This window comes from Oncorhynchus clarkii, chromosome 25 (genome assembly GCF_045791955.1).
Source record: "Oncorhynchus clarkii lewisi isolate Uvic-CL-2024 chromosome 25, UVic_Ocla_1.0, whole genome shotgun sequence".
In the NCBI taxonomy this organism is placed as follows: Eukaryota; Metazoa; Chordata; class Actinopteri; order Salmoniformes; family Salmonidae; genus Oncorhynchus; species Oncorhynchus clarkii.
This window is the reverse complement of record NC_092171.1, coordinates 573,435-697,018: the sequence shown is the minus strand read 5'-3', so window position 1 is coordinate 697,018 and position 123,584 is coordinate 573,435. Positions and strand designations below refer to the sequence as shown.

At 42.0% G+C, this 123,584-nt stretch overlaps 3 protein-coding genes across 11 annotated transcripts in view; 2 read left to right on the top strand and 1 right to left on the bottom strand.

Moving 5' to 3' along the window:
• Positions 1 to 2,408: 2,408 nt before the first annotated feature.
• On the top strand, positions 2,409 to 69,351 carry LOC139383428 (ena/VASP-like protein). 8 transcript variants are annotated; one of them, XM_071127975.1, is made up of 15 exons: positions 2,409 to 2,811; positions 5,017 to 5,095; positions 32,661 to 32,829; positions 33,185 to 33,362; positions 40,654 to 40,711; positions 47,615 to 47,691; positions 48,312 to 49,232; positions 49,547 to 49,809; positions 50,077 to 50,195; positions 50,432 to 50,459; positions 56,717 to 56,747; positions 56,869 to 56,929; positions 67,577 to 67,634; positions 67,761 to 67,818; positions 68,151 to 69,351. In XM_071127975.1, the coding sequence occupies exons 3-15, from the start codon at positions 32,695 to 32,697 to the stop codon at positions 68,186 to 68,188; spliced, it is 2,025 nt and encodes a 674-aa protein (XP_070984076.1). In that variant the 5' UTR covers positions 2,409 to 2,811; positions 5,017 to 5,095; positions 32,661 to 32,694; the 3' UTR covers positions 68,189 to 69,351. The 8 variants fall into 8 exon arrangements, with proteins under 8 accessions (XP_070984076.1, XP_070984075.1, XP_070984073.1 ...); XM_071127974.1 differs by lacking the exon at positions 5,017 to 5,095; XM_071127972.1 differs by lacking the exons at positions 2,409 to 2,811; positions 5,017 to 5,095 and adding an exon at positions 8,050 to 8,461.
• An 18,462-nt stretch (positions 69,352 to 87,813) lies between these two features.
• Positions 87,814 to 110,861, top strand: LOC139383379 (transcriptional repressor protein YY1-like). Of its 2 annotated transcripts, XM_071127904.1 has the most exons (6): positions 87,847 to 88,436; positions 89,413 to 89,575; positions 90,005 to 90,065; positions 92,149 to 92,307; positions 109,748 to 109,919; positions 110,161 to 110,861. In XM_071127904.1, the coding sequence occupies exons 1-6, from the start codon at positions 87,935 to 87,937 to the stop codon at positions 110,199 to 110,201; spliced, it is 1,098 nt and encodes a 365-aa protein (XP_070984005.1). In that variant the 5' UTR covers positions 87,847 to 87,934; the 3' UTR covers positions 110,202 to 110,861. The 2 variants fall into 2 exon arrangements, with proteins under 2 accessions (XP_070984006.1, XP_070984005.1); XM_071127905.1 differs by lacking the exons at positions 109,748 to 109,919; positions 110,161 to 110,861 and adding an exon at positions 93,161 to 95,302 and having other exon boundaries at positions 87,814 to 88,436.
• Positions 110,862 to 121,541: 10,680 nt separating this feature from the next.
• LOC139384167 (tripeptidyl peptidase I) overlaps positions 121,542 to 123,584 on the bottom strand; it is a 9,541-nt gene continuing 7,498 nt past the window's right edge. The window contains exons 12-13 of the mRNA XM_071128868.1: positions 123,294 to 123,419; positions 121,542 to 122,472 (exon numbers count right to left, since the gene is read on the bottom strand). Coding sequence (XP_070984969.1) covers positions 122,329 to 122,472; positions 123,294 to 123,419 — 270 coding nt within the window. The 3' untranslated portion in view covers positions 121,542 to 122,328. The remainder of the gene's footprint in view (positions 122,473 to 123,293; positions 123,420 to 123,584) is intronic.

Sequence of the window (123,584 nt, the reverse complement as noted above, 5' to 3'; positions counted from 1 at the left end):
CATAACAAAGTAACCAAGATGGAATTATTTAATTTGAGGGGTCATTCCCTATGAGCACAAGAGATTGGTTGAAAAGACATTGAAAATATGTATTTTAAACATCTTGTGCTCACTGGGCTGGTCTTATCAAGGCAAGACCCAAATGCAGATACAGGAGGCAGATGGTTGGCAAGAGAATGGTCGTGGACAGGCAAAAAGGTCAAAACCAGATCAGAGTCCAGGAGGTACAGAGTGGCCGATAGGCTCGTGGTCAAGGCATGCAGAATGGTAAGGCAGACGGGTACAAAGTCCAGAAACAGGCAAGGGTCAAAACCAGGAGGCCTAGAAAAAGGAGAATGCAAAAAGCAGGAGAATAGGAAAACCACTGGTTGACTTGGAACATTCAAGATGAACTGGCACAGAGAGATGGGATAGAGGGATACAGGGATACATTCACTGGGGAATACAAGCAACACCTGGAGGGTGTGGAGACAATAACAAGGACAGGTGAAACTGATCAGGGTGTGACAGGTCTTCTCTTTTGTATATCATTATTAGAGAAGATGATTTGTTTAGAGTGGGTGTGGAACGTGGATAGGGGTTCCGCTAGCGGCACCCCTCGACAATATTCTGCTGAAAAGGCAGCGCGCGAAATTCAAAAATATTAAATAACAAGTGCAATACACCAAATGAAAGATACACTTCTTGTTAATCTACCCATCGTGTCTGATTTAAAAAAGGCTTTACAGCAAAAGCACAACATAAGATTATGTTAGGTCAGAGCCAAGTCACAAAAACACACACAGCCATTTCTCCAGCCAAAGATAGGAGTCATAAAAAGCAGAAATAGAGATAAAATTAATCACTAACCTTTGATGATCTCCATCAGCATAGGACATCATGTTTACACAATACATGTATGTTTTGTTCGATAAAGTGCATATTTATATCCAAAAATCTCAGTTTACATTGGCGTGTTAAATTCAGTAATGTTTTGCTTCCAAAACATCCGGTGATTTTGCAGAGAGCCACATCAATTTACAGAAATACTCATAATAAACATTGATAAAAGATACAAGTGTTATTCACAGAATTAAAGATAGACTTCTCCTTAATGCAACCGCTGTATCAGATTTCAAAAAAACTTTACGGAAAAAGCAAACCATGCAATAATCTGAGTACGGCGCTCGGAGACCAAACCAGCCAAAGAAATATCCACCATGTTGGAGTCAACATTAGTCAGAAATAGCATTATAAATATTCACTTACCTTTGATGATCTTCATCAGAATGCACTTCCAGGAATCCCAGTTCCACAATAAATGTTTGATTTGTTTGATAAAGTTCATCATTTATATCCAAATTCCTCCTTGTTGTTAGCGCGTTCAGCCCAGTAATCCATCTTCATGAGGAGCGAACACTAGGTCCAGACAAAGTCCAAAAGTTCCGTTACAGTCCGTAGAAACATGTCAAACGATGTAAAGAATCAATCTTTAGGACGTTTTTAACATAAATCTACAATAATGTTCCAACCGGAGAATTCCTTTGTCTGTAGAAAAGCAATGGAACATGAACTACCTCTCACGTGAACGAGTGGCACGAGTTTGTGGCACTCTGCCAGACCACTGACTCAAAGAGCTCTTATGAGCCCCTCCTTTACAGTAGAAGCCTCAAACAAGTTTCTAAAGATGGTTGACATCTAGTGGAAGTCTTAGGAAGTGCAATTTGACCCCATAGACACTGGGTTTTCGATAGGCCAAGCTTTAAAAAAACTACAAACCTCAGATTTCCCACTTCCTGGTTGGATTCTTCTCAGGTTTTCGCCTGCCATATGAGTTCTGTCACAGACATCATTCAAACAGTTTTAGAAACTTCAGCATGTTTTCTATCCAAATCTACTAATAATGCATATATTAGCAACTGGGACTGAGTAGCAGGCAGTTTACTCTGGGCACGCTTTTCATCCAAACGTGAAAATGCTGCACCCTATCCCAAACAGGTTAAAGACATTGGAAGCCTTGCAGGGTTGGTTGTTGTCGTTGTTTGCGTGTATGAAAACGGATGCAGAACACTACCATTAAGAGTGAATGTAAAATGGTTTATGAATACACGTATGAATACAGTAAACACAGTGTTTGACAGTAAACACCATTTTTTGGGACTGATTTTTGGTCCTCTTCTTGATTTACATTTTGAAATTCCAAAGTTTATTTTAGGTGTGTTGAAATGATGAAATGGTTGGGAAAGGAAAGGTCTGATATTTACAATTGATGCAGGGTATAATATTTATTATGAGTGATTATATTATAATCTAATTATATTGTTCTGAGAGAGAGCGTGTGAGAGAGAGAGAGAAGATGAGGGGGAGGAGGAGGAAGATGAATAAGGATGCTTTTCTCGGTGGTCGTCGCAAGTGGGCAGTAATGGACCGGTCGCATGCTGATGTCGGCTATTTTATGAAATCTCCACTTTCCAAAATACCAGAAATACGGGGAAAATATGGCAACTCAGAGGCGCAGTCAACCACAATCCCCCCGTGTTCTAATTGAGACAACAGCGACCATCTTTTGAACATGGAATTAAGGATGCAAGAGAATAAACGGAGTGCAAAGCTTTTGAGAGAGAAAGAGAACGTTCGTATCCTCACATTGCATTTCAGCAACAGACTGACATTGCATTGCCAACAGGCATACATAATTGGTGTAGCCTACATTGGTGAATGATCTTTTAGTTATAGTGTATTAGAACGTTCTGCTTTACAAACGGTCTGACAGGTCCACATACGTCAATTTTTTTCATGTCATCGTCTCATTGAATAGGAGAGAAAAATGAGGTAAGCAATGTGTTGGGTTTGCATTGTGGCATCATTTGTCAGAACGCGACATGTTCCTTTATAGTAATGTGTATGTGAACGTTTCCACTATATATTGTATATCAGTCATCACAGCATGGTAGGCTACATTTTCAAAGTAGCCAATTCATACATTAGATAATTTAAACAATAGACAAATCCATTATTTGTGAAGGATCACTGGTAAAATGAACTACAAACCCCTTTCTGCGTTTGCAAACATTGCTGCACGAGGGCGATGCGCGCAAATTGGTGGCAGATCAAGGGTGCTGTTCTTCTAGAACGCCAGCAAAACAAACTATATTTACATGTTGCTTAGGTGTGCATTTCACATTACTTTTGAGGCTCGTAAGAATGTCCTGCTTAATATGTTTGTTTTTTAAGTATAATTTTACTGGTCTAGCTAACAGTTGATGCATCCAAAATAGTCATTTTGTAAAGATCCCAAACAAATAGTCTTAGCAATTGTTCAAGCAAGAAGCAAAACATCCAAGCATAACCCCAAAATGTTTTTGTTTCGAAGTAATAACTTAAATCTAGCCTATGTTGAATGGCCACAGATGGTGATGGCTTTCTTACTGCCGCCAATAGTCGCGCGTGAAGTCAGTGTGTCCTGTACAGGAAAGGGGTCTATAGAGTAGCCTACAGAACTATGGAATCAACCTTTTTTTCCTACTCTAGTCCATAGCATACTATTCCATTCATCTTTCTTCTGTACACACCTATCCATTTCCTTTATTGGATTGTCTGCATGAAATAGCAATGTTGTCATTGAAAGGAGACTACACAAACTATTTTATTGACTGGTTTAGCTGCATTTATTTATTTTTCTTTAGGGGTAGATCAGCTTTAATAATGCAGTTACATTGATGGAAGCCAGTCTAACTGCCTGCATCATTTCCAATCCCCCATGTGTTTTGTAAATGTATAAAATGCAGTGCCTACGAAAAGTATTCAAACCCCTTGACGTTCCACATTTCGATACATTACAGCTTTGTTCTAAAATGAATTAAATAGTTTGTCCCTCATTCTACACACAATACCCCATTAATGGAAAGCAAAAACAGGTTTTTAGAAATGATTGCAAATTTATTTTAAAAAAGTACAAAAAACATCACATTTACATATCACATATGTATTCAGACCCTTAACTCAGTATTTTGTTAACACCTTTGGTAGGGATTACAGCCTCGAGTCTTCTTGGGTATGACGCTACAAGCTTGGCACATCTGTATTTGGGGAGTTTCTCCCATTCTTCTCTGCAGATCCTCTCAAGCTCTGTCAGGTTGGATTGGGAGTGTCGCTGCACAGCTATTTTCAAGTCTCTCCAGAGATGTTAGATCGGATTCAATTCCGGGCTCTGGCGAGGCCACTTGGCTGTGTGCTTAGGGTCGTTTTCCAGTTGGAAGGTGTACATTCTCCCCAGTCTGAGGTCCTGATTGCTATGGAGCATGTTTTCATCAAGGATCTCTCTGTACTTTGCTCCGTTCATCTTTCTCTCGATCCTGACTAGTCTCCCAATCCCTGCCACTGAAAAACATCCCCACAGCATGATGCTACCACCACCATGCTTCACCATAGAGATGGTGTCAGGTTTCCTCCAGAAGTGACATTTGGCATTCAGTTCAATCTTGGTTTCATCAGACCAGATAATCTTGTTTCTCATGGTCTGAGTCCTTTAGGGGCCTTTTGGCAAATTTCAAGTGGGTTGTCATGTGCCTTTTACCGAGAAGTGACTTCCGTCTGGCCACTCTACCATAAAGGCCTGATTAGTGGTGTGCTGAGATGGTTGTCCTTCTGGAAGGTTCTCCCATCTCCACAGAAGAGCTTTGGAGCGCTATCAGAGTGACAATCGGGTTCTTGGTCACCTCCCTGAGGCCCTTCTCCCCTGATTGCTCAGTTTTGCCGGGTGGCCAGCTCTAGGAAGAGTCTTGGTGGTTCCAAACATCTTCCATTTAAGAATGACAGAGGTCACTGTGTTCTTGGGGACCTTCAATGTTGCATAAATGTTTTTGTACCCTTTCCCAGATGTGTGCCTCGCCACAGTCCTGTCTCAGAGCTCTACGGACAATTCATTCGACCTCATGGCTTGGTTTTTGCTCTGACATGCACTGTCAACTGTGGGACCTTTATATAGACAGGTGTGTGCCTTTCCAAATCATGTCTAATCAATTGAATTTACCACAGGTGGACTCCAATCAAGTTGTAGAAATAATCAATGGAAACATGATGCACCTGAGCTCAATTTTGAGTCTCATAGCAAAAGGTATTTCAATTTTTAATAAGTTTGCAAACATTTCTAAAACCTGTTTTTGTTTTGTCATTATAGGTTGTGAGTAGATTGATGAGGAAAACATGTAATTTAATCCATTTTAGAATAAGGCTGTAACTTAAACTTAAAAATGTGGAAGATCTAGCAAGATCTTATCTATTTTTGCCAACTGTCTATTAAAATATATTGTAGTAAGATCATTTATGTATTTTGGGATATAAATATCGAGTATGTCCACTTCACCCACACTATTTATTGGTAAACTACACGGTAAATGTAAAAGTTGTATTTTTTTGTGATCCAATATCTAGCTGCATCATTATGGTAGATCAGCTCAGTCAACAAACAACAACACACCTAAAGATTAGTAGAGACAATAGAATGATTGAGAGCTTTGACACAAATTACAGTTCTCAGCTCTCTGGGTGGAGATAGAATATTGTAAGGCTACTGCCTTAAAGTGTCAAATAAATCCTGTGCCCTGTGGGTCAATTGTATTTTGGGACCTTCGGTTATGTTGGTATGCAGCAGGCTATACAGTCACCAAGACCTGAATAGCCTACCTGAATACTCTACGGAAAAATACAGTAGGGAGTCTCTGTAAATCTATCTGTGCAATCTCTATCTGCTTGTGAAAACAAAAGCAATAATTCAAGAGATTTTTAAAAATGTAACTAGGCATGTCAGTTAAGAACACATTCTTATTTACAATGATGCCTTACCAGGCAACAGTGGGTTAACTGCCTTGTTCAGGGGTAGAACAACAGATTTTTACCTTGTCAGCTCTGGGAATCGATCCACCAATGCTCTAACCACTAGGCTACCTGCTGCCCCAGATTTGAAGCTTTGGATATTCTCTGACAGATGAACACAGGTGTAGTTCCTTGTCCTATACTCTTTGTTTTTAGACATTCGCTCATCAGCATGTGCAGGGAACTCTTTTGTGTGTGAACTATTTGTGGTTGCACATGTGATTGTCTTCATGGTGACAGTGATGGCATGTATGGCTGTATATGCGCTCATAGAGCTGTATAGAGCAAAGAGTTATGGCTTTACAGCGGTCAAATGTTATGTTCCCACAAAGTACATCAGACTAATATTAAACACGGGTAGCATCAGACTAACCCTAGTGTACACACACACACACACACATGCACACACCACGTGTGGTCATGCTTTCTTTGTAGCCATTTGGCATCACTGTGATGTTGTTATAGGCCTAAGGCACAGCTTTCCATTTACCCTAAATGATGAAAGATAGATAAGGAACATCCTGATAAACACTGCACAGAAAAATGTCACATTGTTCTAAGGATACATCCCTATGCCTCCAAATCTGCTGGAGTGTAACATCACTGAAACGCAGTTGATACATGTTTGACAAGTTGATGCATCTCATTTAACACCATAGCATACATGTATTATATGATTCATATATTGTCTCATTGTATAGATGGATGAATATGTGTAAGTGTCTTATATCATGCTTTTTGAAGCTCTCCATGTGTCCTGTAGCCTATGTCTGGCCAGAGGCTGTTCTTTCAGTTAAAGCTAAAGGGAAGTCTTACATCTTCAGAAGGACACAAGGTGACTGGAAAGATTTAATTAAATGATTTATTCAACCTCAGTGCTTCCATTGCAGCCACTGCACTCCACTGCTGTCCTATGCACAGCTATTTATAGCTTTAGCATTAGTTTTTTATCATGCTATGATGACTTTGTATTCTCCCTGCCAGCCATACTCAGTCATTGCATATGGAGAAAATCTCCTGGGAAACGTTAATGCCGAATGATTTTTGAGCGCGGTTGCCACGGTGACTCATCTGCCGAAAAAAAGGTAGCTGGCGATGTGAAAACGCTGAGTTATACGTTTTCCTGCAGGCTTTTCAGATTAGTGGCTTCTCGTGTGATCCAGCTCGACGAGGCCTAACCTTATCATATGCATCGTATTCTACTAAAGATGATGTCCTCTGCAGTTTATTGATGAAGATCCAGATTCTGCTTCTTGTATTCCCACTCCATGTAGAAACCAACCATACATGTAGAGGAGTCCTTATTTTGCATGTTGTTTTCAGTGTGTGTGTGTGTGTGTGTGTGTGTGTGTGTGTGTGTGTGTGTGTGTGTGTGTGTGCGTGTGTGTGTGTGTGTGTGTGTGTGTGTCAGGATTATCATCAGAACAGACCCAATACACCCTGGTTCGACTGTCTGTTGGACTATAGATTCCCACTAGCATATTGTTTCATTGTAGTAGCAATTAACCCTATATATGGCTCCTTGAAGGCTCCTTGAAGCAATGAACCTAAACCCTCCTTTGCAGGGATGAGAGAATGCTCTTTGTTTTCCACACTTTGCTTTGTTGCATAGCAGTTTATTGATCTATGCTTGCATCAGACTGATGGAATCTCATTGAGGAAGAATCCCCCTAATTAACAATGCCATAAATAACTGCAGTAACACTAAGTGTAGAAGCTGTGCAGTGGCAAATAGGTCAAGTGAAAGTCATGAAAAACCTGCTTATCCATATTAGGCATATTAGGATCTGACAGAAATGAGGCTAAATGACCAGAGTTTTAATTTATTTGGCAACAGAATGACATTAATCAAATGTTAATGTGAAATTGTGTAGGTATTTTAGCAAAAATACTAAATCTAAGTTAGGTGCATGTGTGACAGTGTTGCCAGGAGACATTTTTACAAGTTCCTATCATGCCGTTAGACTGGTCCCTGATCTGCTGTTTGGCATTGACAAAGACTATAGTCGTTGGCTATAGAGCACAAACAGATCTGGGACGTGGCTATCATGCCGTGCTTATACACTGGTTACAGGGATCATGTGGCTCTTTCAGTGCTTTCAATGGGCAAGACTCCTCAGAAGCAGATAGGCTATACAGACCTCCAATCCTTTGAGTGGACGTGGGTATAGGCAAGGTGACTGGGCTGGCGTGATCACATGTTCTCTGTTCTCTCTCTCATTCTCTCTCTCTGACTCTCTCTTACTGACTTTCTCACACGCACTTGCTATCGCCTTCTCTCTCTCTCTTTCCCTTCCTCTCTCACTCTCACACAAACACACTGTCACGCTCACTCCTTCCATTTCTCTTCACTCACTCTCTCAGCCAGCTGCACTCTTTTTCCTTCACATCAGTTTAATGAGGATCCTTGTGCTTCTAGAATGATTATTTATTTTTACCTGTCTGAAGAAGATAGAAGATGAGGTGTGCGTTCCACATACTCTCCAGTCTCACTTATGCTTTCCTTTCCATGTAGTCTCCGCCACTTTTCATTTTATGCAAAAGGATTTCACTTCTACCTCCTCCATTGACACCACCTGCCAACCATGTATTCTTTTGATGACTTCGGGTAAGTATAATTGCCTTTCTCACTGTGTTGCTTTTGCCTTGTCCATCTGCCTCAGAATTTTCTGTTTATAGTATATGTTCAGGAATAGGCTTGACTTTCTCATCCAAGATGAGAAATGGTTTTGGTAGCTAGTTATTAGAAATAAAACTGAAGTTGCTCTCTGCCACAGGGTGGCAGGTAGACTAGTGGTTAGAGTGTTGGGCCAATAACCAAAAGGTTGCTAGATCAAATCCCCGAGCTGACAAGGTAAAAAGTCTCCTTCTGCCCCTGAAGTAGTCAGTTAACACACTGTCATTGTAAATTTGTTCTTAACTGACTTGCCTAGTTAAATAATAAATAAATAGTTGGACATTTACTATTCAGGTGTGAAGTGTATTGATCAGAGATGTGATTGGACAACAATGTAAATACAATAATATCAAATGTTTATGGCCTAGAAGAAAATGGTTTTGGTAGGTAGTTCCTATACAAAACTGAATCTCTGTTTTCAGCTCGGTAAGAAACCATTGGCTGTTTGTGTCAGTAAAAACACTGAACAGTTCCAAGGAGTGTTTCCTTCAATCCACTAAGCTGAGACTGCAGCCAGCTGTTCAGAGGAATGAGTTTGATAAATCTATCCATTCTTCCCAGAGGAAAAGGAGATGAGTTTCAATCAGTGTGTCAGCTTTGCCTCAGAGAGGATTGATCCCATCTTACGCTTGTGTACAGACTGTCCATGCTCAGGAATGCTAAGCTAATGCTAATTTGTGTAGTATGGTGGGATTCCCGCCACAAGCTAGCTGGGTCTCAAAAACAAAGGAGATTAGAAAGACTGGGACCAAGGTTGGGGTCAATTCCATTTCAATTCAGTCAATTCATGAAGTAAACTGAAATATACGGGAATAGGAATACTTCTTGAATTGAAATGGAATTGGCCCTGACTAGGACATGGTGATTTGTGAGGATTGGATTTTTAGGGTTGTGTTCATTAAGTGCCAAACGGAAGGAAAAAAACGGAGTTAAACAGGGAAGGACATCCTGGAGATTTCGCTACAAAGTGTCCTATTGAACACAACCCAGGTGATGTCGTCAGTATGCGGGAAGAATAACCTAGGGATGCTTTATATGACATCACTGGGATTTTACAACCTCGTTGTGTTTGTGCATTGTTTGTTGATTTGAAGGAAGGGAATGTAGCTGTTTTATGACTTTCTTGATAAGGTCCAATGCCATGTTTCACACATAGGACTGTGGACAAATCTTACAACTGACTGTAGGCACAATGATGCCATAACTAATCTTCGGAAGGAGTAACAGTTTTAGGAACATTGTCACTTGACAAACTGAATGCATTTACTGCCAAAGTGAACTCAGTTGGAGACCGCTGAACATTTTAATGGTATAATAACAAGCTTATAATATATATTATCCTTATGAGCTTGTGAAAATTGCAGTTGGTCGAAAATAACAGTCCATATAGAATGACAAGCATATAGGTTTCACTCTGGTCAGGGATCTGCATTCAGGAGGCACAACAGGGCCTGACAACCCTGGGGAGCTTTGCTGTTGCTGAACCTGCAGTTGTTGGCTTTTAAACTACCTCAGCCTCCCTCTCCCCCCTCTCTAACCCTAACTCCCCCTGCTCTCGTTCTCTCTCTCTGGCATTCTCTCCCCCTCTGCTATCTTCCTTACCTTTCAGTTGACGACTGACCCATAACATCAAACAGATAAGTTGTGTTAGCTGCTAGCCTAACTCCCTAGTGGTAGTGCTTTCTCAAGCCCATAACTAGCTTGTCGCTACAGTACCAAATTAGCTGCATTTCCCTTTAAGGATAATGATTAGTGACAGATAGGGACCTGCATTTACAGAGGGCTTGGGGTGGGGGAAGGGCTGGATCCAGTAGCCATGTGTCTACTACTTACTTACCCCTTTCTTATCCTTGGTGAACACACACCATGTCATTACTGCAATTCCTTAAAGTTTGGAAGACTTGAGATGACCCACCCATCTCTGATGTGTCTCTCTCCAATGTTTGATACCAACAATATCTTTGCCACAGGCTATATGTTAGCATCATGGATCAGTTTTTTTTTATTCCTGGAGCGACAGTCACTTATAGTAATTCAGCTTGACAATGGCCTATGTTCAGCCTAGTTCGTCCCAATACTCTGCCCACCAATCCTAACTGAGGAGGACTAATTTAACCAATCCAAAACAGTGGTTCAACCCATAGTGGTGCTCTCACCCTCAGCGACTCCATGTCAACTAGTCAGAGTGTAGCGTAGCTATCATAATGACATTTGAGATTGTTCCGCTTTTTTTCTGACACAACAAGAAATTGTGTTATTGAGGGTGTAGAGGGTTGGAGGACGAAGCATGGGACAGCTCATCCACACAGTGCAGTTTAGAGACGGCCGTCTGGCACATATGTCAACTACCCACCATTACTCAAATCACAACATTCCATTTCCAATTAAGTTGTATGTGTCATGGTACTTTATGTCTACTGAGATGTGTGTGTGCTTGCGTGTACAGTGCATTCAAAACGTTTTCAGACCCCTTGACTTTTTCCACATTTTGTTACGTTAAAATGGATTAAACCGTGTTTTTACTCATCAATCTACATACAATACCCAATAATGACAAAGCAAAAACAGGTTTTTAGAAATGTTTGCAAATGTATTAAACATAAAAAGCTTAATGATCACATTTACATAAGTATTCAGACCCTTTACTCAGTACTTTGTTGAAGCACCTTTGGCAGTGATTACAGCCTTGAGTCTTCTTGGGTATGACGCTACATGCTTGGCAAACCTGTATTTGGGGAGTTTCTCCCATTCTTTCTGCAGTTCCTCTCAAGCTCTGTCAGGTTGGATGGAGCGTGTCGCTGCACAGCTATTTTCAGGTCTCTCTAGAGATGTTAGATCGGGCTCAAGTCTGGGCTCTGGCTGGGCCCCTGAAGGACATTCAGAGACTTGTCCTGAAGCCACTCCTGCGTTGTTTTGGCTATGTGCTTAGGATCGTTTTCCTGTTGGAAGAACCCCACAGTCTCAGGTTCTGAGCGCTCTTGAGGAGGTTTTCATCAATGATTTCTCTATACTTTGCTTTGTTCATTTTCCCCTCAATCCTGACTAGTCTCCCAATCCCTGCCGCTGAAAAACATCCCCACAGCATGATGCTACCACCACCATGCTTCACCGTAGGGATGGTGCCAGGTTTCCTCCAGACGTGACACTTGGCAGTCAGGACAAAGAGTTTCATCTTGGTTTCATCAGACCAGAGAATTTTGTTTCGCATGGTCTGAGTTCTTCAGGTACCTTTTGGCAAACTCCAAGCGGGCTGTCAAGTGGCTTTCGTTTGGCCACTCGACCATAAAGACCTGATTGGTGGAGTGATGCAGAGATGTTCTTCTGGAAGGTTGTTCTGTCAGAGTGGCCATCGGGTTCTTGGTCACCCGATGGCCCTTCTCCTCCGATTGCTCAGTTTTGGCTGGGTGGCCAGCTCTAGGAAGAGTCTTGGTAGTTCCAAACTCCTTCCATTTAAGAATGATGGAGTCCAATGTGTTCTTGGGGACCTTCAATGCTGCAGAAATGTTTTTGTACCCTTCCCCAGATCTGTGCCTCAACACAATCCTGTCTCAGAGCTCTATGGACAATTCCTTCGACGTCATGGCTTGCTCAGACATGCCCTGTCAACTGTGGGACTTGTATATAGACAGGTGTTGGCCTTTCCAAATCAAGTCCAATCAATTGAATTTACCACAGGTGGACTCCAATAAGGTTGTAGAGACATCTCAAGGATGATCAAAGGATACATGATGCACCTGAGCTCAATTTCAAGTCTCATAGCAAAAGGTCTAAATATTTTTGTAAATATGTTTTTTTTATTTTATTATTATTTTGTTTTAAATGTGCTAACGTTTCTCAAAACCTTTTTTTGTTTTGGCGTTATGGGGTATTGTGTGTAGATTGATGAGGATGTGTATTTATTTCATAAATTTTTGATGAAGGCTGATACATAACAAAATGTGGAAAAAGTCAAGGGGTCCGAATACTTTCCGAATGCAATGTATATGATTGTCTGTATGTAGACTAATTGACTTGCGTGCCAGACAGATCAACTATATGTATTTGACCTTATTCAGATGGCCCCCTTCCACAAGGTGACAAATGCAAAGTGCAAACACTCATCACTCCTTCATTGTCCTATTGTCTTCATTGTAAATCCAGTGCTGGATGGCACAGCAAGGGGCAAGGGGCACAGCAAGGGGCATGCTGGGTGGCCATGGCGACAGCTGGCTGCTGGCTGGTTTAAGGGAAGGGTGTGTGTGTGTGTGTGTGCGCGCATGCGCAAGCAATCTGTAAATTCTCAGTGTGTGTATGTTTGGTCTACACCCTGTCACAGCTGGGTGGGGGGTTGGGGTAGGATATAGGCTAATATCCCAGAGGCAAACAGAAGAACAACAGGAGGACAACAGCACTCAGGGGGTGATGCCTACAGGAGCAGCACCACTAGAAGCATCAGCCATCTGTAATATGATCACAAGCCGTCTGCAGCAGGCCCTACAACAGGCCTTTCAGTGACCTCATCGTCGTTAATCTCTTTGTTGCTGGATTTGTGTTTACTCTGCACTCAGACTAGAAAAAAAGGGGCATATTTGGCAGGGTTTGTGAGAGTCCCCTCTTAATAAAAAAAAAACAGTTTTATGACTACTGTCAAGTTGTTCCCTGATGGGTTTGAATAATCTTTTGAGGATAATAAAACAACTGATCTGCAGAGTTACATTTTAAAGCGTGGTATGGCATTCTGGAAGCAAGCCCAGTAATGTGACAGTTTTGCAACAAAAACAAAGAAGGTGTTTTTCAAAAAGAAGTGGGGTTTTTTTGTAATCAATATGGATAGCCACCAGCTCCAAGCACTACGGTTCTACATGCCTCAGAGTGTCAGTGATTCTGGACTCTTCTACAGCAACTACTCAGCCAGGTTGGTTGTGCATTCATTTGGCAACACTTCATGATCATTAATGAATAAGCATTAATACATGTTTTTTTTTAACAGTTTGCAAGTTGTTAAAAAGTATTAATAAGCATTTATACATATGCATTAGCATTTGTAATGTCTAATTCATTAATGTTTTTAAGAAGAGTAACCAACACATTTTACTATGGCCAATTGGCAACTGTTAGGGAGTTAATGAGAGTGACTTAGTTATTCTAAACAAAAAACTAAAACATTGTAAACTTCTAATGCTAATGTCACTATAGATTATAATGCATACAGCAGCAAATCCCCTGGTGTTAAAATGTTAAATGGACCTTAAATATGCTGGATTCATCTCTGAGTATTCCACCATTTAACAGTATTTTATTATTGATTGAAAGGCATTTATTTCACTGGAATTGTAATGCAAACACAAATGTTTTGCAGATGTAAGTGGTTGACAGAACTTTTGAACATTTCTATTTTGACCTACTGAGTACTAACAAAGGTAGCTTCTTCATCCAGGGAATGACAGATGGACTTGACTGAAATGACATGGAAAATTACTGAAATGACCTTGTGACTGAAATGACCATGTGGCTGAAATGACACATCCAAAGGAATACTTCTAATATAGTCTCTAATCATTCTAATGTATTAACCCCCTGGTGTTAACATTATATGTTAAAGCAACCAACATCCAGCATGTGAATGCTACACTGAACAATCTTTTTTCAGGGTGCACTATATTCTCTGAATCTCTGAAAAGACACTGTATAAGGAACCATGTTTAATTTACACTCGTATTGAAGCACGGCTTCAGGCTAAACTCAACTCCAATGCCCTTCTTATGTTCCTCCTGAAAAGATGGATGGAATGTTTTGTTGCTGTCCCAGATGGAGATGGCTGTATACAGTGAAGACTACTGTTCACCTGGTTTCAGATCTGTTTGTGCTGTCTATAATAGGAGTTGGCTATACAGCACAACTGATCATGAATACAGTACAACTGATTTGGGACCAGGCTTACAGTAGCCTTCACTTTCCTTTAAGCATGCATTGTGCATATGACATCATGCTGGTTGCTTAGTGAGTACTGCTTCCTCCTGATTTGGCTCGCACCAAGGCTCAAACCCAGGACATCTGCCTTGCTAGCACACATAACCACCCTCCCAAAGCATCTTACCAGTCAGCAACACTTGAAAAACTAGCTATTTGCTGGTGCAAGTTGGGACTCTTCAAGCTGAGGAGTAAGTTTCACACATCCCCATGTGCTACACATACATTAGAGACTGGTAATTAAACCTGATTAAGTCGAGAATACAGTGCCTTGCGAAAGTATTCGGCCCCCTTGAACTTTGCGACCTTTTGCCAAATTTCAGGCTTCAAACATAAAGATATAAAACTGTATTTTTTTGTGAAGAATGAACAACAAGTGGGACACAATCATGAAGTGGAACGACATTTATTGGATATTTCAAACTTTTTTAACAAATCAAAAACTGAAAAATTGGGCGTGCAAAATTATTCAGCCCCTTTACTTTCAGTGCAGCAAACTCTCTCCAGAAGTTCAGTGAGGATCTCTGAATGATCCAATGTTGACCTAAATGACTAATGATGATAAATACAATCCACCTGTGTGTAATCAAGTCTCCGTATAAATGCACCTGCACTGTGATAGTCTCAGAGGTCCGTTAAAAGCGCAGAGAGCATCATGAAGAACAAGGAACACACCAGGCAGGTCCGAGATACTGTTGTGAAGAAGTTTAAAGCCGGATTTGGATACAAAAAGATTTCCCAAGCTTTAAACATCCCAAGGAGCACTGTGCAAGCGATAATATTGAAATGGAAGGAGTATCAGACCACTGCAAATCTACCAAGACCTGGCCGTCCCTCTAAACTTTCAGCTCATACAAGGAGAAGACTGATCAGAGATGCAGCCAAGAGGCCCATGATCACTCTGGATGAACTGCAGAGATCTACAGCTGAGGTGGGAGACTCTGTCCATAGGACAACAATCAGTCAGTCGTATATTGCACAAATCTGGCCTTTATGGAAGAGTGGCAAGAAGAAAGCCATTTCTTAAAGATATCCATAAAAAGTGTTGTTTAAAGTTTGCCACAAGCCACCTGGGAGACACACCAAACATGTGGAAGAAGGTGCTCTGGTCAGATGAAACCAAAATTTAACTTTTTGGCAACAATGCAAAACGTTATGTTTGGCGTAAAAGCAACACAGCTGAACACACCATGCCCACTGTCAAACATGGTGGTGGCAGCATCATGGTTTGGGCCTGCTTTTCTTCAGCAGAGACAGGGAAGATGGTTAAAATTGATGGGAAGATGGATGGAGCCAAATACAGGACCATTCTGGAAGAAAACCTGATGGAGTCTGCAAAAGACCTGAGACTGGGACGGAGATTTGTCTTCCAACAAGACAATGATCCAAAACATAAAGCAAAATCTACAATGGAATGGTTCAAAAATAAACATATCCAGGTGTTAGAATGGCCAAGTCAAAGTCCAGACCTGAATCTAATCGAGAATCTTTGGAAAGAACTGAAAACTGCTGTTCACAAATGCTCTCCATCCAACCTCACTGAGCTCGAGCTGTTTTGCAAGGAGGAATGGGAAACAATTTCAGTCTCTCGATGTGCAAAACTGATAGAGACATACCCCAAGCGACTTACAGCTGTAATCGCAGCAAAAGGTGGCGCTACAAAGTATTAACTTAAGGGGGCTGAATAATTTTGCACGCCCAATTTTTCAGTTTTTGATTTGTTAAAAAAGTTTGAAATATCCAATAAATGTCGTTCCACTTCATGATTGTGTCCCACTTGTTGTTGATTCTTCACAAAAAAATACAGTTTTATATCTTTATGTTTGAAGCCTGAAATGTGGCAAAAGGTCGCAAAGTTCAAGGGGGCCGAATACTTTTGCAAGGCACTGTATGTTTTTGTAACGTCAAATGGAAATTTGCTCACCTAACTGTTACCTCGACTTTTGTCTAGTTTGCGTGACACTAGTTTGGACTAGAGGTCGACCGATTAATCGGAATGGCCTATTAATTAGGGCCAATTTCAAGTTTTCATAACAATCGGAAATCGGTATTTTTGGACACCGATTTGGCAATTTTTTAAATGTATTTTTTTACACCTTTATTCAACAAGACAAGTCAGTTAAGAACACATTCTTATTTTCAATGATGGCCTAGGAACGGTGGGTTAGCTGCCTTGTTCAGGGGCAGAACGACAGATTTTTACCTTGTCAGCTATGGGATTCAATCTTGCAACCTTACGGTTACTAGTCCAATGCTCTAACCACCTGATTACATTGCACTCCATGAGGAGCCTGCATGTTACGCAAATGCAGTAAGAAGCCATGGTAAGTAGACAGGTGTGGGCCTTTCCAAATCAAGTCCAAGCTAGCATTTAACTTATTTTATAAAAAAAACAATCAATCAATCATAATCACTCGTTAACTACACATGGTTGATGATATTACTAGTTTATCTAGCGTGTCCTGCGTTGCATATAATGGATATAATGGTGCACATTTGCGAAAAAGGACTGTCGTTGCTCCAACGTGTACCTAACCATAAACATCAATGCCTTTCTTAAAATCAATACACAGAAGTATATATTTTTAAACCTGTATATTTAGCTAAAAGAAATCCAGGTTAGCAGGCAATATTAACCAGGTGAAATTGTGTCACTTCTCTTGCGTTCATTGCACGCAGAGTCAGGGTATATGCAACAGTTTGGGCCGCCTGGCTCGTTGCGAACTAATTTGCCAGAATTTTACGTAATTATGACATAACATTGAAGGTTGTGCAATGTAACAGGAAAATGTAGACTTATGGATGCCACCCGTTAGATAAAATACGTAACAATTCCGTATTTCACTGAAAGAATAAACGTTTTGTTTTCGAGATGATAGTTTCCGGATTCGACCATATTATTAATGACCTAAGGCTCGTATTTCTGTGTGTTATTATGTTATAATTAAGTCTATGATTTGATAGAGCAGTCTGACTGAGCGGTGAATGCTCGTAAGCATTCATTCAAACAGCACTTTCGTATGTGTGCCAGCAGCTCTTCACAAAGCTTCAAGCATTGAGCTGTTTATGACTTCAGGCCTATCAACTCTCGAGATTAGGCTGGTGTAACCGATGTGAAATGGCTAGCTAGTTAGCGGGGTGCACGCTAATAGCGTTTCAAACGGCACTCGCTCTGAGACTTGGAATGGTTGTTCCCCTTGCTCTGCAAGGGCCGCGTCTTTTGTGGAGAGATGGGCAACGCTGCTTCGAGGGTGGCTGTTGTCAATGTGTTCCTGGTTCGAGCCCAGGTAGGGGCGAGGAGAGGGACGGAAGCTATACTGTTGCATTGGCAATACTAAAGTGCCTATAAGAACTAGAGGTCAACCGATTATGATTTTTCAACGCTGATACCGATTATTGGAGGACAAAAAAAGCTGATACCGATGAATCGGCCGATTTTTAAAATGTATTTGTAATAATGACAATTACAACAATACTGAATGAACTCTTATTTTAACTTAAAAATAAGAGTTCATTGCCAGCAGCTCTGCTGATTGATGTATTCATCAATCAAATCAATTTAGCCTCAATTAAATAATGAAACATGTTCAATTTGGTTTAAATAATGCACACAAACAAATGTGTTGGAAAAGAAGGTAAAAGTGCAATATGTGCCATGTAAGAAAGCTAATGTTGAAGTCCCTTGCTCAGAACATGAGAACATATGAAAGCTGGTGGTTCCTTTTAACATGAGTCTTCAATATTCCCAGGTAAGAAGTTTTAGGTTGTAGTTATTATAGGAATTATAGGACTTTTTCACTCTATCGTTTGTATTTCATATTCCTATACTATTGGATGTTCTTATAGGCACTTTAGTATTGCCAGTGTAACAGTATAGCTTCCGTACCTCTCCTCGCTCCTACTTGGGATCGAACCAGGAACACAACGACAACAGCCACCCTCGAAGCAGCGTTACCCATGCAGAGCAAGGGGAACAACTACTCCAAGTCTCAGAGCGAGTGACGTTTGAAACGCTGTTAGCGCGCACCCCGCTAACTAGCTAGCCATTTCACATCACATCAGTTACACCAGCCTAATCTCGGGAATTGATAAGCTTGAAGTTATAAACAGCAGAGCTGCTGGCAAAACGCAAAATGTCCGATTTCTGATCGTTATGAAAACTTGAAATGGCCCTAATTAATCAGCCATTTCGATTAATCTGCCAACCTCTAATAAGAACATCCAATAGTCAAAGATATATGAAATACAAATCGTATAGTGAGAAATAGTCCTATAATTCCTATAATAACTACAACCTAAAACTTATTACCTGGGAATATTGAAGCTCATGTTAAAAGGAACCACCAGCTTTCAAGGAACTTAAACGTTAGCTTTCTTACATGGCACATACTGTATTGCACTTGTACTTTCCTCTACAACACTTTGTTTTTGCATTATTTAAACCAAATTGAACATGTTTCATTATTTATTAGAGGCAAAATTGATTTTATTGATGTATTATATTAAGTTGAAATAAGTGTTTATTCAGTATTGTTGTAATTGTCATTATTACAAATACATTTAAAAGATCTGCCGATTTAATCGGTATCTGCTTTTTTGGTCCTCCAATAATCGGTATTGTTATCGGCATTGAAAAATCATAATCGGTCGACCTCTAGTTTGGACACCATTCGATAGTTCTTCATTTAGGACAGAGGCACACACAATTTGCACAAACTATCTACCATTACAATGTTAATTTAAAGTTCTTTCTGAATAGCATGCATGTATACCTTCATCATTTGTTTCCGAAAATCATCCCAGCAATATGGTGACTCTGTTTCACTTCAGCTGAAATCAGTGTCACTCATGCCAAACACGAATGTGCCAGCCATTGACCTACATACAAAGTGGTCCAAGTAAGCTTTAGCTGTTTCTGTTAGTTTGAGTGGGAGTTATAGTTGACAAAACATGATATCACAGTATCTGATTGTTATTGAACATCATTGGTTTTAGACACTGAAATTTGGGTGGTACATTGGCTGGTGGGTTGTAGTGGAGGAGGCTTAGAACTGTGTGTGTGTGTGTGTGTGTGTGTGCCGTTTTTTCACAAGCAGGGACATTTAGCTAAGAAGATAAGCACATTAATGGAGCAGGAGGAAAAGACCATTAAGGACCACATCCCTCTCTCCTATATATGGCTTATTTCTCATCCATTCAACGTGCTATACTTTCATATGTAAGAGTGGTGGGGGCAGGGTAAAACATTGAGCTTGTCTATCATGTGGTGTCCATCAAAGTGATTCCTAGGGATTGAAGTTGGAGTTTGGTGACAGAGTATTCTGTATTGTTTGCTGAAAAAAATGCAGTGCATTAATGAGCACAAAGGTTTCTTTTTTATTTATCTTTTATTTTAATGCTCAGTTTACAGCTATCTAAATCCTCATACTTTATGGCATTATTGTGCAATATTTGAAAAAGTCTCAAAGAAGTTTACCATTGTTCGAAAATGGTCTTGGCAGTCTGTTCTGTCCCTTATATAACCACACTTGCCACCAGGTCTTCCAACAGAGTGGAGTTCAATAGGTTACACTGTAACAAAACATTTTGTAATGGAAAACAAGTGTTTATTTTTGGACAAAATCATGTAGTCCCTCCCTGTTTCTGTCCATTTTCTACCGTTTGGTGCCTAATGAATACCACCCAGGCCTTCTGGGAAGTTGCCCTCCCTTCCAGTGGGACTTTCTCTGTGCTGAGATTACAGCCTGGTGCCTAAATGAGAGATAAACCCTAGTTAATTTAGCCTTAAAACAGGAGTGAGGTAACGATCTCCTCGGAAGTCGCCTGTAATCCCGCCACTGAGTTGCTCTCTGTCAGCTGGTGCGTATGTGTGTGTTGGAGCTGCCCAAAAATAATTATACTGCACTGCACTCTGGGAAAAACACTAGTGTATAATCCACTCGGAAGTCGCCTGTAATCCCGCCACTGAGTTGCTCTCTGTCAGCTGGTGCGTGTGTGTGTGGTGGAGCTGCCCAAAAATGATTATACTGCACTGCACTCTGGGAAAAACACTAGTGTATAATCCACTCTATCCCCTCCCTGCTGCCCTCTTTTTAATAACAGGGAAGGAACTCCACTTCTCCTTTTTTAACTCATTCACCAAAATGTGCATGCTGCTGTTTTTCTTCATCGTCGGTGTGTGGAGCAAGGAGTCAGGGAGGGTACAGAATACAGACTGAATGGGAGAGGAAACTTTAATTAAGTCTGCTGTTCTAATGGGAGTCCCCCTCTACTGCTGATGGGACTGGCAGCTCTGGTTTCATTCTCACTGGTCTCTCTACTACACCTGAGGATGAGTACCTGTCTGTGTAAGACAAGAGACAGTGCTGTACTCCACAGCATGCATGTGTGGGACCTGTATTGAGAGACTCTTATTTTGACAGCGTAGACTCTGGCTCTGAAGTATAGAGCAGGGGTTGCTGGGAGATCTCCAGCTTAGATTTTGGTGCCACTGCAGGTGCACGATCTCTGCTTTTATTCTTTGTATTTTATTTGTCCCCTTTAGGCTCGATAGTCTCTAATTAATCCTTGAAGTCTAATAATGAAGTCATTGTCCCTGGATCTTCATTTTTTATCATCAGCATTACATTTGGAGGCAGCTGTGGAATTTCTTAATCTGCCTTACACATTTTTCATTACAGGTCTCATACTTTATTTTTGGCTTTGCACTTGATGTGACTGAAATGTGAACTACAATTAGCAGAATAGCAGACATATCATTGTTACCCAGTAAACGGAGTGAGCGAGAAAGGCCTTACAAATCAATCACATGATGCAGCAGACAGAGAGAGTGATGCTGTGTTGTGTTCTATTATTTGGGTCTGTTCGGGTACGTTCCACTGAACCAGCAGCATTAAACAAATACCCTGCCTGTCAACAAAGGGTTTGCCCACTGGCTGGCAGGTCATCACCTAGGGTTGTTGTCCTCTCACCGTTTGATGCCCGCTCTGCCTCCAGGGTTCCCATGGAAACCCTGAATTGGTCCCAGGCAAAATGTTATTTATTTGTCATGATGGGGAAATTAGGCCAACAACTTCTGTGCCAAACCGGCATCCTGCTTTTAGAAAAAACGCTGCTCAAATTGAACGCTGCTTACTATTAATTTAACCCATCCCCAGTTTGAGTATCCCTGGAAAAAGCCGGTAAACCAGGAGTGTGCACACCGTAGTAAAAACGGTGTCCAACTAAAAACATTTTGCAACAAAAAAATTGCGTTTCTTATTGGACAAGTTCAGGTTAGTACATCCCTGTATCTGCCGTTTGCTTCCTAGTGAATACATCCCAGAACTGTACTACCAGAAAGTACTCAGCTAACGGATGGGGTACATACAGTACATTACACCGAAACCCAACATCCATGTTACATGAAAGACCCTGTGTATGTGCGTATGTACAGCAGAGGCTTGCTTTGTGTGTGTGTGTGTGTGTGTGTGTGTGTGTGTGTGTGTAGGGGCAGAACTTGCTTAATTCAAAAGGCTAGAAACATGGTGGCCTCCTTTATCCAGTTCACCCATGAGGCTTATTTGACATGGTTAAGCACTCAATGTAGCAGAAGCCTCCATCCAGCATCTCACTCCCACTCTTCTAGCTAGAACATGTCTGGAGGCTAGCATTATCACAACTTCTGCCTCAAGATCCTTATAAGCCATCATAATGGATGTTGTACTACCTCTGTGTAATAGCTATTTCAAGGTATCCCCAAAGAAAACGCAAATACCGTATTATAATAGTGATGTGTCTGAGCACTCCTGTCCAATCCCAGTAAGCAAAGCTGGTTGTAAAGATGTCATTTCAACTGCAAAACTGGTTGAAAGTACATATTTTCAACTGGTTTTGCTCAGTGGGATAGGCCTATACACTTACACAGGTACAGGGGTGATTTTAATTGTATTTAACTACATTGTTATACTGGCTATATTGTTTTGAGTGTTATATTGAATGGATGTTTCTTAAAACGAAATAAGTCACACAAAAGTCTCCAATAGATATTACACACACATAGCCTGTCAATGGTCATTTAATTATTCAGGGATGTTTAGAAACAAAGAGCCCATATTATTGTCTGTTTTTGTTCCTGTCACGTTCTGACCTTAGTTCCTTTGTTTTGTCTTTGTTTTAGTATGGTCAAGGGGGTGAGTTGGGGTGGGTAGTCTATGTTCCTTTTTCTATAATTTGGGATTTCTGTGTTTGGCCTGGTATGGTTCTCAATCAGAGGCAGCTGTCAATCGTTGTCCCTGATTGAGAACCGTACTTAGGTTGCCTGGTTTCACTTTTAGGTTGTGGGTGATTATTTTCTGTTTAGTGTGTGTTGCACCTGACGGAGATGTTTCGTTTGTTCTCTTTTGTTACTTTGTATTTCAGTTCAGTTTATTAAAAGGATGAACACTTACCACGCTGCGCATTGGTCCGATCCTTGCTACTCCTCAGAAGAGGAAGAGGAAAGCCGTTACAGTTCCCCTGATAATTCTGTGAATTTGTGTTTTTATCAATATTTTGACTAGTATTCATGACTTGGACATGAAAAGTGCTTATCCATTTTTTAAAGGTCTTGAGTATAAGGAAGACTGACAGGGTTTAAGCCCATAGTGACTGACAAGGAGAGCCACAGTCGCCACTTACGTCCTCACTTAACTTCTACATTAATGTGGATGCAACCATGATATTTGTGCGTCAGTAACTTTCTCACTCATCATTATTCACGATTCATTTCGGATTATCCGTAATCATGGTAGCATCCACATTAATGAAGAAGTGTTTAGAAACATATTCTATTTTCTATTTACAATAAAAGTGACTCCAAAATGACACAATACATTATTTTTTATTCATTTCTATTGGGCACAAAATAATCTGAAACACAACCAAAACAAACAGCAAATGCATCCAACACACAAGTTTGATGTCGTCAGTGTGTGCCATGAATGTGGGACCAAATACTTAACTTTTTACTTCTTTAATACACAAGTGAATTTGTCCCAATACTTTTGATCCCCTAGAATGGGAGAACTATATACAAAAAGTGCTGTAAATTCTAAACGGTTTCATTTCAAATCCAAAGTGCTGGAGTACAGAGCCAAAACAAAAAAACATTTGTCACTGTCCCAATACTTTGAGCTCATTGTATACTGTTTATGATTTGTAGGTGCAGTGCAGTATGCAACCTACGAGAATCGGTCTTGGATCAGGAAGATGTTGATGTTTGTATACACACCCACTAACACCAAGTGCTAATATTAGCATTCTCTAACCACAAACCAGTCAGTGGAGGCTAACCCAATATAGAATGTGTTAAAAATGTGCTGCAGTTGTATGACTAGGCCTTTGTATTAGTTCCAGTGCAAATACTGTTACCATCGTGCTAAAGTGTGATGCTCATAGTTCGTCAGGGGCAGTGCATGAGTTTGCAGTCTGTATGATTTGACCATTCCCATTGTGTCATGTAGACATTGCCCACTCTGTCACCCTAACTTGCAGTGCTGTAGCTCCCTTTAGCTTAGTTGTATTTGTCAGGCTGCCCTTTTCTCTAAGTTATTTTTACGTCCCCAGCGACTGCAAAGTATTTGAGTTCTTTAAAAATGGCTTTGGAGACAGCCGCTAGTGTCAGATGACTATAAATAAGAGATCTGTGTCTCTTTTAAAGCATGTTATCAGGAAGCAAGGTAAGACCCAAGTGCAGATTGTGTGAAGTAACAATGTTTATTGTAACAGGGGCAGACAAACGACAGGTCAAGACAGGCAGGGGTCAATAATCCAAAGTAGGAGCAAAGGTACAGGACGGCAGGCAGGCTCAGGGTCAGGCAGAGTGGTCGGGCGGGCGGGAACAGGGTCAGGACAGGCAAGGGTCAAAAACCAAGAGGACGAGAAAAAGCGATGCTGGCGAAAGACAGGAGCTGACAGGAACAAGCATTGGTAAGCTTGAAAAACAAGACGAACTGGCACAGACAGACAGAAAACAGGTATAAATACTCAGAGGATAAGTGGGGGAAGATGGGCGACACCTGGAGGGGGTGGAAACGGGCACAAGTACAGGTGAAACAGATCAGGGCACATGTGGTTGTTGTACAGCAAGTATCCTCATTAAGAGTGGTCATAACCCAAATTATATTCATAGCTCTAATGTGGTTACAATAGCACTATCTTCTGTAGTGGTGGAAGTCTGGTAGAAGACAGGAATCTAAATTGAGAGTGACAAGCCTATATCAAATAAAAAATGTAAAAAGTATGAAAAATTGTGAACATTTGCACCCCAAAAATATATTTTTTTGAAATGCAATAACGAGGCTATTACAAGGAGTTCCGGTACCGATTTAATGTGCTGGGGTTACGAGGTAGTCGAGGTGATTGAGGTAATATCTACATGTAGGTAGGGGTAAAAGTCACTAGGCAATCAGGATAGATAATAAACAGAGTAGCAGCAGCGTGTGTGAAAGTGTGTATGTATGTGTGTGTGTGTGGCGTCAATATGTGTGTGTGTGTGTGTTGGAGTGTCAATGTAGCAGCAGTGTGTGTGCGCATAGAGTCAGTGCAAAAAAAAAGTCTGGGTAGGTATTTGATTACCTGTTCAGCAGTCTTATGGCTTGTTCAGGAGCCTTTTGGTCCCAGACTAGGACGATCCGGTACCGCTGGTCGTGCGGTAGCAGAGAGAACAGTCTATGACTTGGGTGGCTGGAGTCTGACAATTGTTGGGGCCTTCCTCTGACACCGCCTGGTAAGAGTTCCTGGATGGCAGGGAGCTCGGCCTCAGCGACATTCGAGGAGCCTACAGTCGTTAAGCTTTAAGTTGCATCACATGCGATGATTATGCAATGTCAGTCAGACAAGTTGACGGCGCTATGCTTTATTTCTGACTTAGCCTGGTGGGGTACTGAAACCAATGCTTCACAGAGAAGGCATATAAACCCTCGACTCCAAATGACTCCAGAAATAGGGCTTGTTTTTGTAAGGGGATCTGTCAGACACTATCTCCTCAGGGACATGGGTGGTCTCTGTACTGTGTAGAAGCACCTGTTATGTGATTAGTTTGAGCCCAACTCAATTTAGAACCAGATAGAATATAGCTTTATGCGCTAAGTCCCAGTAATGTCTTTGAAAGCTTTGAGTAAGGAAATCCATCTTGTGTAGACTCGGGATATCCTCCATTGCTAAGTCCTACTTGACTGAGTAAGATGACTGGTGAACTATGCCCACAGTTGAGTCTAAAACATGTTGGGGTCTACCTGTGGTTGCCAGGATACCAGAGAGGCATAAGCTTGTTTTCTGTAAGGCTTTATTTTGGATTTATTTGAATGGCTTTTATTGATTTAGTTAATGACTCAATTGAGCCCAAGACTTCCCTATTTTGAATGTGGTAAATGAAGATGCTCTCAAACCTTCTCCTCCATTTATTAGCTGTTAGCCTTTGCTTCCGTTGCTGAGACATTATTTCACCTACTGTGTCAAACTAAACCTCACTCAAAAGCTCTGGCTGAGATGTCACATAAAGGGTAAACCAAACTTGCTATATCCGACTGCATGCTCAATGTCTCCTCAAGGACTTACTGTGCAATGATTGGATTTTTAGATTATCTGTAATTGATTACCACACTGCGCGTCAATTTAATTTGAAAAACACTTGCAAGGATAGTGATGGTGACTGGTTGTGTGATGACTGTCTGATGGTTGATACTGAAGTGTAGTGAGAATGTGTCAGTGCCAGGCTTACAGTAGGTTAGTATTCGAGGAGGGACAGCTGTCGGTCCCTGTCCTACGGCATTCTTTCAGAGCCTGACCCTCTAATATTGTTGTAGTGTACTGCGCTGGCCTGATTACACATCTGCCATAGTTGCTGGAACTGTACTGGAAAGGACAGTGTGAAAATAAACTATCTGAGCTGTTCGGTTCGGGATGGCACAATAGTGTGAAAAAGGTAGTAGATGTTGGTGCAAGAGGTTCTGAATCCTGCACTCATACTGGCTCACCCATTCGCTGTGCTGAGGCATGGCTGAAGTGTCAGTCTCCATGTCCTCCACCTCCTAGGGAGGAAGGAGATCACAGAGGAAGGCCACATGCTGGCATTTGAATGCTAGTGATGTCCTAGGGGCCTTAGAGTCAAGATGTCCCATTGTCTGTCTGTGGTGGAATCTTGATTTAGCTGCGATATTTTAAATACTTATTTTGGATATTGAAAAGGCTTTCTATGTTGAGGCACCCACTTTGCAAAATATATCCAATTAAGTATTGGTGTCTTGAAATGACAGCTGTGAATGCAGTGCTAATGTGCCAGTCTCTACAATAAAGACTAAGAATGTTCGGTCGCCTGAAGTAGCTGAGTAAGATAATTATTTAAAGCAGTTAGCTCAAATAGCAGAGCTTCGCTGTCCCTTTGGTAACCAAGGTGAACATTTTAAAACTTTTTGTCACTTCACAGTCCCCTGAGGGCATAAGCAAATCTCGCCTTTTAGAGCTCCAAGTGTGAAACATCAATACCCTGTCATGCTGTCAGGAATATCACACCATATTGTTATTCATACTCTTAAATCACCCGCCGGGTGCACGGCTGAGTCACAAACTTATTAGCAAGATTTAATTATTTGAATCAGCTAGGGCACAAACCAAAACAAACCAAAACGTGCACCCTGGGTGCCCCAGGAAAGACTTTGGAAAGCCCTGCTGTCCAGGCTGTTGGTGTACTGGAAACATTTTCCCTATGAGCAAAAGATGTTGAAAATACATATTTTGGGTTGAAAAGACTTTGAAAATTTGTATTTAGTTCTCTCTGGTTTGTATCAACATCTCAATGTAGATTTTTATTTACATAGATTGAAAGAAGTTATTGAAAGTGACGCATGGAGATACATGTTTTTTCCAGGACTCCGACACCACTTCCAAGGCGTTATCATTAGTGCTTTGAAATGTTCTTGTTCACCACATAAGTCAATTGTTTAATTCTTGTTGTCGAAAGGGATGGAGAGTTTGGAATCAAGTCAGTCTCTGCCTGGACCAAAACCATGGTTATTTGTGGATGCAAATTCACCATTCCTCTGGTTTGAGCTCCTGGTCTCTCATTTACTTTTAAACAGATACATTCCTCCCATCCGTTTTCACTCACCGTGTTATTATCATAGATCAGCAACACACACCTTTCCGCCCATGTCTCCAAACATTCTGACATATACCAACTAGCGCATGTTCCGAGAACCATTACATTTTAGTAATTTAGCAAACAGTCTTATCCAGAGCGACTTACAGTTGTGAGTGCATACTTTTTCGTATTGGTCCCCCTTTGGAATCGAACCCACAACCCTGGCACTGCAAGCATTTCTTAGAGCTTGGTGAAGGCATGGTTGTCCTATGGTTATTTTGAAACAACCTTCCCACAACTTTCTGGGATAGTTGCTTGGCTTTGGAACATTCTCAGCACATTTAAGAAACTTGACCAAAAAATGTGTTTATGTTTTTTATGACACAGAACGTGTCAGAGCAGTTCAAACATGGTTATATTTCATTTCAATTTTGGTAATGTTCTAGGAAAATGTTCTAACTGGTTTGACATTGGGAATGTTCTCAAATAGTTCAGAGAACGTTAAGAAAAACTCCTCCTGTGGGAATTTCAGTACACCAGCAAAACATTTCCTGCACGTTTCCTCATGGTTCTATTTAAGGTCCTGTTCTTAAATTGTTCCGAGAACGCTAAGAGAACTTTCCATAGGCCTCCCGAGTGGTGCAGCAGTCTAAGGCACTACATACCAATGCTTGAGGCATCACTACAGACACGGGTTCGATTCCAGGCTGTGTCACAACTGGCTGTGACTTAAGTCCCATAGGGGGGGCGCACATTGGCCCAGCGTCGTCCGGGTTAGGGGAGGGTTTGGTCCGGGGGGCTTTACTTGGCTCATCGCGCTCTAGAGACTCCTTATGGTGGGCTGGGTGCCTGCAGACTGACTTGTTGTCGTCAATGGAACAGTGTTTCCTCCGACACATTGGTGCAGCTGGCTTCCAGGTTAAGTAGGCAGGTTAGAAGGGTCATGTTTCGGAGGACGTATGATTCGACCTTCGCCTCTCCCGTGGCGGTTGGGGGGTTGTAGCGATGAGACGGATTGTAATTGGATATCACGAAATTGGGGCGAAAAGGGGGTTTAAACAAAAAAAGAAACATTCCATGAAAACATAAATTCCGTTCTCAGCAATTAAAATGAACAGTTTTGTATGCGTAAAAAACATGGCATGGTAGTTCCATCCTGGTGGCCCAGAGAACATAAGATTACAGGTTTGAATCTCACTGATGCCGAGTCACAATAAAAAATAAATGTGTTTGCATGATTAATGCCTAAGGAAAGGACATTACATGTGTTCTATCTATGCTTGTAGTTCAAAAAAGTTAACCCAAAATAAGCTAGCAGTGTTATTAAAAATATAATTTTTATTTATTTAATATTTTATTTCACCTTTATTTAACCAGGTAGGCTAGTTGAGAACAAGTTCTCATTTGCAACTGCGACCTGGCCAAGATAAAGCATAGCAATTAGTTCCAGTCATGGCAGCAGAGAACTGGGAGGAAAGACGACCAAAGGAGGAATTGGCTTTGGGGGTGACCAGTGAGATATATCTGCTGGAGCGCGTGCTACGAGTGGGTGCTGCTATGGTGACCAGTAAGCTGAGATAAGGCGGGGCTTTACCTAGCAGAGACTTGTAGATAACCTGTAGCAAGTGGATTTGGCGACGAGTATGAAGCAAGGGCCAACCAACGAAAGCGTACAGGTCGCAATGGTGGGTAGTGTATGGGGTTTTGGTGACAAAACGGATGGCACTGTGATAGACTGCATACAGTTTGTTGAGTAGAGTGTTGGAGGCTATTTAATAGATGACATCACCGAAGTCGAGGATCGGTAGGATGGTCAGTTTTACGAGGGTATGTTTGGCAGCATGAGTGAAGGATGCTTTGTTGCGATATAGGAAGCCGATTCTAGATTTAATTTAGGATTGGAGATGCTTAATGTGAGTCTGGAAGGAGAGTTTACAGTCTAACCAGACACCCAGGTATTTGTAGTTGTCCACGTATTCTAAGTCAGAGCCGTCCAGAGTAGTGATGCTGGACGGGCGGGCAGGTGCGGGCAATGATCGATTGAATAGCATGCATTTCGTTTTATTTGCGTTTAACAGCAGTTGGAGGCCATGGAAGGAGAGTTGTATGGCATTGAAGCTCGTCTGGAGGTTAGTTAACACAGTGTCCAAGGAGGAGCCAGAAGTATACAGAATGGTGTCGTCTGCGTAGAGGTGGATCAGAGAATCACCAGCAGTAAGAGCAACATCATTGATGTATACATAAAAGAGAGTTGGCCCGAGAATTGAACTCTGTGGCACATCCATAGAGACTGTCAGAGGACCGGGCAACAGTCCCTCCGATTTGACACACTGAACTCTATCAGAGAAGTAGTTGGTAAACCAGGCGAGGCAATCATTTGAGAAACCAAGCCTGTCGAGTCTGCCAATAAGAATTTTGTGATTGACAGAGTCGAAAGCCTTGGCCAGGTCGATGAATACGGCTGCACAGTAATGTCTCTTATCGATGGCGGTTATGATGTCGTTTAGAACCTTGAGCGTGGCTGAGGTGCACCCATGACCAGCTCTGAAACCAGATTGCATAGCGGAGAAGGTATGGTGGTATTCGAAATAGTCCTTATAAAGACAGGGTAGGATAGATATAGGTCTGTAGCAGTTTGGGTCTAGAGTGTCACCCCCTTTGAAGAGGGGGATGACCGCGGCAGCTTTCCAATCTTTGGGAATCTCAGACGATACGAAAGAGAGGTTGAACAGGCTAGTAATAGGGGTTGCAACAATTTCGGCAGATATTTTTAGAAAGAGAGGGTCCAGATTGTCTAGCCCGGCTGATTTGTAGGGGTCCAGATTTTGCAGCTCTTTCAGAACATCAGCTATCTGGATTTGGGTAAAGGAGAAATGGTGGGGGCTTTGGCGGGTTGCTGTGGAGGGTGCTGGGCAGTTGACCAGGGTAGGGGTAGCCAGGTGGAAAGCATGTCCAGCCGTAGAGAAATGCTTATTGAAATTCTCAATTATAGTGGATTTATCAGTGGTGACTGTGTTCCCTAGCCTCAGAGCAGTGGGCAGCTGGGATGGGGTGCTCTTATTCTCCATGGACTTTACAGTGTCCCAGAACTTTTTTGAGTTAGTACTACAGGATGCACATTTCTGTTTGAAAAAAATTTTTGTCTGAAAAGTTGCATATCACGGGGGCTATTCGATGCTAATGCAGAACGCCACAGGATGTTTTTGTGCTGGTCAAGGGCAGACAGGTCTGGAGTGAACCAAGGACTATATCTATTCCTAGTTTTTAAAAAAATTGAGAGGGGCATTCTTATTTAAGATGGTGAGGAAGGCACTTTTAAAGAATAGCCAGGCATCATCTACTGACGGGATGAGGTCAATGTCATTCCAGGATACCCCGGCCAGGTCGATTAGAAAGGCCTGCTCGCAGAAATGTTTCAGGGAGTGTTTGACAGTGATGAGGGGTGGTCGTTTGGTTGCAGACCCATTACGGATGCAGGCATGAGGCAGTGATCGCTGAGATATTGATTGAAAACAGCAGAGGTGTATTTGGAAGGCGAGTTAGTTAGGATGACATCTATGAGGGTGCCCGTGTTTACTGATTTGGGGTTGAACCTGGCAGGTTCATTGGTTCATAATTTGGGTGAGATTGAGGGCATCAAGCTTAGTTTGTAGGATGGCCGGCATGTCCCAGTTTAGGTCACCTAGTAGCACGAGCTCAGAAGATAGATGGGGGGCAATCAATTCACATATGGTTTTGAGGGCACAGCTGGGGGTAGAGGGCGGTCTATAGCAAGCGGCAACAGTGAGAGACTTGTTTCTGGAAAGGTGAATTTTTAGAAGTAGAAGCTCAAATTGTTTGGGTACAGACTAAGATAGCCGGCAGAGTTCTGTATTACATCTCTGCAGTAGATTGCAAAACCGCCCCCTTTGGCAGTTCTATTTTGGCGGAAAACGTTATAGTTAGGAATGGAAATGTCAAGGTTTTTGGTGGTTTTCCTAAGCCAGGATTCAGACACGGCTAAGACATCTGGGTTGGCAGAGTGTGCTAAAGCAGTGAGTAAAACAAACTTAGGGAGTAGGCTTCTAATGTTAACATGCATGAAACCAAGGCTTTTACGTTTACAGAAGTCAACAAATGAGTGCACCTGTGGGGTGGGAGTGGAGCTAGGCACTGCAGGACCTGGATTAACCTCCACATCACCAGAGGAACAGAGGAGAAGTAGGATAAGGGTACGGCTAAAGACTATACGAACTGGCCGTCTAGCACGTTCAGAACAGAGAGTAAAATGAGCAGGTTTCTGGGCACAATAGCATAGATACAAGGCATAGTGTACAGACAAAGGTAAGGTAGGATGTGAGTACATTGTAGGTAAACCTAGGCATTGAGTAATGAAGAGAGAGATATAGTCTCTAGAGATGTTTAAACCAGGTGATGTCATGTAGGAGGTGGAACAACATGGTTGGTTAAGGCATATTGAGCAGGGCTAGAGGCTCTACAGTGAAATAAGACAGTAATCACTAACCAGGATAGTAATGGACAAGGCATATTGATATTAGAGAGAGGCATGCGTAGCCAAGTGAATATATGGGTCCCGTGAGTGGTTGGGCTGGCTGGGGACACAGCGATTCAGACAGTTAGCAGGCCGATGCTAACAAGCTAACAGTTAGTAGGCCGGGGCTGAACAAGCTAGCAGCTAGTAGACCGGGGCAAGCTAGCAGTTAGCAGGCCGGGTTAGCAAGAAAGCTGTTAGCATGGGCTAGCAGTTACAGACCGGGCAGGTAAGCTAGCAGTTAGCAGGCCGGGGCCGGAAACTAGCAGTTAGTAGACTGGGGCAATTATTATTATTATTATTGAAACATTCAGTGAAAGATTTAAGGAAGTTCTACAAAAACCTCCAAATAACCCATAATTTCTGTTCCCATGGCGTTAATAAAACCTCAAAATTTCAAGGAATCAGAGTAAAACGTTCTCAGAACCTTCCTGCAACCTAAAAATAAACATTGCCAGAACAGGTGAAATTGAGGATTTTTATTTTTTTTTATACATTAACCCTATGTCTTTGTTGTTGACCTCTAACCCTTGTGTCTTCCTCCTTCACAGTGAACAGAGTATCTGCCAAGCCCGCGCCTCGGTCATGGTGTACGATGACGCCAGTAAGAAGTGGGTGCCAATCAAGCCGGGACAGCAGGGCTTCAGCCGCATCAACATCTACCACAACACGGCCAACAACACCTTCCGCGTGGTTGGGGTCAAACTACAGGACCAGCAGGTACACTCACACACACACACACACACTAAGGTGAATTTGTCTGTTCTAATAATTTCTATGGACCTACATATGTGACGTAGATATGGGGGAAGACATGTTTCACTGCAAGCCTATTCATCACACACACTGGCTTAAGGATAATAATAGAGATAGAGTCCATCTCTTATGCAAGACAATCTCTTTCAAATTCAGCACTGTGATAAAAATAAAAATGCAAACAATGTTTTTGAAATGTACCAGTAATTTCTATGGCACTATTGATGGAATTCCATCTTGTACACTGATCTAAACTGACAATAGTATTTGGCAAATAATGAATGATTGATGAGTACTTGGCTGTCTGTCTGTCTCTCAGGTAGTGATCAACTACTCCATAGTAAAGGGGCTGAAGTATAATCAGGCCACACCCACCTTCCACCAGTGGCGTGATGCCAGGCAGGTGTACGGTCTCAACTTCGCCAGCAAGGAGGAGGCCACCACCTTCTCCACCGCCATGATGTTTGCCCTCAATGTGCTCAGCTCGCAAGACGGAGGTGGGACCCTTTCCAGTGTGGCAATAACCTGTATGTCAGTCTGTTTATGTCACAGTCAAAGGGTTTAGCTGGGCTGTAGCTGAAACTGATGAATGTTAATTGTCAGTTGTACTCGACACGCTAGCTACTAATTGTCAGTCAAAATGCAAATCTTTTTAGCCAGTCATTTGTAGCCAGTTTAACTCCACTATCATCACAGGATTGTTGGAACAACAAAATATTTTGTTGAACATGTTTAGGTTGTTGTAAGATATAATATCTCTTATAGATATAATCTATTTTCAGAAAGGATTTCAACCTTTTCAGTTTACACTTGGTTCAGCCAATGACATTAGGGCTGTAGGTGCTAGTCAGTCTGGTTGCTGGGTTGATCTCAACTGAGTTATTTTTCTTTTCTTTTTTTTAACTAGGCAAGTCAGTTAATTAAGAACAAATTCTTATTTACAATGACAGCCTAGGAACAGTGGGTTAACTGCCTTGTTCAGGGGCAGAACAACATACAATCCCAGCTCGGGATTTGATCTAGCAACCTTTTGGTTACTGGCCCAACACTAACCACCTGCCGCCGTTCTACCTCCCTCTGCTGGATATCAAGCTCTAAGGTGAAAACAGAACCATAACTAGTGTATCTCTATGGCTCAGGGTGAAATCTTTCAGCAAAGTGTGGGAAATTGGTAATACAAAACAAACCATAGGACCCTGCTTGACTATAAACTCAGTGACCTATGTCGTGTTCAGTAGGGCACATTGAGGCAAAACGTTTAAAAATGTTATGCAACGGAAAATTATTTAAAAGGTCTTATTGGACAAGATCAAATAGTACATCCCCATTTCACTTAGTTTCAAAATGTTTTTCCCTATTGAACACAACCCAGGCTAGGGCCCAGGCTGCCAGACTTAGATATGTTCAGTAGCCTGGTCATTGGTCATTTAAGCATAAAGTATGAGGGCTGATTGCAGACAGTTGTGACAATACTGCATGCCTAATGCAACACTATCCAAACTAACCATTACAACTATTAACACTATCACACCAGGAAAGACACTTGCACACATCAATGTAAAGACCTGTAGTTAGAGGAGATGTATGGTCCTGCTAGTTTATGACAACAGAAATGTAGTGAGGTCTTTATATGAAGCCTTCCTGACTCAACCCATACTTAACAAATAGCACATGTGCCTCTCCTATTACAGGCTGCTACTTATACGCTGTTGGGAGGGGGAGTCCGGTGACGGCTCCATTCCGTCCTCTAGCCTTCCTATTGGTGCACAGCCTGGCTAAAATACCCATGGAGCCAAACTGTCTTAGACCGCCAAATCTCACATGGCACTCTCTTTTTTTGGGGAACCTTTGAGGTGACTGGAGTGGGCCATGTTGGAGGTGAGCTGAGCTATGGGGCTCCTCAAGCAAACCCAAGGTGCTTCTTTGGTCCAGGGAACGCAGTCGCAGGCATTCTCCTGCTTTATACATGCTACGGTCCCATGTTGGATCACCAGACTCGTGGCTAATGCTATTCCAGTAGTCTGGCCAGCTGCCTGACTAGAAGCCATAGTTAGTACGTATACTGCATACAGTAATAGCTTGCTAAAGACACTGTAAGAACAGCAGAGAGTGTCTCACGATTATTCTTACTCCAGAGATGTCACAAGCCACTATCAGAAGGTGCACTTCTGCGAAGATCACCCTCAGTAAGTAGCGTAGGTGATAGAGGGAGGGGGGTAATCAGGGTGATCTATTGCATGAGGGTGCTGCTGGCAATGTGAGGCTGATGGAATTGGCAACACCTCTCTGGGTGGCATTGTAGGGCTAAAATAGGGAGGTGATGTTCTGGAAATCACTATGCAGATGTGTAAGCTGTTAATCATCACTAATCATGTAAAGCTTAAGCTGTATGCATTTCTGTTAACTGCCAATTAAAGTTTTCCATTTAAACACCATGGTGGCCCTAAGGGGCAAAGTAGCATTTATATTTGATCATGTTTTGGGGCTACAGCACCACAGGGTGCTTAGATGTTGGGGTCCTGAGGTTTGGAATACTGTTTTTTAGCATCATATTTCACTCAACTTACATTTAGGCAATTAGGTAAACACCATCTGAGTTAGAGTGTGAGAAAAAGCAGGCCTTGTATAGCGTTCATAATAACCCTTGATTGTGTTAATGGTGTTGGCTATTGTGTACTAATCTAAAAGCCTTTAATTGTGCAGTCGCTTAGGCTGTGAGGCTGCAGTTGCCAAGTGATATTGACGAGTGGTCCACATTGTTGTATTTGAAATATCAGGCAACTCTTTACCAGCCTAATACCAACGTATCTTATGTTTAGTTACTTTGTTGTGTCTGGAGCTGAAAGTAAGTGGCTAATAGTGATGTACCGATATTACATTTTTGTCCGATACCCAATATTTTCCTTGCCAAAAAAACAGATACCGATAACCGATATTTAAAATGTTAGGGGCCTCAAGCATTCTAGTACAGTTAAATAGTTAACACACACACAGACGCAGCGGTCTAAGGCACTGCATGAGGCGTCACCACAGTCCCTGGTTCAAATCCAGGCTGTATCACTTCCGGCCGTGTTTGGGAGTACCCATAGGGCAGCGCACAATTGGCCCAGCTTTGTCCGGGTTTGGCTATCATTGTAAATAAATAAGAATTTGTTCTTAACTGACTAGCCTAGTTAAATAAAGGTTACACACACACACACACACACACACACACACACACACACACACGTTATTTTGTTGGCATCTACATATGTCCCATAACCACTAAAACATCATCAGAACCTATTTCTTTCACTTACTTGCTGTGCTGTTTCGTTGTTTATTTGTTCTGTTTCATTCTCAACGCCGTTTTGTGTCTTTGCGTGTCAAAAAAGATATGTCAAATAACACTATTTGACGTGTCAAATAAGCTTGTTGACCAATCAGGACCTGACTATGACTACACGTCACATAATTTAACGTGTTCATACATTTTTTACTTAGTTATTACATGATAACTCTGAGGAGGATGTTGGGAAAAAATATATTGGGTATTGAGTAGACTGATACCCCATTTCATTGATCCCCAATCCTTAAGTAAAGCTGTACAGTGCAATATGAATGTCAATACACACAATAGGCTGACTGGGGAGGTGATTTCACACCGGTATATCGTGCATCCCTAGTGGCTACAAAAGTATGTCTACCAAAAGATAGCATATTAGCTTTGCAATGGTTTCCTTTGATCGCAAATACTATACAGTATATAGTTCAAATTCTTGGTTTCATGTATTCCAAACAAAACCGTGAAAAGATCAGGTTGGAGGTTGGCTCAGGTTGGCTCATAGACACCATGATAAGAGCTACAACGTTAATATTTGCGTAAACTCTTCACAGTTGGGTTCTGTGGGTGTCATCGAGTAGACTGATACCCCATTTCATTGCTTCACATTCCAACCTTGTTTAACAGTATCTAGTCTAAATATGGCATGATTCCACCAATTGTAACTTTCTGCATCACTTTCAAAGATGTACTTTTATTTTTAAGGCAAACCGCAAATTCCACTATTGTGACCAATCCTTAATGTGGCTAGCTTCACAACACAACCCGGTCTGGTCGAGCGTCACTAGCCAGATGAAGCTAGCTGGTTGCTTATAATGTTAGACTTTGGGCAACAGGGTTAAGTAGCTGGCTAGCTATTTATTTTCATGAACTGAAGTTCAATTTCATTAGGCAAACAACAATACTTACTCACAAGAATTCCTAAATCATTGCTAAGATTAATGAAATTGACTGCAGTTTCTACTGGTCATTGTTTTCAGGCTGGTTGTATTGGTGCTAGCTAGGTACCAAGCTAAAACTAGCTAGCTACCCCAGAAGTTGCGGTCAAACAAATAATGCTTTATTACCAATGCGGTATTGTAAACACATTGTTCGTGGCTGGTGTTTGCAGACTTTTTTGTACAGTTTTTACAGTGCTACTGATAGTAGTGGTGGTGCTTGGCTTGCATGTGCAAATTCAGAACACACAACATTCTATAATAGAACTGTGTTATTTGATATGTCAAATTAAAAACGTATTTAACGCGTTATGGTGTTATTTCACGTGTACCTTTTTACACGCAAAAACCCAAACGGCGTTCAATAGTGTGCCGTGAAGCTAATAGCAGCGACGCTATTACTGTGTAACTCCGGTAGGGCAACATCTGAAAAATAGCGCACTTGGTAATGTGTACCGGTGCTCGACCAGTGGCGAAAGCCAACATCACCCACGACAGAGAACGGTTGATTGTCAAGGGCAGTGAATTACATCATCTTGGCGTTAATGGATTTTGCCTTTGAGTTGTCTCTGAAATGTTCTTACTCTTTCAAATGACTGCTCGATTTGTTGAATGCTGGATCCATACAGCAGACATTGTGGACTAGGTTAGGAATGCTGTGTTGCACGTGTAGGGCAAAATTTTATGTTTTTTAGGTATGCACGGCAGCTTTGACATCGGTTTTGCACATCGGCGTTAAACTAGACATCGGGCCAATACCGATGTTGGCGTTTTTAGCTAATATTGTCCGATTCCGATATGTTCACCAGTATATCGTGCATCCCTAGTGGCTACAAAAGTATGTCTACCAAAATATAGCATATTAGCTTTGCAATGGTTTCCTTTGATCGCAAATACTATACAGTATATAGTTCAAATTCTTGGTTTCATGTATTCCAAACAAAACTGTGAAAAGATCAGGTTGGAGGTTGGCTCAGGTTGGCTCATAGACACCATGATACTGCCCTCAATGGAGATTATGAGTATTTTGGCTGTTTTATGACATAAGCGCTAGCTGGATATGTGCTAACATTAGGTGCCAAAGCATTACAGATAATTATCAGCTGCTAATAAGGGGAATTCAGAGTAGTGTCAAGAAGAATGTAAACAAGACATCCCAAGACATCACCTATCAGAGAGCTGAAAGCTGAGAGAACAAAGAAGAGCAGCACACACACAGACAGGGAAACACACAACTAAACTCCTCATAGGCAGTGATGAAACAATGTACAGTAGGGAATGATTTATATTTTTGCGCTATTTTCTGAAAAAGGTGGCAGAAATGTGAAGCCTATGATTGGGTCTGTTTGATGATGATAGAATATTAAAATATTTCCCCTTCATGAGACGATGACTGTGGGAGATGAAACATGAGACTGTTTGGGATTGGGAATTAATCTAGTTTTAGAAAGTGTTACAGTACCTTATTAAAAAACAGCCATCAGCACAAATGAAGCCAACATCCTCGCCTTAGTTGCTCATTAAGAATTAGATTCATGTATTATAAAGCCAACTGGAATACATCAGTAATGTCAAGCGAATTCTGAAAACAAACCAAGATTCCAAACCTACAGATGGTTGGATATGGTAAGGACTCGTTGAAAATATGTATTTTTGGTTGAAAATAAGTATTTTCAATATCTTGTGCTCACTGGGTAAGCAGAATCCATATAAAGATGTTCCACGTGTCCCTCATGCCGAACACACCCAGCGGAAATGACACCCAAGGGCACACAAGTGTTGCAAAGGGGCGTCTAGAGTTTATTGTTCGGTATTCCTGATATGAAATACGTGATCTCCCGGATAGCCCTTTTTAACTGCTCGGTCTCAGAATAGCGTCTCATCCTCAGTTGGGGCAGTAGGGTATGACTCAGTAACCACTTAGTTCACACTATGCAGTACCCCAGTCAGTATACACTACCAGTGATGTCAAGGCACGTCATAACGACTTCAAGCAAAGACGGCCTATTTTGGTCTGGTCACTAAAAAGATGTCTAGTATACCTCACCATGATGTCATAATGACAGTTTTGTCCACTGTTTTTTTTTTGCACTGGGCCATTGTCCATCTATGTCCGTCATTGTTGATCCTGCTGTTGAATATTTTGACAAAGACTTGTGAAGTTAGACGTTTTTCCCAATGGAAATTAAGAATATTACATTCAATCCAATACAATCATGTTTGCCCTTGAATCTGGTTCAGGATTGGCAATAAAGGGAGGTTGGGATTCATGCATTTGTTATGTTGAATGCAGAATGCACTGTAGAAATTGTACCCAGATGTGTATGGGAAAGAGGGAAGGGAAGGTCAGGTCTATTCTGGTCCATGGTGCTGCTGGCCCTGTTTAGTTGAGGTTTCCTGTGGAAATGCCTGTGATTTACATCAATCATGCTATGGGGAAAAACACAGTCTGTCTCTTCAGGGCAGAGGCATAGCACCTCATGTGATGTGTGGTGTGTTTCACAACTGACTATTCCTACCCGCATAGCCTGGTCCCAGATCTGCTTGTACTGGATAGCCAACTCCTATGGTCATTGTCATGCCAATGACCACATAGGAGTTGACAAGACAGCACAAACAAATCTCAGACCAGGTTACCCTGCATCCACCCCACTCCAGACATTAACTCCTTGTACTTATTAAGACTGTCTAAAAAAGTCTCAGTATCATCATTAGGACAACTATTTATGCCTGGGCAGGTTCCAAACCCGGCATATGTTTGTAAAATAATTCCTAATGTCAAAATAAGCTGACAGACAACAATACACCACTTCCAATGTAAACAAGCAAGACATACTAATAATGTCTAGTGCTAAATGTATTGAACCCCATGGTAATGCTAATATGCTAATGTCAACAACCAAGACATGCCATGGCTAATCATGTGTCTTTCTCGGGAGAATTTAGAGGAGAGGAGTGCGTGAGGATACACAGTAGCAGCAAGAGAGAGGACGGGGAGGGACAAACTTCCCTTGTGAGATGACACATGCCATTTGACCCAGCATGCAATTTATGGAATTAACTGGCTGTCTGTCAAAGCCCTGTCTGCATTTGAGGCGGTTATTTTGGCTGTTAGGTCGTATTGTCATTATTTTTTACTTTGAACAAGATAAGGCAGCGCCATGAGCAATAGTGTGGTTGTCACGACTTCTTGTTAAACTAAATTGACACATCTCACCAGATCAGCTCCTGTATACTGTACAAATACAGTTTAATATGTGCTCATTGTTGTAAAAAGACAGACCCACAGGCAAAATAGACACTGCTGCCGGACCCTTACTTCATTATTTATCTGTTGGTTATTGTTATACTGTATGTAACCTCAGGCCTACATTCAATATGCTAAATATATATCTCTATTACTGCTGGGGACGGTGTGGCATGTGAAGAAACTATTCACAAACACCAACGATACACAAGAATATATGTCCTTCCGTACAGGTTGTCTTTTTCTAAAAGCAAAACATCTGTTTCTGTTTCTCACCTCAGGCCCTGCTGTCCAACGTAAAAATGGGCCCTCCTCAGAAGACCCCGATGCACACAGGAGGTAAGGCCCCTCTGACCTTCATAAAAACACCAAATAGTGATGACAAAGTGTGGTGCACAGTAGAACTCACAAAACAAAAGACATTGATAAAGAAACTGGTTTGAAAACTTAATTGTATCCATCACTGAAAGTGTTCTTCATTTAATTTGTCTGACGGTAATTTGTTTAAGGATACAAAACACATCAGGCCTACCACATACCCAGTGGCTCGTGTTGTGTTCTTAGTCCACTCTAGTAGTGGAAAGAGGTGCTAAACTCACATTAGGGTTGAATATTTTCCCTGTATTTTACAAATGTTCCATCCCGAGAATAAATCACTTTTCTTTTAACCTAGTATTTTTTGCTAAAACCGGAAGTGTCATTCAAAAGAAAATAAACATGTCTGGATTTGATTAGAGCTTTGATCAGCATGAAAATTAAAACCTGATGCTACCTGAGCCTGATATTAAATATATTTTATGAGCCGAGCCCGACATTAACAACATTTAATGAGCCCAAGCCCAAAAAGCCCAAATGATTGTGCCACTATCCAATACATACACTATATAAACAAAAGTACCACCACTTGAGTGGATTCAGCTATTTCAGCCACACCCGTTGCTGACAGGTGTATAAAATCGAGCACACAGCCATGCAATCTCCATAGACAAACATTGGAAGTAGAAAGTTCTTACTGAAGAGCTGTGACTCAACTTGGAAGCTTCATGAAACGGGTTTCCATAGCTGAGCAGCCTAAGATCAATTCTGCACAATTCCAATTGTCGGCGGGGGTGGTATAAAGCTCGCCACCATTGGACTCTGGAGGGATGAGTCACGCTTCACCATCTGGCAGTCCGACTGACGAATCTGGGTTTGACGGATGCCAGGAGAACGCTACCTGCTCAAATGCATAGTGCCAACTGTAAAGTTTGGTGGAGGAGGAATAATGGTCAGGGGTTGTTTTTCATGGTTTGGGCTAGGCCCCGTAGTTCCAGTGGCGGGAACTACAGCATACAATGACATACAATGACATACCAGACGATTCTGTGCTTCAAACTTTGTGGCAACAGTCTGGGGAAAAAACATTCCCGAAATGGTTTGTCGAGATCTGTGTGGAAGAACTTGACTGGCTTACTTTCTCCTGGCATCTGCCAGATGGTGAAGCGTGATTCATCACTCCAGAGAACGCATTTCAACTGCTCCAATGGTGGCGAGAATTACACCACTCCAGCCGACGCTTGGCATTGCGCATGCTGATCTTAGGCTTGTGTGTGGCTGCTCGTCCATGGAAAACAATTTCATGAAGCTCCCGACAAACAGTTATTGTGCTGACGTTGCTTTCAGAGGCAGTTTGGATTTCGGTAGTGAGTGTTGCAACCGAGGACAGGCGATTTTTTTTGCGCCACGTGTTTCAGCACTCAGCGGTCCCGTTCTGTGAACTTGTGTTGCGTACCACTTCACGGCTTAGCCATTGTTGCTCCTACACGTTTCCACATCACAATAATAGCACAGACCGGGGTAGCTCTAGCAGGGCAGAATTTTGCTGAACTGACTTGTTGAAAAGGTGGCATCCTATGACGGTACCATGTTGAAAATCACTGAGCTCTTCAATAAGGCCATTCTAATGTTTGTCTATGGAGATTGTATGGCTGTGTGCTCAATTTTATACACCGGTCAGCCATGAGTGTGGCTGAAATAGCCAAATCCAGTAATATAAAAAGGGTTGTCCACGTACTTTTGTATAGTATATAGTATATAGTGTATAAATCTAGAACAGGATTATATATTTTGGCCACAAATGTTATGAAACTCTGGTGATGGCCCTGCAGTACAGGCTGGCAGTGTGGTGCAAGGACAACAACCTCAATGTGAGCAAGACAAAGGAGCTGATCGTGGACTACAGGAAAAGCCCATTAACATCGACAGGGCTGTAGTGGAGCAGGTCGAGAGTTTCAAGTTCCTTGGTGTCAACATCAACAATTAACTATCATGGTCCAAATACACCAAAACAGTCTTGAAGAGGGCACGACCAAACCTTTTCCCCCTCAGGATTAAAAATGTAAAAACACATCACGACAAGAGACAACACAACACTACATGAAGAGAGACCTAAGACGACAACATAGCATGGCAGCAACACATGAAAACACAGCATGGTAGTAACCCAACGTGACAGCAGCACAACATGGTTGCTGCACAAAACATGGTACAAACATTAATTGGGCAAAGACGACAGCGCAAAGGGCAAAAAGGTAGAGACAACAATCACGTGAAGCTGCCACAACTGTCAGTAAGACTGTCCATGATTGAGTCTTTGAATTAAGAGATGGAGATAAAATGTTCCAGTTTGAGAGTTTTTTGCAGCTCGTTCCAGTCGCCAGGTGCAGCGAATTAAAAAGAGGAGCGACCCTGCTTTGGGGACCTTTAACAGAATGTGACTGGCAAAACGGGTGTTGTATGTGGAGGATGAGGGCTGCAGTAGGTATCTCAGATAGGGGGGAGTGAGGCCAAGAGGGTTTTATAAATAAGCATCAACCAGTGGGGTCTTGTGACGGGTATACAGAGATTACCTGTTTACAGAGGAGTATAGAGTGCAGTGATGTGTCCTATAAGGAGCATTGGTGGCAAATCTTGTATTTCTCTCCCCAATTTTGTGGTTTCCAATTGGTTGTTACAGTCTTGTCCCGCCGCTGCAACTCCCGTACGGTATGGACTCGGTTGAGGCGAATGTCGAGAGCCGTGTGTCCCCCAAAACACAACCAAGCCAAGCCGCACCAATGTGTCGGAGGAAACACTGTGCTCCTGGCGACGATGGGACAAGAACATCCCTGCCAGCCAAACCCTCCCCTAACCCGGACGATGCTGGGCCAAATTGTGTGCCGCCCCATGGGTCTCCCGGTCACAGCCGGCTGCAACAGAGCCTGGGCTCGACCAGGATCTCTAGTGGCACAGCTAGCACTGCAATGCAATGCCTTAGACCACTGCGCCACTCGGGGGGCCATTGGTGGCAAATCTGATGGTCGAATGGTAAAGAACATCTAGCCATTCGAGAGCACCGTTACCTGCCGATCTATAGATTATGTCTCCGTAATCTAGCATGGGTAGGATGGTCATCTGAATCAGGGTTAGTTTGGCAGCTGTGGTGAAGGAGGAGTGATTACGATAGAGGAAACACAAGTATAGATGTAAGCTTAGCCTGCAGCTTTGATGTGCTGAGTACCGTCTAGCCATACTCACAAGTACTTGTATGAGTTGACTACCTCAAGCTCTAAACCCTCAGAGGTAGTAATCACACCGGTGGGGAAAGGGGCATTCTTCTTACCAAACCACGTGACCTTTTGTTTAGGAGGTGTTCAGAACAAGGTTAAGGGCAGAGAAAGCTTGTTGGACACTAAGAAAGCTTTGTTGTAAAGCATTTAACAGCTGAGTATAAGACTGTATCGTCTGCATATGAATGAGAGAGCTTCCTACTGCTTGAGCTATGTTGTTGATGTAAATTGAGAAGAGTGTGGGGCCTAGGATCGAGCCTTGGGGTACTCCCTTGGTGACAGGTAGTGGTTGTAACGGCAGATGTTCTGACTTTATACACTGCACTCTTTAAAAGAGGTAGTTAGCAAACCAAATACCCCTCAGAGACACCAATACTCCTTAGCCGGTCCACAAGAATGGAATGGTCTACCGTATCAAAAGCTTTGGCCAAGTCAATAAAAATAGCAGTCCAACATTTCTTAGAGTCAAGGGCAATGGTGACATCATTTACGACCTTTAAGGTTGCAGTGACACATCCATAACCTGAACCGAAACCAGATTACATACCCGAAAGAATACTATAGACATCAAGAAAGCCAGTCACTTAATTATTGACAAGTTTTTCCAACATTTTTGATAAAAAGGGCAAAATAGAAATTGGCCTTATAACAGTTAGGATCAGCTTGATCTCCCCTTTTAAATAAAGGACACGCCGTGGCTGCATTCCAAGCAATGGGAACCTCCCCAGGGAGTAGAGACAGGCTTGGCAACGATAGGAGCAGCAACCTTAAAGAAGAAAGGGTCTGAACCAGATGTTTTTTGGGGGTCAAGTTTAAGGAGCTCCTTTAGCACCTCGGACTCAGTGACCACCTGCAGGGAGAAACTTTGTTGCGGGGCAGGGGAAAAAGAGGGAGGATGATTGGGGATAGTCACATTAAAAGGGGTGTGAGATGAGGAAATGTTGGACAGGCATGGCAGAGTCAAATAGGAATCTTGACTTAATGAAGTGGTGATTAGAGCTCAGCCATGTACTCATCATTGTCAACATTAAGGGATATGGGCAGCCGTGAGGAGGAGGGTATATTCTCCAGGTCTTCTCCAACCATTTTCCATAACTTCTTGGGGTTAGACCCACAGAGAGAGAACTGCTCCTTAAAGTAACTAACTTTTCCCTTCCGGATAGCCTGAGTGCACTTATTTCTAATTTGCCTGGACGATAGCTAGTCAGCCTGAGTATGCATTGTCATGACTCTCCTGGCTGAGGAGCCAAGGCCTCAGATCAGCTTGGCAAATGGCTGATGATGACCACACCCCTCTCACCCACAGAAGAGGAAAGGGGGGACTGGGCCGGTTTTGACTGTCATAAATTAGGGAGGAGGGGAATCTCCCTCCTGCTCTTCAGTATCAACCAAAGGAATGCCTTTGTCCCCCAGAATACTTTTTCAGCCAAAACTATAACACCCAGAAAGTGAATACTCAAACAATATTTCTAAGATAGGAATGTTAGGAATGGTCAGTGCAGATCTAAAGACTAATGATGTCATATTACTTGTCATTTTGTGATGTTATTAAAAATTGTATGAACTAAATACTGTAACTTAGGAAAGAAACCCCCCTTGGCTGTCAAGTTTCCATCTAATACATTGTGAATACAATATGAAGAATGATTAAACTTTTGTTGCTAAGATAGGAATGTGATTTCGGTTTTCTAATGAGATAATGTTTTTTATGTCCTTTGTACATTAAGTAGCCACTTCCCGAATGAGGTCAGAAGAGAGCGTCAGTGTGATGGACCAGAGTGCTTAAAAGGACTCACTAAGAATTAACATACCATACCAGAAGATGTGAAGAGGAGCTGATGGTAGCCGATAACACCCAGCAACAGTCAACAAAGATTTATTTGAAAGCTTAATGCGTAAAACCAGCAAATCAAATTGTTTGGGGAATGACTTGGTGGAGACAACCAAGCACTGAAAGTGTTCCTTGGTAAAGATTGCCACTCCACCACTTTTGGAAGATCTTTCTTGCCCAAAAAGGTTAGAACCAGAAAGGTTAACATCAGTGTTCAAAACACTCTTTCTTAACCACGTCTCAGTAATGACCAACACATCAGGATTGGAGCTGTGAATCCACACTTTCAATTGATACATTTCAGGTAATAAGCGTCTAGTGTTAACGTGCAGAAAACCCAGGCTTTTACGAGAGCAGAAATCAGTGAAGCAGATATCAGAGCACAAATCAGAATTGGGGCTAGCAACAGTAGATGGGCCAGGGTGTACGTGCACATTTCCATATATAATCAACTGTAATACAATCAGGGCATGGCAGAGGACTGCTCTGCAGTGTTGATTTATAACATTTGAATGTGCATTAGATGGCAACAAGATCATATTGTACAGCAATTTCATCAGGTAACATGATCACAAAGCCGACAAGAGGTGGTTAGAATAGGATGGGAGTCCAAGAGTCTGTGTAAACAATAGAGAGTCAGAGTCCCGAGTGTGGGAATAAACAGACTGTCCCCCGGTTGGGTAAACAAGCAAGTTCATAGTCAACAAAGAACACAGGAGTCAAAAGGCAAATAGCATAGAGTACAAGTGAAAAATATAACAACTTGGGGCTAGCCATTGCAAGTTCAGAGTCACTCGACTCAACAGTGCATGTGTGCTGGAGGCGATCGAAAGCTCGGGAGAGAGGGGGGAGTGTGGCGAGGGTACCTATACCAGACAGGGGGAGACAGGCCAGGGCAGATGGTGAACAGATCGCCAGGTGGAATCCAAGCAGCAGTGCAGCAGGCACCCGGGAGTAGGTGTCACACCCACTTAGGAGAAGCTTTTTTGGGAGGCAGATTCCTTGTAGAAAATCCCAGCTAGCTAGCTAATGGAAGTCTCTGTCCGTCTTTTCCACGTGGAAAAGGAGATAGTTAGCAAGCTATATCTTTCCAGTACTGACGAATGATCCTTTACAACGTCCAAACAAAGTTGTCCTGTGGCTGTTGTATTTTGGGGATTCTGAGGAGGATATCTTCTCTGCAAAGATGGAGGGGACTTCAAAGGCCTCTGCATTTAGGTCAGGAGGGGCTGTGAAACTCTCCTGCCGTTGTTAGCCTTAAGAGTTCACACCTCTCTCTTCACACTTATGTGCTAATTTCAGTCAGATTCTTTCCTAGCAGCTTGGTAGCCTTATTTAAGCTTTATATAACAAAATTACCTAGAGGTAATTGTCTTTTACTTTTTGGCTTCAGAAAGTAGGTTCAGACTGAATATTACTCACTCAATTTTGTGTTGGATGGTATTTCCAGGTTCCGCTGTGTTTCTTCTGTAGGTTTTGGCTTGTTAGAATTTTTTTTTTCTTGATAGGCCTTGGTAGTAATAGTCCATTCAGGTAATTTTGTCCAAAGTCAAGGTTTTAGGTATGGAATTGTGAATTGGAACTAAGGTTTTGATGTTGAGATTAGTGTCCTGTATATGTCCTAGCAAAAAAATGCAAGTTTATCTACATATCTACATTTATCTACATCCAAATCTAATTTTTTATTTTTGCAGAAGAACTCAGGAGCCCATGCTCTGTGTCTATTCACTCTCTCTCTGAAACAATGTATTCGTGGGCCCAGATTGAAAGACTGGAAATAGGGAGAGGCTAAAACTTGTGTCTGTGTCCTCTGTGTATCTGCAGGCAAATGATGGAGCAGCATCAGATGCAGATGCAGGGAGTGGCCCACAAAGAGAGGGAACGACGGACGTCTGGCTCAGGTAAGGCCTGCAGACAAACATACTTACTGTGGACACACACTACCATGTTAGACAAGGGTCTGTCAACACACAAGTCCCAATACGTTTTACCCATGTCAGATAACATCTTAAAATGCTATTCTCTCCATGGGAATAGCATGACAATCATGGTAACCAAACACAGCCTAGTGTAGCAGCGCATATGGGTCGTATTCATTTGGCACCAATGGTGAGAAAACAGACTGAAACAGGGGGGGAACTACTTGAATATGTCCAACAAGATATGCTCATTATGGTTTTCCGTTGTAAAATGTTGTGCTACAGTGTACCCTAATGAATACGACCATGAGAGAGCTACCTCGGACACATCTGTGCTTGTGTTGAACCCCCCCCCCCCTCTTTATTTACTCATGCTTATCCATGCACAAACAGGAGCCACACTCATTCTGCCAGCGTGCTATCGGCAGCTGAATGGCAATGCGACTTCCTGCTTTCCTGAGAGTTCGCATTCTGCCTCTTTTTCTTATGTAATTGTTTGTCTTTGTTTCTTTTTTATTTCTTCATCTTTGCTTAGTTTCTCATTATTCTCTCTTTCACACCCTTTGTTTTCTACCCCACCCTCCTCCATCTGTGTGTTATAGTTGTTTCCACCCTCCAATATAAGGTGTCCTCCCCTCCCTCTCACCCGTCAAACACCCCTCCTGAGTACAGACACTACCGGGCCGCCACACTGCCGCCTTCCTATGCCCGAGTGGCCTCCAACTCCTCCCCCTCCTCCTCCTCCTCTTCCTCCTCCTCCCAGGAAAGAGAGGTGCTGGGCGGACGGGCTGGCGACAACTCCGCCCAGCTCTCCCAGCTCTCCACCTCCCTGGCCTCGGCCTTCTCACCCGTGCAGCCAGGGGTGCCCATGGCCCCGACCCGGCAGGTGCGCCAGATCCCCCTCTCTCCCCCCACTGCTCGTACCCTCCACCACACCCAGTCCCTCCACCAGGGTCATGCCCTGCAAGACCCTGTGCTGCCCCCTAAACATGGCACCTGGTCAGCCTCCCACGCCCACATGTATGGCCCCGTGCCCTCCACGCCCCCCTTGGTGGGCATGATGCCTGTGCACATGCCCCCCGTGCCCCAGCCCCAGCATGTCGTCCCCATGGCCCACCCTCTGCCGCCCCTCCACAGCCGCGTCAAGACCCACCCCCTGGACCAGCCTGACCAACCCCACATCCCGTCCCACCTCCCCCACGCCAACGGCCAATCAGAGGACTATTATAACCTTGCTCAGCAGCAACAGCAGCAACAGCAGCAACAGCAGCAGCTAGGTTACGGCGAGGCTTCTTCCTTACCCCCTCTGATTGGTCTGTCTGCCCAGGGCCCTGTCCCTGTCTCTGCCCACCAGCCCCAGTACCCGTCCTCCTTTCACCCCCAGCAGCAGATGTACCAGGCCACGCCCCCACCACCACCAGCACCCCAATTCTCTCCCCCCTCATACACCACAGCCCAATCAGAGGGGGGCTCGCCCAAGCAGACACCCTCTCCTGTCGCTCAGGCTGCCACGGCCAGCTGCAGTAAGTATAAGCAGAGCTCAATGAGCAAGGCACTTGAACAACTAGTGTGTGAGACTCCACACACCTCCACACACCTCACACAACATGCTTCTGGTTATATGGATGGAAGCATATACCTATTATGAATACAATAACAGTTCCCATAGAAAATTCAGCCATCTGTTACTGTACTTTTGCATTTTGATTAACTTTAAATTAAATTATTCTTATCTGAGACCATTAATCTAATCAGTTCCAATCAGTGCTCGCCAACAGTGTTAGCCAATGAGGAATCTGATGTCACCTGATGTGAACCTATGCTGTTTCTCTCCCAGGTCCGGTTTCTCTTCCCTCATTGCTGGCTTTGGCCCCACCAGTGGCCCCACCTATGCCTATGCCCCCCCCTGCCCCTATGGCATCCATGGCCCCACCTCCTCCACCAGGCCCCCCGCCTCCGGCCACGGTGCCACCACCCATGCCCCCTCCACTGCCGGTTGATGGAGGACCACCGGTAGGGGAGGCAGGGAATGAGCTGGCGCAGCCACTCTCAGGACTGGCGGCTGCCCTCGCTGGAGCCAAACTCCGTAAAGTTGCAAGGGTTAGTATCTCAGCTTAGACTTGGATCATGGTCAGTAAGAAGAAAACGTTTTGAAACAAGGAGGTACTACCTAAATGTCCAATAAGAAACTTAATTTTTTTGTTTCTTTGCAATACGTTTGAAAATGTTTTGCTACGGTGTGACCCACTGAACAAGACCATTCATATCTATGTGAAAATTGCTTGGACATTCTAACCATACACACATTACCTGTTGGTTGGCTTCTATACAATGGAACTCGTAAGGTGACCAATGTTGTCTCCTCAGGATGAGAACAGTCCACCAGGAACAGGTGGAGCCAAGAACGATGCCAACCGCTTGAGTGGAGGTAGTGGTGCTGGAGGGGAGGGGTTGATGCAGGAAATGAACGCCCTTCTAGCACGCAGGTGAGAGGAGAACAACAGTGTGAAAGAAATATTTATTTAATCGAATTGAAATACATGTAATTGAAAATCCCTACCCCAGCTATAGCACATCAAAACACCACATTTTTTTAAATGAACATTCTGGAGTTCAAAAAGGTATTCCTTGATGTTATTGTAAGTAATTAGGCTACTAGCCTGTGAAATAACACAAGTTGTCTTTTTCATTATCTAAATGCCTGAATTTGCTTTTCCTGCAGACGGAAAGCCTCAGAGAGACCTGAAGAGGTAATACTGTTTATCTTCTTTTAAAATATCAAGTATTAGTTTCCCAGGGTGGGTCTATCCAGCAACAATAATTGCATTCAAGCAATCTAAAGAGACTTGTGCACACACTTACTCGTACACTGAGTGTACAAAACAATAGGAACACCTTCCTAATATTGATTTGCACACCCTTTTGCCCTCAAAACAACCTCAATTCGTCGGGGCATGGACTCTACAAGGTGTCGAAAGCATTCCGCAGGGATGCTGGCCCATGTTGACTCCAATGCCTCCCACAGTTGTGTCAAGTTGGCTGGATGTCCTTTGGATGGTGGACCAATCTTGGCGCACATGGGAAACTGAAAAATCTATCAGTGTTACAGTTCTTTACACACTAAAACCGGTGCGCCTGGCACCTACTACCTTACACCGCTCAAAGGCAGGTTAAATATTTTGTCTTGCCCATTCACCCTCTGAAAAGCACACATACACAATCCATGTCTCAATTGTCTCAAGGCTTAAAAATCCTTCTTTAACCTGTCGCCTCCCCTTCACCTAAACTGATTAAAGTGGATTTAACAGGTGACATCAATAAGGGATCATAGCTTTCACCTGGATTAACCTGGTCCCTCTGTCAGGAAAAAGAGCTGGTGTTCCTAATGTCTTGTACACTCATATTTTTTTAAATATATATATACACACAGTACCAGTCAAAAGTTTGGACACATGTACTCATTCAACCATTTTTCTTTATTTTTACTATTTTCTACATTGTAGAATAATAGTGAAGACATCCAAATTATGAAATAGCACATATCATGTAGTAATCAAAAAAACATTTAGATTCTTCAAAGTAGCCACCCTTCGCCTTGATGCCAGCTTTGCACACTCTTGGCATTCTCTCAACCAACCTGGAATGCATTTCAATTAACACGTGTGCCTTGTTAAAAGTGAATTTGTGGAATTTCTTTCTTTAATGCGTTTGAGCCAATCAGTTGAGTTGTGGCAAGGTAGGGGTGGTATACAGAAGATAGCCCTATTTGGTAAAGTACCAAGTCCATATTATGTCAGGAACAGCTCAAATAAGCAAAGAGAAATTACAGTCCCATCTTTACTTTAAGACATAAAGGTCAGTCAATCTGGAACATTTCAAGAACTTTCAAGCGCAGTCGCGAAAACCATCAAGCACTATGATAAAACTGGCTCTCATGAGGACCGCAACAGGAAAGGAAGACCCAGAGTCACCTCTGCTCCAGAGGATAAGTTCATTAGAGTTAACTGCACCTCAGATTACAGCCCAAATAAATTCAGATGAGAATGTGTGAATCAGGCCTTCATGGTCGAATTGCTGCAAATAAATCACTACTAAAGGACAACAATAAGAAGAAGAGACTTGCTTGGGCCAAGAAACAGGAGCAAATAGCACATATTTGGACTCACCTTTGGACAGGTGAGTCCAAATGTAAAAATGTTGTGAGCCAGAGTAGATGAAAGGATGATCTCTGCATATGTGGTTCCCACCGTGAAGCATTGAGGAGGAGGTGTGATTGTGTGGGGGTGGATGGAGAGGATGAATGTGGTTTCATTGGCTCTTAACCAACCGTGCTATTTTGTTTGTTTTTTCCACATTGTTTGTAACTTATTTTTTACTGTTGAATTCGGAAGTTTACATACACTTTAGCCAAATACGTTTAAACTCAGTTTTTCAGAATTCCTGACATTTAATCCAAGTAAAAATTCCCTGTCTTTGGTCAGTTAGGATCACCGCTTTATTTTAAGAATGTAAAATGTCAGAATAATAGTAGAGATAATTATTTATTTCAGCTTTTATTTCTTTCATCACATTCCCAGTGGGTCAGAAGTTTACATACACTCAATTAGTATTTGGTAGCATTACCTTTAAATTGTTTAACTTGGGTCAAACGTTTCGGGTAGCCTTCCACAACCTTCCCACAATAAGTTGGGTGAATTTTGTCCATTCCTCCTGACAGAGTCAGGTTTGTAGGCCTCCTTGCTCGCACACACTTTTTCAGTTCTGCCCACAAATGTTCTATGGGATTGAGGTCAGGGCTTTGTGATGGCCACTCCAATACCTTGACTTTGTTGTCCTTAAGCCATTTTGGCACAACTTTGGAAGTATGCTTGGGGTCATTGTCCATTTGAAAGACCCATTTGCGACCAAGCTTCAACTTCTTGACTGATGTCTTGAGATGTTTCTTCAATATATCCACATAATTTTCCGTCCTCCTGATGCCATCTATTTTGTGAAGTGCACCAGTCCCTTCTGCAGCAAAGCACCCCCACAAGATGATGCTGCCACCCCCGTGCTTCACGGTTGGGATGGTGTTCTTCAGCTTTCAGCTTGGTCATTATGGCCAAACAGTTATATTTTTGTTTCATCAGACCAGAGGACATTTCTCTAAAAAGTACGATCTTTGTCCCCATGTGCTGTTGCAAACCGTAGTCTGGCTTTTTTAGGTCGATTTTGGAGCAGTGAATTCTTCCTTGCTGAGCGGCCATTCAGGTTATGTGGATATAGAACTCATTTTACTGTGGATATAGATACTTTGGTACCTGTTGCCTCCAGCATCTTCACAAGGTCCTTTGCTGTAGTTCTGGGATTGATTTGCACCAAAGTACGTTCATCTCTAGGAGACAGAACGCATCTCCTTCCTGAGCGGTATGACAGCTGCGTGGTCCCATGGTGTTCATAATTGCGTACTATTGTTTGTACAGATGAACGTGGTACCTTCAGGCGTTTGGAAATTGCTCCCAAGGATGAACAAGATTTGTGGAGGTCTACAATTTTTTTCTGAGGTCTTGGCTGATTTCTTTTGATTTTCCCAAAGAGGCACTGAGTTTGAAGGTAGGCCTTGAAATACATCCACAGGTACACCTCCAATTGACTCAAATGAAGTCAATTAGCCTATCAGAAGCTTCTAAAGCCATGGCATCATTTTCTGGAATTTTCCAAGCTGTTTAATGCACAGTTAACTTAGTGTATGTCAACTTCTGACCTACTGGAATTGTGATACAGTGAATTCTAAGTTAAATAATCTGTCTGTAAACAATTGTTGGAAAAGTTACTTGTGTCATATACAAAGTAGATGTCCTAACTGACTTCCCAAAACTATAGTTTGTTAACTTGGAACTCCCTCTCCCAGATCCGGGAGAATTGTCATCAACTGACACTAATTAGCATAACGCAACGGACAAAAAATATTGCTAGAAAATATTCATATTCATGAAATCATGTGAAATCATGTGAAATATATTGAAACACAGCTTAGCCTTTTGTTAATCACCCTGTCATCTCAGATTTTGAAATTATTCTTTACAGCCAAAGCAAGACAAGCATTTGTGTAAGTTTATCGATAGCCTAGCATTATGCCTAGCTAGCAGCAGGCAACCTGGTCACGAAAATCAGAAAATAATCAAATTAATTTGTTTACCTTTGATGAGCTTCGGATGTTTTCACTCACGAGACTCCCAGTTAGATAGCAAATGTTCCTTTTTTCCAAAAATATTATTTTTGTAGCCGAAATAACTCTGTTAGTGCTTCACGTTTGGCTGAGAATTCGACCGGAAATTGCGGTCATGACAACGCTGAAAAATATTCCAAATTACCTCCATAATATCGACAGAAACATGGCAAATCCTCAATGTCAATCCTCAATGTGTTTTTTAAATATCTATTCGATAATATATCAACAGGGACAGCTGTATTTTCAGTAAGACCGGGAGGAAAAATAGCTACCTCTGTCTATTACGCCATAATTACTCTGAGAGCCCTTAGCCGGACACTTACGCAATGTAGTCGTTTACGCTCATTCTTCAACATAAAAGCCTGAAATGCTGTAGACACCTTAGGGAATACGTAGAAAAGGGAATCTGGTTGATAGCCCATTCACTGCTCAATAGGGACGCATCGGAACGCAGAGCTTTCAAAACATGAGTCACTTCCTGATTGGATTTTTCTCAGGCTTTCGCCTGCAAAATCAGTTCTGTTATACTCACAGACAATATTTGTACAGTTTTGGAAACTTTAGAGTGTTTTCTATCCTAAGCTGTCAATTGTATGCATATTCTAGCATCTTGTCCTGACAAAATAGCCCGTTTACTTTGGGAACGTTATTTTTCCAAAAATGAAAATAGTGCCCCCTAGTTTCAAGATTAAGGAGTGGTTGAAAAACGAGTTTTAATGACTCCAACCTAAGTGTATGTAAACTTCTGACTTCAACTGTACATAATGTTGTTGCTACCGTCTTTTATGACCTCAAAGATCTTCTGGACATCAGAATAGCGATTACTCACCTTGAATTTGATGAAGAATTTTTCTTTAATGAGTCAGACGAGAGGGATTTACTCTTGACTCCCAAACAGGCCCTCATCCTCATAATTTGCAGGAGAAAGAGATGGAATAGTTATCGCCATCGTACCAACGTACCATCGCTGCATAATAAATTGGAAGAACTTAAAGCACATATCCTACCAACGGGACATTAAAAACTGTAATATCTTATGTTTCACCGAGTCGTGGCTGATCGACGACATTAACAACATACAGCTGGCGGGTTATACACTCTATCAGTAGGATAGAACAGCAGCCTCTGGTAAGACAAGGGGTGTGGTCTATGTATATTTTTAAACAAGTGCACGATATATACGGAAATCTCAAGGTTTTGCTCGCCTGAGGTAGAGTATCTCATGATAAGCTGTAGTCCACACCTAGAGAGTTTTCATCTGTATTTGTCGCAGCTGTCTACATACCACCACAGAGCGATGCTGGCACTAAGACCGCACTCAATGAGCTGTATACCGCCATAAGCAACCAGGAAAACGCTCCTCCAGAGGCGGCGCTCCTAGTAGCCAGGGACTTTAATGCAGGGGAACTTAATTCCGTTTGACCTCATTTCTACCAACATGTTAAATGTGCAACCAGAGGGAAAAAAACTATAGACCATCTTTACTCCACACACAGAGACACGTACAAAGCTCTCTGTCGCCCTCCATTTGGCAAATCTGACCATAATTCTTTCCTCCTGAAAGCTGCTTACAAGCAAAAATTAAAGCAGGAAGCACCAGTGACTCGGTCAATAAAAAAAGTGATCAGATGAAACAGATGTTAAGCTACAGGACTGTTTTGCTAGCACAGACTGGAATATGTTCCTGGATTCTTCTGATGGCATTGAGGAGTACACCACATCAGTCACTGGCTTCATCAATTAGTGCATCGATGACGATGTCCCCACAGTGACTGTATGTACATACCCCAACCAGAAGCCATGGATTACAGGACACATCCGCACTGAGTTAAAAGGAGCGGGACTCTAACCCGGAAGCTTTTAAGATATCACACTATGTCCTCCGATGAACCATCAAACAGGCAAGCGTCAATACAGGACTAAGATCAAATCGTACTACACCGGCTCCGACGCTCGTCGGATGTGGCAGGGCTTGCAACTATTACAGACTACAAAGGGAAGCACAGCCGAGAGCTGCCCAGTGACACACATCCAGGCTGTGTAAGAACTATTTGACCAAGAAGGAGAGTGATGGAGTGCTGCATCCGATGACCTGGCCTCCACAATCACCTGACCTCAACCGAAATGAGATGGTTTGGGGATGAGTTGGACTGCAGAGTGAAGGAAATGCAGCCAACAAGTGCTCAGTATATGTGGGAACTCCTTCGAGACTGTTTGAAAATCATTCCTCATGAAGCTGGTTGAGAGAATTTAACTAGGCAGGTCAGTTAAGAACAAATTCTAATTTTCAATGACAGCCTAGGAACAGTGGGTTAACTGCCTTGTTCAGGGGCAGAACAACATATTCTTTACCTAGTCATCTCAGTGATTGGATCTTGCAACCTTTCCGTTACTAGTCCAACACTCTAACCACTAGGCTACCTGTCGCTCCAGTTGATGATACTAACGATACTAGAATGCCAAGAATTTGCGAAGCTGTCATCAAGGCAAAGCTTGGCTACTTTGAAGCCTCTAAAATCTAAAATATATTTTGATTTGTTTAACACCTTTTAAATAACTACATGATGCCATATGTGTTATTTAATAGTTTTGATGTCTTCACTATTATTCTACAATGTAGAAAATGGTAAAAAAAAAATAAAGAACACACACACATACATATATAAATATATATATATATATGTGTGTGTGTGTGTGTGTGTGTGTGTGTGTATATATTTATATATATATATACACACACACACACACACACACACACACGCACACACAATCATCCATTTTCATTTTCCATTATAGGAGGATCCCAAGCCAGGACAGAACTCTACAGGTATACACACTCTTGCCTCCACATTTTTCTGAGTCTGACCATTATATTTTTTATTGCCTGTATAGAGCGATATTGCTTTTTAAAATGTGTCTCTTCTAATTGTGATCGTCTCTCCTTCTAGGTGCTGGGAAGAATCCATGGGACCGAGTAAACTCTGTAGACAACTCTTCACTGGTATTAAGGTAAGTATCGTCATCTGTTTGATAGGGGCTCCCAAACCTTTTAAAATATCTTGTGGCACAATGAGAAGGGATACAGTGCCTAGTGAAAGTCTACACACCCCTTGCACCCCTTCACATTTTGCTGCCTTAACATGTTAACTAAAAATGTATACAGATCTACAGATCTACACAACCTACTTCACATTTTCAAAATGAAAAAAAGTTATAGAAAATGTAAAAAAATAAAAAGATCTCTTGATTGCAGATGTCTTCACAACCCAGAGCTGATACTTGATGGAAGAACCTTTGTCAGACATTACAGCTGAGAATAATTTGGAATAAGATTCTAGCAGCATTGCACAACATACAGTGCTTTTTGTTGTTACAGCCTGAATTCAAAAGAGATTTAAAAAAACACAATACCCCATAATAACTAAATCAAAATAAGTTACTAATACATGGAAATGTTTAGAAAATTAAATAGAAAAATGCCTAATTTACATAAGTATTCACACCCCTGAGTCAATACATGTTAGAATCACCTTTTGAGAGGCGCATACGTGTACCGATAGAACAGTAGCTCTGTTTTGTACTGTCAAAACTGTGATTATATGAAGAAGCCAGACAATATAGTTTAAATTAAGCCTCTAAAGTCGTTAGATCAAGCAACTGGGAGAGAGTGAGCGGTCAGTTATATACAACAGCGAACCAATCTGTGGGTAAAGCAACGCTGTGACTCGAACCCAACAAGCCATGGCTTCCCTTAGAGGAAAAGACAAAGAACAACTCGGAGATGAAAATAACGACCAGCTAATGGATATCCAGGATAACACCAAAACAAAATAACTGTTACAATCTGTTGTTAAAAAAAAGTTGATTTTCTCGAAAGGAAAGTAGAGTCTATCGTGTCAGATATGCATATACAGGGCGGGTGCATGGACGAACAGGACAACAAAATTTGCCTTCTGGAAACAAAGGAGCAAATTTTAGAAGAGAAACTGGACCAGCAAGAAAACAGAATGAGTGACATAACTCTGATTGCAGCAATACTGCAACAATGGAAGAGGCAAGTGGAAAAAAAATGTTCATCTTTAATTTACAATCTGTAGAAACTATGAGAATAGAAAGATTCTGAACTTTTGTGACACAGTACAGCAGAGTTGAAAAATATATGGCAATTAGAAATCAACACTGGATGGTTTTCAGAGATATATGGGACGGCTTGAGGGGAGCTGAAGCATAGGACTAAAAACAAATTAAAACAAATGTAAAAAGTTAACTAATGGAAAATGCATTGGATTTGTATAAGCTGTAAGTAGAAGCGTACGTATTGTTGTACATTAGTTTACTCCAATTAGTGGAGGAGTGGTAGGGTTAGGGGAAAATAACACAATAAGATTTGTAAAAATAAAACACAATAATGGAAATGATATTGGGTGGTTCGAGCCCTGTTCGAGCCCTGAATGCTGATTGGCTGACAGCCGTGGTATATCAGACCAGGTATGACAAAACATTTATTTTTACTGTTCTTATAATTTTGGTAACCAGTTTATAATAGGATTAAGGCACCTCGGGGTTTGTGGTATATGGCAATTATACCACAGCTGAGGGCTGTATCCAGGCACTCCGCATTGCGTTGTGCAGAAGAACAGCCGCTTTTGGCCATATACCACACCCCCTCATGCCTTATTGCTTAATTATATAATATGTAAAAGCTGTAAAAAGAAGCCTAAGTATTGTTGTTTATTAGTTTACTCCAATTAGGGGAGGGTTGGTAGGCAGGGTTAGGGGAAAATAATACAGAAGAAAAAATATTGTAAACATTTTTGAAATACAATCTGCAATATTAATGCTGATCTATGCCCCGAGGAGAGTAAGAAGCATGAAAAAAAGTGATAAGCATACTAGGCTACATACAGTGATGCCTAAGACCAGCTTATTGTAAATTGAGACAATATTCTTTCCCCCTCCCCTCCCTTTTCCACATACAGTGGGGAGAACAGGTATTTGATACACTGCTGATTTTGCAGGTTTTCCAACTTACAAAGCATGTAGAGGTCTGTAATTTTTATCATATGTACACTTCAACTGTGAGAGACGGAATCCAAAAAAAATCCAGAAAAATCACATTGTATGATTTTTAAGTAATTAATTTGCATTTTATTGCATGACATAAGTATTTGATCTCCTACCAACCAGTAAGAATTCCGGCTCTCACAGACCTGTTAGTTTTTCTTTAAGAAGCCCTCCTGTTCTCCACTCATTACTTGTATTAACTGCACCTGTTTGAACTCGTTACCTGTATAAAATACACCTGTCCACACACTCAATCAAACAGACTCCAACCTCTCCACAATGGCCAAGACCAGAGAGCTGTGTAAGGACATCAGGGCTAAAATTGTAGACCTGCACAAGGCTGGGATGGGCTACAGGACAATAGGCAAGCAGCTTGGTGAGAAGGCAACAACTGTTGGCGCAATTATTAGAAAGTGGAAGAAGTTCAAGATTACGGTCAATCACCCTCAGTCTGGGGCTCCCTGCAAGATCTCACCTCGTGGGATATCAATGATCACGAGGAAGGTGAGGGATCAGCCCAGAACTACACGGCAGGACCTGGTCAATGACCTGAAGAGAGCTGGGACCACAGTCTCAAAGAAAACCATTAGTAACACACTATGCCGTCATGGATTAAAATCCTGCAGCGCACGCAAGGTCCCCCTGCTCAAGCCAGCGCATGTCCAGTCCCGTCTGAAGTTTGCCAATGGCCATCTGGATGATCCAGAGGAGGAATGGGAGAAGGTCATGTGGTCTGATGAGACAAAAATAGAGCTTTTTGGTCTAAACTCCACTCGCTGTGTTTGGAGGAAGAAGAAGGGTGAGTACAACCTCAAGAACACCATCCCAACTGTGAAGCATGGAGGTGGAAACATAATTCTTTGGGGATGCTTTTCTGCAAAGGGGACAGGACGACTGCACCGTATTGAGGGGAGGATGGATGGGGCCATGTATCGCGAGATCTTGGCCAACAACCTCCTTCCCTCAGTAAGAGCATTGAAGATGGGTCGTGGCTGGGTCTTCCAGCATGACAATGACCCGAAACACACAGCCAGGGCAACTAAGGAGTGGCTCCGTAAGAAGCATCTCAAGGTCCTGGAGTGGCCTAGCCAGTCTCCAGACCTGAACCCAATAGAAAATCTTTGGAGGGATCTGAAAGTCCGTATTGCCCAGCGACAGCCCCGAAACCTGAAGGATCTGGAGAAGGTCTGAATGGAGGAGTGGGCCAAAATCCCTGCTGCAGTGTGTGCAAACATGGTCAAGAACTACAGGAAACATATGATCTCTGTAAGGTTTCTGTACCAAATATTAAGTTCTGCTTTTCTGATGTATCAAATACTTATGTCATGCAATAAAATGCAAATGAATTACTTAAAAATCATACAATGTGATTTTCTGGATTTTTGTTTTAGATTCTGTCTCTCACAGTTGAAGTGTACCTACGATAAAGAATTACAAACCTCTACATGCTTTGTAAGTAGGAAAACCTGCAAAATCGGCAGTGTATCAAATACTTGATACACTGTAGATTAAATGTAAAAAATCCTCAGCAATTTCAATGTCAACAATGAAGAGGCGCCTCCTGAGTGGCATGGTAGTCTAAGGCACTGCGTCGCAGTGCTAGCTGTGCCACTAGAGATTTTGGGTTCGAGTCCAGGCTCGGTCGCAGGCGGCCGCGGCCAGGAGACACATGGGGTGGCGCACAATTGGCCCAGCGTAATCTGGGTTAGGGGAGGGTTTGGCAGGCAGGGATGTCCTTGTCCCATCGTGCACCAGCAACTCCTGTGGCGGGCTGGGCGCAGTGCACGCTGACACGGTCGCCAGGTGGGTGTACAGTATTTCCTCTGACACATTGGTGCAGCTGGCTTCCGGGTTAGGTGGGCATTGTGTCAAGACGCAGTGCAGCTTGGTTGGGTTGTGTTTCGGAGGACGCCCAGCTCTCGCCTCTCTGTACAGGAGTTGCAGCGATGAGACAAGACTGTAACTACCAATTGGATACCATGAAATTGGCGAGGAAAAAGGGGTAACCATTTTTTATAATAACAATCATAATACAAATAAAAAAAACAATTATAAACTCTGAAGAGCCGACTCCAGGATGCTAGCCTTCTAGGCATAGTTCCTCTGTCCAGTGTCTGTGTTCTTTTGCCCATCTTAATCTTTTCTTTTATTGGCCAGTCTGAGATATGGATTTTTCTTTGCAACTCAGCCTAGAAGGCCAGCATCCCAGAGTCGCCTCTTCACTTTTTCATTATGAGGTATTGTGTGGAGATTGATGAGGGAAAAAACAATTTAATTAATTTTAGAAAAAGGGTTACATTTAAAAAAAAGGAGACATTGAATATTTAAAGAGGAGTTGGAGAAGCCTATGCTGCCACCTACTGTAGTAACAGCAGAGGTGTAGGAATCCTGATAAATAAGAATACATTGTTATACCCTTATATCCAAGCACATGGACCAAGAATGTTTTCTAATGTTGAATTGTACTTTACATGGTTAAAAATACACCTTGATTTCAATGTCTGTCCAACCAGCGGCAAATATGGTGTTTTTAGATCGAATTCAAGCTAACAGGAACTGTTATTTTAGCAGGTGACCTAAATCATATATTGGATAAGATTGACAGGCGTAGTAATAAAAAAAAGGCAAAGTCAAACTTAAATGAATAATTATTTATTGTCAGTTAACTGGAGAGGTTCCAACAAACTTGATGCACCATAGCACACGTTTGTCAGGAGCAGGGGCAGTTCTGTTAGTTCTCTTATACAGTGGGGCAAAAAAGTATTTAGTCAGCCACCAATTGTGCAAGTTCTCCCACTTAAAAAGATGAGAGAGGCCTGTAATTTTCATCATAGGTACACTTCAACTATGACAGACAAAATTAGAAAAAAAATCCAGAAAATCACATTGTAGGATTTTTAATGAATTTATTTGCATATTATGGTGGAAAATAAGTATTTGGTCACCTACAAACAAGCAAGATTTCTGGCTCTCACAGACCTGTAACTTCTTCTTTAAGAGGCTCCTCTGTCCTCCACTCGTTACCTGTATTAATGGCACCTGTTTGAACTTGTTATCAGTATAAAAGACACCTGTCCACAACCTCAAACAGTCACACTCCAAACTCCACTATGGCCAAGACCAAAGAGCTGTCAAAGGACACCAGAAACAAAATGGTAGACCTGCACCAGGCTGGGAAGACTGAATCTGCAATAGGTAAGCAGCTTGGTTTGAAGAAATCAACTGTGGGAGCAATTATTAAATAATAATAATTAAATTACAATTGGTGGCTGACTAAATACTTTTTTTGCCCCACTGTATACTGCTTACACTGAAGTTATATTTGCATGATTCATCTTATTAATTATTCATAATTAATGAATCATTAACATTTGGTTCATGCATGTGACCGACCAATACTGGTTCATGCATGTGACAGACCAATACCTCACAAGGCTTCATCTCTCCAAGCTGAGACCTTGAAACTGAGATATCCTTTCGTTCTCAAAACAAAGTTCTGGGCGTGCTGCCAAATTGCAGATACTGATAGTGACGATTTTTTCAATCAGTCACTTGCATTAACACAGAAATTGGTTATTAGAAAAAGCACAAACATAACATTTTCCATCACACTATCTTGGAAAACAATAATCCATGTCTGAACTATTACAATGTAAACTTACTTTCAATCTGTCTGTCTGCATATTTCAAGACATGGCATATGGGGGTGTACTTAGATACCCAATGGGCTGGACAATTATTTTCTCATCTTGAATTTCTTTAAATAAAAAACGTGGAAATCAATCAATCCGCCCATTATTAACACAATGGAAAAATCTAATGTATTATTGAAATGTGGCAAACCTAGTCAGTTGCACAACTGAAATGTGTCTTCTGCGTTTAACCCAGGGTTTCGATCCAGCAACCTTTGGGTTACTGACCCAATGCTCTAACCACTAGGCTACCTGCATTCTGTAACACAACTAAATGTGGAAAAAGTCAATGGGTGTGAATACTTTCCTAAGGCATATTGTTTTTATAAAATTTGTTCAAGCTCAGTAAATTTGGTTGGGAATCATTTATGGACAGCAATATTCAAACCTTGTCTCTGATTTTCACTCTAGGACTGAGACTAGACCAATCAGGAACACTCAACACTTCTTGGAAAGCCATTCTGGTGTGTCTTTGGCATAATTTGTCATTGTCTTACTGAAAAATAAAACTCTATACCAGGGTTAGGTTTTCAAAAGACTGAGTCAGATTTTTCTTAAACTTTTTACCTGGGCTTTGCTCCTTTCATATTTATTTTGATCCTGAGCAACTCCCCAGTCCCTGCCGATGACAAGAATATCTATAACATGATGCTGCCACCACAATACTTGAAAATACAAAGGGGTTCACTCTGTATTGTATTGGATTTGACCCAAACCTGTAGTTTTTAATTTAGGCCAAAAAGTTAATTTATTTGGTGTGTTTTCTTGCAGTGATACTTAACAGCCTTGTTACAAACAGAATGGATGATTTGAAGAGGAATTTTTAACACAGGCTTATTTGTCATTACAGACCAGTAATATGGACCGAATGCAATGTTGTTGATCCCTTTATATAGTTGGGGCAATGTTATGGGTATGTTGTCACCACAGGGACTGGGGAGTTTGTTAGGATCAAAATAAATATGAAAAGAGCAAAGCCGAGGTAAAAAGAAAAAAACAACTCAGTCTTCTGAAAACCTAACCCTGGGATAGGGTTTTGTTTTTCTGCGGGACAATTACACAAATTGTAATGCAAAAAAAACACAACAGAATGGCTTTGCAAGAGAGGTAGAGTGTTCCTGAATGGTCCAGTATAAATCCTGACTTAAAACTGCTTAAAATCAAAGACAAGGTTTAAATATTGCTGTCCATCATTGATTTACTTCCAAATTTACTGAGCTTGAGCAATTCTGACCAAAAAAATTAGTTGGGGCATGGACTCTACAAGGTGTTGATAGCGTTCTACAGGGATGCTGGCCCATGTTGACTGCAATGCTTCCCATAGTTGTGTCAAGTTGGCTGGATGTCCTTTGGGTGGTGGACTGTTCTTGATACTGTCGTGTCTTTGGCATCATTAAAAGTGAAGACTGTTATTTTATCGAATCAATTCTCTATAATTATTATTAAGTGATTAAACTAATCATGTAAATGTAATTAACTAGGAATTCGGGGCACCACGGAAAATCTTCAGATTACAAAGTTAGAATTTTCAGATTATAACTTTTCAGTTAGTTCAGTTTTCAGTCTTCAATTAGTCTTCTATTAATGAATTATTCTTTACTATTAATGAATTATTCTTTATTATTCTTTAGAGTTAGGGTAATGTGGCTGTATTATCTTTCATGAGGTCACAAATAATGAAACAAAATGGACCGGGTCGTAGCTGGCTTCTCCACCGACCGTTTACACATTCTCCAAAATATGGATATTATTCAATTCTCAAATTCTGGAATGTACTAGAATATGGCTGGAGTTCCTTTGTTCTACTGTGAAACTCTCTCTCCATATTGCATGGCCAGGGGGAGAGAGTCTCCGCCGGGAATTTACGACCTGAGATAATAGTACCTGGATGTAGGAGAGAGTGAGAGAGGGGGAAGCCACAATCTATACCCAGAAAGGGCCACGTCATGACAATACACATGGGAAACTGTTGAGCGTGAAAAACAGCAGCAGCGTTGCAGTTCAGTTCAACCAGTGCGCCTGGCACCTACTACCATTCATCATTCAAATATTTTTTCTAGCCCATTCACGCTCTTAATGACACACATACACAATCCATGTCTCAATTGTATCAAGGCTTAAAAATCCTTCTTTAACCTGTCTCCTCCCCTTCATCTACACTGATTGAAGTGGATATAAAAGTGACATCAATAAGGGATCATAGCTTTCACCTGGATTCACCTGGTCATTGGTCATGGAAAGAGCAGATTTTCATAATACTTTGTACACCAAGTGTATTTTACCCTAAGAGTTGTGCAAAGTTGGTAGAATCTTATTGAAAATGATTCACAGCTGCCAGAGATTCATGGCTGCCAGAGATGTTTCCACCAAGTATTAACTCTGGAGTGTGAAGACATACGCAATCAAGACATCTTATATTTTTAATTTGTTAATTATTTTGGTAAATGTTCTATAACTTTATTTTACTTTGAAAATGTGGAGTAGGTTGTGTAGATCTGTAAGGGGGGGAAATTATATTGAATTCCTTTTTAGATTTAATTTTAAGGCAGCAAAAAGTTGAAGACTTGCGTAGACTATTATATTGTTACATTATTATTTTGCCTATTTAGTGTTGTAGATTACGCTGTAATGAAAAGCACTATATACGAATGAAATGTATAATTATTATTTTTTATATGTGGGATTTTACTGATGTGTGGATTTGCTCATCTGAGGCATAGTAACTGTTTAGCCTGGTTGTGGATCTGTGATATCTGTATAGCCAACTCCTATGGCAGTTGTTGGCTATACAGCAAAACAGATCTGGGACCAGACTATAACTTTTTAGGTAAATAAGGGGATTAATTGAGAGGTTCATATTACGTAGCATTATGTTCTCTTAGATGAGGAAATATGCACTTTGTGCTCAGTTTATTTGGTACACCCACTAGTACTGGGTCAGACCCCCCTTTGCCTCCAGAACAGCCTGAATTATTTGGGACATGGAAACGTTGCTCAATTAGTATCAAGAGACCTTACGTGTGCCAGGAAAATATTCCCTAAGCCATTACACCACCGCCACCAACCTGTACCGTTGACACCAGGCAGGATGGGGCCATGGACGCCAAATCCATCAGCATGATGCAACAGGAACCAGGATTCGTCGTACCAGGCTATGTTTTTCCACTCCTCCATTGTCAAGTGTTGATGACTGCATGCCCACAAGAGCAGCAGCTTCTTATTTTTAGCTGAAAGGAGTGGAACCCGGTGTGGTCGTCTGCTGCAATAGCCCCACCATGACAAGGACTGACAAGTTGTGCTTTCCAAGATGCTGTTCTGCACACCACTGTTGCACTGTGCCGTTATTTGCCATTTGTGGCCCGCCTATTAGCTTGCACGATTCTTGCCTTTCTCCTTCGACCTCCCATCAATAAGCTGTTTTCGTCCACATGACTGCCACTGACTGGATTTTTTTTGTTTGTCGCACCATTCTCGGTAAAACCTAGACACTGAAATATATTCTCAGTATTTTCAATGGGAAACAAGAACCATGGGAGTGTTTGCTTAATGCATTGAGGAAGCTTGTGATGATAATATATAGTACTAGTCAAAAGTTTTATTATAGTCCCACTAAATTATAGTCCCACTAAGCGCAAACCAGATGGGATGGCGTATGGCTGCAGAATGCTATGGTAGCCATGCTGGTTAAGTGTGCCTTGAATTCTAAATAAATCACTGAAAGTGTCACCAGTAAAGCACCCTCACACCTCCTCCTCCATGCTTCACGGTGGGAACCACACATGCGGACATCATCTGTTCAGCGTCTCACAAAGACACGGCGGACTGATTTTCACCAGTCTAATATCCATTGCTCGTGTTTCTTGTCTTCTTCTTATAGGTCTCCTTTAGTGGTGGTTTCTTTGCATCAATTTGATCATGAAGGCCTGATTCACGCAGTCTCCTCTGAACAATTGATGTTTAGATGTGTCTGTTACTTGAACTCTGTGAAGCATTTTTTGGGGGCTGCAATTGCTGAGGCTGGTAACTCTAATGTACTTATACCCTGCAGCAGAGCTAACTCTGGGTCTTCCTTTCCTGTGGTGGTCCTCGTGAGAGCCAGTTTCATCATAGCGCTTGGTAGTTTTTGTGACTGCACTTGAAGAAACTTTTAAAGTTCTTGAAATGTTCCCGATTGACTGACCTTCATGTTTTAAAGTAATGATGGACTGTCGTTTCTCTTTGCTTATTTGAGATGTTCTTGCCATAATAAGGACTTGGTATTTGACCAAATTACCAAATCTTCTGTATAGCACCCCTACCTTGTGACAACACAATTGATTGGCTCAAACGCATTAAGAAGTAAAGAAATTCCACTACTTAACTTTTAACAAGGCACACCTGTTAATTGAAATGCATTGCATGTGACTACCTCATGAAGCTGGCTGAGAGAATGCCAAGAGTGTGTAAAGCTGTCATCAAGGCAAAGGGTGGCTACTTTGAAGAATCTGAAATATAAAATATTGTTGTTTAACACTTATTTGGTTACCACATAATTCCATATGTGTTATTACATAGTTTTGATGTCTTCACTATTATTCTACAATGTAGAAAATAGTAAAACATAAATTAAAGCCCTTGAATGAGTAGGTGTGTCCAAACTTTTGACTGGTACATGGCCCGCCAATTTGGATTTATCGCCTTAATAAACAGTGAATGGATTGTTGCCTTACATTGCTAACACCACCATGCTATATCAATTTAAGATACTGTACCTTCATCTAATAATCAAGGATGAATGTTGCTTGTCACTTGTCATTAGCTGTAGAACATTTCTGCTTTAATGTACTGTATAGGTCTTATTTACTATTAAATTAATATTTATCGATAATTTCCAATCATCCCTATGGTTGTTGTTTTGCAGGGTGCGACCAGTGGGCAGCACTAGTGAAGGAGACATAGACTTTGACAGGATGAAGCAGGTAGAAATCTCATTTCAAAACTGTAAAACATATTGGACGGATCAGTGTGGCATTCTTCAATCGTTAATGGAATAAAAGTATTGTGAAAGAAGCAGAAAATGTCAACTGTATTTTTTATCCCCACAGGAAATCTTGGAGGAAGTTGTACGTGAATTGCAGAAGGTGAAAGATGAGATCATTAATGGTAGGTGATACAAAGTGTTTATGCATGTTGTTATTGAAAAGGCTTGCCAGCATCAGTGAGCAATTTACCTGCAAACTGACTAGGTCCTTCCTATTCATGTTCTATACACTTTATGTAGTTCGATTCAGTTTTTCCGTTACGGCGAACAAAGGTATCCTAATGAATTATGTCCTAAGATGATGCTAGGCATACAGTTCATCTATTTACTTCTTCATAGTTTTTCTTTTAAATAGATGAAGGTTCAGTGATAATGCCGTCCTCCAGTACCCATTCTCTACAGAACACACACACACACGCACACGTGATTTTCTCAGTTTTGTGTTCTCTTTCAGCCATTAGACAAGAAATTGGTCGAATCCATACATCATAATATCTGGACAGTGGGACATGCAGGAAGTATGAAGGATAAGATCTGCTCGGAAGAAATGTTCTCAACGTTTCTGTGATGATATGAAACATTGCTGTGACGCTGCAGAAAAGTTGAGCCAACATTGAGTCTGCTGTGCAGAACAGAGGGATGAAAAAAAAGTGAGAATGAAACGGAGAATGAGAGAGATAAAATAATGGTTAAATGAAGAAAGGATGTACGGACGGAAGGATGCACGGACGCTTGCACCGTTTCCCGTTTTTTCCTTTCCGTGCATTTACAGACTCAGTTCAGTTTGCAGGTTTCTGCTCTGTCTGTTCTAAGTCTTACAAAAGGAAATATTTTTGTTTTCTACGTTTGTACTGTTTTATTATTTTAAAAAACTGTGATTATTTTATTATTTGTAATATTATATATAGAGACAGACAAAACTGTTGTTCTACATTGGCGGGTCCTGGAGGAAACTTGCACACATTTACATCAGCCTTTTATATTTTATATGATTTACTTTATCCTAGGGTGTTTGACCAGCACATACTGTGCTTTAGTCACCTGACCTCGGCAGTTTTTAAAAAGCTTTTTATCTATTTACCAGTAACAGGGCAGTGTTCATTAGGCACCAAACAGAAGATAACTGACTGAACCAGGGAGGGACTACCTGGACATGTCCAATAAGAAACACTCATTTTTGTTGTACGTTGCTAAAGGTTTTCATTTGTGGATCGTTCACAAAAAAAGTATCCAAAACTGTAAATTCACCATTTCCCAATATAGATCAAATTATCCATACGAAATCCAAAGTAACTATACAGTATGTGTATATGATTTGTTCCTGTGTTTTACCATGCATGAATCTGATCTTTATTAATTTTTTAATTGGGTTTTTAAAAAAAGTGGCATGTTTACAATGGTGGTTTGTTTTTGTGAATGTCCTCCTTCCTTGCTATTTAAGGTTGAACTTGAATTTGATATGTGAAAATAGAGCCAGTTGCTCTTGCAAAATGAAAAGAATACATACATCAGTGCAACAATTATTTGTGATGATAGGAAAATGCTTATTTGAGGAAAATATTTGATTGAATACCGGTTGTGACATTATGTTAACTTTGACCAAGTTCTGAATAAAATTTCAAAACTGAAAGTAAATTAATTTAAACAAAACAATAGACCTGTCTACAGTATAGAGTGGTGTGTTTTATTTATACATCGTTATGACTTAGAAAAAGACACTGAGGCCTAGATTCAATCAAATCAAGCGTTAACCGAACAGAACCGACAAACGCATAGCTGATGTTTTGGCAGTGTCGGAGGTGGAACTGCGTTGGAGCTGACAAATAGGTAAGCAGCTGCTGTTGATCATTGTCACAAAGCCACACTCATGCTAGAAGTTCAGAACGAGAAAGTGTAGGCTATATAGAAATAATGATGCAAAATTAAATGAAATATTGAGAAATTCTATAAACCTAATCGAGGTGTAGATTACATCTCACATTCCAGTGTTCGAAATTCTAAACAAGGCTGCATGGAATTTATCTTAATGCAACTCCATGTAGCCAATGGCAATGTCTGCTTTAGGAATAATGCTCGGAGCCGCTTGTGGATTTGACAGCTCTGACGCAGTTCCACCTCGAACACCGCCAAAGCAATTGCTATGCGAATGGCGGCTAAAGCGGATCTGATTGAATAGAGCCCTGAATCTACAACTAGTACTTACAGTGTAGGCAATACAAAACCTGACTGATATAGAAGTTATGTGATTTTATTATGAAAACAGTTCTCGTAAAGAAATATCAGTTACATAGCATTACACATGCACACACAGAATCATCTCACCTTAAATAAAAAAATTATCAAATTAAATAGCTAAATTCAACACTGTTGAACATTGTTAGCAATATTTAATATTTCTTTTCTTGAATGAAAAATATATTCTGTGGGGAGCGTCAAACAGTTTCACTGAAGAAAGCTCCTCTTACTGCAAGGTAAGTTTCAATGCTCATTTCATCTCTGCACTGTACTGCACGCTCATGGTGAATAAACATAAATACAATAGATTGAAATAGCTTGTTATCCTTTGTATTGAATGTATATATCTACGGTCTTATTTTATATTCATATCTAACTGATAGAGCCAGTTGATTAGCTATTGCTTGTCCCTTTATTCTAAAATTATTGGTCACTCATTTGAACAAGTGATCAGCCAATCAGAGTTGAATGGTTCTGACTCTTCTCTTGTTCTTGTGCCCATGGATTTTAGTGGTGGACAGTCTATCACTCGATTTGTGCTTCTCAAACCAGAGTTGAGCTCCTTTGACCAGTCAGAAACAAATATTTCAGTATTACAATCAATAGCACTGGATGTTGAGGTGTTTTTGTGGCACCTACTCACTCCTGTTTGACAAGCTCATATTCCCGCTTGATCCTGGCGTATGGACTTAAGCTACCATCAAGGACAAAGTCCGACAACACCCGGGTCCTGGAAGTGTGCTGTGGTAGGGAGTCAGAGAACTCTGCTGCTATCTTTTTCACCTACCACAGATAACAATTAGAGGGTGCTCTGTCGGCATGAGGAGCCAACATAAGACTTTCTGACTCACTGCAACATGTTAGTTCATTATTTGATGTTGATAATGACATATTCCTAGTAACATAACATGAAATATCACTAGGGCGTGTCATTTACAAGGAGAATACTGTGCACAAAATCATCTTTCCAAAAACTGACAAAACTACCTTGAGGGGCACACATTTTAGGAAGACAAATTAAAACACCCGCGACAGTCGACTTTGGAGTTCATGTTTGTAGAGGTTAAGTGTCAAATGATTATATTTGTCATTCTTGGGCAGATACACCTATAGTTAATGAGTTACAAATTCAGGCCAATCTTTCAATCAATATTTGCAGTTCAAATGGCTTTTGTCTGCTATCTGATGCTTCTCCCACTGGTGACATTTAGAGCGTTATCTTTCAGACAGACATCTGCAACCAGCAATCTTTCCCTGAGCCACAACTAATCAAGTAGGCCACATATACAGTGCCTAAAGAAAGTATTCATACCCCTTGACTTCTTCCACATTTTGTTGTTTGAATTGAAAATGGATCAAATTAATTTTACACACAATACTCCATAATGAAAAAGTGAAGATTTTTTGGGGGAAATGTTTGCAAATATATTGAAATTTTATACAGAAATACCTAATTTACCTAAGTATTCACACCCCTGAGACAATACTTTGTAGAAGCACATTTGGCAATGATTAGAGCTGTGAGTCTTTCTAGGTACAGTGCCTTGCGAAAGTATTCGGCCCCCTTGAACTTTGCGACCTTTTGCCAGGTGGATTGTATTTATCATCATTAGTCATTTAGGTCAACATTGGATCATTCAGAGATCCTCACTGAACTTCTGGCTGCACTGAAAGTAAAGGGGCTGAATAATTTTGCACGCCCAATTTTTCAGTTTTTGATTTGTTAAAAAAGTTTGAAATATCCAATAAATGTCGTTCCACTTCATGATTGTGTCGCACTTGTTGTTGATTCTTCACAAAAAATACAGTTTTATATCTTTATGTTTGAAGCCTGAAATGTGGCAAAAGGTCGCAAAGTTCAAGGGGGCCGAATACTTTCGCAAGGCACTGTAAGTCTCTAAGAGCTGTCCACACCTGGATTGTACAACATTTTATCCATTATTCTTTTCAAAATTCTTCAAGCTCCATCAAATTGGTTGTTGATCATTGCTAGACAACCATTTTAAGGCCTTTCAATTGATTTTCAAATATATTTAACTCAAAACTGTAACTCGGCCACTCAAGAACGTTCACAGTCTTCTTGGTAAGCAGCGCCAGTGTAGATTTGGCCTTGTGTTTGTCATGCTCCCAGTGTGTAGTGTTTTTCCTCTATGATTTTGCCTGTGCTTAGCTTCATTCGGTTTCTTTTTTATCTTGAAAAACTCCACAGTCCTTAACGATTACAAGCATACCTATAACATGATGCAGCAACCACTATGCTTGAAAATATGGAGCGTGGTACTCAGTAATTTGTTGTATTGGATTTGCCCCAAACATAACACTTTGTATTCAGGACAAAAAGTGAATTGCTTTCCCACAGTATTTCCTTTTCACTCTGTGAAATGTGACAGGGGGATACCTAGTGAATGCATTCAACTGAAATGTGTCTTCCACATGTAACCCAACCCCTCTGAATCAGAGAGTTGCAAGGGGCTGCCATAATCGACATCCACATCTTCAGCGCCCACGGAACAACAGATTTTTACCTTGTCAGCTTGGGGATTCGATTAATTTTGGTTACTGGCCCAACAGTCTAACCACTATGCTACCCGCTGGTTAGGTTAGTATTGTAGAGTAAGTACAATGTTGTTGAGCCATCCTCAGTTTTCTCCTATTACAACCATTAAACTCTGTAACTGTATTAATATAACCATTGACCTCATGGTGAAATCCCTGAGCGATTTCCTTCCTCTCCTGCAACTGAGTTAGGAAGGACGCCTGTAAATTTGTAGTGGCGGGGTGTATTGATACACCATTCAAAGTGTAATTTATTTCTACGCATCTACCAACACGTGCCCTTCTTTGGGAGACTTTGGAAAACCTCCTTGGTGTTTGGTTGAATCTTTTTTTTAAATTCACTGCTTGACTGAAGGACCTTATAGATAATTGTATGTGTGGGGGTACAGAGATGAGGTTGTCATTCAAAAATCATTATTATTGCACACAGAGTGAGTCTAAACAACTCATGTGACTTGTTAAGCAAATATTTACTTGCTGAACTTATTTAGGCTTGCCATAACAAAGGGGTTGAATAGTTACATTTTAAAACCGTGGACAGATGGCAGCATTCGCCAATACTGAAAGCGCAAACCACAGCAAGGTGACTGGGAATATGGTTGAATACAAACAGTGCAGTTTTGCCCTCCGTAAGGCAATCAAACAGGAAAAATGTCAGTACAGAGACAAAGTGGAGTCGCAATTTAACGGCTCAGACATGAGACGTATGTGGCAGAGACTTCAGACAATCACAGATTACAAAGGTAAAACCAGCCACGTCACGTCTTGCTCCCGGACAAGCTCAACACCGCCAGCTTTGAGGATAACAGTGCCACCAACGCGGCCAACTCCCGAGGACTGTGGGCTCTCGTGCTCCATGGCTGACTTGAGTAAGACATTTAAGTGCATTAACCCTTGCAATGCTGCCGGCCCAGATGGCATCCATAGCCACGTCCTCAAAGCATGCACAGACCAGCTGGCTGGATTGTTTATGGACATATTCAATCTCTCCCTATACCAGTCTGTGGTCCCCTCTTGCTTCAAAATGTCCACCATTGTTCCTGTCCCCAAGAAAGAAAAGGTAACTGAACTAAATGACTAGTAACCACAAAATTGTTAAACATTTTATATTTGAGATTCAACCCTTTGCCTTGATGGCAGCTTTGTACACTCTTGGCATTCTCTCAACCAACTTTATGAGGTAGTCACCTGGAATGCTTTTCCAACAGAAGGAGCTCCCACATATGTTGAGCACTTGGTTGGCTGCTTTTCCTTCACTCTGCGGTCCAACTCATCCCAAACCATCTCAATTGGGTTGAGGTCGGGTGATTGTGAAGGCCAGGTCATCTGATGCAGCACTCCATCACTCTCCTTCTTGGTCAAATAGCCCTTACACAGCCTGGAGGTGTGTTGGGTCATTGTCCTGTTGAAAAACAAATGATAGTCCCATTAAACGCAAACCAGATCGGATGGCATATCGCTGCAGAATGCTGTGGTTGCCATGCTGGTTAAGTGTGCCTTGAATTCTAAATAAATCACAGACAGTGTCACCAGCAAAGCACCCACACATCATCACACGTCCATGCTTCACGGTAGAAACCACACATCCGTTCACCTACTCTGTGCCTCACAAAGACAACTTGGTTGGAACAAAAAATCTCAAATTTGGACTCATCTGACCTATGGACAGATTTCCACCAGTCTAATGTCCATTGCTCGTGTTTCTTGGCCCAAGAAAGTGTCTTCTTATTATTGGTGTCCTTTAGTAGTGGTTTCTTTGCAGCAATTCGACCATGAAGGCCTGATTCACGCAGTCTCCTCTGAACAGTTGATGTTGAGATGTGTCTGTTACTTGAACCCTGTGAAGCATTTATTTGGGCTGCAATCTGAGTTGCAGTTAATTGCCGATTTCTGAGGCTGGTTACTCTAATGAACTTATCCTCTGCAGCAGAGGTAACTCTGGGTCTTCCTGTGGCGGTCCTCGTGAGAGCCAGTTCCATCATAGCTTGATGGTTTTTGCAACTGCACTTGAAGAAACTTCATCCTCCTTCAATTCTAGATATGATAGAATATTGTTGCATTAACACAGGCCTATTTAGGCCTATGTAAATGAATCTCAACCAGATGCATTGTTGAAAGAACCATGAGTTGATTATTATAGTTTGATTTAAGTTTCATTGAATACCTTTTCACAAATTCTTTATACAACAAACACAAAACTAGGCTACACAATACATTGACATTATCGATATTGTTACAATAAATTAAACCATTGATTCTCAACTGGTGGGGCGCTAATTAGAGCAGTGGTTCCCAAACTGTTTTTAGTCCTGTACCCCTTCAAACATTCAACCTCAACCATGGTCAACGCACTCTCAAATGTTGTTTTTGCCATCATTGTAAGCCTGCCACACACACACTATACAATACATTTATTAAACATAAGAATGAGTATGAGTTTTTGTCACAACACAGCTCGTGGGAAGTGACAAAGAGCTCTTACAGGACCAGGGCACAAATAATAATGTAATAGTAATCAATAATGATGCTCTTTATTTAACCATCTTACATATAAAACCTTATTTGTTCATCGAAAATTGTGAATAACTCATCACAGGTTAATGAAAAGGGTGTGCTTGAAAGGATGCACATACCTCTGCAATGTTGGGTTGTATTGGAGAGAGTCTCAGTCTTAAATCATTTGCCACACACAGTCTGTGCCTGTATTTGGTTTCCATGCGAGTGAGGGCTGAGAATCCACTCTCACATAGGTACGTGGTTTTAAATGGCATCAGTGTCTTAACAGCTCGATTTGCCAAGGCAGGATACTCTGAGCGCAGCCCAATCCAGAAATCTGGCAGTGAATTCTGATTAAATTCAATTTCACAGAACCACTTGTTGCAAATTCGATGAAGCTCTCTTGTTCTAATATCGGTAAGTGGACTGGAGGCAGTTCATGAAACTAATCCAGTTGTTTGTGTCATCCGTTTTGGGAAAGTACCTACGTAACTGCGCACCCAACTCAGGTGCTTCGCTATATCACAGTTGACATTGTCCATAAGCTTGAGTTCATTTGCACACAAAAAATCATATAATGATGGAAAGACCTGTGTGTTGTCCTTGTTAATGTTGACAGAGAAGAGCTCCAACTTCTTAATCATAGCCACAATTTTGTCCCACACATTGAATATAGTTGCGGAGAATCCGTGTAATCCTAGATTCAGACCATTCATGCGAGAAAAAACATCACCCAGATAGGCCAGTCGTGTGAGAAATTCGTCAGTGTGCAAGTGGTCAGACAAGTGAAAATTATGGTCAGTAAAGAAAACTTTAAGCTCGTCTCTCAATTGTATTTATTTTTTCTAAACTTTCCCCTTTGATAACCAGCACACAGTATGTTGTAAAAGTATTACATGGTCACTGCCCATATCATTGCATAGTGCAGAAAATACACAAGAGTTCTGGTGCTTGCTTTAACAATGTTAACCATTTTCACTGGAGTGTCCAAAACGTCTTTCAAGCTATCAGGCATTCCCTTGGCAGCAAGAGCCTCTCGGTGGATGCTGCAGTGTACCCAAGTGGTGTCGGGATCAACTGCTTGCACGCGCGTTACCACTCCACTATGTCTCCCTGTCATGGCTTTTGCACCATCAGTACAGATACCAACACATCCTGACCACCAAAGTCCATTTGATGTCACAAAGCTGTCCAGTACTTTAAAAATGTCCTCTCCTGTTGTCCTGGTTTCCAGAAGAAGATGTCTTCCTTAATTGACCCCCCCATAAACATAACGGACATATACCATATACCGTCACATCTGTTGACTCATCCAGCTGTAATGCATAGAATTCACTGCCTTGTGTGCAAAGCAGTAATCGGGAAACAGTGTTGTTTGATGGAGGCATTGTCTGTATCGTTTTTTTTACCTTTTCCCCCAGCATTGTCCCAGCCATATCTGCAGCAGCAGGAAGAATTAAGTCCTCCACAATAGTATGGGGCTTGCCTGTCCTAGCCACTCGGTAGCTCACCATATAAGACTCTTCTAGCCCCTTCATATTAATGGTACCTGTTGCTTTTATACATGTCTTACTACTCAAAAGACATCTTAATTCTAGCTCAAAAAACACCTGTGGCTTGTTTTTCAAATTGCCATGTTTTGTTTCTAAATGTCTGTGCAAGAGTTGTGAGATAGTACTTTTGCACATATAACACACCATGGCTGAGGAAAGGCACTACTCCCAATGTAAGTGTACCCCAAATCAATATAGTTCTCATCGCATTTGCCTCTCTTAAATGGTCCAACATCTATGTCCGTTGTTCGGTGCTTTCCCGGGCAAAGGGGCAGTAGCTCTTCGGCTGCATCAGATTCACAACTGCCAGTGTCCATGCTAGCTGGGCTAACAACTAATGTAGAATTACTGATGCCAGCATTGAACGTGCTCGTGGAAGCAGAACAACTTGTATCGTCGACAGATGCAGGTGTAGTACTGCTGGTAGTAGCAGTACTACCAGTTGAGCTGGTAAGTGTCTTTATGGACGCTGGCCTTACTTTTTTAACCATTTATCCATTTTCGAGCAAACGGAATGAGCAGCAGCAGCTATGTTTGGCTACATATGGACCGTGAGAGAGTAACAGTTAATGTGATTGGATGTTAATTATTTGACTAGCCTACCTGTATTTGACATTGTGTTGTTATTTCGCTGAACATTAGATGGTTTAATTTTTATTTTTGGCAGTGAGACGGGGCTACTAAGGCGAGAAAAAAACCTCGCCCAAATGTATAGCCCCGTTGGAAAATATAAATGGACTGTTTGAAAATGTGAAGAAAAAAAAAATATATATGTATTTTTTTTAAATGTGAATCACATTTTTATTTGGCGTACCCCCGACGGCATTGTGCGTACCCCAGTTTGGGAATACCTGATTTAGAGGATCTGGGCTGGGTTTCCGAAAAGCCTCATAGCACTAAAATCATCTTTCGTCCATTTACTTTCAATGGAATTAAGATGATTTCAGTGCTAATGAAGCTTTTGGGAAACGCAGCCCTTGTTGATTTCGTGGTCCAGCCCAGCCAACATCTCAAATCAGAGCGTATTAACTTTATTCATCTAGAATATGGTCAGATTTGTCATGTAATTGCTATCAAAATATACAGTTGTTGTATATACAGATGTTGGAAGATGGAAGATATACAGATGTTGGAAGTTTAAATACACTTAGGTTGGAGTCATTAAAACTCGTTTTCGGGCCTCCCGGGTGGCGCAGTGGTTAAGGGCGCTGTACTGCAGCGCCAGCTGTGCCATCAGAAACCCTGGGTTCGCGCCCAGGCTCTGTCGTAACCGGCCGCGACCGGGAGGTCCGTGGGGCGACGCACAATTGGCCTAGCGTCGTCCGGGTTAGGGAGGGATTGGTCGGTAGGGATCTCCTTGTCTCATCGCGCACCAGCGACTCCTGTGGCGGGCCGGGCGCAGTGCGCGCTAGCCAAGGTGGCCAGGTGCACGGTGTAGCCTCCGACACATTGGTGCGGCTGGCTTCCGGGTTGGATGCGCGCTGTGTTAAGAAGCAGTACGGCTGGTTGGGTTGTGTATCGGAGGACGCATGACATTCAGCCTTCGTCTCTCCCGAGCCCGTACGGGAGTTGTAGCAATGAGACAAGATAGTAGCTACTACAACAATTGGATACCACGAAATTTGGGGAGAAAAAGGGGGTAAAAATTCAACAAAAAAAAACTCGTTTTTCAACCACTCCACAAATTTCTTGCTATCAAACTATAGTTTTGGCAAGTCGGTTAGGACATCTAGTTTATGCATGACACAAGTAATTTTTCCAACAATTGTTTACAGGCAGATTATTTCACTTATAATTTACTGTATGTCAACTCCAGTGGATAAGAAGTTTACATACACTAAGTTGACTGTGCCTTTAAACAGCTTGGAAAATTCCAGAAAATGATGGCATGGCTTTAGAAGCTTCTGATAGGATAACTGACATCATTTGAGTCAATTGGAGGTGTACCTGTGGATGTATTTCAATGCCTACCTTCAAACTCAGTGCCTCTTTGCTTGACATCATGGGAAAATCTAAAGAAATCAACCAAGACCTCAGAAAAAAAATTGTAGGCCTCCCCAAGTCTGGTTCATCCTAGGGAGCAATTTCCAAATGCCTGAAGGTACCATGTTCATCTGTACAAACAATAGTACGCAATTATGAACACCATGGGACCACGCTGCTGCTCAGAAAGGAGACGCGTTCTGTCTCCTAGAGATAAACGTACTTTGGTGCAAAAAGTGCAAATCAATCCCAGAACAGCAAATGACCTTGTGAAGATGCTGGAGGAAAGTATCTATCGTGAAAAATTCTACAGTAAAAACGAGTCATATATTGACATAACCTGAAAGGCCGCTCAACAAGGAAGAAGTCACTGCTCCAAAACCGCCATAAAAAAGCCAGACTACGGTTTGCAACAGCACATGTGGACAAAGATCGTACTTTTTGGAGAAATGGCCTCTGGTCTGATAAAACAAAGATAGAACCGTTTGGCCATAATGACCATCGTTATGTTTGGAGCACGGGGGTGGCAGCATCATGTTGTGGGGGTGCTTTGCTGCAGGAGGGACTGGTGTGGATATATTGAAGCAACATCTCAAGACATCAGTCAGGAAGTTAAGGTTTGGTTGTAAATGGATCTTCCAAATGGACAATGACCCCAAGCATACTTCCAAAGTTGTGGCAAAATGGCTTAACGACAACAAAGTCAAGGTATTGGAATGGGCATCACAAAGCCCTGACCTCAATCCTATAGAAAATTTGTGGGCAGAACTGAAAAAGCGTGTGCGAGCAAGAAGAACTACAAACCTGACTCAGTTACACCAGCTCTCTAGAGGAATGGGACAAAATTCACCCAACGTATTGTGGGAAGCTTGTGGAAGGCTACCCGAAACGTTTGACACAAGTTAAACAATTTATAGGCAATGCTACCAAATACTAATTGAGTGTATGTAAACTTCTGACCCACTGGAAATGTGATGAAAGAAATACAAGCTGAAATAAATCATTCTCTCTGCTATTATTCTGACATTTCACATTCTTAAAATAAAGTGGTGATCCTAACTGATCTAAGACAGGGAATTTACTATGATTAAATGTCAGGAATTGTGAAAAACTGAGTTGAAATGTATTTGGCTAAAGTGTATGTAAACTTCCGACTTCAACTGCATATACAGTGCCTTGCGAAAGTATTCGGCCCCCTTGAACTTTGCGACCTTTTGCCACATTTCAGGCTTCAAACATAAAGATATAAAACTGTATTTTTTTGTGAAGAATCAACAACAAGTGGGACACAATCATGAAGTGGAACGACATTTATTGGATATTTCAAACTTTTTTAACAAATCAAAAACTGAAAAATTGGGCGTGCAAAATTATTCAGCCCCCTTAAGTTAATACTTTGTAGCGCCACCTTTTGCTGCGATTACAGCTGTAAGTCGCTTAGGGTATGTCTCTATCAGTTTTGCACATCGAGAGACTGACATTTTTTCCCATTCCTCCTTGCAAAACAGCTCGAGCTCAGTGAGGTTGGATGGTGAGCATTTGTGAACAGCAGTTTTCAGTTCTTTCCACAGATTCTCGATTGGATTCAGGTCTGGACTTTGACTTGGCCATTCTAACACCTGGATATGTTTATTTTTGAACCATTCCATTGTAGATTTTGCTTTATGTTTTGGATCATTGTCTTGTTGGAATTCAAATCTCCGTCTTTTGCAGACTCCATCAGGTTTTCTTCCAGAATGGTCCTGTATTTGGCTCCATCCATCTTCCCATCAATTTTAACCATCTTCCCTGTCTCTGCTGAAGAAAAGCAGGCCCAAACCATGATGCTGCCACCACCATGTTTGACAGTGGGGATGGTGTGTTCAGCTGTGTTGCTTTTACGCCAAACATAACGTTTTGCATTGTTGCCAAAAAGTTCAATTTTGGTTTCATCTGACCAGAGCACCTTCTTCCACATGTTTGATGTGTCTCCCAGGTGGCTTGTGGCAAACTTTAAACGACACTTTTTAGAGATATCTTTAAGAAATGGCTTTCTTCTTGCCACTCTTCCATAAAGGCCAGATTTGTGCAATATACGACTGATTGTTGTCCTATGGACAGAGTCTCCCACCTCAACTGTAGATCTCTGCAGTTCATCCAGAGTGATCATGGGCCTCTTGGCTGCATCTCTGATCAGTCTTCTCCTTGTATGAGCTGAAAGTTTAGAGGGACGGCCAGGTCTTGGTAGATTTGCAGTGGTCTGATACTCCTTCCATTTCAATATTATCGCTTGCACAGTGCTCCTTGGGATGTTTAAAGCTTGGGAAATCTTTTTGTATCCAAATCCGGCTTTAAACTTCTTCACAACAGTATCTCGGGCCTGCCTGGTGTGTTCCTTGTTCTTCATGATGCTCTCTGCGCTTTTAACGGACCTCTGAGGCTATCACAGTGCAGGTGCATTTATACGGAGACTTGATTACACACAGGTGGATTGTATTTATCATCATTAGTCATTTAGGTCAACATTGGATCATTCAGAGATCCTCACTGAACTTCTGGAGAGAGTTTGCTGCACTGAAAGTAAAGGGGCTGAATAATTTTGCACGCCCAATTTTTCAGTTTTTGATTTGTTAAAAAAGTTTGAAATATCCAATAAATGTCGTTCCACTTCATGATTGTGTCCCACTTGTTGTTGATTCTTCACAAAAAAATACAGTTTTAAATCTTTATGTTTGAAGCCTGAAATGTGGCAAAAGGTCGCAAAGTTCAAGGGGGCCGAATACTTTCGCAAGGCACTGTAGCATTAAAACATACTTTCCCAGATATTTTTGTGTTTTTTTTGCAATGCGAATATTGGGCCACGAGTAGCGACTGAGCCAACCGGTTTAATTTGAGTCGCAAGGCAAAACCAGTTGAGAACGACTGAATTAATAGCTATAATATAACCTAGTGCAAGGGCCACTCACCAAAAATGTATTGTTCCGTGCCCCAGAAACATGTTATTTATAGCCTACTGTGTGATTCAAAGCTTGTAAAAGTTGCACATACATTTTCGTTATCTTATTTGTGCAGTCTGTGTTCGTCCTTGTATCAGCTCAACGGGTTACTGATCCATATGAACCTCGAAACGAGGAAATATGTTTCAACCATTATACAATGGTTTTCTCACTTAATATAAGACATTTGGATTAAAACTAAAGACAGGACAACAAACAGCTCTCAAAACAAGCAAGGTCCTGCTGTTATGTCATCTGAGAAAAATCTGCAGTGCCTTCAGAAAGTATTCAGACCCCTGGACTTTTTCCACATTTTGTTACGTTACAGCCTTATTCTAAAATTGATTCAATAAAAAAAATCCTCAGCAATCTACACACACAGGTTGACATTTTTGCAAATGTATTAAAAATAAAAAGCAGAAATATGTTATTTACATAAATATTCAGACCCTCTGCTATGAGACTCGAAATTGAGCTCAGGTGCATCCTGTTTCCATTGAATGTCCTTGAGATGTTTCTACAACTTTACTGGAGTCCACCTGTGGTAAATTCAATTGATTGAACATGATTTGGATATACAGTCCCACAGTTGACAGTGCATGTCAGAGCAAAAACCAAGCCACTCCTCAGTAAAAGGCACCTAAAGACTCTTAGACCATGAGAAACAAGATTCTCTGGTCTGATGAAACCAAGATTGAACTCTTTGGCCTGAATGCCAAGTGTCACATCTGGAGGAAACTTAGCACCATCCCTACGGTGAAGCATGGTGGTGGCAGTATCATGCTGGATGTTTTTCAGCGGCAGGATCGAGGGAAAGATGAACGGAGTAAACTACAGAAAGATCCTTGATGAAAACCTGCATGAGCGCTCAGGACCTCAGACTGGGGAGAAGGTACACCTTCCAACACAACAACAACCCTAAGCACACTGTAATGAATACTCAGGGAGAAAAAGGTGTAGATTCCCACGCAGAGAACAGCAGGTGTTTATTTCTCCTTCACAGAAGGCATGAATCGTGGTCACAGGCAGGCAATGGTCATACACAGGCAGGCAAACAGGCAGGTGAAAAAAAACTAGGACTGAAGGCTATAACTGGTTCTCACAAATTAGTTAGGAAAAGGCTGAGTAGAGTCAAAATGAACAATACCTCACAAAGGCACAAACAGAATGAACTGAACTAAATAAGGAGCTGATGAGACCAGGTGAGTAACTAACACAGGTTAAATCAATGAACAAAAATGAAAGACAGGGCTACGTTCAAGAACACAATGAAACAGAAAACAAGGTTGACTGAGAAAATAAATACAGAACCTTACACACACAGCCAAGACAACGCAGGAGTGACTTTGGGACAAGTCTCTGAATGTCCTTTTTTTAAATAAACCTTTATTTAACCTTTATCCAACCTGACAAGACTTGAGAGGATCTGCAGACAAGAATGGGAGAAACTACCCAAATAACAGGTGTGCCAAGCTTGTAGCGTCATACCCAAGAAGACTCAAGGCTGTAATCGCTGCCAAAGGTGCTTCAACAAAGTACTGAGTAAAGGATCTGAATACTTGTGTAAATGTAATATTTCCAGGGGCTTTTTTAAAAATACATTTGCTGACATTTCTAAAAACCTGTTTTTGCTTTGTTATTATTGGGTATTGTGTGTAAATTGCTGAGGGGGGGGGGGGGGGGGGATTTAATCAATTTTAGAATAAGGCTGTAAAATGTGGAAAAAGTAAAGCTGTCTGAATACTTTCTGAATGCACTGTATTTAGCATGTTCCGACAGCTCTTATCTTGTATTGTTTCAGGATTCCTTCAGTCCGGTAGCCTGTTGGGATGCTATAACTCTGGAAATTCCTTCTGTTTTTACTGAGTTAGGTAAATCAGTTTGTTTTATTGAACCGTAATTATGGAACAATCAAATAAATATTCTCATATTGGATGTTTTGGTGCCTCTAGGACAATTCAGAGAGCTGATCTGGGACCTTATAATGAATGTGTCTGTTTGTGTTTTCTTCTGCTTGCATTTAGTAGGCCTATTTGTATTTTGATGTTTCTATTTCTGTAATTCAGAGCTCATCTGTAAAAGAGACCTTGGTCTTAGTATGACTCCTTAAAAATATTGAACATGGCAACCTGTAACGGCTCTCGTTGGTGGTAGGAAGAGTGGACCAATGCGCATCGTGGTAAGTGTTCATGATTCCTTTTATTCAAAATAACAAACGCGAACAGTTCTGTCAGACACTAAACAGAAAACAAGATCCCACAAAACCCAAAAGGAAAATGACAACGTATATATGATTCCCAATCAGAGACAACAATAGACAGCTGCCTTTGATTGGGAACCCCCCACACACACACAGACACGTCCAAAACCAAAGAAATTGAAAACATAGACTTTCCATAGTCACACCCTGACCTAACCAAACATAGAAAATAATAAGGAACTCTAAAGTCAGGGTGTGACACAACCTCAATGTTGCTAAGGGAAATGACCCAAAATACCCCAAAAATTTGCAAAATTAACTTGTACATTTTACACGTTTTTTACCTATACAGTATTCATATTCATAAATCATCTACATAATGATATTGGACTGTTGCCTGTTTTGGTGGGTGGCCTGTGTGTCTAGGTCACTGCTGCAATAAGAGGTGTGTGTGTAAAACACAAGTCTCGCGAGACTACGTAGCCAAAGCGAGACCCATGAAATCAGCGACATTAACTGGGTCATGGCTAGAAGGGTTCCAGGGCTTCAAAATTGCTCAAAAAGCTTCAAATTAAAAGTCCTACGTTTACTTGAACAAGATCACAAATCATAGTATATTTTTCCTGTTTCAAGATACATTCTATTTCTCTGATCCTATCCACTCTCTTTGATGCCATGTTAGGAGGCATTGAGGCATATTGTTGAGTTCTAGTGGTTATTTGTAGTCTGCTCCCAATAAGGGTACTGAGGATTCAGAAACCAAATAGTTTATGCTCTTGAAACATCTGTGCATTGTTAGATGTGCTGTATATTGTCATAAACAGTTATGTTACACTGTTATTGACTGTTATAGATGCGTATAACATTATACAGCACATGCCTTCAGAAAGTATTCACACTCCTTGACTTTTTCCACATTTTGTTGTGCCAGAATTTAAAATGAATCAAATTTAGATTTTTACAAATGAATTAAAAATGAAAAGTTGGAAAGCTGAAATGTCTTGAGTCAATAAGTATTCAACCCCTTTGTTATGGATAGCCAAAATAAGTTCAGAGGTAAACGTGTTTAATAAGTCACATACTAAGTTGTATGGACTCACTCTCTGTGCAATAATAGTGTGTAACATGATTTTATCTGTAAGGTCCCTCAGCCGAGCAGTGAATTTCAAACACACATTCAACAACAAAAAGATCAGAGGCGTTTTCCAATGCCTCGCAAAGAAGGGCACCTATTGGTAGATGGGTAAAAAATGTAAAAAGCAGACATTGAATATCCCTTTGAGCATGGTGAAGTTATTAATTACACTTTGGATGGTGTATCAATACACCCAGTCACTACAAAGACTAACTCAGTTGCCGGAGAGGAAGGAAATCGCTCAGGGATTTCACCATGAGGCCAATGGTCTCTTTGTGACCTGCACTTTTGGAGTTCAGAGCTTAAGAATTTTACTGTACCTTGCAATTACATCTGCGACCCATTGCATGTGACTAATAAACAAATCAAATCTAACTTTAAAACAGTTATTTAATGGCTGTGATAGGAGAAAACAGAGGATGGTCAACAACATTGTAGTTACGCCACAATTCTAACCTAATTGATGGAGTGAAATGAAGGAAGCCTGTACAGAATAAAACATATCACAAAACATACATCCTGTTTGCAAAAAGGCATTAAAGTAACACTTCAAAAAATGTGGCAAAGCAATTAACATTTTGTCCTGATGTCACGATTGTCGTATGGAGGGGACCAAAGCGCAGCGTGGTGTGAATACATTCTTCTTTATTGAAGGAAGAACACGAAGAACACTTAAACAAAAACAACAAAATGATAAGACAAACGTGACTGCTATTTAAACACTGTGCTAACATGCAACATAACATAGACAGTACAAAAACGCATACATCACCCATGTCACACCCTGATCTACAAAGAATACTAAGGTCAGGGCGTGACACCTGAATACAAAGTGTTTGGGGCAAATCCAATACAACACATTACTGAGTACTTCTCTCCATATTTTCAATCAAAGTGGTGGCTGCATCAAGTAATGGGTATAATCATTAAGAAATCATTAAGGACTGGGGAGTATTTCAGGATAAAAACAAACGTAATGGAACTAAGAACCGTCTAAGTCATAGTGGAAAACCTGGTTCAGTCTGCTTTCCACCAGACACCGGGAGATTAATTCACCCTTCAGCAGGACAATAACCTTAAACACAAGGCCAAATCTACACTGGAGTTGCTTACCAAGAAGACAGTGAATGTTCCTGAGTGGCCAAGTTACAGTTTTGACTTAAATTTGCTTGAAAATCTATGGCAAGACCTAAAAATGTTTTTCTAGCAGCAATCAACAAGCAAAGCTCTGACTTTCTGCACATTATCACACATCCCTGCGGCTACCAGACCTATATTATACTGCTCAGTTTATACACATGCCCTCCATCCCTCCTTCCCAATACACGGGTAAATATTGTACTATAAATTGTGCCTTCCTGCATTATACTTTTGCTAAAATATTATTATATTCTACTGTCATTTTCTTTATATTTGTATTCTTATATTTTACTATTTCTTATTGTTCTTGTATTGTCGAGAAGGAACCTGCAAGTAACCATTTTGTTGGACAATGTATACCATGCATATCCTATACATACAACTAATAAAACTTGAAACTTGTGATGAGGATCTGTGGTAAGAATGTCAACTTTCGTCAGCGGTGATACTGAAATTGTATGGTGACAACTTCTATAGTTTTAACAGTACAGTAGAAAACAGCTGTATAGGGCTGTAATGAGGAACTACATGTGTGTTGAGAATATCCATTTTTGTCACCGGTGACAGTAGATTTTGGCTGAAAAAAAGTATCTTATGCAGTCAATCTCTATAGTATGACACTGGTGTTCTGGGACATGGTTGCACACCCATTGAATCAGGTCAGGGTTACACAGCTGCAGAACTGGGTGGACTGGGGACAGGGACAGTCAGGAGTCGTCAGGCGAGGTAGAGGCATGTTCCTATGGCTCAGATCCTCTGGGAGGGGAGACAAAGAGAGAAAGGGAGAGAGAGTGAAATTAGAAAGAGCATGCCTAAGATCACACGGTACACCCGATAAGACAGACTGACCATAGCCTCGCGGCACACAGGCTATTGCAGCATAGGGGCTGTCGGGGGACACTGTGCCCCATCCAAAGTTACTCTTGGAATGGACCAATTTGAAAATGTTATCTTCAAAGTATGATTAAATCCTGTTCTGTTACGAGTTGACACCTCTGGGCAACAGTGTTGGTATTGTGTGGTTATTGTTGTTGTTTTTTACAGGGGACTATAACGACCAACATCATCATTATATACTGATCAAAAATATAAATGCAACATGCAACAAATTCTCATCATGGTATTTTTGTGCATTGAAATTGCCATCAATAAAATGCAATTGTTTTCCTACCTATACCATAACCCCACCGCCACCATGTGGCACTCATGACATTGACATCAACATCAACAAACCGCTTGCCCACACGAAACCATACACATTGTTTGCGGTTGTGAGGCTGGTTGTACATACTGCCAAATTCTCTAAAACGGCATTGGCGGCGGCTTATGGTAAAGAAAATAACCTAAAATTCTCTGGCAACAGCTCTGTTGTCAGCATGTCAATTGCACGCTCCCTCAAAACTTGAGACATCTATGGCATTGTATTGTGTGGCAAACTACACATTTTAGAGTGGCCTTTTATCATCACCAGCACAAGGTGCACTTGTGTAATGATTTTGCTGTTTAATGAGATTCTTGAAATGCCACACCTGTCAGGTGGATGGATTATCTTGGCAATGGAGAAAGGCTCATTAACAGGGATGTAAACAAATGTGTGTACAAAATTTTAAAGAAATAACCTTTTTTTGCGTATGTAACATTTCTGGGATCTTTTATTTCAGCTCATGAAACATGGGGTCAACACTTTACATGTTGCATATATTTTCAGTGTAGTTAAATTGATTTCAAAACATATATTGTTCGTTTTTTCAATAAATGTTTAAGTAACTAAACTATATTTGTTGTGATTTTAATTTAGTAAAATTATTTCAGGGGGACTTTTATTTTGAAAAGTAGCCGTATAATCACGTGACCTTAAAGTCGCTATTTTCACAATGCTGTGGAGACGGGAGTAGAACAGAGTTGAGTAGGTTGAAGGCAGTAAAAAAAAACATAACAGGTGTGAGGAATTCAGGGGTTTCCAACATGGCATCATGCGATACCCTGTACATCGAAACGGACGGCTCAGAGATGCCAGCTGAGATAGTGGAACTCCATGAAATCGAAGTGGAGACCATAGAGACAACAGTTGTTGGAGAGGACGACGATGAACAGCCCATGATCGCTTTACAGCCCCTTGACTCAGATGATCCACACTCAATGCATCACCATCATCAGGAGGTAATATTGGTGCAAACACGAGAAGAGGTGGTTGGTGAAGATGATTCGGACATGCACGGAGACGATGATTACGAGGACCAAATTCTTATACCTGTCCCAGTCCCTGCAGCCGAAGAGGAATATATCGAACAAACTCTAGTGACTGTCGCCGGGAAGAGTTCGGGGAGAATGAAGAAGGGGGGAAGCGTGAAGAGAAATAAAAAGATTTACTTGGGTGCACCGGAGGCCAGTGGTAGAAAATGGGAACAGAAACAATTACAGATAAAGACTTTGGAAGGAGAGTTTTCGGTGACCATGTGGGCATCGGGTAAGTTTAACGTTAGAGTTCTATTGAAAGTGTGTTCTTGCAAATTTGCCAGCTGTGTTGTTCTTGCGTTGTGTGCCCTGTAAACTGGGCCTCGTACGGGCGTTGTTCTCTGGCTAATTTTAGCAGAATTCTTAACTGTTTTTCAAGTCCGAATTGCATGCTGTGTATTTGAAATGTTTTTGTTTTTATGGGAAGCCATGTTTTATGTGTTGATGGGCGCCGCCATGTTCCCCTGGAACAGTATGGCGGACCGGAAAAATGGCGTTGATTTGGCCGGGGAAAGATGGCGGCAGTTGGGAGCGAGCGCGCTGTTGCTGGCTCCAGGAGTAGGCCGCTGTGGCGCAGTTCAGCACAGGGGCCTCTGTTCGAAACTCGTGAAAAGCGGGGGAGGGTAGATGACAGACTGGATATGCTACAGCTAGCCACCGTTCTAACCTATTTATATGTGTCTTTAAAACAAAACAAAAAAAAACTAAATTGTGCAATGTCTGCCTTGTTGGCTTTATGAGACCGACTGACCTGAGTGAGAAGATGTCGTTCGATTATTTGACTTTCGTCAGACAGTTCGCTATGGCTAGCTAACTTTAATTCTAGTAACAAACTAATGTGTGTTCACAAACTTGAAACGGCAGCCAGTTAGCTAGCTCCGTTGATTACAGTTTTTCCAAATCCCGATGTTAAGTCTGTCTGCATTGTTGCAAGCTATGGCTATTTACTAAGTCGTACCATTTAAAAACTAGGGTCATTTAAATGGAACTAAAATGTGCACTTGCTGTTCAACTGTGCAGACCAAATACTGCTTTCAACTGTAAAATATGAGATTGTATACCATTTACACAACTATGCTCCCCAGTTTTAAGGCTATACATTTTCCAGGTGCTGGGAATAGTGATTGGCATTTTAATTGGCCATTTGGGTCAGACATCAAATGCAAATAATATCCCTGTTTTAACTCTGCTCTTTTGCTCGGACTCAGATGACAAGAAGGAAATTGACCATGACACTATGGTGGAGGAGCATGTCATCGGGGAGAGTTCCCCTCCCGATTACTCCGAGTACATGACAGGGAAGAAGCTCCCGCCTGGAGGCATCCCAGGGATTGACCTGTCAGACCCCAAACAGCTGGCAGAGTTCGCCAGGTGAGCTGGTGACACAAGCACATGTTCATTAGGCACCTAACGGAGGGAAACTGGGATGGACTTGTCCATTTAGAAACCCTTGTTTTTGTTTTCTGTTGCAAAACATTACCTGTTTTTATTTACCTGTTATTTAACTAGGCAAGTCAGTTAAAGAACAAATTCTTATTTTCAATGACGCCTAGGAACAGTGGGTTAACTGCCTTGTTCAGGGGCAGTATGACAGATTTTTACCTTGTCAGCTCGGATTCGATCTTGCAACCTTACAGTTAACTAGTCCAACGCTCTAACAACTAGGCTACCTGCCGCCCCTGTTCCGTGATATAATAAATAAAACCATATGTAGGCTTATGTACTGTTACAACGTTCCCCTCTTGAACTCTCCTCAAGTGTAGTGAATACAAGTTCTTTGACCTATCATGTCTTTTACAGGATGAAGCCACGAAAAATAAAGGAGGACGACTCTCCCAGGACGATAGCCTGCCCCCACAAAGTAAGCGTGCTCTACTAGTCTTAAGGACTAGATTCCATCGTTAGCGTTGTCAAATCCACAAGTGGTACCTTTGCGTTACCTTATCGCAGACACTGCCATTGGCTGCAACAAAACCACACCCTACTTTGTCTGACAAAATCCCTTGCAGCCACGTACGTTTATGCCACCGCGATACAAGTTCAAACATTCGAATGCGTGATGTTCTATTGTCTACAGCTTGATTACACTGATAAGATATAGCCCCCCCCATCCAGATTTACATCAAAACATGTATATAAGCATATCATTATTTCTATCATTGATAGAGCCTATAATAGGAAGAGTGGCCTTTGACACGAGCAGACGCTCACCGATTTGTCAGCTGATGCTGCAGTTGCGCCTTCAAAACATCGCTATGCTAATGTTGGCCTAACTGGTATTGGAGAATGGTAACACAGCCACTAGAGCAGTGTTTGGGTAAATAATGTTAGTCATCTAGCCGGTATGCTCTGTGATTGCTCTATAAAAATCCGCATTGCGGACGGAATCCAGAACTAATGCATCAGTTATTTGTATTTTTATGCAACTTTCTGAAATGTAGAGGAATGTCTTTGTGGGTGTGAGGTGCTCGCGCATGTCTACATGTTGTGTAGCCATTAGCGATGATGCCAATGATAACTTTCTTCTGGTAGAGATGGAAAGGCGTTCCCAAAAACCTTCTCAGTTAACTAAAAAGTAGCCCATGGCTACCTGTCAGAATGATATGATTATTGGTATCTGTCCAGTGGCCATTTGTTTAGCAAACTGCAATCACATGAGTGCTACAGCAACACTGCTTAACCTCTCTGGGATACGTGGGGACGCTAGCGTCCCACCTGGCCAAAAGCCAGTGAAAATACAGAGCGCCAAATTCAAATAAATTACTATAAAAATTAATCCTTCATGAAATCACGCATGTAAGATACCAAATTAAAGCTACACTTGTTGTGAATCTAGCCAATATTTCAAAAAGGCTTTTCGGCAAAAGCAAACGATGCTATTATCTGAGGATAGCACCATAGTAAACAAAGAGAGAGAAGCATATTTTTAACCTATATATATATATATATATATATATATATATATATATATATATATGAATGACAGAATTAATCGAACAAAAGGACCATATATATATATATCCAAAATGTCAATTTATTTGGCGCGTTTGATCCAGAAAAACACCGGTTCCAACTTGCGCAACGTGACTACAAAATATCTCAAAAGTTACCTGTAAACTTTGCCAAAACATTTCAAACTACTTTTGTAATACAACTTTAGGTATTTTTTAACGTAAATAATCAATGAAATTGAAGGCCGGATGATCTGTGTTCAATACAGGAGGAAAACAAACTGTAGCTTTCTGGTCACGCGCCTCTAACTAACAGTACACTACAAGTGACCCACGTTTTGAACAGGGCTAATTCATTACACAGAGGAAAAACCTCAACCAATTTCTAAAGACTGGTGACATCCAGTGGAAACGGTAGGAACTACAAGAAAGTCCCTTAGAACTCTGGATTCCCAATGAAAACCCATTGAAAAGAGTGACCTAAAAAAAACTGAATGGTTTGTCCTCGGAGTTTCGCCTGCTAAATACATTCTGTTATACTCGCAGACATGATTCAAACAGTTTTAGAAACTTCAGAGTGTTTTCTATCAAAATCCTATCCAAATAGGATTTCTACCCAAATTATATCCAAATACTAATAATATGCGTATCTTACCTTCTGGGGATGAGTAGCAGGCAGTTCAATTTGGGCATTCTTTTCATCCAGATGTGAAAATACTGCCCCCTGTCACCAAGAAGTTAACCAAACAGTCTCTTCCTGGTGAGCACTTGTGTTTAAAGGGTAACACCCATAAATACAATTCTTACATTTTTCCCAGACCTCAAGAGTAGTCTCCTGATGTGGTTTAAACATTGTTGAGGACATCTTTTTAAAATAGTGTGCTTTTGGGAAACCAGAAACCTGGTGAAAGGTTTAAGTGCTCTGATGTGGACCTTTTGATCTTGTCATTTCTGAAATTACACAATGATTAATTGCTACCTTTGCCTCTGCAGGGGTGCACTAAAATGTTCAGGGATAACTCAGCGATGAGGAAGCATTTGCACACCCACGGACCGCGTGTTCACGTCTGCGCCGAATGTGGAAAGGCCTTTGTTGAAAGCTCTAAACTGAAGAGGCATCAACTTGTTCATACCGGAGAGAAGCCTTTCCAGGTATGTTTCCCCCAGCCCCTTCAAAATGGCTTCTAATTGAGAGATCTACTTCTTGTCTAACAATTACAGTTTCACAGGGATGCCATCTGCACTTTTCCGCGGTATTTGCCATTTTGATCTCAATAGGTAATCCACATGAGTAGTGTAGAGCCGTAAAAATCGGGCGGTGGCGCTATAAAAGAGGGGCATGAACAGATCTCCCTGGGAGAATCTCAATTGCATACTACTCGTGTCCTCTCTCTCCTTGCCTTCTCAAAACTCAGCCAGAGGATGCGAGGGGTATGCAATTGATTCTCACCCTGTGTGATCACACACCCCACGCAACTGGGACATTTGGAATGCAACTCCAGGTAAGCAACCTGTGTTTGAAATAATACTGTGACTATAGTTGCATGTATGTTTTGAAAGCACAACTTATTACACACAAAGTTATTAATGTTAGCAAGCTGTTTTGCTGTCACACTGCCATAGAGGAAAAATGGAGCACAGTGACAGTCATGCTTGTGCCTTTACATCACTGAAAATTGTCAGTTTCTAGCCCAAACCACTCAAAAGTTATGCCCCATTTTACCGGAGCTACCTTCTCCGCTTTCTACTGCAATGCTACTCGGTATCTTGTTAGTAAAAATTTGGTGTTCCGAAAACCCCATTCTAGCAGTTTACACTGTTCTTCTTGTTTCCGTGTGCATTTTTGTCACTTTTTTGTGCCCTGTGTATACATTTTGTTTGATTTGCAACACTTTCAACTTAACTTAAACATGGCATGTATAGCCAGCCATACACCCATAGGTGCCCAGATTGTCAACCAGCATTGTAGCCTCATAATAAAATCTACTCTCTCCTTCTCTTTAAGTGCACGTTTGAGGGCTGCGGTAAGCGGTTCTCTTTGGACTTTAACTTACGCACGCACGTGCGGATTCACACTGGAGACCGACCCTACGTCTGTCCGTTCGACGGCTGCAACAAGAAGTTTGCCCAATCTACCAACCTCAAGTCTCACATCCTCACACATGCTAAAGCTAAAAACAATCAGTGAACCAACCAACCACTGTGAGGATACGCCCCCCCCCCCCCCCCCAATATCTTCGCCTAATGTACAGAGAAGAAAACAACAAACTCTAATGATGCTTAACACCAACCCTGCCACCTTGGCACGATCTTGAAAGAAAAGCATAACGTTTCTTCTTGTGAAGATAGGAAGTTCTTGGACCTGCAACCGATAAGACAAGTTATTTATAATGCAGCACCCAAAGAGAAGGAATTGACATTTTAAAGTTATGTTCTCCATCAGCATAGCAAAATAATTGCTTTTAAATTTTGTACCCTTTTTTTAAGTGTGCATATTGTACACTTTCTCTGGCTTAGTGGTATTATGCATGTTTGTTTTCCCTGAGGATTGAAATCTATGATGGCTCTTGGAGGAGAATTTGCAGTTTGTATTTCCTTGCTTTTCCCCCCTGTAAAATGTTTATTTGGATGGGTAGGGGTGTTCTTTACAGATTTTCATTTTGTATAATTGTAACGTACACATATATTGGAATCATGTAAATAATGGCAATGTGATTTTAAGTAGGGGTTTTCTTTTATCCCTGCACTGCCAGAGAGCAAAAACATGTAATATCCATCAAATCCTTTCTGTTTAGTTGAACACACAATACAACCAGAACTGGTGAAACAGTTGCTTTATTGAAATATTTTTTACAGGCACAATTAACTTTCGCTAATATTGACCTCCCCAATAAGCGGCCAATAAAAACCTGTCCATAAGCAAGCAATTATTTGTTTGTTTCAGACAATTCCTATTGTATTTTTTTTATTTAACCAGGTAAGACCCATTGAGGTTAAACTTCTTTTGCGAGGGTGACCTAGCAAGAAGGCAAAATAAGGAAATGGCAGCGTGTACATGAGAAATTCTAAATACAAACAAGACTGTGTCACAAGTTGGGGATACAATTTAAAGATTAGAAACAACTGAAGCTATTGCAAACAGTGTTGTCGATCAGTCTTAAAGGCAGGCAAGGACACTAAAATCCCTTAACTTTATATTTTAAAGCATGTTCCAGGTTGAAGGGGCATAATGGGAGAAAAAAAAATCTACATCTCAGTTCTAGCCTTAGGAACAGACAAGGACAGCAGCGACTGTGAGCAAAGACTTTGAGTGACTGATCTGGTCAGTAAGGAACATAGATACAAAGGGAGTTGTCCTATCAATGTTTGTTTGTAAACAAGTGTACCAGTGGTTAAGAGAGAGGTCCATTGCACCATAGCATACAGATCACAGTGATGGGTGAGTGATCTAGCATTTGTAATAAATCTTAAAACACCATGATATACGCTGTGTCCAGAGTTTAAGGTACTCGCTGAGGCCTGTGTATAGACTATCGCCATAATCCGGCACTGATAAAGTGCTTTGAACAAGATCCTTGACTAACATTGAAACGCAAGATTTGTTCCTAAAATAGAAACCCAATTTCAGTTTCTCGATCAAGTTATGTGCTGTTTAAAATTCAGCTTTTTATCTAACCACTTCCCAAGATACTTAGGAGGTGACTGTATCAATTTGCTGGCCTTAGTTAAAATCTGCAAGTCTGTTTACTTTCAGGGAAGAGAATCATAAGTTTCAATTTGAAAAGCTACCTTTGAATGACATCAAAGCCAACTAAGTCCTGAAAAGCCTCAATATTAGATGCGCTAGAATAAATTATTTTGTAATCAGCATGGAGATTTGCAGAGTCAACAGTCTTCCCTATATCATTTATATACAGTGTAAAAAGGATGGGACCTAAAATTGAGGCCTGGGGAACTCCTTTTGTCAGCCTTTGAAACTCCGATTCCATACCCTTCTGTGCTACACACTGTTTTGTCAGAAAGGTAGTTTTGGAACCAATCCATTGCATCAGCCCTTTTAAAACAACCTTTTTTAGTCTATACAACAGCAAGGCATAGTCAAGTGTCGAAGGCCTTTGATAAGTCAATAAAATGTGAAAAACAGTGATTTTTTTTTCTTGTCATGGGTATCTAGAATATCACCTACAACGCTACTTACTGCAGTAATTGTACAATGCTTGGCTCTAAAACCTGACTGGAATTGAGAACTGAGTTATTATGAAGAAAGTGAGTTCACCAGGTTTTACATATCTTTTGCCAGTGCAGACAGTTTAGATGTGGGATTTATTTATTTTATTTCACCTTTATTTAACCAGGTAGGCCAGTTGAGAACAAGTTCTCATTTACAACTGCGACCTGGCCAAGATAAAGCAAAGCAGTGTGACACAAACAACACAGAGTTACACATAAAGACAGTCAATAACACAATAGAAAAATCTGTGTACAGTGTGTGCAAATGTAGAAGAGTAGGGAGGTAGGCAATAAATAGGCCCTAGAGGTGAAAATAATTACGATTTAGCATAAATACTGGAGTAATAGATGTACAGATTATAATGTGCAAGTAGAGATACTGGGGTGCAAGAGGGTAAGTAATAATATGGGGTTGAGGTTGTCGGGTGTGCTATTTACAGTTTGGCTGTGTACAGGTACAGTGATCAATTCAAACATTTTCAAATCAAATTTTATTTGTCACTTACACATGGTTAGCAGATGTAAATGTGAGCGTAGCGAAATGCTTGTGCTTCTAGTTCCGACAATGCAGTAATAACCAACGAGTAATCTAACCTAACAATTTCACAACCGCTACCTTATACACACAAGTGTAAAGCGATGAAGAATATGTACATAAAGATATATGAATGAGTGATGGTACAGAACGGCATAGGGAAGATGCAGTAGATGGTATTGAATACAGTATATACAGTGGGGAGAACAAGTATTTGATACACTGCCGATTTTGCAGGTTCTCCTACTTACAAAGCGTGTAGAGGTCTGTCATTTTTATCATAGGTACACTTCAACTGTGAGAGACGGAATCTAAAACAAAAATACAGAAAATCACATTGTATGATTTTTAAGTAATTAATTTGTATTTTATTGCATGACATAAGTATTTGATCACCTACCAACCAGTAAGAATTCCGAAAGTTCAAGATGACGGTCAATCACCCTCGGTCTGGGGCTCCATGCAAGATCTCACCTCGTGGGGCATGAGGAAGGTGAGGGATCAGCCCAGAACTACACGGCAGGACCTGATCAATGACCTGAAGAGAGCTGAGATCATAGTCTCAAAGAAAACCATTAGTAACACACTACACCGTCATGGATTAAAATCCTGCAGCGCACGCAAGGTCCCCCTGCTCAAGCCAGCGCATGTCCAGGCCCGTCTGAAGTTTGCCAATGGCCATCTGGATGATCCAGAGGAGGAATGGGAGAAGGTCATGTGGTCTGATGAGACACAAATAGAGCTTTTTGGTCTAAACTCCACTCGCCATGTTTGGAGGCAGAAGAAGGATGATTACAACCCCAAGCACACCATCCCAACCGTGAAGCATGGAGGTGGAAACATCATTCTTTGGGGATGCTTTTCTGCAAAGGGGACAGGACGACTGCACCATATTGAGGGGAGGATGGATGGGGACATGTATCGCGAGATCTTGGCCAACAACCTCCTTCCCTCAGTAAGAGCATTGAAGATGGGTCGTGGCTGGGTCTTCCAGCATGACAACGACCCGAAACACACAGCCAGGGCAACTAAGGAGTGGCTCCATAGGAAGCATCTCAAGGTCCTGGAGTGGCCTAGCCAGTCTCCAGACCTGAACCCAATAGAAAATCTTTGGAGGGAGCTGAAAGTCCGTATAGCCCAGCGACAGCCCCAAAACCTGAAGGATCTGGTGAAGGTCTGTATGGAGGAGTGGGCCAAAATCCCTGCTGCAGTGTGTGCAAACCTGGTCAAGAACTACAGGAAACATATGATCTCTGTAATTGCAAACAAAGGTTGTTGTACCAAATATTAGGTTCTGCATTTCTGATGTTTCAAATACTTATTTCATGCAATAAAATGCAAATTAATTACTTAAAAATCATACAATGTGATTTTCTGGATTTTTGTTTTAGATTCCGTCTCTCAAGTGTACCTATGATAAAAATTACAGACCTCTACATGCTTTGTAAGTAGGAAAACCTGCAAAATCGGCAGTATATCAAATACTTGTTCTCCCCACTGTACCTATGAGATGAGTAATGTAGGGTATGCAAACATTATATTAAGTGGCATTGTTTAAACTGGCTAGTGATACATTTTTTTTACATGTATGGCAGCAGCCACTCAATGTTAGTGGTAGCTGTTTAACAGTCTGATTGCCTTGAGATAGAAGCTGTTTTTCAGTCTCTCGGTCCCTGCTTTGATGCACCTGCACTGACCTCGCCTTCTGGATGTTAGCGGGGTGAACAGGCAGTGGCTCGGGTGGTTGTTGTCCTTGATGATCTTTATGGCCTTCCTGTGACATCGGGTGGTGTAGGTGTCCTGGAGGGCAGGTAGTTTGCCCCCGGTGATGCGCTGTGCAGACCTCACTACCCTCTGGAGAGCCTTAACGGTTGTGGTCGGAGCAGTTGCTGTACCAGGTGGTGATACAGCCCGACAGGATGCTCTCGATTGCCCATCTGTAAAAGTTTGTGAGTGCTTTTTGTGACAAGCCAAATGTCTTAATTCCCCTGAGGTTGAAGAGGCACTGCTGCGCCTTCTTCACCACGCTGTCTGTGTGGGTGGACCAATTCAGTTTGTCTGCGATGTGTACGCCGAGGAACTTAAAACTTCTCCCCTCTCCACTACTGTCCCGTCGATGTGGATAGGTGGGTGCTCCCTCTGCTGTTTCTTGAAGTCCACGATCATCTCCTTTGTTTTGTTGACATTGAGTGTGAAGTTATTTTCCTGACACCACACTCCGAGGGCCCTCACCTCCTCCCTGTAGGCCGTCTCGTCGTTGTTGGTAATCAAGCCTACCACTGTAGTGTCATCTGCAAACTTGATGATTGAGTTGGATACGTGCATGGCCACGCAGTCGTGGGTGAACAGGGAGTACAGGAGAGGGCTCAGAACGCACCCTTGTGGGGCCCCAGTGCTGAGGATCAGGGGGGTGGAGATGTTGTTACCTACCCTCACCACCTGGGGGCGGCCCGTCAGGAAGTCCAGTACCCAGTTGCACAGGGCGGGGTCGAGACCCAGGGTCTCGAGTTTGATGACGAGTTTGGAGGGCACTATGGGGTTAAATGCTGAGCTGTAGTCGATGAACAGCATTCTCACATAGGTATTCCTCTTGTCCAGATGGGTTAGGGCAGTGTGCAGTGTGGTTGCGATTGCGTCGTCTGTGGACCTATTGGGGCGGTAAGCAAATTGGAGTGGGTCTAGGGTGTCAGGTAGGGTGGAGGTGATATGCACTTCAATGCACTTCATGATGATGAAAGTGAGTGCTACGGGGCAGTAGTTGTTTAGCTCAGTTACCTTAGCTTTCGTGGGAACAGGAACAATGGTGGTCCTCTTGAAGCATGTGGGAACAGCAGACTGGGATAAGGATTGATTGAATATGTATGTAAACACACCAGCAAGCTGGTCTGCGCATGCTCTGAGGACGCGGCTTGGGATGCCGTCTGGGCCTGCAGCCTTGCGAGGCTTAACACGTTTAAATGTTTTACTCACGTCGGCTGCAGTGAAGGAGAGTCCGCAGGTTTTGGTAGCGGGTCATGTCAATGTCACTGTATTGTCCTCAAAGCGAGCAAAGAAGTTGTTTAGTCTGTCTGGGAGCAAGACATCCTTTTTGTAATCCGTGATTGACAGTCGACCCTGCCACATACCTCTTGTGTCTGAGCCGTTGAATTGCGACTCTACTTTGTCTCTATACTGACGCTGAGCTTGTTTGATTGCCTTGCGGAGAGGAATAGCTACACTGTTTGTATTCGGTCATGTTTCCGGTCACCTTGCCCTGGTTAAAAGCAGGAGTTCGCGCTTTCAGTTTCACGCGAATGCTGCCATCAATCCACAGTTTTTGGTTGGGGAATGTTTTAATAGTTGCTGTGGGTACGACATCGCCAATGCACTTGCTAATGAACTCGCTCAGCGAATCAGCGTATTCGTCAATGTTGTTGTTTGCTTCGATTACGTGGATTGAGATATGTTCCGCATTACGTCAATCTTGAAGCATGGAATCAGATTGGTCGGACCAGCGTTGAACAGACCTGAGAGCGTGTGCTTCCTGTTTCAGTTTCTGTCTATAGGCTGGAAGCAACAAAATGGAGTCGTGGTCAGCTTTTCCGAAAGGAGGGCGGGGGAGGGCCTTATATGCGTCGCGGAAGTTAGCATAACAATGATCCAGGGTTTTACCAGCCCTGGTAGCACAATCGATATAGTCTTGTTTTCAGATTAGCCTTGTTAAAATCCCCAGCTGCAATGAATGCAGCCTCAGGATATGTGGTTTCCACATAAGCTGCTCAGACAGCTGATGCTTAAAGTTAGTGAGGGAGATACAAGACTCGCGCTTCAGAGATTTTTGCAATTCGTTCCAGTCATTGGCAGCAGAGAACTGTAAGAAAAGGCGGCCAGATGAAGTGTTGGCTTTGGGGATGACAAGTGCAATATACCTGCTGGAGCGTGTGCTTCGGGTGAGTGTTGCTATGGTGACCAGTGAGCTGAGATAAGGCGGGGCTTTACCTAGCAATGACTTATAGATGACCTGGAGCCAGGGGGTTTGGCGACGACTATGAAGTGAGGGCCAGCCAATGAGAGCATACAGGTCGTGGTGGTGGGTAATATATGTGGCTTTGGTGATAAAACGGATGGCACTGTGATAGACTACATCCAGTTTGCTAAGTAGAGTGTTGGGTGGTATTTTGTAAATTACATCGCCGAAGTCAAGGATCAGTATGATAGTCAGTTTTACGAGGGTATGTTTGGCGGCATGAGTGAAGGAGGCTTTGTTGCAAAATAGGAAGCCGATTCTAGATATAATTTTGGATTGGAGATGCTTAATGTGAGTCTGGAAGGAGAGTTTACAGTCTAACCAGACACCTAGGTATTTGTAGTTGTCCACATATTCTAGGTCAGAACCGTCCAGAGTAGTGATGCTAGTCAGGCGGGTGGGTGCGGGCAGCAATTGGTTGAAGAGCATGCACTTAGTTTTACTAGCATTTAAGAGCAGTTGGAGGCCATGGAAGGAGTGTTGTATGGCGTTGAAGCTCGTTTAGAGCGTTTTTAGCACAGTCTCCAAGGAAGGGCTATCATTGATATATACACAGAAAAGAGTCGGCCTGAGAATTGAACCCTGTGGCACCCCCATAGAGACTGCCAGTGGTCCGGACAACAGGCCCTCCGATTTGACACACTGAACTCTATCGGAGAAGTAGTTGGTGAACCAGGCGAGGCAGTCATTTAATAAGCCAAGGCTATCAAGTCTGCCGATAAGAATGCGGTGATTGACAGTGTCGAAAGCCTTGGCCAGGTCAATGAAGACGGCTGCACAGTACTGTATTTTATCAATGGCAGTTATGATATCATTTAGAACCTTGAGCGTGGCTGAGGTGCACCCATGACCAGCTCGGAAACCAGATTGCATAGTGGAGAAGGTACGTTGGGATTCGATATGGTCGGTGATTTGTTTATTAACTTGGCTTTCGAAGATTTTAGAAAGGCAGGGCAGGATGGATATTGGTCTATAACAGTTTGGGTCTAGAGTGTCTCCCCCTTTGAAGAGGGGGATGACCGCAGCAGCTTTCCAATCTTTGGCGATCTCAGATGATACGAAAGAGAGGTTGAATAGGCTAGTAATAGGAGTTGCAACAATTTTGGCTGATAATTTTAGAAAGAGAGGGTCCAGATTGTCTAGCCCACTGATTTGTAGGGATCCAGATTTAGCGGTTGGGGGGTGCTGCAAGGGGTGCTGCAGGGGGTGCTGAGATGTTGGCAGCCAGATGGAATGCATGGCCAGCCGTGGAAAAATGCTTATTGAAATGATCGATAATCATAGATTTATCGGTGGTGACAGTGCTTCCTGTCCTCAGTGCAGTGGGCAGCTGAGAGGAGGTGCTCTTATGCCTTATGTAAAGGCGTGACAGGCTGCTTTCCAGACTTTTGGAATGGTATTACTCACCAATTAAATATTTAATATGAAAGTGAGAGGGGCAGCAATGATCTCTGCACCAATTTTTAGAAAATAAGCGTTTAATTCATCCTGGCCAGCCGCTTTCTTAATATCAATAGATGTGAGTGCCTTTTACAACTTCTGAAAGCTCAATCTCGGTAAAATGGATTTAGTGGTTTTCCATAATTTCGAAGCTAGATTTGCATTTCCGTGTTAACAAGGTGGACTTATTTCTCAGTACCCTGAATAACTGCCATTCAGCCTGGGAATTACCCTTTCTGGCTTTGGCCCATTGTGTATTTGTTTATGGATCAAATCAGATAATTCACCTGTAAACCAGGCTAACAACATTGTCTTGAATGAAGTGTCTGAGCTGTAAATTGAGGACCAATTAAATCAGATTCCCTCCCTCCCGCAAAAAAAATTGAGGAAGACAACTGATTAAATATTTTTAAACAAATATTTTTTGGTTAATGTAAAAATACCTATCACATTTAGTAATGACAGAATGCATTTGAAACTTCACCCACGTTATAACTTCACACACTTCACACACTTGTTTGACTTAATATTTTTTTTATCGATAGTCGGCTGGAAAAGGTGCTTAGGTAGCGGCAGATAGCCTAGCGGTTAAGAGCGTTGGGCCAGTAACAAAAAGGTTGGTGGTTCAATTGCTGAGCCGGCAAGGTGGAAAAACTTGCGTTCTGCCCATGAGCAACACAGTTAACCCCCCAACAACTGCCCCATGGGCCTCGATCACATCAACCGTGATTTGCATTTTGGTACACCAGAAGTACATTCATTTCCAATAGAACGCTGCATTTTCCTTGCAGCATTGCGTTGCAGATGCAGTGCGTTCTGTGGTGCATACGTTGGATTTAACTAACTATGCGTGGACGGTTTGACAGAAATGTTAGCAGAAGGTGAACGTTGGACTTTTGTTACACACAAATCCAGATGATACTGTGTACTATTTTGCGTAAGACACTGTCGGTGTGATCAAGGCATAAGGCAGCCCACACACCTCTCTGATTCCACCCCGTATAATCGACGACTATCATCAGAAATCAAGCGATATGAATCAGACATTGGGGCGCCGCCTGACCCACTAGTTGGTCAGATAGTTCAAATCAACGTTTCATTTTGTGGTGTAGATGTACAGTGTTGACAATGACACAATAACGCAATAACACATTTCCAGCATGGCCGACGACCAGACCTCCCTTGCCTTGCCCGCCATAGGAAGCAAAATGGTCATTAATAAATAATAAGTGCATTGCATTTGTAGCTCCGAAATGAATACAAAATATTTAAAACATTGTTTTAAACTTCCTCTAAACGAGCTCCGGCAACTCGTGACCCAGCTGGCTAGCTTAACTGACATTGCAAATCCGACCACGACTCCATCTTACTTGTGCCGTCCTATAGGCAGAAACTCAAACAGGATGTACCCGTGACAAGAACCATTCAACACTGGTCTGACCAATCGGAGTCCACGCTTCAAGATTGTTTTGATCGCGTGGACTGGAAAATGTTCTGGGAAGCCTCAGACAATAACATTGATTTATACGCTGACTCGGTGAGTGAGTTTGTTAGGAAGTGCATTGGAGATGTTGTACCCACTGTGACTACTAAAACCTATCCCAACCAGAAACCTTGGATAGAAGGCGACATTTGCGCAAAACTGAAAGCACGAACCACAAACCACCTCATTCAACCATGGAAAGAGGTTGGGGGAATGTGGCCGATTAAAAACTGTAGTTATTCTCTCCGCAAGGCAATCAAACAAGCGAAATGTCAGTATAGGGACAAAATGGAGTCGCAATTCAACGGCCCAGACACGAGACGTATGTGGCAGGGTGGATAGGCAATTATGGACTACAAAAAGAAAACCAGCCACGTCACGGACACCGATGTCTTGCTCCCAGACAAGCTAAACACCGTCTTTGCCCCCTTTGAGGATAATACAGTGCCACTGACGCGGCCCGCTATGAAGGACAGCGGGCTCTCCTCCGTGGCCGAAGTGAGTAAAACATTTAAATGTGTAAACACTCGCAAGGCTGCTGGCCCAGACGGCATCCCTAGCCGCATCCTCAGAGCATGCGCAGACCAGCTGGCTGGTGTGTTTACGGACATATTCAATCGCTCCCATATCCCAGTCTGCTGTCCCCACATGCTTCAAGATGGCCACCATTGTTCCTGTACCAAAGAAGGCAAAGATAACTGAACTAAATGACTATTGCTCTGTAGCACTCACTTCTGTCATCATGAAGGGCTTTGAGAGACTTGTTAAGGATCATTTCACCTCCACCTTACCTGCCACCCTACACCCACTTCAGTTTGCATACTGCCCCAACAGGTCCACAGACGATGCAATCTCCATCACACTGCACACTGCCCTACCCCATCTGGACAAGAGGAATACCTATGTAAGACTGCTGTTCATTGACTAGAGCTCAGCATTCAACACCATAGTACCCCCCCCCCCCCCCCCCCCCCAAGCTCATCATTAAGCTTAAGGCCCTGGGTCTCAACGCTGACCTGTGTAATTGGGTAACAGTAACTTTCTGATGGGCCGCCCCCAGGTGGTGAAGGTAGGAAACAACATCTCCACTTCGCTGATCCTCAACACTGGGGCCCCACAAGGATGCGTGTTCAGCGCCCTTTCCTGTACTCCTTGTTCACCCATGATTGCGTGGCCATGCATGCCTCCAACTCAATCATCAAGTTTGCAGACGACACAACAGTACTGGGCTTGATCACCAACAATGACGAGACAGCCTACAGGGAGGAGGTGAGGGCACTCGAAGTGTGGTGTCAGGAAAACAACCTCTCACTCAATGTCATCAAAACAAAGGGGATGATTGTGGACTTCAGGAAACAGCAGAGGGAGCACCCCCCCCCCCTATCCACATCGACGGGGCAGTAGTGGAGAAGGTGGAAAGACAAACTGAAATGGTCCACCCACACAGACAGCGTGGTGAAGAAGGCTGAAGATATTTGTCTTGTCACCTAAATCCCTCACACACTTTTACAGATGCACAATCGAGAGCATCCTGTCGGGCTGTATCACCGCCTGGGACGGCAACTGCACCACAAGCCTCTCCGAGGGTAGTGCGTGGTCTGCACAACTTATCACCGGGGGCAAAATACCTGCCCTCCGGCACACCTACAGCACCCGATGTCACAGGAAGGCCAAAAATATCATCAAGGACAACAACCACCCGAGCTACCGCCTGTTCACCCCGCTATCATCCAGAAGTTGAGGTCAGTACAGGTGCATCAAAGCTGGGACCGAGAGACTGAATAACAGCTTCTATCTTAAGGCCATCAGACTGCTAAACAGCCATCACTAACATAGAGAGGCTGCTGCCAACATACAGATCCATATCACTGTCCACTTTAATTAATGGATTTAATAAAGGTATCACTAGTCACTTTAAATAATGCCACTTTAATAATGTTTACATATCCTACATTACTCATCTCATATGTACAGTATATACTGTATTTCATACCATCTATTGCATCTTGCCTATGCCGCACAGCCATCTCTCATCCATATATTTATATGTACATATTCTTATTCCATCCCTTTACATTTGTGTGTATAAGGTAGTTGTTGTGAATTTGTTAGATTACTTGTTAGATATTACTGCACTGTCGGAACTAGCAGCACAAGCATTTCGCTACGCTCGCATTAACATCTGCTAACCATGTGTATGTGACAAATAAAATGTGATGTTCTGATTTTACAGCCCATTGTTACAAAATGATTTACAAACAGAAGCAAAATCACCATTACAATAACAACACAGTAACATAACAATACTGGTTCAGACAACATATAATGGCAACAACCTCACTAGTGTTCTGACTTTACTTTCATTAATCTGATGACTGTTATTTATTTAATCCACTAACTATGTTTAATTGTTACCCGATTAAATAACGGAAGAGGTTGTTTAAAGAGTTACCATCTCCTGAATTAAACTCTAAGGTATATCTAGTTCATCGATAAATAGTCATCTTATTAATCAAATCAAATGTATTTATATAGCCCTTCGTACATCAGCTGATATCTCAAAGTGCTGTACAGAAACCCAGCCTAAAACCCCAAACAGCAAGCAATACAGGTGTAGAAGCACGGTGGCTGGGAAAAACTCCCTAGAAAGGCCAAAACCTAGGAAGAAACCTAGAGAGGAACCAGGCTATGTGGGGTGGCCAGTCCTCTTCTGGTTGTGCCGGGTGGAGATTATAACAGAACATGGCCAAGATGTTCAAATGTTCATAAATGACCAGCATGGTAGAATAATAATAAGGCAGAACAGTTGAAACTGGAGCAGCAGCACGGCCAGGTGGACTGGGGACAGCAAAGGAGTCATCATGTCAGGTAGTCCTGAGGCATGGTCCTAGGGCTCAGGTCCTCCGAGAGAGAGAAAGAAAGAGAGAATTAGAGAGAGCACACTTAAATTCACACAGGGCACCGAATAGGACAGGAGAAGTACTCCAGATATAACAAACTGACCCTAGCCCCCCGACACATAAACTACGGCAACATAAATACTGGAGGCTGAGACAGGAGGGGTCAGGAGACACTGTGGCCCCATCCGAGGACACCCCCGGACAGGGACAAACAGGAAGGATATAACCCCACCCACTTTTCCAAAGCATAGCCCCCACACCACTAGAGGGATATCTTCAACCACCAACCTACCATCCTGAGACAAGGCCGAGTATAGCCCACAAAGATCTCCGCAACGGCACAACCCTCCGCCACAGCACAACCCTCTTATCATATCATCATTCTGAACAGTCGTAACCTCATGCATCTGCAAAAACTCCAGCTGTGCTCATGATTGCACACTGAATGGCGCTGAAGGGGATGGCTGCCGCCTTATCGTCTCTTAACCAACCATGCTATTTTGTTTGTTTTTTCGCGTTGTTCGTAACTTGTTTTGTACATAATGTTGCTGCTACCATCTCTTATGACCGAAAAGAGCTTCTGGACATCAGAACTGACGTTACTCACCTCAGATTTGACGAAGAGTTTTTCTTCAATGAGTCGGACGGGGGGGATATACTACTACAGACACCCGACCAGGACCAGATCCCTGATCCCTGTCAGATCCCTGTCATTCGCTGGAGAAGGAAAAATATCAGGGTGCCTTGTGAGGATCAGGCAATGAGTGGCTAATCTGCCTTTGCCTTCCATCCTGCTAGCTAACCATCAATCGCTGGAAAATAAATGGGACCAACTGAATTAACGTATATACTACCAACGGGACATTAAAAACTGAAATATCTAATGTTTCACCAAGTCGTGGCTGAACGACGACATTAACAACATACAACTGGTGGGTTATACACTCTATCAGCAGGATAGAACAGGAGCCTCTGGTAAGACACGGGGCGGAGGCCTATGCATATATGTAAACAACAGCTGGTGCACGATATCTAAGGAAGTCTCAAGGGTTTGCTCGCCTGAGTTAGAATATCGCATGATAAGCTGTGGACCACACTATCTACCTAGAGAGTTTTCATCTGTATTTTTTTGTAGCTGTCAACATACCACCACAGACCGATGCTGGCACTAAAACCGCACTCAGTGAGCTGTATACCGCAATAAGCAAACAGGAAAACACTCATCCAGAGGCGTCGGCCCTAGTGGCCGGGGACTTTAATGCAGGGAAACTTAAATCAGTTTTACCTAAATTCTATCAGCATGTTAAATGTGCAACCAGAGGGTAAAATATTCTTAACCAACTTTACTCCACACACAGAGACGCGTACAATGCTCTCCCTCGCCCTCCAGTTGGCAAATCTGACCATAATTCTATCCTCCTGATTCCTGCTTACAAGCTAAAATTAAAGCAGGAAGCACCAGTGACTCGGACTATAAAAAAAGTGGTCAGATGAAGCAGATGCTAAACTACAGGACTGTTTTGCTAGCACAAACTGGAATATGTTCCGGGATTCTTCAGATGGCATTGAGGAGTACACCACATCAGTCACTGGCTTTATCAATAAGTGCATCGGGGTCCCCACAGTGACTGTACGTACATACCCCAACCAGAAGCCATGTATTACAGGCAACATTCACACTGAGCTAAAGGGTAGAGCTGCCTCTTTCAAGGAGCAGGACTCTAACCCGGAAGCTGATAAGAAATCCCGCTGTGCCCTCCGACGAACCATCAAACAGGCAAAGCGTCAATACAGGACTAAGATAGAATCGTACCACACCGGCTCCGATTCTCGACGGATGTGACAGGGCTCGCAAACTATTACAGACTACATCACCGGGGTCAAGCTTCCTGTGATCCATGACCTCTATACCAGGCGGTGTCAGAGGAAGGCCCTAAAAATTGTCAAAGACTCCAGCCACCCTAGTCATAGACTGTTCTCTCTGCTTCCGAATGGCAAGTGCACCAAGTAGCACCAAGTCTAGGTCCCAGAGGATTCTAAACAGCTTCTACCCCCAAGCCATAAGACTCCTGAACAGCTTATCAAATGGCTACCCAGACTATTTGCATTGCCCCCCACCCTCTTCTACGCTGCTTACTACTCTCTGTTATTATCTATGCATTGTCACTTTAATAACTCTACCAACATGTACACTAGCGTTCAAAGGTTTGGGGTCACTTAGAAATGTCCTTGTTTTTGAAAGAAGAGCACATTTTTTGTACATTAAAATAACATCAAATTGATCAGAAATACAGCGTAGACATTATTAATGTTGTAAATTACTATTATAGCTGGAAACGGCAGATTTTTTATAGAAAATCTACATAGGCGTACAGAGGCCCATTATCAGCAACCATCACTTCTGTGTTCCAATGTCACGTTGTGTTTGCTAATCCAAGTTTATCATTTTAAAAGGCTAATTCATCATTAGAAACCATTTTGCAATTATGTTAGCACAGCTGAAAACTGTTGTCGTGATGATTAAAGAAGCAATAAACTGCCCTTCTTTAGACTAGTTGAGTATCTGGAGCATCAGCATTTGTGGGTTTGATTACAGGCTCAAAATGGCCAGAAACAAAGACCTTTCTTCTGAAACTCGTCAGTCTATTATTGTTCTGAGAAATGAAGGCTATTCCATGCGAGAAATTGCCAAGAAACTGAAGATCTCGTATAAAGCTGTGTACTACTCCCGTCAAATGAACAGCGTAAACAGGCTCTAACCAGAATAGAAAGAGGAGTGGGAGGCCCCAGTGCATAACTGAGTAAGAGGACAAGTACATTAGTGTCTAGTTTGAGAAATAGATGCCTCAAGTCCTCAACTGGCAGCTTCATTAAATAGTACCTGCAAAATACCAGTCTCAACGTCAACAGTGAAGAGGCGACTCCGGAATGCTGTCCTTCTAGGCAGAGTTCCTCTGTCCGGTGTCTGTGTTATTTTGCCCATCTTAATCTTTTATTTTTATTGGCCAGTCTGTGATATGGATTTTTCTGTGCAACTCTGCTTAGAAGGCCAGCATCCCAGAGTTGCCTCACCAGAATTGTACTGTCAGAGAGAGTGGTGGAGGTGAGGGTCATTAATGTTCTGTTTTATATTCTGTGAACATAAGAAATGGTTTTGTCTTTTTGTAATATCTCTGTGGGTTCCTGGGCAAAAAATTTGGCTTAGAACTTCTTCCTTTGGCCTCACCTTTTAAATAAGACATTAATTGAAAGAATCCTTCCTTGGGTGGTATGGTTCGGCAGTGCCAAGTCTCAAAGCATCCCATCACTCTACAAATCAAGAACCATCCATAAATCCAGACAATTTTACTAAGACTATATGACCAGTACCAACTGCTGCTGTCAGGTCTTACCCCTGCCCCATGGCTAGCTATCAGAGGGTTATGACTGAAAAAAAGAACATTAAAATCCTGGATCCTATCCTCTGCTGTTGTGATAATAATGGTAATTCCTAAGTTATTTAAACTTTTCCCATAGCGATTTGTGTTTAGCCTCTAGTTTATATCAGGGCTCCTTTTTCAATCATCTGCTAGAAAAAAAGCTGAGTTGGTGGAGCAATATTTTTGTCTACTCTTAATAAAATACTATGTGCAATTGCTCTGATTTGAAAATGTGATTCAGTATTATTTACTATTGTGTTATCTTCCTATTGTTTCCTCTAGAATTGGTTTGGGAATGAAAGAATAAAATTGGCCCAGAGTCTAGCTGTCAGCTTACAACAAGCTTACATGTCAGCTTACAACCTGTTTATGAGGGATCACCGTAAAGCAAAAGGTGTACCCACTAAAATTCTCAGGCAGAGGGCTGGCATTTGATTTATAAAAACATATGTGGTAGCTGTGCCTTGTTGGTTTACATTGTTGATATTCAAGTAAGCAGATTTCTGGATCACTGGTAGAAGCGTGGAATGTGTACACCTGATTTTCCTTCACTAAAGCCTTATTTCTGTTTCTGTTTAGATGAAGCAAGTGGACATGGCAGAATTCCATATGGCTGTGGCTGCCAAGAAGGTGGTCATTGAAGTAGAGGGCATGCCAGGTGGAATAGAGTTTTTTAAAAAGCCTTCCCACTATGGCATGGACCAACTATCTACCATTTTGGAGGCAGGCCATGGCATCATGTTCACAATAAGTAAGATGCAACACTCTACAATGTTTCAATTCAGAATTGTAATGTCTTGGTCATTGAGATGAACAACATTGACATGTACAGTACAGGCAGTGGCTTGACCCATTACTTTAGACAATCATGACATTCCCTTTGAACAGATACCCATTGTGGCCACTGCTCTCGCTAAAGGGCAACGGTGGGCTTGTCTGCTGATTATGAAAATATGGAGTAAATGTTTGATTTTTAGAATATCTGTTTTCAGCTGGGGGTGGTGCTGGGCCTAGAGCTGGCGGTAGGAGTTGAGATGGGAGTGGAGCTGGGCCTGGAACAGGGAAAATTACATCCAGCCAACTTGACACAAATGTGGGAAGCATTGGAGTCGACATAGGCCAGCATCCCTGGTGAACGCTTCCAACACATTGTAGAGTTACATTTTTCACATGCGCCGAACACAATAGGTGTAGGTAGACCTGTCGTGGAAGAATCAGAATTTGTTGGTAACATATGTAAGATGTTTTTCATATTCATCATATGTTTGTAAATTACTTCTCATCAAGAATGTTATTTTTGTATAATACTGTGGCAGGGTTGCAGTATCTGTTCTATGTCAAGACTAAGTTGCATGGGGAGAGGTAAAAGTATCATCATGTGTAAACATATCTCTTGACTCCACAATGTGTGCCAGTCAGTGTGTCTCTGTGATCTTGTCAAGATAGGATGGATTTGATATATGCCTGTTGATATGGAGGGTTGGTTTATGGGTCTGGGGTTTGAGAAAGGAGACAAAGCTGAATGATGAATTATGCCGATGCTGTCTTATCCTGTGTGTATCTTTGCTATAAAGGACCTCATTTGAAATGTGGAAGGGGCTCTCAGGGAATTCATGGTTGGACACTGAATTGCCCGAGAGTCACAGGATTGTGATAGAGCTCATATAATTAAAAGATGGACTTTGATAACTAACTCTGACTTGTGTTGTGGTTTGCTCCCATGATTTGGTAAATAGAGGAAATTTCCACGACAGACCTTACCGTGAAATGCTTACTGACAAGCCCTTAACCAACAATGCTGTTAAGAAAATATTTACTAAGTAAAGTAAAAAAAGTAGCAATAAAAGAACGAGGCTATATACAGGAGGTACTGGTATCGAGTCAATGTGCAGTGGTACAGGTCCATGCCCTGATGAATTGAGGCTGTTCTGAGGGCAGGTGTTCCTAATGTTTGGAATACTCAGTGTATAGTTTGTCTGTGTAGAACTCACACGCAAACACAGACAGACATTAATTCCTCAATCTTCTGAATCACTGTCCTCCTCTACATCTGTGCTGACCGAGCCATCACTAGTCAACATTGAAAATGCTTGCTGGAGCTTTAATATGTTCTGCATTTTATTTCGGAGCAGCACAGAGTCACCCAGGGGAAAGCGTGTTGGCTCAGCCTCACACTGCCCAAGAGAAGCAAGGGCCTCCTCAAAAAGCCCCAACTCTCTCTGGCAATAAAAAAAGGCAATTTTGTACGTCTGCTTGTATAAGGCACATGTTATGCAGCATCACTGCACGCTGCTTTGCCCAGAGCAGACTGTCCCCCAAATTGTTGGACAACTAGGACCAGACTATATGGTCTTTCTGGAGAACATCCACGTACTCCAGTCTTGGGTGGAATTGAGGTGACTTGTTCCTTCAATTGTAGGCGTTGATCTGCTGTTTTATTCGCTCTCGTGTCCGCTTGATTTTTCTGGAGAGCCGCACAGCAACGGTTTGTCCATCTGAAAAACAATTTTAAGAAATGTTAATAAAAAATCTTGAATTAAGATAGAAATCTTTGATATAGTTCAAAGCACCTGGGTGAATGAGATTTAGCAGTGATATGCCAGAGTGTGATGCAGTATTCAACAACACTGAATTGGCTGCAGTACCTGCATACTTTCTGCCACGATAGAAAGAGCGCTACAGGACCAGCCAATGGATTGTAGCCAGCAGACAGAGAGTCATCTTAGTCTGCAGACTTTCCATAATTGCTGCACAGTGTTGAAGAAACCAGCATACAATCCAGTTTCTCTTCTCCATGGCCTTCAACCTTTTCTCCAGGCTGAAAGGTGAACATTTATGTTTAAAACCTCCATTGACTAACCCCAATACAGTGGGACAAATATGATGGAGACGCACTAAAAAAAGCGATTTACTATTCAAGGCGAGTAGTCAACTGAGCATTCCTATCATCAGTGATTGAAGGGGACATCATGTCAGACCTAGAAAATATTATACAAATATATAAGCGAAAATATAACCGCATCAACATAAAACTATCCAGTTTGAGTGGATTATGCAGTGTGAAGTGTTGGCACACAGGTTAGAAGATTTAATGTACAGTTGTGGCCCAAAATTTTGAGAATGTTAAAATATTAATTTTCACAAAGTCTGCTGCCTCAGTTTGTATGATGGCAATTTGCATATACTCCAGAATGTTATGAAGAGTGAGAAGATGAATTGCAATTAATTGCAAAGTCCCTCTTTGCCATGCAAATGAATTGAATCCCTGAAAAAACATTTCCACTGCATTTCAGCCCTGCCACAAAAGGACCAGCTGACATGTCAGTGATTCTCTTGTTAACACAGGTGTGAGTGTTGACGAGGACACGGCTGGAGATCACTCTGTCATGCTGATTGAGTTCAAATAACAGACTGGAAGCTTCAAAAGGAGGGTGGTGCTTGGAATCATTGTTCTTCCTCTGTCAACCATGGTTACCTGCAAGGAAACATGTGCTGTCATCATTGCTTTGCACAAAAAGGGCTTCACAGGCAAGGATATTGCTGCCATTAAGATTGCATCTAAAATCAACCATTTATCGGATCATCAAGAACTTCAAGGAGAGCGGTTCAATTGTTGTGAAGAAGGCTTCAGGGTGCCCAAGAAAGTCCAGCAAGCGCCAGGACCATCTCCTAAAGTTGATTAAGTTGCTGGATTGGGGCACCACCAGTACAGAGCTTGCTCAGGAATGGCAGCAGGCAGGTGTGAGTGCATCTGCATGCAAAGTGAGGTGAAGACTTTTGGAGGATGGCCTGGTGTCAAGAAGGGCAGCAAATAAGCCACTTCTGTCCAGGAAAAACATCAGGGACAGACTGGTATTCTGCAAAAGGTACAGGGATTGGACTGCAGAGGACTGGGGTAAAGTCATTTTCTCTGATGAATCCCCTTTCCGATTGTTTGGGGCTTCCGGAAAAAAGCTTGTCCGGAGAAGACAAGGTGAGCGCTACCATCAGTCCTGTGTCATGCCAACAGTAAAGCATCCTGAGACCATTCATGTGTGGGGTTGCTTCTCAATCAAGAGAGTGGGCTCACTCACAATTTTGCCTAAGAACACAGCCATGAATAAAGAATGGTACCAACACATTCTCCGAGAGCAACTTCTGCCAACCATCCAGGAACAGTTTGGTGACGCACAATATCTTTTCCAGCATGATGGAGCACCTTGCCATAAGGCAAAAGTGATAACTAAGTGGCTCGGGGAACAAAACATCATTATTTTGTGTCCATGGCCAGGAAACTCCCAATACCTTAATCCCATTGAGAACTTGTCGTCAATCCTCAAGAGGCGGGTGGACAAACATAAATCCACAAATTCTGACAAACTCCCAGCATTGATTTTGCAAGAATGGGCTGCCATCAGTGTGGCCCATAAGTTAATTGACAGCATGCCAAAAAAAAGGGTCAACACTGCAAATATTGACTCTTTGCATCAACTTCATGTAATTGTCAATAAAAGCCTTTGACACTCATGAAATGCTTGTAATTCTACTGCAGTATTCCAAAGGAACATCTTACAAAAAATATCTAAAGACACCGACGCAGCAAACTTTGTGGAAATTAATATTTGTGTCGTTCTCAAAACCTTTGGCCACGACTGTAGAATAGATTAAGCAGGGGAGGGGGGAACTCATGTTTCTCGGATATGTAGTGGACAGGGTGAGGTGACAGCATGAGGTGGTGATAACAGTATAAAGTAACAGGAATTAGCTATGCAGAGCCAAGAGATTGTGGGACCAGGACCCAGCAAGGTATAGGAACGTGGCAGTCATTACTGGTAGGGCTAAGCCAGACAGAAAGGGGTGTTTAGAGGTGGGATAGAACTGTTGTTCTGCGAGAGTTTCCACGTATCTCTAACAGGTAAGGAACAACATTCTCTGGCCTGTGAGGTTCTCCTTTATCTGACGGGTCCAAACTTCCACATCCGACTGTGCTGCCTACAACATAATCAAGGACCTAATTACATCTATTGCAGAACAAAATAAACCACACTGGCAGTTGTGCTGAGTTCTACAATTGCAATGCTCACAAGTTAGAGAAAAAATATCTTAGGGACAATGTTAGGAATTTTACAAAAATATCTAATTGTTAGTGAAAGCACAGCAAGGATATCATCAAATCAAAAAATATTTTATAAGGCCCTTTTTACATCAGCAGTTGTAAAACAGCATCACAAAGAGCTTTACAGATACACTGCCTAAAACCCCAAAGAGCAAGGAACGCAGAGGCAGAAGCACAATAAAAGCGGTTCATGGTGGGCATGCTTGTCAGGCCGATGGATACATCAGAACAGGATAGAGCACAGAAAAACACTTTCAAACGTTCATGGATTTGATTTTTAAAGACCATAATGGCTATAGAGGGTGCAAACATTTCATGAAGCTAGGGTCAGATGGCTTTCATGTTTAAGGGTGGGGTGGGTTGTCGGGGCTAGTACCTTTCCGTTCACCTTCCCACCCATGGGCCAGACTACACTCAGTCATCTGACTGACAGAAGAGAGAAGTCTTCAGTCTAGACTTTAAGGTTGAGAGTCTGATTCTCTCACGTCAGCAAACCATTCCATAAAGAGGAGCTCTGTAGGAGAAAGCCTTGCCTCCCGCTACTGAAGCCCTGCATCAATTTCATCAGATTTAATTAGCAGAAAAGGATCATTACAAATTAGCAAAAATTATGAAAAAAAACTTATAGAATCTAATCTGGAATGCTGTTTAGCAGCACCATCAACTCCCTTTGCCTCAGTTTCCTCCTTCAGGCCAACTGAGTTGTATTGCTGGAAGAAATATACACAGGCAGTTAGAAAAGCTAAGGCTAGATTTTTCAAACAGAAATTTGCATCCTGTAGTACTAACTCCAAAAAGGTTCTGGGACACTGTAAAGTCCATGGAGAATAAGAGCACCTCCTCCCAGCTGCCCACTGCTCTGAGGCTAGGAAACACTGTTACCACTGATAAATCCACTATAATTGAGAATTTCAATAAGCATTTCTCTACGGCTGGACATGCTTTTCACCTGGCTACCCCTACCCTGGTCAACTGCCCGGCACCCTCCACAGCAACCCGCCAAAGCTCCCACCATTTCTCCTTCACCCAAATCCAGATAGCTGATGTTCTGAAAGAGCTGCATAATCTGGACCCATACAAATCAGCCGGGCTAGACAAATTGTTGCAACCCCTATTACTAGCCTGTTCAACCTCTCTTTCATATTGACTGAGATCCCTAAAGATTGGAAGGCTGCCGTGGTCATCCCCCTCTTCAAAGGGGGTGACACTCTAGACCCAAACTGCTACAGACCTATATCTATCCTACCCTGTCTTTCTAAGGTCTTCGAAAGCCAAGTTAACAAACAGATTACCGACCATTTCGAATACCACCGTACCTTCTCCCCTATGCAATCTGGTTTCAGAGCTGGTCACGGGTGCACCTGTGCCACACTCAAGGTCCTAACCAACATCATAACCGCCATCGATAAGAGACATTACTGTGCAGCTGTATTCATCGACCTGGCCAAGGCTTTCGACTCTGTCAATCACAACATTCTTATTGGCAGATTCGACAGCCTTGGTTTCTCAAATGATTGCCTCGCCTGGTTTACCAACTACTTCTCTGATAGAGTTCAGTGTGTCAAATCGGAGGGCCTGTTGTCCGGACCTCTGGCAGTCTCTATGGGTGTGGCACAGGGTTCAATTCTCGGGCCGACTCTCTTTTCTGCATACATGAATGATGTTGCTCTTGCTGCTGGTGATTCTCTGATCCATCTCTACGTAGACGACATACTTCTGTATACTTCTGGCCCCTCTTTGGACACTGTTAACTAACCTCCAGACGAGCTTCAATGCCATACAACTCTCCTTCCGTGGTCTCCAACTGCTCTTAAACACAAGTAAAACTAACTGCATGCTATTCAATCGATGACTGCCCGCACCTGCTCGCCCGTCCAGCATCACTACTCTGGACGGCTCTGACTTAGAATACGTGGACAACTACAAATACCTGGGTGTCTGGTTAGACTGTAAACTCTCCTTCCAGACTCACATTAAGCATCTCCAATCCAAAATTAAATCTAGAATCGGCTTCCTATATCGCAACAAAGCATTCTTCACTCATGCTGCAAAACATACCCTCGTAAAACTGACCATCCTACCGATCCTCGACTTCGGTGATGTCATCTATAAAATAGCCTCCAACACTCTACTCAACAAATTGGATGCAGTCTATCACAGTGCCATCCGTTTTGTCACCCAAGCCCCATACACTACCCACCATTGCGACCTGTACGCTCTCGTTGGTTGGCCATCGCTTCATACTCGTCGCCAAACCCACTGGCTACAGGTTATCTACAAGTCTCTGCTAGGTAAAGCCCCGCCTTATCTCAGCTCACTGATCACCAAAGCAGCACCCACTTGTAGCACGCGCTCCAGCAGGTATATCTCACTGGTCACCCCCAAAGCCAATTACTCCTTTGGTCATCTTTCCTTCCAGTTCTCTGCTGCCCATGACTGGAACGAACTGCAAAAATCTCTGAAGCTGGAGACTCACATCTCCCTCACTAGCTTTAAGCACCAGCTGTCAGAGCAGCTCACAGATCACTGCACCTGTACATTGCCCATCTGTAAACAGCCCATCTACCTACCTCATCCCCACACAGTATTTATTTATCTTGCTCCTTTGCACCCCAGTATCTCTACTTGAACATTCATCTTCTGCCGATCTACCATTCCAGTGTTTAATTGCTATATTGTAATTACTTAAGCCACCATGGCCTATTTATTTCCTTAACTTACCTCATTTGCACTCACTGTATATAGACTTTTTGTTTTATTTTGTTCTACTGTATTATATACTGTATGTTTGGTTTATTCCATGTGGAACACTGTGTTGTTGTTTGTATCGAATTGCTTTGCTTTATCTTGGCCAGGTCGCAGTTGCAAATGAGAACTCAACTAGCCTACCTGGTTAAATAAAGGTGAAATACAGTGGGACAAAAAAGTATTTAGTCAGCCACCAATTGTGCAAGTTCTCCCACTTAAAAATATGAGAGAGGCCTGTAATTTTCATTATAGGTACACTTCAACTATGACAGACAAAATGAGAGAAAAAAAATCCAGAAAATCACATTGTAGGATTTTTTATTAATTTATTTGCAAATTATGGTGGAAAATAAGTATTTGGTCAATAACAAAAGTTTATCTCAATACTTTGTTATATACCCTTTGTTGGCAATGACAGAGGTCAAATGTTTTCTGTAAGTCTTCACAAGGTTTTCACACACTGTTGCTGGTATTTTGGCCCATTCCTCCATGCAGATCTCCTCTAGACCAGTGATGTTTTGGGGCTGTTGCTGGGCAACACGGACTTTCAACTCCCTCCAAAGATTTTCTATGGGGTTGAGATCTGAAGACTGGCTAGGCCACTCCAGGACCTTGAAATGCTTCTTTCGAAGCCACTCTTTTGTTGCCTGGGCGGTGTGTTTGGGATCATTGTCATTGTCCACCCAGCCACGTTTCATCTTCAATGCCCTTGCTGATGGAAGGAGGTTTTCACTCAAAATCTCACGATACATGGCCCCATTTATTCTTTCCTTTACACGGATCAGTTGTCCTGGTTCCTTTGCAGAAAAACAGCCCCAAAGCATGATGTTTCCACTCCCATGCTTCACATTAGGTATGATGTTCTTTGGATGCAACTCAGCATTCTTTGTCCTCCAACCACGACGAGTTGAGTTTTTACCAAAAAGTTATATTTTGGTTTCATCTGAACATATGACATTCTCCCAATCTTCTTCTGGGTCATCCAAATGCAAACTTCGGGCCTGGACATGTACTGGCTAAGCAGGGGGACACGTCTGGCACTGCAGGATTTGAGTCCCTGGCGGCATATTGTGTTACTGATGGTAGGCTTTGTTACTTTGGTCCCAGCTCTCTGCAGGTCATTCAATAGGTCCCCCCGTGTGGTTCTGGGATTTTTGCTCACCCTTCTTGTGATCATTTTGACCCCACGGGGTGAGATCTTGCGTGGAGCCCCAGATCGAGGGAGATTATCAGTGGTCTTGTATGTCTTCCATTTCCTAATAATTGCTCCCACGGTTGATTTCTTCAAACCACGCTGCTTACCTATTGCAGATTCAGTCTTCCCAGCCTGGTGCAGGTCTACAATTTTGTTTCTGGTGTCCTTTGACAGCTCTTTGGTCTTGGCCATAGTGGAGTTGGCATTGTGACTGTTTGAGGTTGTGGACAGGTGTCTTTCATACTGATAACAAGTTCAAACAGGTGCCATTAATACAGGTAATGAGTGGAGGACAGAGGAGCCTCTTAAAGAAGTTACAGGTCTGTGAGAGCCAGAAATCTTGCTTGTTTGTAGGTTACCAAATACTTTTTTTCCACCATAATTTGCAAATAAATTCATTAAAAATCCTACAATGTGATTTTCTGGATATTTTTCTCTCATTTTGTCTGTCATAGGTACACTTCAACTATGATGAAAATTACAGGCCTCTCATCTTTTTAAGTGGGAGAACTTGCACAATTGGTGGCTGACTAAATACTTTTTCCCCACTGTATATACACTGCTCAAAAAAATTAAGGGAACACTAAAATAACACATCCTAGATCTGAATGAATGAAATATTCTTATGAAATACTTTTTTCTTTACATAGTTGAATGTGCGACAACAAAATCACACAAAAATCATCAATGGAAATCAAATTTATCAACCCATGAAGGTCTGGATTTGGAGTCACACTCAAAATTAAAGTGGAAATCTACACTACAGGCTGATCCAACTTTGATGTAATGTCCTTAAAACAAGTCAAAATGAGGCTCAGTAGTGTGTGTGGCCTCCACGTGCCTGTATGACCTCCCTACAACGCCTGGGCATGCTCCTGATGAGGTGGCGGATGGTTTCCTGAGGGGTCTCCTCCCAGACCTGGACTAAAGTATCCGCCAACTTCTGGACAGTCTGTGGTGCAATGTGGCGTTGGTGGATGGAGCGAGACATGATGTCCCAGATGTGCTCAATTGGATTCAGGTCTGGGGAACGGGCGGGCCAGTCCATAGCATCAATGCCTTCCTCTTGCAGGAACTGCTGACACACTCCAGCCACATGAGGTCTAGCATTGTCTTGCATTAGGAGGAACCCAGGGCCAACCGCACCAGCATATGGTCTGACAAGGGGTCTGAGGATCTCATCTCGGTACCTAATGGCAGTCAGGCTACCTCTGGCGAGCATATGGAGGGCTGTGCGTCCCCCCAAAGAAATGCCACTCCACACCATGACTGACCCACTGCCAAACCGGTCATGCTGGAGGATGTTGCAGGCAGCAGAACATTCTCCACGGCGTCTCCAGACTCTGTCATGTCTGTCACGTGCTCAGTGTGAACCTGCTTTCATCTGTGAAGAGCACAGGGCGCCAGTGGCGAATTTCCCAATCTTGGTGTTCTCTGGCAAATGCCAAACGTCCTGTTTGAGCAAACACATGCACATTTGTGGCCTGCTGGAGGTCATTTTGCGGGGCTCTGGCAGTGTTCCTCCTGCTCCTCCTTGCACAAAGGCGGAGGTAGTGGTCCTCCCACTGGGTTGTTGCCCTCCTACGGCCTCCTCCACGTCTCCTGATGTACTGGCCTGTCTCCTGGTAGTGCTTCCATGCTCTGGACACTACGCTGACAGACACAGCAAACCTTCTTGCCACAGCTCGCCATCCTGGATGAGCTGCACTACCTGAGCCACTTGTGTGGGTTGTAGACTCAGTCTCATGCTACCACTAGAGTGAAAGCACCACCAGCATTCAAAAGTGACCAAAACATTAGCCAGGAAGCATAGGAACTGAGAAGTGGTCTATGGTCCCCACCTGCAGAACCACTCCTTTATTGGGGTGTCTTCCTAATTGTCTATAATTTCCACCTGTTTTCTATTCCATTTGCACAACAGCATGTGACATTTATTGTCAATCAGTGTTGCTTCCTAAGTGGACAGTTTGATTTCACAGAGGTGTGATTGACTTGGAGTTACATTGTGTTCCCTTCATTTTTTTGAGCAATGTATTTACCCCAAAAATATGTGGGGGATTGGAAATGATGCAGGCAATTACATTGATGGAAGTAATATTCTTTCCGCAATATTAAGCTGATCCACCCCTTAAAAAAAATTAAGCAAATAGGGGTGTTAACCCTGGTGTCCTGGCTAAATTCCCAATCTGGCCCTCAAACCATCACAGTCACCTAATACACCACAGTTTATGATTGGCTCATTCCTCTCCCCTGTAACTATCCATTGCTGGATGTTTCAGCATTGCCTCAAAGAGTTTGGCGTTTGACTAGACACATGCACGCGCAGTTACGAGCCTGCTTAGAGTCAGCAGCAGGCGGACGAGCAAGATCTACCATCGTAGTACAGATGAAGCCTGAGCTAGAATGTGAAGCTGGCTAGCTTTAGAAAACCCTGAGTAGATCTAGCTTCAAATCATAGTATACCCCTCTGAGTGTAAGACAGATGAACTAAGCACATTTAAGTTACATTGAGTACACCAAACATTACAAATACCTTTTGCCCTCAGAATAGCGTCAATTCGTTGGGGCATGGACTCTACAAGCTTTCGAAAGCATTACAGAGATGCTGATGTCCTTTGGATGGTGGACAATTCTTGAAACACATGAGAAACTTGAGCATGAGAAACCCAGCAGCGTTGCAGTTCTTGAAACAAACTGTTGCACCTACCACCATAGCCTGCTCAAAGGCACTTAGTCTTTCCCAATCCCCCTCTGAATGGCCCACATACACAATCCATGTCTCAAGGCTTAAAAATCCTTCTTTAACTTGTCTCCTCCCCTTCATCTACACTGATTGAAGTAGATTTAACAAATTACATCAATTAAGGATCATAGTGTGCACCTGGCCAGCCTGTCATGTAAAGAGGTGTCCTTAATGTTTTGTACACAGTGAATATTCAAGAATCAAATGGATGAATATCATTAATATGTCCAAAAATTGATGTAGCACCTGCAAGAGCACCCCTTTAAGGTTGTACAGATAAAATATAAAAAATATTTAATCTGTTGTGACATTTCCTATTGGTAAGGACTGTTCCCAATAGGTACCAACATGGTGTACAATGTCTTTTCAATAAATGGTCAGAATGCCACATTTATTTTTTTTCCCCTTTCTCTGCCACACATCTGATTTTGCTCTGCAGTTTGATACTCAGACAGTGACCCATGGATAGTCATCCTGTTCTTATATCCATTTGTGGTTGGTTATTCAGTCTAATTACAGATACACAGAATGAAATACAATTTCACGTACACAGTTTAGGAATTAAAGGCAAAGACTTAAGTTAACAAGCATGTTTACAATCAATGTGACATATGCAGTCTTTAATACATTGCATGGACCATTTCCCCCAAAATCGATTAAAAAGTAAAAACAAGTGCAACAATTCTGGTGGATAGAGATTAGCAGAATTATTTTGCTCAATGAGCACATCAAGAGTAAATCGGTAAGTATTTGGTATAGGCCTCTGTGTGCAACCACAGCAGAACATATTTTAAATCAGTAACGCGATGGTAAATGTTGCTTCTCTCCTCATACAAAACTCTGGCCAAGATTCAGATATAGCATGGCATGGGCCTAACTTTAACCTCCTTTGAGCAGAAATATTTATCAGAACACGCATGCAAAAACAAGACACAGGTTTTTTTTTTTTTTGTCGACCTACGTACCTTGTCATTGATTACCCCACCTGATCTGGTTACAATCATATGGCTGACTGATGAACTTGTAAAATGTACATTCATTTTCACATCACTGACCACATTAAATGAGTCCATCCTTCAAAAAGTATCAAACAACCTGAGACGAAGGAAACGCCAAAATTGCATTTTCCATTTAAAAATAAAGTATCTGTCCAGTGTAATTTACAATGGAAAGGGACATTGCTAGACACCATATAAGCAGGCAGCTGAAATACTTCAAATGTGTCAGGGGTGTATTCTGAGGTGAAACGTTCAGAATGTTGCAGCTAGAAATGTAACAAATATAGAGCTGACACAATCCCTACTCTACACCGCAGACAAAGGTTTGTTCCACACACTACCTTTGTTACATTTCCACTTTCTGAACAGAGCCCCAGGAGTTCATTTCTCCAACACCAGGGCAGCCAGCAGAGCAGGGTAGTTGGGCGTTCCCCATCCGGTGACTGGGTCCCATGACGGTGCCGCGCAGAATCCCTGCCCCTGGACCTGCTCGTCCAGACAGCTCAGGTGACAACCATCAGTCACCTGGGGGTAGGAACAGAAAGCAGTCAGTAAATGCAATGACTCTTCTCTACTGCCATCCTTTGGTGGTGTTCAGAATAGAAAACTGGGAAACACTAAATCAGGGGTTCTCAAACTTTTAGTTTAAATCTGTTTTTAGTAACATTAAAAAATGATATACATTAATCTGGCTGCAGATCCCCTGCAGTACTCTAGGACCCCGACACAAGATGCTCCATTGCTGTGAATCAGATGGTGTAAAGTACTACTTAAGTAGTTTTGGGGGGCATCTGTACTTTACCATTTATGTTTGACAACTTTTCCTTTACTTACATTCCTCAAGAAAATAATGTACTTTTTAACTCTATACATTTTCCCTGACACCCAAAAGTACTCGTTACATTTTGAATGCGTAGTAGGACAGGAAAATGGTTAAATTCAACCACGTATCAAAACATCCTAGGTCATCCCTACTGCGTCTGAGCTGGTGGACTCACTAAACACAATTGCTTCATTTGTAAATATGTCTAAGTGTTAGTGTGCCCCTAGCTATCAATAAGTAAATGCTGTGTGGTTGGAGTTTGAAGTGATTAATACGTAAAGATATTTTAGAAATTACATTTATTTTTTGATACTTAAGTATATTTTAAACCAAATACTTTTACTCTAGTATTTTACCAGGTGACTTTCACTTGAGTCATTTTTGATTAGAGTATATTTACTTTAACTATTGGATAGTTTTGGCACCACTGCTGTGAATATACACAGAAGATAAATACATGACACTACCATACACAACAAGAAACTAGTCGTATTTTCTCCATATCTAATGATCAGTGACTTACATCAAATAGTCCCTGGCCTTGCAGCTGATACAGGCGGGGATTGAGGAAGCCCAGAGAAGGCAGGCCTTTCAGAAAGCGCTGGTCATTGATCAGAGAGAGGATTCCTCCAACCACAGGGGTGGAGGCCTAAAGAACAACACGAGTAAATATTAATTGTTAATGCATTATATGATCCAAGAGTCGACAGGTAGCTTAATGGTTAAGAGCATTGGGCCAGTAACCGAAAGGTCGCTGGTTCGAATCCCCGAGCCGACTAGGTGAAACATGCGCCGATGTGCCCTTGAGCAAGGC

Coding starts and splice junctions, on each gene's coding strand:
- LOC139383428 (XM_071127971.1), top strand. CDS start 13,336: ATGGATAGCCACCAGCTCCAAGCACTACGGTTCTACATGCCTCAGAGT. Junction 50,196..50,431: donor AACGCCCTTCTAGCACGCAG/GTGAGAGGAGAA, acceptor CTTTTCCTGCAG/ACGGAAAGCCTCAGAGAGAC. Junction 50,460..56,716: donor CCTCAGAGAGACCTGAAGAG/GTAATACTGTTT, acceptor TTTCCATTATAG/GAGGATCCCAAGCCAGGACA.
- LOC139383379 (XM_071127904.1), top strand. CDS start 87,935: ATGGCATCATGCGATACCCTGTACATCGAAACGGACGGCTCAGAGATG. Junction 90,066..92,148: donor CGATAGCCTGCCCCCACAAA/GTAAGCGTGCTC, acceptor TTGCCTCTGCAG/GGGTGCACTAAAATGTTCAG. Junction 92,308..109,747: donor CCGGAGAGAAGCCTTTCCAG/GTATGTTTCCCC, acceptor GTTTCTGTTTAG/ATGAAGCAAGTGGACATGGC.